Here is a 131630-nt window from a genome sequence, read left to right as displayed (position 1 = left end):
ATGATTGAGTAGGACCATACCTCCAAACATCGAGTGACAAAAAATAATGAGTTGAAAGCCTAATGACTAGTGATAATAATATATCCTTCATGTTTTTTTTGTTTTGTTTTTTTGTTTTTTTGTTTTTTTGTTTTTTTGTTTTTTTGTTTTTTTGTTTTTTTGTTTTTTTTTTTTTTTTTTTTTTTTTTTTTTTTTTTTTTTTTTTTTTTTTTTTTTTTTTTTTTTTTTTTTTTTTTTTTTTTTTTTTTTTTTTTTTTTTTTTTTTTTTTGTTTTTTTGTTTTTTTGTTTTTTTGTTTTTTTGTTTTTTTGTTTTTTTGTTTTTTTGTTTTTTTGTTTTTTTGTTTTTTTGTTTTTTTGTTTTTTTGTTTTTTTGTTTTTTTGTTTTTTTGTTTTTTTGTTTTTGTTTTTTGTTTTTTGTTGTTTGTTTGTTTGTTAGTTTGATTCTTCGTTTGTTTATTTGTTTTTCTTTCGTCTTTTTATGTTTTTTTTTAATGTTTTTTTTATTTTTTTTATTTTTATTTTGTTTATTTTTTACTTGGTCTTATATATATATTGAGTAGGACCATACCTCCGAGCATCGTGTGCTGAAGCGCAGTATGGCAGCGCGAAGCATTTACGGCTAGGCCGGAGATTTCGACCCCGACACCGCTATCCAGTGACTAATCAGGAAGCTCGGCCAAAGCCTAAGGGAGAGGTTAGTCGGCCCCTAGACCATAGATGATTAACCCCTTGCTATGATTAGCACTGTGTGCTGAGTCCTTCTGGTAGCTACCTTCCTAATGCTTCCTTAGTCCGTGTGGGAGGTGTTTTGAAACCTTTGTTGAAAATATAGACATGCGCAAAAGCTCAACATCGAACTTAGAAATGTTATCATTAATACTCATTATAAAATAACTGTTATAAATCTCGCATTGTAAATGGTTGGGGGCTCGTGCTTTGTGAGAGCACACAGCACGCACGCACCCTTTACATATTATAAGAGAAATAAAAAACTTCCTTGCTGTGCTGTGTGGAGTTATAAAGCACTTGGGGATTGGCAAAACACTCGAGAAGTTTTCTTTTCTCGTGTTCTACCTATCCGTGCGTTCTTTATAACAGCACACAGCACGTGCGTGCGTTTTTTATGTCATCAGTCCACAATGCGAATATTTAGGTAATAATATTGACATGTCGTTTGGTTTCGACAAAAGCAGTGGGTCATACAAGTACCTTGGCTTCTAACAAAGAAGGGTAAAAGCAGGTCAACCATCAAAGAATGTGACAACTTTCACTGGAAGACGTATCTGAACGTTGTTGTAATTGATGTTTTTCTTGTAATGGATTGGTGATTCTATGACACACAAACCTTCCAGGTAAACTGGTAATGAATGAATGAATCGATTATATATGGTGAGTCATCTTTGAGATAAAAGGCTGGAACATCCAATGGACAGTTTGTCTTAAACACCCAGTGAAATCTAAAACATAACACTTATTATTTCTTAATCAATTTATAACTAAAATGATTGTATGTGCGTAACGTACCTTCTCTTTCTTTCTTTCCATCTTTCTCTCTCCTTTTCAATCCCTACGATCAAAAACCTTTCAAATGTAATAATAATTTTATTATTCCTAGCCCGCAAATAAGCATGTTTAAATTATCTAAATTAAATTTTCTAAATTATAATAAATAACTTACTGTCCATGCCAAATTCTAAATAAAATAAAAACTAGTCTTAATTAAAAGTTGAACGATATTCTATGTTTAAAACATAAAATTTATACAGTTAATTAATAATTTAGAGAAAAATTATAATACACGAAGATACTGGATACAAGAGCGTGCAATATGTCATCAATCAGTCAATTATTTTACGCGCGCTTTGAATGAAGTTGTTCAGTAAGAGAAAAAGCAAAAGTAAGTGATCAAAATATTTCGCACGCACAAATTTTTAAAGCAGATTATTTCAAGATTCGATTGCACATACCACTTTTTTAGGTACAAACTTTAACTTACCATAATGGATTTATTGTAATTTTTTTGATTCTGTAATGTTAAAATTAATCAATCAAACTTTAGCAGTAAAACATCCAACTACGTGTAAAACTTAAAAAGGAAAAACTGTGCGCACACAACGAACTCAAGGCCGAGAAGATAATCATCTCTCTTAAAAGTGGTTATGGCTCTTAAGCAAAATAAGCAAAAAGTCAATTAATTACCAAATGATTGGGAAAATTTCAGTCAGGGTCAAAAGTCAGGGGAAAAAACATTTCAAGTATTAACGCTAAAACTACTTGAAGAGAAACAAAGAAAAACAACTTAAGCTGATAACAAAATAAACTACAGAATAAAAGATATGTTCCCGAAAATTATATTAATATTGAGAATCCCGTGCGCTGTTTATTTATTAAATTATTTGTTTTTTGTTCTGTAAATGATAAAACTTTAAAGATGTTTATTGTACAAACATCGGTTATTACTTCATGTAAGACATCATGAAGTGGCACTATTCGATTATTAATCATTGATTATTGATTATAATGTAACAATAAGTATATGTAATAGGACTCCATGCTGTCCAATTAAGAAATAATTGGACGAGGAAAATTTCGAGGACTGACGAAATTGGATGAGGCCGTAGTCTGAGTCCAATTTGTCAGTCAGAGGAATTTTTCAAGTCTAATTATTTCTTGATTGGGGAGCATGAAATCCCATTACCTATTAATTATATAGCTGCCTGATTAATCCCATATCAGCAAGACCTGTCCAATTAAGAAAATAATTTTACTCCGTCGAAAGACTAGCGTCCGAAACGTCAGTAAGTTTTTTCATCTTTTCACAGTGTATAATTTACCTTTTCATCATTACTGTAATAAAACAATATAATGATAATAATAATAATAATAATAATAATAATAATAATATAATGATAATGATAATGATAATGATAATGATAAAGATAATGATATTTATTTAGACACGATTGATATTAAAGCATGACTGATGTGGTCGTGTATAATTTTAAGACTATAATAAAATAATAATTATTGGAGACGAGAAGAAAACATTAAAGTAATTGAATAAAGAAATCGATGAATAAGATAACATAAGATGAAACTAAAATCAAGTCCTTAACAGAGTTGATATTATAATAGATATAGTTGTTATTTACATATTTACATTATTCATTCACATAATTACACAAAAGTCATATGTTGCATTATTCTGTTGCATTGTTCTCGTAAGTCAGTACGAAGGGCATGTTTTAATGTAACCCTAACCCTAACACTAAAGCATAACCCTAACGCAAATAACTCTAGCTGCCAAGCTCTCAGCGCACTATAACTCCAAACCGAATTCCAACCCCTTACCAAACCCTAACCCTAACCTTTACCCTTACCCTTACCCTTACCCATACCCGAACGCTAACCCTAACCCTAATCACGGCGTAGCCTAACCTTAAAACTTAACCCTAACGTAAATTAACTCTAGCTCCCAAGCTTAACCATAACTCCAAACCTAAACCTCTTACCGAACCCGAATCTTAACCGTTACCCTTAGCCTTACCAAACCCCCTAACCCTAACCCTAACAATAACGTAGCGCTGACACTAATCCTACCCTAACCCTAACCCTAACTCTTGTTCAGGAAGAGTTTGGTAGTACTTTATTCATTATCGTCATCATTACAATTGCTATTATCGAATAAAAACTAGGTACGCTAATCACCTCCGCAAGTACAGCAGTGGTGCAACTCAACGGTTTCGAAGTGAAAGCACGTAAAGACGCCTTTGGCAGCCGTTTTCACCATCATCATGCATCATTTGTAATCTCCGCCATCTCCACAATTGTCATCATGACCATATTCATATCATCACCACCACCACCATCACCATCATCACAATCATCACCAACACCACCACCATCATCATCAGCACTACCAACACACCACCCCATCATCATAATCATTACCATCATCAACATCATCATGACAATCATCATCATCAACATCATCATGATCACCACTACATCATCATCATCACAATCAGCCAATCAATATCAAAGATATCACATGACTAGATTTCAAAGAAACTGAGCAATACTGACTTCCATGGACCTGAACATCAACAACGACCACCACCACAACTACAACGACAACAACAAGAATGATTTTATTTGCACTCTTCATAAAAAATATACATAAGTATAAATATTAGATAAGAGAAAATTACGCAAGAAAAAAGTTGGTATCGTTAGCAGAAATAAAAAAATGAAAATTCAAAAACGTTACAGAATGTTTATGGAATTCATTCAATTGGTGCTATCTTTTGAACTCGATGCATTCCCCATATCCTGAGGCATTCACACTGTACATGTTAGATATCACCACTTTACTGTGTTCACCCCTAACCCTATCTCCTTGGTAAGACAGAAAGTAAAGTAGGTATTGATAAAATTGAAGAACTAAGACCCCGCCCACACATATACATTTTCATTCGTAAATGCATGATTTCGTAAATGAATCCTGTCCGTACACAGGTAAATGGTCATGTTCATAAATCATTTTCTGCCGTCCACACTTATGAGATTTACTACGCGATTCGGGTCCAAGTGCGAGTTCAAGTTCGAGTTTGCGACTGAGTTCGAGTTAGATATCAGTTTAGTCAAACACGTTTGGAAATACTATTGATCAAAGAAATCGCAGAAAGTATCATAAGATTGATTTCATAAACTGGCTTATGGAGGTTGTGAGAAATTGTGATGCTTTAAAGAGCAAAGAGAAGTCATGTTCTGACATCTATTCTGAAAATAAGTTGTATCGAACAACAAAAAATCATAAAACATTGGATATTCGCTTTGCGCAGGAAAGCCAAAGAAAAAGCCAAATAGTTCTTGAAATTTTGCTTCTATCACAGGAAGCCCACAACGGATGGGGGGGGGGGTGGGGTGGGGGGGTGTGGTGGGGGGGGGGGGGGACTGCGAAAACTGTATCAATGGAACAGTACTACACAGAACGCTTATGAGAAAATTTTCGATTTCTTTATAAACATCACGGCTTTGACGAAACTGTCTTACTGCGAGCCACATTCCGTTTCCCACTGATAAGAAACTGCTTTACATTTTATACTGACAAAAGCAAACGTTCTCTCTGTCTCTTTTTCTCTCCTGCCTCCTCTCTAGGAAAATATTAAATATTTGAGATTAAATAAATATTTTCCATGACTACTATATATGCAGCTAAAGACCCTCCCCTATCACTTTGGGCGATGAATTTTTAATTTCTGTATAAATTATCAAAAAGTGTAATTTATTTATGATTTTTTTTTTTTTTTTTTTTTTTTTTCGCGCGCAAAAATATTTTTGTTTCGTAATTACTCACGGGTAATATAGATTAATCGTTTTTAACTCTCTTTTCCCAAAATGACTGATAATAAGAGAAGACTACATGATTTACTTTCAAAAAGAGTTTTATTGAACATGGAAAAAAAAAAAAAAAAAAAAAGAACGAAACAAAACAAGAACAAGAGAACAACAAGATGAGACTTGAGTTGATGCTATTGTTTTAAAGTTTGTTTAGCCCTTGGATGAACTCTTGCTTACCATCTTGAGGTTGCACCGACGGTCGAATAAGAGAAATTCAAAAAAGATCAGGACATGCTTTAGCGTTTTTCTCGCTGCCTTTTTTCTGATTTACTTTGGCATCTTTATCCAAAAACTCGATATCTTAGGCAATTTTCATTGTCAACGTCTTAAGACAGGCGACTGCTCCATAGGTGTCAGCACTGCCAGATAGAAAGTAAATGAGAGAGAGAGAAAGAGAGAGAGAGAGAGAAAGAGAAAGAGAGAGAGAGAGAGAGAGAAAGAGAGAGTTAAAAAAAAAAAACAAAAAAAAAAACCAAAACCAAAAACAAAAACAAAATAACGTCAAACTCAGAATAATAAAAATAAAGAATTTTTTCAGAACGGTAAAATCGTTTTGTAAGTCTTTATAAGTCGTTAAGTCATGAGATGCTACTCATGAACGATATGAAGAAAACAACGCACTGTAAATAATGTCATGCAAGAACCATACCTATAGACCAAGGTATTCCCAGGGACTCATCATAACCTTTACTGAGGGTTGACCTAAGTTTTGTACAGATTAAGCAATCATTTGTTCAATGTGAATAACTTGAAGGTAGCCTTTAATTAACTTATCAAACAGCTTAATAACCAAGCTTACAACAACAGTTCGACCCAAACACAAAACATATAATCTTCATCTAATCTGAACATTGACACAAGACCCACATGTCATCCGCCCACACATGCATTCAGCTGGATGATACATAGCGCGTAGGTGTAGGTGAATCTCAGTCTGCACAGATCACGATGGAGTGCAGTACTTGTAAGCGTAAAACTGAAATGACCGCGGTCATTTTCAGTGCGAGGAATGTTTGGTCTATGTACTACAGCAAGGCATATGTAAGACATGCAGGTTCGTGGCATTAAGAAATATTCGTATCTTTTTTGATAGAATAAAACTTAATTCTCTCTCTCTCACACATTCATTCATTCATTCATTCATTCATTCATCCATCCATCCATTCATTCATTCATCCATCCATCCATTCATTCATTCATTCATTCATTCATTCATTCATTCATTCATTCAGTGTTGAGTTCTTTCTTTTTACGGTTTTGAAAAAATGAATAAGGATAGCAATAATTAACCATAAAATTGATGTAGTGGTTTCCACACGACTAGATCTTTTCTGATATCGCCTTTTGTTCTTGAACTTAGTTTCCATGACTTGATTTTCTATTTACATTCCTTGCTTGACCTGCTTGTCAAGCAGAAAAGATTTTTTTAATTTCTCTTATAAAATGCAAAGGGCGCGTGCGTGCTGTGTGCTCTCATAAAGTACACTCTCCCAACCAATCAGAATGAGAGATTTATAACAGTTATTTCATGAGTATTTATGATAAAATTTCCAAGTTCGATGTTGAGCTTTTGCGAATGTCTATTTTCAAACACCTCCTACAAGGACTAAGGAAGCATTAGGAAGATAGCGACCAGACAGACCTATCAACTACTGCAAGTCATAGCAAGAGGTTATTCATCTACGGTCTAGGGGCCGACTAATCTCTCCCTTAGGCTTCGGACGAGCTTCCTGATTAGTCACTGAATAGCGGTGTCGGGGCTGAAATCTCCGGCGTAGCCGTAAATACTTCGCGCTGCCATACTGCGCTTCAGCACACGATGTTCGGAGGTATGGTCCTACTCAATACATATATTATTATACAATCGATTTGATTTGCAGAAACGTTGTAGTATACAGTTATACATATATCTAATTCATTCAGTATCTTTAATGATATGCAAAACAGAAAAATCGCTATATTTATTGTTTGTTTCATTCAATGACTGTCAAAATATTTTTTCTTGTCTATTAGATCGTACAGATTATAAATTAGTTGGTTTTAAGCGTTGAAAATGTTTATTTTGTATTATGCATCTCATTAGATATTTGTATAAATGTATAAATGTATACTACAACGTTTCTGCAATCGAGTGTATAAATAAGAGGATAAATTATTTCGATCTTTTGAAAGAAAAAATATGCAAAAAAAATGGAGACAAAACAAAAACAAATAAACAAACAAAAAGCATAAAGGATACATCATGATCAGTAGTTATTAGGTTATCATTTCATTGTTTTTGTCACTCGATGTTTGGAGGTATGGTCCTACTCAATCAATAAAAAACTTAAAAGTTAAACGATATTCTATGTCCAAAACGTAAGATGTTTACAGTTAATTATTTAAATTAATTAAAGAATATAATACACGATAGATACCGTCATCAATCACATAATCAGTCAATTACCTTGCGCACACTTTCCATGAAGTTGTTTAGTGAGAGAAAAAGCAAAAGTAAGCGATAAAAGATTTCGCTAGCAAAAAAATTATCAAGCCTTTTGTGATTCGATAGTATATGCCACTTCTATTAGGTACTAGCTTTAACTTACTCAAATGGTTTGAATGTAATGTGAAGATTAGACAATCAAACTTTAGCAGTAAAAATACGTGAAAAAAAAATCAAATCAAATCAAAACTACGTGTAAAAATTGAAAAGAGAAAACAATAGCAATTATCCCGGTTGTGCCGAAAGTGTTTGAAAGAATAGTTTATGATCAGGTCTTCAGTGAACCATGACATTGTGTTTTCTAAATTATACCAATATAAAAATTAGGGGAATCCCTGATGATCGGTTCAATTCCTACCTGAGTGAGCGCATTCAAAGATGCTTAATGAATGGTTATTTGTAAGATAACAACTAACTATCCTGCGGCATTCCTCAGGGGACAATCCCCTGTTGAACATTATTCCCCTATCGAATACGGTCAAGAAAATTCGGTTTTCCAAAGGAAATGAAGTTGCCAAAGGAATTGGCAAAGTTCCTGTTCCGTTCACATACATTTGCTTATAAGAGCCTTTTGCTGAATAAGCAAGGACTGCCCCAAGAAAATCCTTAATTTCTCAGCCGGTACATTAGCTGCAGCCCCCAAATCAAAAAATGCAACGATTTTGGAGCTCTGGCTACAAGACAATGTAGTTTGGTGTGTGCTAACATGAATGATGGAAGAGTTTAAAGGCACAATGTAATGTGGAGTATAGACCATCCACAGCCATATTTTTGTACACAGAACCAGCGCTGGGGGGGAGGGGCCGGGGGAGGTGAAAACTACTAGATAGACGTATTTTAGCTGGAAATATGCTGTTGAACATTATTCCCCTATCGAATACGGTCAAGAAAATTCGGTTTTCCAAAGGAAATGAAGTTGCCAAAGGAATTGGCAAAGTTCCTGTTCCGTTCACATACATTTGCTTATAAGAGCCTTTTGCTGAATAAGCAAGGACTGCCCCAAGAAAATCCTTAATTTCTCAGCATTGGGCATTTGTGATTCCTCCTATAGATGGAGGATCTCCCAAACTGTCTTTCCTACTGTCAGCCTCGTCAGTATGCAGATGACACTCATCTAACTTTTTCATCTAATAATGTCGATAGCATTAGCCATCATCTAAATCAAGATTTGATCCAGTGGCAATGACTCGCTGATCGCAAACAAGCTTACTCTAAATATGTTCAAGAAAAAAATTAATATTAATAGGAGCGAGGCAAAGGGTGGTAACTTTTGTAGCCTGCGTAGCGACACAAAGAGAAAGGGATTGGGGACTGGGCCAAGAAGGGGAGGGGAAACTGAGGAGAGGAAGGGGAAGGGGACTGGGGAGAGGAAGGGAGGAAAGGTAGGGCCTGCAATGAACCCCCTCGATTTTTCCTACGAAAGTTCAGATACTGAACGTTAATTTTGATTGGTTGATAAGTTCGATACGCCAATCAGATGTCAGTGGAGTTGAATCAGATACTTTATTCTTTCATTTGTTTGGTTGAGAGTTTGCTCTCAACGTTTGGTTTACCAACTAACTTACAGTAGGGCGGATCTAGACCAAGAACGAGCTATGCTATGATACTTCTGAATTGTCCGGTGAAAACACTTGTTTTGCATGGGCCGATTAACCTCTCCCTTAGGCTTCGGCAGAGTTCCCTGATTAGTCACTGGATAGCGTTGTCGGTGCCGCAATCTCCGGCGAAGCGGTAAATGATTTGCACTACCATACGACGGTTCAGCACTCGATGTCTGAGTGTATGGTCCAAATTTTTCTATATTAAGACAAAGCAAACGCAAGGTGGAGGAAATTTCAGCAAGTCTCCTAGTTTTTGTTTAAATTTGATGTATGACAAATGGGCTAGATAATCCTATAAAAAACTTAATTAATCTCTCATACTTGGCCAAAGAATCCCGATATCGATTACTTGGTGTTACGGTGTTTAGTTGACTCGTTCCAGTTTCAGAAGAACGTATTTTATGAGAGACATTATTATAAAATTGAACTTGATAAGAACCTTTCCTTATTTTGTCCAGACTTTGCCTATACATATGTCTAGTGGAAAAGCCATAGGACTGTCGTTGCATGCTGCATGTCGCCCTGATGTGAGTCCTGCCCATTATGTTCCCTTCTACACCAAAAGCTGCTCTCTTTTTTTTAAAAAAGGCTGTTCTTTTACCTTCTTCAGATATCGTGGAGGCGAACCCCAAGGTGACATTAGTCTTGTGTAAACATCTTGAACAGCACTTCGGGTCTACTCCAGGTAAGGCCTTTAAATTAAACCTGGTTCAGATTCTACATCCCAGTTAAATTTAGTGGGACGAGAGACACTCTGTTGAACCTCTGGTAAATCCACTCTAACTATCTTCTGCATAGGGAACCATTCAAGGTGACCCACTTGCTAATGGGTTTAAATGCCCTTAGCCTTCGGCCGCTTATTACATATTTGCAGTTCACGAGCAAAACAAAATAATGCTGGTTTTCAGATGATGCGAGTGGCGCTGGATCCATAACAGAAATTAAATAATGGTGGGACACAATAGACTATGGTTGGACCAGACTTGGGATACTTCCCTAATGACAAATGCTGCATGGCTTGTAGTTAAGACGGAAAAAGAAGAAAATGCAAGAGATGTACTTAAGGAACAGATATTCATGTCACGACACAAGGGCAGAGACATCGATCTGGGGGCAGCGTTAGGAGTACGTTAGCGAAAAAGTAGAGATTTGGATAGAAGAAATAAAAAATAAGTTAGCTGAGTTTGCAGTATCACAACCTCAATCAAGTTACGGAGCTTTTACTTTTGACCTGAAACATGGATGGACACACTTTCTCCGAACACTACCAGATATTCAGGATGTTCTAGAACCACTAGAGAATGCATTTTTTGATGTGCTGATAAACAAAGCAATTATCCCAAAATTCTAGGGAAAACATTGGCCCTATTCGTAAAGAGAACACTAATTTAGCAGTGGTAGACAGAGACAAGGCGGATATTATTAACTCTTTTTTTGCTACTGCGGGTGAAAAATTAAACAATGACCTACCTCCACTACAGACAGAGCATATTTCAGTACAGCATGAAAGTGTTCAATCATTATCAAGAGTATTTATAAGTCATTGTTGAAATAAGAAATTGTTGCACAAAAGGTTAACAAGCTGTCATTGAAAAAGTCTACTGGTCCTGATAATGTCAACCCTGCATTTTTGAAACTTGGCGGAAGTGCAATACATCAAAATAGTCCAGCTGCTGCATGACAACATGTCTGCATCAGTCCTGATTGATGGCGAGGCTACCGAGAGGTTCGTAGTAAAGACCGGAGTTAAGCAGGGATGTGTAATTGCACTAACTCTCTTTTCAATATTCATCTCCGCTGTACTACACTTGGTGATGGAGAAGCTCCCACGAGGCATCGATATGCAATACCGGATGGATGGTAAGCTCTTTAACCTCCGACGTCTGAAGGCTAGAACGTTGACTACACACATGACAATACTCGAGCTCCAATATGCTGATGATAATGCCATAGCAACTCACACAGAGGAAGATCTTCAGACAGCAATGAATGCATTCAGCCACGCCTATAATGCGCTGGGCCTCAAACTCAATGCTCAAAAGACAAAGGTTATATTTCAGCCATCACCTGATAGCATACACGGACGACAACAACAACGGATTACAGTTGGTGGGCAGTACCTCAACACTGTTGATAATTTCACATATCTTGGCAGTTGCTTGTCAAGTAAGGCTGATCTGGATGCAGAAATTCAAGTTCGTCTTAGTTCAGCTAGTGGTGCATTTGGGCGCCTGAGAACTCGAGTATTTGATAACAAAGACCTCAATATCAACACAAAGATCAAGGTCTACAAAGCCATGATTCTACCAATCCTGCTTTATGGCTCAGAGGCTTGGACCACCTACAGTCGCCACCTCAAAAACCTGGAGAAATATCATCAGCGATGCCTTCGCCGTATACTGAGCATCAAATGGCAGGACAGACGTACCAACAATAGTGTGTTAGAAGAGGCCAATATCTCCAGCATCGAGACCATCATTATCAAGATAGTTATCGTAGAATGATAAGTTATACACCGTAGTGAAAATAGTAACTGACGTTTCGGATGTTAGTCCTTCGTCGGAGTCAATAGAAAGTAAGAGTAAGAGAGATGTTTATATAGTAGAGGAGAGAGAAAACAAACCAATAAGAAAAAAGCAAGCCATTTAACAAAGGAAAACAAAAGGATCGAAAACAACAATAGGTGGGAAATAACTTAATTATAAGCGAAGCGTTCGTTCATCCCGTGGGGATTAACGGTGCCAAGTGAATGAATTAAGCGCATTTCTTTTGTTTTACGATGATTGTTGCTGCAGTGGGCTAAACACAGACCAAAAACAACTGTTTTATTAGAAACACCGACGCAGTCCACGCTAGTGTTTACTAGCCATCATCTACAAATCATTATCAAGAACCAACTTAGATGGGCTGGGCACGTTGTGCGTATGCCCGTATCCAGACTCCCCAAGAAAATTCTATACGGTGAGCTGACCAATGGAAATCGAAACCAAGGTGGTCAACTGAAACGCTTCAAAGACAATTTGAAGCACAATCTCAAACAATGTGCTATCAACACAGATGATTGGGAGGAGCAGGCTGGCAACAGACCTGGCTGGAGACATGCTATTTACGCAGGAGCGAAGCAAAGTGAACAACGAAGAAAAGAGCACAGAGAAAGACTTCGGTCGCAAAGAAAATCAAGGCAACAAACTTCTCCAACAGTTGAACCAACAGCTACAGAGTTCGTATGTGCTACCTGTCAAAGACGATGTTTTTCTAGAATCGGACATCATAGCCACAAAAGAACACATAAACAATAACAATCATTTACTAAGTAGACATCTTACTCGTTAGAGGGATAGCTTCACACACAATCACGAAGTGGAATGGAAATTAGCTAGGATATCGCCTATAAACAAAGGCGACGATGAGAATTTACCGGCTAACTACAGAACAATATCTCTCCTAAGTGTCCCTAGTGAAATCTAGGAATCTATTGTGAATGACACTTTAGTTAAGCACATATTTGCTACTGACTAATAACTTGGCTACAGACAGACAAAGGGCACACCCGTAAAAAAACTCAACAGAGTTATTATTAACACATCGGACTGGAATATCGAAGACCTGGGTTCGATTCCCAACAAGGGCATTTGATATTTTTCTCTTATTCTCTCTACAGAGTTATTACACTTTCATTTGACAGAACTATGGAGAAAAGAAGTTGATAAATGCAGAGCTGTAGATGTTGCATTTATAGATTTCAAAAAAGCTTTTGATTGTGTTCATCATATTTATCTTTTAGCAAAACTACAAAAGAACTTTGGAGTGTCCAGCCCACTTTTCAACTGGATAAGAAGTTATTTAACTAACAGAAGTCAATTTACTACCGTGAATGGAGTCGCTTCTGACACAAATGCTGTATCAGAGGGAATTCTTCAGGGTTCGGTGGTCGGACCGACTTTATTTACTTTGTACACTAATGATCTGCCATCCTTTGTCTCTTCAGGTGAAGTCTATATGTATGCAGATGACACCACACTCTACTGTGTGGGTAACAATGCTGACCTGGCTGTCGACTCATTAAATAAAGCACTTGGTGTCTAATCAACAGGCTTACCCCTCATCCTACAAAGTGCGAGGCTATGCTAATATCAAAATCCAAAATAATTGGTCCTATTAATGCTATTACACTAGGAAATTCACAGGTCAAATTAGCTTGCATGGTGTTACTATAGATGACTTCAAACTGACGTGGGAACCACATCTAATTGAGCTAAAAAAGACCTTTGCTAATAAACTTAACCTACTCAAGAAGTCTAGGTTTCTTCCAAGACACGCTAAAGAACAAAGTGTGAACTAGTGCTAGCCGTCCTTTTGAAGCGTGTGAACTAGTGCTAACCGTCCTTTTGAAGCGTGTGAACTAGTGTTAACCGTCCTTTTGAAGCGTGTGAACTAGTGCTAACCGTCCTTTTGAAGCATGTGAACTAGTGCTAACCGTCCTTTTGAAGCGTAGGGAGGACAATCTTTCAGTCTTCCAGAATTAGCGTCAGGTTTTGGCTGCAAGAAATTCAAATTTAAATAATTCAAATACTTCATTGGGGAGGGGAAGGTGAGTTGTAAAGGCGGTACACTTGGCTTGGGGGATCATACATTTGTTGCTCATAAAAACATGCTTTTTTTTTTACGACAGAAGCAAAACAAATAACACCATTGATACCTATTTTACTTGGTCTCTCAGAATATGGTAGTTTTTGCCTCAAAATCCAAAATTGTGGAAAATCCCTTTTGGATTGGACTTTTCTTAGGTGGACTGTGGGAATCGACATTTTCTTTGCATTGTTGTTTCATATCAAAATCAATGCTGAAAGTCTAACGTACATCGAACAAGTGTTTTGCAGCAAGTATTTTTAGAAATTACTAAGAAAATAAGGCTTTTATGCAAAGGAAACGGTTAACGGTTCTCCTCAGGAGGGTGTGAATTTATTCCACTTATTTTGCAATTTCTTTTCATTTTTAACCAGCAGGAATAAAAAAAGACGTTCTTGCAAACTTGCTAACTAGTGGCCATGCCAGATCACATGCTAGAACAGAAGGAGAGCGATTGTACACGACCTGCACCATAGAAAGCACATTATCGTGGGTCTTGATTTCAAAGGAACTCATTCATCACCACATCAATGCGAATGAAGTGAAAACAGAAAACGTGAGAAGTGGTGATTTTTATATGTTCAAAAATATAAATCTGTGTGTTTATACACCATTTAATTGATGGTTTGCCTGTGGTGCGACGAAGGTACACATACCACAGGAAGCCCAAATTTTTTCTACAATTGTTTTGAATCAGCTTGGAAAGCAGGTTGTGACTTAAAACCTTCAAGTACGTTCTTGACTGGCCTGTTTTGGTTAACGAACAAAATTAAAGAATGGAGTTCAAAATTTGGTTACGAACATAAAGGGTCCTTTCACTGGATTTTTAAATAGTCATGATACCATATGAGGGAGCGACTTCTTCGCACTCCACTGAAAGGACCTTTTTTTATACTCGAACAGTTAGTGAGACATATTCATCCAAGCAATACAACAAAAACAACACAGCAACAACATATTAAAAGGGATAAATACGTTCTAAAAATTGATTAGGAACTTGAAGGGTCCCTTCACTGGATGTGAACAAATAAGACTATAAGGAGAGACTTTTTCACATTCAGTGAAAAGACCCTTTTACATGCATAATCTAAAACTTAAGTCCGAACCATTTGACAAATAAAATGTCCTTTGGAATCGCTTGGCACTACTTAATCATAATTATAGGATAGTTTGGAAGTTATTGCATTGATTGGGATAGATGTTTTTTTAAGTAAATGCATGCCACACTGCTGGCCATTTGAAATCCTAGACCGGGTGCCGGACAAGAGACAAATCTGATAAATAGAATGTCCATTTGGAATCTTATGCCTTAACGTGATTTAGTAGAATATCTTACCTGGTTTAGGAGAATCCCTTAAATTGATTTATGAGTATCCCCTAAGCTACCTGGTTTAGAAGTATTTCTTTACTTGAAGACATTAAAAAATTCATGATAATGTATACTTTAAAAAGATAGAAAATATTATCTGGATGCAATGCGGTTCAATCTAACATTTAAAAATGTAAGAAGAAAAAATCGACTCCACTTTACCATACCCCCGAGACATCCGCAGAGCTGATGCGGCATATGGACTTCGGACCTGACGGCGATTAAATCCTTCTGCCCTTGGGTGCACGAATTACGCAAGAAAATGTTCTAACCGAAGCATCAGGGGAAAGACCAGCCGGCCCTCAGACCATATCGGCTAATCCCTTGCATCTCTGCCACGCACGGAATCGGTTGAAAATAGAATGTTAAAAAGTCTAGTCAATTCGGTGCATTGTTTTCACGACTATTGTTATGCAGATTCAGCTGGAACCGTGGCCCGGTGGGAAAAACTTGGGCTTCAATAACACTGAGTCAAGTCCGGTTTAGCGAAATTAGTACCTGGATGGGTGACCTAAAACTTATTATTTTTCCTTAAGATTATTTTTCCTTGCAACTTTCAATCGCTTATAATATTAATTTGATTTTGTTTGGAACTGGGCAAAAACTAAAAACTGCCCGTACGCAGCTGTGTATCATGGTGGACTGTTTTCTAAAACACAACAGAAAAAGTCGTTCTTTTTTTAAATAAACGTATTTAAAAGTATTCTTTTTTCTTCTTCAATGACCGTATTTAAGACTAGTATGCTTGACCATATTTAAAAGTATCCTTTATTCAAATGACCGTATTAAAGAGTATCCTTTATTCAAATGACCGTATTTAAGAGTATTCTTTATTCAAAAACACAACAGAAAAAGTCGTTCTTTTTTTAACAGACCTTATTTAAGAGTATCCTTTTTTTTTTTTTTAAATTTTAAAATTACCATATTTTGGAGTATCTTGTTATCTAATTACCGTATTTAAGCGTATTCCTTTTTTTTAAATGACCGTATAATTTTTTAATGACCTTATAGCTATTTAAGGCTTTGCTGACCGTATTTTTTAAATCTTTTTTATCATATTTAGTATTACTACAGTTTCACGATTATATTGTTTGCACTCTACTTTATATTTTCTTTTTACCTAAAAGTTCAATTTGCGTGTTGCATAATTATAAGTAATACCATGGCTCTGAGGGATATTAGGGATTAAATGTCCCCGAAGCCGAGGGAGGTTTAGTGGAAGTCCCGAGGCCGTAATTTGTAATATCATGATCTCCGAGGAAATAAACGAAGTTTGTAGACAGGACTGTAAACCTTGAATACTATTTAGCAAAAAGGTGGAAGTCAATGGTGCATTAGTTCTAATCATCCCTCATCCCTTCTCTCTACCTCATTAATGAAACATGAGGGACAATTAGTTCTAATCATCTATCCCTACTGTTTCATTAATGAGGGACGATTAAAACTGCTCATCCCTCATGATTCACCTATTAACGAGGACCAGCCCCTCATTTACAATCACCGGGGACTGGGTCCTAAGGACCCAATGTAAACAATAGTTTTCGATTTCTTCAAGACTCACCTCCACACATCTACACATGTGGGACGCAAATGAATCATTTACAACGTATGCGCTATGCAGCGTCTCATTTATTTCATTAATACGATGATTTTCGAGGAAGTAAAAGAACGTAGAATGACTTGAAAACTGATTTAGAGTGGTTTTCATAAACCCTTGAAATAAAGTGTAACTAATAAAGCGTAATAGTCAAATGACAGCAAAAGAACACAATGGTATTAGAGTGTACTAAAGTGTATTAAACTAAAGTGTATTTCGCGGGTTTATGAAAATCATTCTAAGTTGAATTACTTGAATAAGAATAAGTTGTTTTCAAATGTGTCTAATCTATATCATCTCAAGGGTGAACTTGAATATTTTCTTTGTTTGATTTGTGTATAAATTTGCAAATGTTTAGCATATTGAGCCGCTCTGTTAGGAAGCTCATTGGAAGGGGTGGGAACCTACAGAAGGGAGAATTAAGGCGATGCTTTGAAGGTGTCCAATGCCCTAAATAACACAACGATGGTAAAGACCCCGGTAAAGGAAGCGGAGAAAAGTACGAGCCTAAGCCAAAATGAAGATGATGTACTGCTTGTCTCAGCATGTGAAGAGTATGAAGAGAAGACAGAGAAATTGAGCACGGGAATTAATTTGGGAGTAGTTTTTCAAGGAGCAACTTTAAACAATGTCAAAATCAAGGTTAATACACTAAATAAGACAAAAGTATATATTACAATCATTTCTTCTGTGTGAATTATTAGTAAATAATAAAAAAAGCAGACGCAAAAATTGATCTAGCACCTGTGTATGTTGAATCAAACGCATATACCAATTCCTCTATCCCACATTGAATAGTTACCTTACCAGGACGACATACTATCTCATTAGCAATGCATCTGATTTGTAACCGGGTCTTTTATAGACTCGGTGCCGATGCTTGCGAGCCGGTCGGTCTACCTCGACCGACCAAGAGTCCCGATGATTGTGATATGAGGGACAAGCTCATGAATAACATGAGGGAGTATTAGTTCTAATACTCCCTCATTAATTATGGATGGGGGAGTATTATAGTTCTAATACTCCCTCATCCATAATTAATGAGGGAGTATTAGAACTAATTTTCTCTCATGCTATTCATAAAGGAGGGATGTTAGTCATTAAACGTCCCTCCAAAAACAATAGATTCCGAGGTGATCATGGTATTATTATATACAACTTTTCTTTTCGCTGACGCGCTAAACCAATCTCTCTACTATGATGATTATAAACCAACCAAGCAGAACAAATCAATTTTGTCAATCTAATGTTTTAAGATTGGAATTTAAACAATAAGGTAATGTTAATGTTAAGACAAAATATCTTATTTTACAGTTGGAATAGTTTGTGCCAGTGCCGCTAAAACAAAAAACTCTATTCTCCTCTTTTTGGAGGTCAGGCGAAAGCATGTGCAGTTAACTTTGACAAGACGTTTAACAATTGCACTATTGAGAACGCCAATAAACAGGGCATAAACATAGTCCGCCGAACTTCAGTTCAGTTTTTAGCAATTATTTCGTAGACGGTCTGTCGCCGCTAGATGACGAGGTCAAGTTGCATTTTGCTTAGTTCGGCTAGAAAAAGTCGCGACTCCGTTATTCTCTCTCCAGTTGCGGTGGTTTCTTTCTCTAATTTTCATAGTTATAATTCTTCTTCTTCCATCAGTCTTCCGGTGTTCTTTTTCCCCCTCTCTCTCTACGTCTCTCCCCAAGTACTAGCGCTCCTTCCTTTCAACGAACTCCTGCTGAATTCCTTCCCTTCCAAGCCAAAACGTTTACTGGCTTCTCGCCCCATGTAAAGGAAACCGAAACTATGGTGGATTCCGGATTCCAAGCGCTGGATTCCGGATTCCGGCCGAGACTCTGGATTACTTATCTTGGTCATTCTCTTAATACTTGATAATGGATGGCTGTTGACTCGATAGTTTATACTTTTTCAACAGCCATACACACTAAACGTGATCTCGCTTTGTAAATATTTATCCTGTATTTTTCATAACTGTTCAACTCTATCTAATTATTCCTATATTTTTGTATTGTAATTTTGTGTGTGAAATAAACTTGACTTGACTTGACTACGGATTCCAAGGGTCTGGATTCCGGATTCCAAAACTTTTGGTGCGGATTCTGGATTCCAAATGGGTGGATTCCGGATTCCATTATAAACTGAATTCCGGAATCCAGAGTGCTGGATTCCGGATTCCAAAGCCTAAACTTTCGTGGATTCTGGATTCCGGATTCCCTTACATGGGGCGAGGCTTACATTCACTTCTAGTTATTACTACTACTTGAACATTCTATAAATCGATGCCGGCTATAAAGTCAAGTTAGTATGAGGTTTTGCGCTTCGATTAGTCATTTAAACTAAATAAAGACGCTGTATATGACTGTATATTCTAATTCTAACATTTAAAATTTTCGAAAAGATTATTTACGAGCAGCTTTGCATACTTGAATAAAAACGAGCTGTTAACTAACTGCCAATCGGGATTCCGGTCACTTCATAGCACAGTGGCAGCTTTACTTCGAGCTACAAATGATTGGTCAATTAATATTGACAAAGGTCATATAAACGGTGTGCGTATATCTATCGACCTTAAGAAGGCCTTCGACACAATTAATCATTAATAATTATACGTAAACTGCAAAACTATGGACTTGGCCGAAATGCCCTTGTGTGGTTCCAGTCGTACTTAAGTAATCGAAGTCAAAAGTGCCAAGTTAATGAAAAGTTATCTGGCTCACGTTTGATAACTTGTGCTGTGCCTAGTGTACATAAACGACTTAACAAACTGCCTTGAGTTGGCGGTTCCTGTATGTGTATATGTATGTGTGTCTGAATGTATGTGTGTATGTGTGTGTGTGTGTATGTATGGGTATGCATGTGTGTGTGTGTGTGTGTGTGTGTGTGTGTGTGTATGCATATGTGTGTGAATGTGTGTATGAATGTGTGCATGTATGTATCTGTGCGTATGTATGTATCTGTGTGTATGTATGTGTGTATGTATATGTGTATGTATGTGTGTGGGGTATGAATGTATAGTGTATAAGTGTGTTCCCATGTTTGCCGATGATACCAATATCATTCTTTCTGCCGATAACCTGAATGACCTCCAAGTCACAATGAGCTCTGAGCTTCATAATCTTAATTGTTGGTTAAAGACAAACAGACTTAGTCTTAACATAGCGAAGACAGAGTTCATGGTGATTGGTTCATGGCAAAAGCTTTCGGCATTAGGCAATCAGATCAAATTGAAATAGAGTTAATCATACAAAACGCTTAGGGCTCTCATTGACGACAGACTGTTTTGGATTCGTCATATCGACGAAATTTCTAAAAAGATCGCTTCAGGAATCAGTGCATTAAGAAGAGTGAGACCGTTTATCTCCACGAAAACTGCAGTTACGATTTACAAAGCCTTAATCCTTCCGCACATGGACTATTGCTGCCAGGTGTGGGAAAGACTAAGTAGCTATTTATCGGACAAACTACAAAAACTGCAAAATCGTGCCAGCAGAGTGATCACCAAAAGTAACTATGAAACTAGGACTGATACCCTCCTTGACTTTTTACAATGGGATAATCTTCAAGCCCGCCGCAAAAAGCTTAAAGCAATAACGATGTATAATTCAATAATTAAAAATTCATTAATAATGCATTAGCATTTGAACCAATTGGAGCGACCATACATGTCACGTCTTTATATAAAGAATACTAATGAGGATGAGATTTTATATAAAGACTCATCCTTATTAGTATTCTTTATATAAAGAGTACTAATGTGGACAACCTTATCAGAATAATAAAGGTGCATCCAAGTTTAGATGAAGACTTAGCCTCATCAAGTTCAGTCTCACGTACGATCATCGACGACCCATAAATCATCGTCGACTAGTGCTCCTGTCTTGAGTTCGGCATGTTGTCTCCAACTTCTGGGAGCATTTTTTGCACTTACTGCGCATGGCAGTGATGTACGAACCTTACTGCGCATGAAATTGCTGTACAAACGATTATCAAAGTATAAAAGTCAATGTCCGCGAGGTATATGGTTGCTTTAATTTAACTGAAATTTGTGAATTATACTTAAAGTTTTTGAAGCCGTTTAATAAACACTACATCATTTATTAAACACTACATAAGCTCACCCCGGAGTATTTGAATGAATAGGCCCTTTGCAGTTAACGGTCACGTGTCTGTACTGGAATGCAAAATTTTTGTTTTTATTTTAAATAGGTGATTCTTTTTAGCTATTTGTAAAGAACTGAATGAAAACATGTGTATCCAGTGTGTTACGCAATGCAGTTTTGTTACGATCTCTCGAAACAGGATGTAGAAAGTTTGTTTGCAGTCCAGTAAATTTCCCCCATGGGAATCAAAATGTTCATTCATTTGCTCTCAGTGAATTAATCAGCACGTGATTGCTTAGCTGCAAAGGGCCTATTGTTCTTCCCAAATATAACTAAATATGAGTTACGTAATCATGAAGTCAAACAAGTCCTACCCGTACCGCGCACCAATTACCTAAAACGATCTTTCAGCTATAGTGGTGCCGATTTATGGAATAGGTTGCCCAAACAAGTAAGAAACGCTGGTTCATTAGCTGAATTTAAGAGCAAACTGAGCCACGTTTCATTATAATTCATCGGATTCGCACACGGCAATCTTGTAAAACACTATATGTATGTATGTGTGTGTGTGTATGTATTTGTGTATGTGTATGTATGTATGTATGTATGTATGTATGTATGTATGTATGTATGTATGTATGTATGTATGTATGTATGTATGTATGTATGTATGTATGTATGTATGTATGTATGTGTGTGTGTGTGTGTGTGTGTGTGTGTGTGTGTGTGTGTGTGTGTATGTATGTATGTGTGTGTATGTATGTGTGTGTGTGTGTGTGTATGGTGTGTGTGTGTGTATGGGGGGTGTGTGTGTGTGTGTGTGTGTGTGTGTGTGTGTGTGTGTGTATGTATGTATGCCTGTATGTATGTATGCCTGTATGTATGTATGCCTGTATGTATGTATGCCTGTATGTATGTATGCTAACTAATTAGTGAAGTCCACTCTGACTCGATGACTGAACAATTATCTGCTTCGATAGCTGAATCGAAGAAATAGTTAACCAAAATAAATTATTGGCCATGTAAAATTGGAAATCTTCGCTTAGAATGAAGGGCTGGGGACGAGTATATAGAAGGTATTGATAATTATTCTTATTCTAAAAGTTTTATTTTCCATGACGAGAAATAGCACATCAAAATTAACAGGTTTCTCAGTATGACTTCGACAGGGACAATTAACGTCCTCAGTAACCATACATTTCTTCTTAATCTTCGAGATGTTTGGAAGGTTGCTACACGAATGGTGATATCCAAATCTTGAAACACCAAAAATTTACTAATTTCTTCGTATTCTTTCTTTTTATGGTGTTTAATTTTTAACTTGGTTAATTCTAAAAAATGGTTCCCAATCCTCACCTAGTTTCTAAAGTGGCCAATTGCAATTTGTCCATTTTGTCGGACAGGAATCTTAAAGAGAAAAACTATTTAATGACTGGGGATCCGAAGCACTTTATGACGTGAAATTTTGCAGAGCAGTAGCCTGATATCCCCGAGACCTTTGGCTGTCGAGGATTTTTTAGATAGGTTATTAACCTTTGCAGAGATATTGTAAGAAAAACAACAAATTGTAAATTTTAAAGGTAAAAGTTCCGCCTCAAATATCTCAAAATCGGGCTTTACGATTTTCTCTAAACTTCGTATAAATATAGGCAAACGCCTCAAGATTAGTGTCCAGTGCGGCATTTTTATAGTTTAGATCGAATATAAGGTGTAAAATTGCTGCTAATTCAAAACAGTGACGTCTCTGTTTCGTTGCTATAGTAACTCAGATGCAAATGAAATGTAGATTGTTTTGCTTTATTTGCATGGAAAACGTTGGTTATGTGAAATCGTTCTGTATATATCTTCAGCGCCATTTCCAATATTTTGTTACCGATCCTGTGGTATGGGTTATGTAGCGGCAGCCACAAGTGCCAAGCAAAGCTCACAGCCTACCACAGTTTGTGGTTTTTCTTTTTGTTTAAAGCGCCTAGAGCAGATTTGGATAGGCGCTATATAAATATTAATTATTATTATTATTATCCGTGAGACAATCGCCAGTTTGGATAGCTCATTGTTTTTATTTTCAGCAGTGAAAGGAAAATCAATAAACACAAATAATCAGTCGCTGTAGTACACTCTACACTCGTAATTATTTTATTGGACACACATTTAAACATAAATAAAAACAATGTGGATTACACTTAGTGTTCTAACAAGGAATCGATCTGGCTGAAGCGTACCACTACAATAAGCCAGTTCGTACTTTAAGAATCGTTTTCAGGGAGCATGCGATTTTATCCCGAATTGATAATGCGAATGCGCACTGATAACGATACTAAAACTACGAACTGGCTTATTCAAAGAGTAATCCAGTACCGCTAGAAAGCTGGATTTACATTGCTCCCTAATTACAGTACCGCTTTTGTAAGGTTAGGTTTAGTGCTATTGTTTGGAAGACCAATCTATTGCTTTTTAATCCAATCATGTAACTCGTTTCGAGCGGTACCGGCTTGCTCTATTCAAATCAAGTTCAATTCTATCATCTTGATTTTAAATAAATAAATATGCAAATTTACTCTATAGAGAACCAGATGAAAGTTGTAAATTCGACCGAGCCAGGGATATTCGCCTACTGTTAATCAGGTGTCACTAAACATTACAACTTTGAAATATGTGTTAAGCGAGTGAATATCAAGCTTAAATCTTACAGCCACCATGATTTTCAAAGGTTTGTTGCACTTCTATACAGAAGACATACAATAATAAAAAAAGACTCCTAACACTTCGGGGATTGATTACTGAACTCCGTCATCTTACTTTTTACCAATTTGTGATTTTCATTGATTTTCATTTTTTTTTTGTTTGTTTGTATGTTTAGTTGTCTAGTACTCCTATGTTCCCAAGTTGAAATAAAAGGCATTTCTTAAATGAACTAGCTTTACCCATCCAACATCTTGAAGCAAAACGACGATTCACTCGACTTTGTTTTAAAACTTAATGATGCACTTCTTTGTTAAAGAAATATTTGAACACTCGGCTGGTGCTGCTGCTGCTGATTCCAGGAGGTGGTCTAAGCGCCCATATCCAGCTGCTTTATATAGAATCTTCTAATTCAGATCGTACTCCTAATATCCTGGCAGCTTGCGTATGTTTCGACTCGCCATTTCCTCTTCCTCTAATTGTTTTCGGAACATTCCAACTTTTTCTTTTAAAGTAAATAAGTAAATAAGTAAAGTTAGGTATTTTCCAGTCTCCCAATAGACAATTTTACTAGCGATTCACAAAGACATCTAATAATGTATAAATCAGCCAACATCTGATCTTCGAAATTGCTATAAAATCTGCTCCTACCACCCCAATCCACATACCGTTTACAAAAGCACAAAGCACTCGCGCACTTACTTTCTGTGCTGCAACACGCGGTTTTCTATTTTTAAATACAGTAAATGGTTTAGGAGTAGCAATAACAAACTCATGGATTTGCCATAATGTGCAAATGACTTTGGGATGTTCAAAAATCGATCAGCGCTACGTTTTTTGATATTGCTGGGTGAAGAAAAGGCTATATATATATCGGCTACTACCTCTGAGCTCTGAGAACTTCTTGATCTTCTGTGCAAGAATGTCGTCCAAGCGTTTTACGTAATCTAAAAAAGTTATCAAGACATGTTTTAAATCTGTAATTATTTTTTCACTATAGAGCAGTCAACTTTGTATTTATGGACACTGACCTTCAACGTCGTAGTCCACATCGTTATCGATTCGCTCCACGAGCTTCTCTTCTTCAGCAAGGAGTGTTTTTGCTTCCTGTCAACGTGAACATATCATTTGATAAGTGAATAAACAGGAAACTTAACGGGGGAAACCTGCACTGCCATTTTGGATATGTGTTCTTTCGTTATTTTACTTCAATGAAAATTAGGGAGGGTTACGTTATTTCCGGAAAGTGGTAAGGATGAGATATCGCATATTAAGGGAGGTTGAGCAGTATTGCAGGGTGATAAAGAGGGGGGTGATACTTTTGTAAAGCTTTCCATGGAATTTGCTGACCCCCCCCCCCCTTCCAATAAATAATAAATGAAAGACCCCTAACGTCCGAAACGTCAGTACAGTTAGTACAGAAGTAAACTTATTTACGCCGTGTTTATTTTCCCTCCTTTTTCGCTTGTTGTATTTAACGCAGCAATGCAGCCCCAACTAGTAACCGCTAGTCATTACTAGTGTTTAGTTTAATTTTAGACTTGAATATAGTTTCTCGCGTTGTGATTGGTCGAGCGACTAGTGATTATGAGACAAACGAGAGGTGATTATGAGGTTTCCCAAAGTTTGCCAGAGCAGTGTTTTAATCCTGAATTTCGTCTTTGTTCAAGTCTAAAATTATCCTAAAATCATATTCTAGTATAAAATTATCCTCAAATAATTATTCACCTCATACTCGTGATTATGGTGAATATTCACCGATAATCACTTCGCCTTCGATAGCAACGCGACGTAGTTTTAAAGCTGCTTACGATTGCGATTACGATTACGACGCTAGTGTAAACAAGGCTTTACTTATTAACGTTTTACAGCAAACTTCAAACTGTATTATAAATAATGTGAAATAGTGAAACAAGAGGTTTGAGGGAAAAAGACAGAGGGTAAAAGAGAAGCAACTAAAATGCTAATGACCTAATCCTTGGCAGTGATTGGTGCATAATCAAATCTTCCTCACAACTTCCTGGATGCAAAGGCCGGAACCGACAGTGACGAGAATTTGACAGCCGGTGTGAAAAAGAGAAAAATCTATTGTGGATACCATTTTGTGGCCATTGTTTTTTTTAAACTCACTTTTCGGTGTTTGGAAATCGGATGAAATACTCTTTGTTTGATATATTACTTAGCAGTCAGTACACCACTATACTGCCTTCAGATACACTCACAATTCTGACCTAAAATAATTAATATGGCTATAATAAGATAAGGAAATGGAAAGCAAAATACCATAAACCAAAGATCACAATGAACATGGAAAAGTGACGTAAGAAAATACTATGGCAACATCAGAATCCTTGCTATGGCATCCAAAATATTCATTTAAAAAATCATAACTCAGGAATCAAATGGTTATTTTTTTTTAATCCGGAATATTAAAACTTTGTGTCGTAGTCGTCTATTTGGTGAAAAGAGAAAAAAATATGTAAGAGGACATTCGTAAAAATCAATAAGATTTGTTTTGAATAGTTCCTTTTCGAAAACATAAACCAAAGCCATAAGAAAATTTGAAGAAATATATTTCACCGCAATTTTTTTTTCTTTCAGTTTTAAAAATATAAAAATGTTTGTCAGTAATAAAGCACGCAGGAAGTGACGTAGGCACAAATGAAGTGTAAGGAGAAGCACGAGCCGTAGGAGAATTTTTCTCACACTTTTTGAGTGCTTATGGCGCTTCCTAAGTGCTTTATGAGCGGAGCAGGGAAAAGGCTGTTTTATTCGTTTTATTGTAAAGTTAACAATTTTATTTCGGTATTGAATTTATTTACGCAAAAAGAAAGAAGGTCGCAGGATCTAGCAGAACCTCGCGCGCGCGGATGACGTCAGCACTGTGCTGCGTTTACTAATAAAGCACAGTTTTCGACCAATAAGAGTGCACGTACTATTCTAACTATATAATAAAGTATAATACTGCAGTGGTTCTTGATTACAGACTTGTTTACTCAGATAGCCTCCTTTCAGTGTCAGAATATTCACAAATACTTAGCAGTAAAATAAAAAAATACATAACAACTACGCATGCGTACCTTAATTAGCTTGCATTTGTATTTCACGCGTGAACATTATTTGTGCTTGCGTTTACAATTTCGTTGTTTGTGTTAAAGCAGGCTTATATATCAACTGTAGTTCTTACCTCGATACTACTCTTGTGATCATCGACCAACTTGTCTTCAATATCATTCAGTTGATCCACGGCGTCGTGGAATGTGTACAGCTCTTGAGACTGGTCCCCGGATCCCTGCGATTTATTTATTATTTTTTTTAGAAACAAATAATAATTAATAGAAAAAAAGTTGCAGAAAGGGTGCTGCCAGGGAAGAACTGAATCCTCATATATGGCAGCCCCCACTAACTAATAACAATGAAATTTCTGGTAGAAAAGAAAAAAAAAAGATTACAATTTTAATAAAGATAAAGAAACTATAAAATATAAATATATTATAAAATCGTTAAAAGTTATTGGAACTAAAAACATGGAAATAATGTAATACTATTTAAAAAGAAAGAAAATGAATAGGATAAAAATTTACTAGTTCTCCTTGAATAAATAATCTCTAAGACCTTTCTTGAATTTAATATAAGAGAATTACTATGAACTAAGGCCTAGGGCAAACGTCGAACTTTCAATGCACCGAACTCATTAAAAACAATGGATATCAGGTGATAATGAGGCGGCATTCGTTGATGTAATTAAGTTCGATGCATGGATAGACTTGCTCCAAGTCTCGCTCGTTATTTTTTCCGTTGGCGAGTCGTCGAATTCAAATTTCGGCACTTCGGGTTCCGACAGATTTCCGAAGGGAATGGCCGAAAAAAAAAAGAAAAGCGAGAAGGACTGGCTCATGGTGATCTAAATGAAGCCGACAGGATTTGATTCCTAAATTTTCTAATTTTCTCAACTGATCTCGCATCAAGGAAATAAAAGGCTAGCTGGATGACGAGAATTTTACACTTTGTGGTCTTGGATAAGATAATCTCTTGTGATTTTGATTCAAAATCCACATCATTTTTACATTGGAATGCTTCGAAAGCAAACGGGAATAACTGATGTATACAGTGGACTTTCCTGAACCCGTTGGCTGCGAAATAAAACAATCTTTTCACTCAAGACGACTGCTAATAGCTTCCGTCTGATAATTTTTAAGATTTCCTAGCTTTAGAACATGTGAGAGAATGATAAGGACTGGGCTCCCTGTGGAGGGAGTTTGAGTGACATGTGAGAGAAGAGCCGTGAGAGCACGAGAGATGTGTTTGGAGAAAAGGATGTTGTGAGAGAGAATCGGAATTGTAAAGAGGATAAACTCGTTATTTGGATTAAATCTTAAAGCAGGAGTTGGAGACTATATTCATAAATTATCGTACAGAACATTCTTAACTGCATCGATGGCTTTTTTCCCCATAACTTTTGGACTAATAAATACAAGAACCAAATCAAATTTTACCAATGGCCGACGATAAATGATAAAGTCGTGTAATACGACTCCCCCCTGACATAGATTTGGTCTCTCATGTTCTTGCTCCTCATTGGTTAAGAATCATTCGATATATTACGTCAGCGAACAGAATCCTGTCCGCGAATATTAATGAGATGCCGAGTTTTACAAGTCTCGCTCGCTTTTCAATTTTTTCGGTCATTCCCTTCGGAAATCTGTCGGAACCCGAAGTGCCGAAATTTGAATTCGACGACTCGCCAACGGAAAAAATAACGAGCGAGACTTGTAGCAAGTCTAATGCATGGAGGGTTCGACGTTTGCCCTAGGCATCATTGTTCTGGCAGATCGATCCATATGTTAATATACCTAATCCAAAAGGAATATATATATAGATGTTAGTTAGTTGGTTAGATGTTAGTCCAAATTTTGTAGTCATGCATGAGCAGACCTAGTACGACATTTAGAAAATACTGAGTAATCTTGTAATTTGACTTTAGAAAAGCCATTAATAAACTAAAATAATTGAACTAAGCTAAGAAAGTCGCGACGACAGTGAAGACTTGGCCATCCAAGGTATTTCAAACGTTCATTGTGCTCAATGGAACTGCCTAAAATCCATCTTGAGACATTCCTTTGAATTCTTTCAAGTTTATCAGATCAATGATAGGACGTACCATAGATTTATAACCAGTTATTATTGCCGCCGAAGATTCAATAGACCAAGAAATCTATTATAGATCTTATCATCTCTCAGGCAACATCAGTTTTAGTGTACTTACGGTATGTGTACAGAGCATGGCCAGGTCTTGGTTGTTCACAATTTTGTCTCCCATAGGTGATAATGCAGAGATATCGTCATCAAGATGTCTTCCATCTGATGCTGATGGCTTTGGTCTTTTATTTTCAGGACCAAGCTCTTTAACTCTGTATGAAAACGAAAACGTTCAGACGAAAACAATTCATATGCAAGCCGAATTTAACGAAACTCCCTATCTCATATATCGAATCGAAATATGACGATCGTTTTGAATAACTGACTAGCCTCGTGTTCGTGTGAAAACGCAAAAGCGTTTTCACTTGTAAATGAGGCTAGTCAGTCCAGGGCCAAGCTGTACAAGGGTTGGAGAGCGCTATCCGAAGGATAAATCTTATTCAGTGAATAAATGTATTTGCCCGGGATAATAATGATTTTTTTGCCTTCGGTGCATTTACACATAATATATCAAAAAAGGAGAAAAGGTTTCGAGACAGCATTTTTTGAGAAAATCGTTAGAATGAACGCCTAGACAGTCGCCTGGGCAGCGACTTAAGTGGGGCTTATTTGAGGATCAATGCTGAATATTATATACAAATCGTCTCACCTGTCAGCATATCGTAGTGTGTTGAGGGTGTGTTCACAGCAACTCATGCCTGGAGATACCATTGCAATCTAAAAGAAAAGAAAACTGTTAAGGTAGTATCGGACAGAAAGAATTCATCGGTGGATTTTTTTCTAACTCTTACTACTCTTCCCAGCAAACCCAGACAGTCGTGATTTTTTATACACTTTCTAGTGTCTGTTATGTTAACCGCAAGTGCATTTCAAATCGACCACGTGATGCCAAGCTTCTACGACATGGACAGGTTTTTTTTACAACACGTGGTAAAAGCTTGACTGCACTTTTCACGTAGTGTAAAAAAACTCGTCCACGACTTTTCCACGATTACGACTGCCTCCTTCGGTCTACTGGGAATGGTAGTACAAGAGAAAGAACTTTGTAATTCACGTTCAAATATGAAATATTATGGGAGGGGGCACCGATTTTTTTTGTACTAAAAGGGTTGGTCTCATGAGGGTTTTGTCACTTTTTAAGGGGAAAAATCCGACAATAAATTTTGGTATAATTCTAGTGTTTTCTCAAATTTTTTTAAAAAAATGTATAAACCGAAAAACTCACTGCGTATATGAACAAGCGAAAGTCAAAAAAATATTTAAACGAAAAGAGATAATGTGACACCTTTTCCTGAATTTTATGAATACAAATGTGAAAAATGCCAAAAATCTATATTCGTTAAGATGTTATGACAAAATTATAACATACAAACATGGGTTTGTATAGGAAATCGCTCGATCTCGAGTACAATTTGGAAATTAATAGACACGAGTAATGTTTTGAAAGTTCTTGTAATTGCACGAGCCTTTAGGCGAGTGCAATTAAAGAACTTTCAAAACATTACGAGTGTCTATTAATTCCAAATTGTACGAGAAGATCGTGCGATTTTTTGTTTATAGTTCACTCAACAAAATTTCAGTAAAAAATGCAAAGCGACGCCGTTCATCTTTGTCTATTTGGCGGCCGATTTTCAGTCCATCGCGCAACTGAAATGCATAATAAAGATTAGCTCTTATTAGTTTTTACGGCTTTTTTGTTTTTTTGTTTTGTTTGTTTTGCCGCTGTTGACATTGTTTTGGCCGTGTTTCCATAGCGACCTAATTCGGTACTCCTACGGAGTACAATTAACGCTATAATTGTACTCCTCTCGACCAATCAGAGTCGAGTAATTTTGTTGAGTGTACTATAAACCATACTAATACACAAGCTATTAGCAAATAGATCGAGGATTTGTTTGTTATCTCCAGGGACCCGAAAACCTATTATTTCGAATTGATTTTAGAACTAAAGAAGTCAAATTCATTTTTTATTTATTCATTCTTAAATAGCGGTATTTGAGTTGCACTTTTTACATTGTTGTTTTAAGAAAAAACTGCGAATAAATCAAGTAATGAAAGTCTTTGCATTTTTCGAAAAATACGCCTCATTTTAGGGGGCTTACACGGTTAGGTATCAGTGCTACTTTCGTTTTACGTGTTCCAGTTTATATTTGAGATAAGTTGAATTTTTAATTTTCTCCCTTTTTACTAGACAGTATTCTCTGGCTTCCCTCGCCAAACAATCACCATGTGATTGATCAGGTGGAGAGTGTAAAACTAGTTTGTGACGTTGGTTACCTAAAGCATTAGTCTTCAGATAACTTTGAAATAGATGATAAGACTGGGAGAATAGAATGCTTTTCAATCAAGCCTCACTATGTCGTCTTTTCTATAAAAAAAGCAGACTGCGTGGGGCCGTTTTTTTCGGTTCCAGTCCAGTCCAGACATCAAATCCGAGTTTTACAGCATGCCACTGAGCTTATATAACGGTGGATATTAAAAACATTTTAAAAATATCAAACAACAGAGTGAATACTTATCTACTTGCAGATCTGAATATTATTACTGTCATTGTACTCTAATCGTGAACACTCGAGTTGTCCACCAATTAGATTACGAATCGAAAACGATCTATAAAAGCTATTCAAGGAGAAGAAATGATGAAAGAGAAAGAAAAAATAAAAGCATATTGACACAAATAAAAAATGAAATGAATTCGAGCGTTCACGGTTAGATTAGAACGACAGCAAGGCGCAGCTCAACCCAAGTTGCAAACCGTAGCTCAAAAAAGGGAAGGCACGTTCTTTTTAGGGGTTAGGTGAATGAGAGAGGAGGGTCATCAGTAAAACGTTCAAACCTTTTTGGTGGGTCAAACCATTTTATTTCGAGGAAAGCTTTTCCTCGTTGACGTAATAGGAGGACAAAGACTTATTGCTGAATGAAAGGGCTAGTGCGAGATTCCCCCTCCCCCGCGCATTTAAAAATAAACCTCTCCAAGCTATTTTCACTCTTAATTGCTTACCATACACGTTTTAGATTTTTCTCCAATAAAGGAATCTCTCAAGACCTGATGGAAACAAATAATCCCATTAATCAATATCTATCTATCTATTGCGATCGCTGTTGCGAAATTGAAATTGTATTGGGTAATAGTTTTTAAAAAGTTACATGTATACATACATACATAGACAAATAGCGCCCCGGTTTGAACTTCCTCCCGCACAACAACCCATTTCAGACCACTTGTCATTCCCCGGCCTACCTAAATAACGCCCCGGCTTGAACCACGACCTCCCACACAACAACCCATTTCAGACCACCTGACATTCCCTAGACATTCCCACATGAGAAGACACATGAATATGGATACAACTTAAACAAAGAATCTTTTCGCAAGGGAATGACACGTGGTCTGAAATGGGGAAACATTACTCCCAGGCCGAGGAATTCTATTATCCAAAGATGAATAGCGAGGTCTGGTGCAGTTACCATTTTACAAGACTATATTGAAACGCTAAACTTCATATTATACAGAACTAATATATTATAAAGATAACTTCATAAGAATAGGAAACATTCGGGTTTTCCGATTCACCGGCTTTTTTGTCATTGTTTTTGCCAAGCTATCGGCACTTAAATATAATTGATTGAAAAATAGCAACATTAATCACAGTAAGAACAATGGCAATATCAACAACGTTGGCACCAACAACAAAACATACCGCATATCTATTCCCTTCAAAGACTAACGCTCTGCTGACGCCGTACGTAACCAATAACGAAATTTGAGCTCATCAATTAAGAATAATTTACAACCAGTCTTCACAAGCAAGACGATCGTTATTGATCTCATGCCGTGAGAGAAAAAACCTGCACTTGTTAACCTATAAATGTTTGTTTTCTCCAAGTATACAAAAAAGTTCGAGAGTATACTTTTGTCTGACCAAGATACTGTATTAACAAACACAATATGAAAGAATTAGCCCTAAGTTTCAAGCATGGACACTATGTTTTGGCATTTTGTGAAGTCCAAATTATCAGGTATGTTTGAAAGTCAAATTTACTTATGTTTTGACTAATTTGCATACGGATTCAGAGCATGCGCAGACGTTTTTCACTCGTGTCGCGACAACCTTCAATTAACATTCAAAGTGACTCGCTAAAAGCGAAACGTTTTGTATAGAAGAACAATGCCTTTTGTATTCTATTCTATAAATCTATTGTACGCATAAATAACTATATACACTCAATTGAAGAATCGTTGTCGGGTTCAGAAACATAGAACATAGAAGCCGAGACCGAAATGGCACATGGGAAGTACGTTAATTAGATGCATGCTGTGACCGGCGACCCGTGGCATCATCCACTGTTTTTAATATGCGTTTGGCATTCTAAACCGACTGCATGGATGGCGCAAATGAATAAATTATAATATAATCATGTCATTTTCCATGTACCACTTCGGTCTTAGCTTCAATGTTCTATGTTTCTATGTAGAGAATAGCCAACTTTCGATATTCTGATTGAGTGATCAAGCACAAAAAGATTCCAGTCGAGGATCCGTTGAAAGAAAAACAATAGAGAGTTTTAGATTGACTTTTTTTTTCTGCCCGCAAACGGCAACGTGACCACGTTTTCATAGTTTTCCTGTATTTTACTTTACCTTTTACAAACCTTCTCACCAAGCGTAAATACTCTTTTGTTTTACTACTACTTGGACTTTTTTGCGATTCTTTTTCAGTAATTTAAAAGAATTTTTTACTGGTCAACTGACGTTTCACGTTTGCCGTGAACGTAAATCTAAAACTCTCTATTAATTACAATTACATTGTTTCCCAGGAGCCTCGACTCGAAATCTTTTGTCCTTGACCAGAATATCGAAAATTCGATTTGTTATTGCCGTTTCTTAGTTCTTTTAGTCCCTTTCCTTTTGGAGGACAAAACAATAGGTTTCCAATCTCAGGAGATTCCAATTTTTTGTCCCCCAAATGATGCTGCTTTGACGTCACATGCAAGGGGTTTATTGCCATCTGGACTATAAAGCGCATGCGCTCTGTGCCGCTGAGTAGAGGGATGGCTTAGAACAATTGAGTTTTGTACGAATTGTAGTAATAATTTTCGCATTCTTATTTTTATCTATTATTTATTTATTTTTTACACACAGGAAGCCCACCATCAATAAAACATTAGTATTGCTGCTCGCCGGGGTTCGAAGCAATAAATAAATATACTGTTATCTGTGACACGAACACTCACAAACTAGTTACCTTGTGCAAGGCAAGTCGATATCAAATACTCCGTTAATTACAGTGCTGAGCGCCAAACCCGAAACGTGAACACCCAACAATGTTTTGGCGCTTCACTTTAATGTTTCGATATCGTTACATCGATGTACGGACTCCGCCTATACAAACTTCAAGGTGAAGCGCTGATGTCTAGTTGGTTAACGGTAGAGAGCACAATGAAAACTCGTCAAAAAGTTGTCAAAAACTTGTACGAAACTTTGTTGGGTGTTCACGGTTCGACGCGCAGCACTGTAAGGAGATCGCAGTATTTTAGCCTTAGAAACTATTGAAATGATGAAAGCTGGAAAAAATAGAACCTACTACACAAATGGCATTACAGAAACAGACTATACGACTAAAATGCGATGCTTAAAATGTGCTGCACTTGAACAAAGAGACTTGGAACACAAGGCCAAGATTGTGATTTACTTACTTGAGTTAGTTTGCTTGCACGAAACGGTAAATGAGCTCCTTTTCGGCCAAGTGCACGTATACACTCCTGTTGATAAAAAAATGCACATCAAACAACAAGAAATATGGTCACAATAGTACAAAGCTCGTCAAAATACATTAGGGGCATTTGCCTTTTTAACTAAGATGCGTAATGAAAACTTTATTTTGATGCTTTTTGTTTTACAATTACAAATCTCGCTAATAACTAGGTAATTCGCAATCGGCTACTTGAATTAAAGATAAATTCAGTTTTACATGAAATGAAAGGCTTATAGCTCAAGATATGTACTTGGATACATACAAGAAGATGAGGGGGAAAAAAACAACAATAATAGTAAGAAATGATATGATATGAAGATACTAAAAATTCATTAAATCAGGATTTTCCCAGTCTTTGTTTCGTTTACAAAAAATGAAATATGTGGATCTAATGGCAATGTTGATTATTTTTCTTATTATATACATTTTATGCTTTTTCTCGTATCCTAGCTGGTCGAACATTTCTAAAAACGTTGAGCTTTCCACAGAGAAAACTCCAACAGAACTAATCGAGAGATTTACAAATTTAACAGATTTAAAATCACTACTTAATTTTCTTATAATATTTTCGTACTCTTTGTATTTTCGATCAACATTATTTTTCAAATTTGATTCAAAACCAACTGTTAGTTCCAGAATAAAAAGACAGTCTAGTGTTTTTATCAGAAGATCAGGACGGTGGGCATCTCCAGTTATAAGCGAGGGGCTGGTATAGCCTTCAATGTCAGCATATAATGAAGATTTGTCGAGTTTAGATAGCAGTGATGCAGCGAGGAAGTTTAAGATGGAATCGTGCCTCCAAGTGAAACATGGTAGATAGTATTGGCATCGAGCAACAACATGACAAAGAGATTCTGAAGAACCGCAATAGAAGCACTCAGAACTAGCTGGCAAACCCCATTTTGCTAGACTCGTGCGTGTAGGTAGTGAGTTGTTGATATATCGAACGGTAAAGTTAAAAATGTTCTTAGGTAGATTAGCTTGAGCGGTAGACCAGATTGAATGAAGTGATGACAGGGAGTACTTCATGATGTTTGTGAAAAATGATCCTTGTGATAGCACATGATGTGTTAGTTTTTCCTCTTGTGTAGATCTAAAGTTCTTGAGTACTTCTTTAGTTGATTGAAAAACATCATATTGAATCATTGAGCTGTTACTAGACGACTTCCAAAGATATTTTATGTCACTGCTTTTACATAATTTTAAGGCTTTTCTTGTAACGGTTTGGCATTGAATGAGCTTGACTGAAGGTGGGATGATATTTAGACCAAATTTATTTCGTGGTAGATAAGTGTTACTTGCGGTTCCAGATATGGGGATTTCTAGCCATCTGCGAAGATATTGATTTACTAAGGGGTCAAGATTTTCAGTTATCCATGTTTTTCCGAGGTCAGCAACAGTTAAATGCCAGGATATTTTAGATAAAACATAACGACCATAAAGCAGGAGTTTATTTTTAGGATGAAGTGGTTTCATATCAATGTCAGACATCATGGAGCGTACAGTGGAGGTCACTTCAGATCGATGTTGGTCATTAGACATGTCAAAATCAAAGAATCTTCCTAAATATCGAAATGATTCTCCAATGTTGACACAAGGAACGAGAACGCCATTTATGAGAAGTTTAGGAAGGTACTGGATTGACTTTGTGCAGCTTTTCCCGATACCAAACGTACAACACTTATCAACTCGTATTATCATGCTTGCCCATTGACACCACATCGCAAATCGGTTAAGAAGATGCTGATTTTCCGACTCTTGAGAACTGATAACAGCAGCATCGTCTGCGAACTGAAACCAGTGGAGTGGATTTAGTAACTTGTAAGAAAAACCGAATTGACGGTACTTTTCTGACTTTATATGCTGTATAAAGGTGTTAAAGCATAGATTGAAAAGTAGAGGACTTAAACAGTCACCTTGAAGGACTCCACGACCAATAGCTATAAAAGGAGTGCTAAATTCTTGAGTAATTATTGAGGTTTTAAAATCAGTGTACAAACTTTTAATCAACAGTTTGATATGATCTGGGATGTGATGATAGTCAAGGACTGATTGAATCAGATTGTGATGGACTTCGCCAAATGCATTTTTCAAGTCAAGAAGGGTTATTACAAGTGACCGTTGTTTAGTACGAGCTTTGTTGATAATGTCAGCCATTTGGGATGTGTGTTCTAGCGTTCCAGATAGACCAGGTGTAAATCCTTTTTGAATGTCATGTTCAATTAAATTATTGGTAACCAAAAAGTTAAAAATAGAATTACGTAGACATGAGGTAAAAACTTTCAATGGAATTGATTGTAAAGTAATAGGACGGAAGTTTGCAGGATCACCAGAATCTCCTTTTTTATGAATTAGAATCGTACAAGCTCTTTTCCACTCAGAGGGGACTGAGCCAGATGACCATACTGTGCGAATTATTTCAGCTAAATAAGTGCGAAGGTAGGGACATCTTTTAAAGCAGATAATGGGGAGTTGGTCTAAAGGACATGGACTGCCAGAAGTTTTCATCCTTCTTATGACATGTGTAATTTGTTCATATGTTGGGGGATCAAGATGAAAAGGAGTAACAGGATTATTTAAGGCTGGTATAATAATAATAATAATAATAATAATAATAATAATAATAATAATAATAAAAATAAAATATACTATAATAAAAATATATCTACTAATGTATAACCATAAAATCTATTTAGTAAAAATTAATCCTAATAGTATATGTTAAAAAAAAAAAAAAAAAAGCAATGGCAAACATTTATATATATATATATTTTAAGTATTTAGTTAATATTTAGTTAATTGCTTCATTTGCAGTCTCAACATCCAAGTCTATGTCCTTTATGTTCCTAAATACTCTTCTTGTGGTTCTTGAGCCCCTAAGGCATAGAAGAGCTGATCTCAAAAGGGAGAAAGAAACCTTTGCTCGTATCAAGGATACAGTGGTGGCATAATCTTCTCCTTTCTTGTTGGCAATTAGTTCGGCGAGCCTACTGTGGTATCTTCTACACTCATCTGCCATACCTCCAGTTGTAGTGAATACTAATGGCGTAAAAGTCGCTTGTTCAACTTCCAAGACTCTGCTAGCAGACTTGCGCTTCTTCCCATTCTCATGCAGGTGGTATATTTGCTGGGGGGTGAGGTCTTTGTAGGACTCTGCATTTGGGTGACACACCCTAACATCAAAGAATGCAGATCTCTGCCTTTCCCAAAAGCCACGTGCATGAACGTCAAGGCGAGCATCAGAAGCTTTATTAGAACCTCTGGTCAGGATTTCTCCTGTAACTTCTTGAAGTACTGGTTCTATTTCAACGTCATTGCAGACCATGCTCAACAGTTCTGCTTCAAGATCGCGCAGCTCGTTGTGGCGCTGAATAACAAATCCGCCACGTCTACAGATAATAGCATGGCCCACATTAAACAAATCCCCGCACACACATACCGATGGGCTGTCAGTGATTTCCCAGTCGTATCTAAGTTTGATAGCATCTCTGAATTCTCTTTTGTTCAAATCGAAGTCCATGTCCTTGATGGGGATTACCGTCAGCCAATTAGATGCGCCCTTTTCTGTAGCAAGCTCAACAGCTCTCTTTGTCCTTTGGGGTAAGGAATTCTTCAAATTCTATGTTATGAAATCTATCATTTGTCGCTCATTTAACAAAACCATACCAGTCCATACACTTAACTTAAAATATTAATGTTCGATGTCTATAAAATATTGATAATCATCCTTAACGCCTTGAAGTCCAATGGAAAGTTTAGATTAATTTTAATTCAGAGTATTTTTTAATAACTATGCTCGGATATATCCAATTGAATCCGGATGATGAAGCATGTCTGGAGGAGTTTTATTCTCTCGCAAAAAGAAATCCCAAATATTTTTTTAGATTAAAAAAGGCGAGATTCAAAAAAGCCTGAGATTTATTAATGATGGTAACAATGACTGGAAGGAGGATATCTATGCATTGCTTTAATAGCATTGTTGGTATAGGATCCAGAGTACACGATTTGGTAGGAGATTTCATTATGATTTTACGTATTTCATCTGCATCAAGTGAGGTGAATTCACATAGGTGGACAGAGCAAACTGGATCAGGGTAAGAATCTAAGGAGTCAGAGTCTATTGTAGTTGTCAGTGACTGGAGAGGTCTCCAACCTCAGGTTCCGGATCTTTTTCTTGAAGTGCTCAGCAAATTCAGAAGTAAGCTCTTTGTTCTGGAGTGAAGATGGTAATACTCTGGGTTTCTTGCCATTAACTAATTTGTCGACTTCTCTGAAAAATGCTTTAGAGTCAAGTTCCTTAAATTTCTCGGATAAGTATGACGATTTAAATTGATCAAGTAGTCAATTATAAATCATGCAGTGTTCTCGGTAACAAATTTTGTTTGTCGATCTCAAGTCATGTAGATCTCCATTTGCGCTCTAGTCTTCGCTTGGTGAGTTTTTCTTGACGGAGAATGTCATTAAAAAGAAATTTGTGACATAAACTGTTTATAGCCGGCATGATCTTTGCGTGTTAATAGTCTCTTTCACAGTTCCCTGCGCCATCTTGAAAGGTAGGCGTTCCTTTGCATCGAAGCGAGACGTGCCTCTTGCTTCGATGCAAAGGAACGCCTACCTTTCAAGATGGCGCAGGGAACTGTGAAAGAGACTATTGGGTTTATTAAGTTGTTGACAATTATTTTATATTATTTTAGTTATCCTATTACTGAACATTTTCCTTTGAGCTTTTACCAATTACTGTGAACCCTATAGTAATCATGTAAGCCAAGACAAAAAAACTAAACGCACCTTATGCTCATCCTTATGCTCCCCCCCCCCCCCCACCCATATAAATGGCCCTAATGCAAACGAGAAGCTATAAAATATATTCAAAAAAATTGCCTTTTGGGTAGCTTTTGTTTGTTTTTGCTTATTAGTGAAGATCGAAGCTGATTTGCTAGTTGGGCATAAACACGTATGCGCCTGATTGGGAAACCACCGGATTAGCTATAACCAGCCCGGCGATGAAAGCACTTCTTTAATAATGACGCGTTATCTGGCAAATGGCCGTATAGTTTCTTTTAACGTGTGCCTATCAAGACTGACCTTTAATGCAAGTAGGCTCTTATTGATTTCAGCACCCTCTAAACGTGTGTGGCGATCAGAGGTTGATGTATCTGCGCCACGTTCATTACCTAGAGGAGGAGAATACAGTAATAACAACGCGTACGAGAAAACTGGTATTACAACTTTACAGAAAAAATTATAATCGATTAAAAATAAATAAATACAGGAAATAAACAAATAAATACAAAATAACTATTCTTTTATAGAATTTTCTAATGTATTTTTCTAAAATGGAGAGAAAGAAGTAAAAATAGGGAATAAGAAAGGGAAAATACGTACAGGAAGTAAAGGCTAAGAGCAATTTTGCTAAAAATACTATAATTGAAGTAAGGATTCATAATTACTTGAAATATTTCACACTGAATTAAGATTTTTCAAAACAATTTACAAACGTTGATCCGTGAACGCGCATCTTTCTAAGTCATAGACAAACGTTTCAAGTATTGCTGAGACGAATGCTTAAAAAGGTACGTAAAAGTGAGGACGGAGATGAAAATCTTGTGAGGCCTGTGTACTGTGTTCAAAACACCCTATTTCTGCATACCTGCTAGGTCGATAAGCGAGAACTTCCCGTACAGATGACCTCCACCGCCATCTTTTCTGTAGCCCCTTAATTCAAGAGAATACAAACTTCATAAGAGTCATTATCGTCTATTTCTTTTATATTTTGGCTATCTAATCAACTTATTCAAGGACCAGAAACGCTAAAGTTCTACTTCTATTCTAGTTTAGTTTGGGAAGAACCCCCTCCCCTCCCCTGCCTAAAAACGATATTTTCGTACTATATGTTTGTGTGAATAACAATTCATACTTCAGACTCCCCTTAGTTACATGTTCCACAAGTTCATGTCCTGAATATTAAAAAATGAATATTTATAAATGAATATTGCCTTGTAATCTTTGTAGCACTCTTGGAAACAAACACTGTGTAGTTGTTTGTGGGACAAAATTTCAATTTCACTGAGAAAACTGATGCAGCGATGATTGGTTAGCTATTGTCTGAGCCGGATCACAAAAACGCCAGATAAAAATGTACCCTGATGATATTATTTAGCTAGCGAGCTGTACTGCTGATTTGTAATCCGTTTCCTTTCATACTTACCTTTTCCTTAAAACAATCTGAAAGACTGCGTGAGACCGCGATGAATTCTGATTAGCAGACGTTTGGCCTGATGTTCTGTTAAGATCAGAGATAAAGGGCAAGATTTAAAAGTAGGGAAATCTACAAACAGAACAATGATAAAAGAATAAGAACAGCATATTAACTTGAAAATTGCTGGGTATTTTACACACCTGAGTTTATTACCAAGGTCAATGAGTTTGAGAACGTCATGAACAGAGTGGACGACATTTTCTTCCAGCTCACAAACCTTATAAAAGTCCAATAGTAAATGTACAGTAAAGAAGAGTGATTTGACTTTTCGTGAGGTCGTGCAAATAATTCAAATGGAAAGCCGGGGTTTTTTGGAGCTTGATACAACTCAAACAAAGAATGTTATTCGCAAGAGGATGACACGTGGTCTGAAATGGGGAAAATTACTCCCAAGCCGAAAATTATAAATAGCGAGGTCTGGTGCAGTTACCATTTTACAAGACTATATTGAAACGCTAAACTTCATATTATACAGAACTAATATATTATAAAGATACAGTAGGAGAATTGATTTAACTTAATACACCGTATGGTTTGTGATGTTTAGAAACTGACGTTTCGGACGTTAGTCCTTCGTCGGAGTAAATGTAAAGTGATGGAGGTGGAGATGTGTATATATAGAGAACGTGGAAGGTGAATAACCAATGAGAGATAAGTAAGCGGAAAGACAAAAGAAAACAAGAGGATTAAAAGTAACAATAGACTAATTAAAGGCGAAGCGCTCGTTCATGCCAAGAGGGTTGTGCGTACCTAAGGTGTGAATAAGCCTCATTTCTTTAGTTTTGCGACAATGATTGCCGCCGGTAATTAAAGATAAGCCAAAAACAACAAAGTCAGAGATAGAATGATCGGGAGAATTAAAATGGCGGGAAACTGGTTTGGAAAGATCATTAGTCCGAATATTATAGAGATGATTCCTTATGCGGTCACCTGAACGGCGTCCAGTTTCACCGATGTATAACTGATTATAATTAGAATATTGAATGCAATAAATAACGTTAGATGTGGTACAATCAAAATGGTCAGTGATGGTAAAAGTAGATTTAGGACCTGTGACAGAAGTGCGAAGAGCGATGAAAGGACAAGTGTTGCAACGTTTACGAGAACAACGAAAGGTGCCAGGTTCTTTATCAGAGGGAAGAGTTCCTTTAACTAGGAAAGCACGAAGGTTACGATCTCTTTTGAAGGAGAAAAGGGGGCGTTCACTGAAAATATTAGACGTCGTGGAATCTGATTTGAGTAAATTAAAATTGCGGTTTATAATGGGTTTAATGGAATTATTGATAGGATGAAAAGTAGTAACAAACGGAATACGATTATTAATAGAGCGAGTTTTAGGTGTGAGAGCTGTGGTACGGTCAATAGAAGATGCCTTCTGCAAAGCACGATCAACGATATTTACATTTACATTTACCAAATTACAAGCACGCCCTCTCTTCGAGGCTTAAGTGCTCGGGTAGGTCAGGATCAAAGTTAGTGTTCTAATTTACAGACCCCACTTTTAAATGCATTAAAATTTGGGACTGTGACTAATTCAGCGGGATAGATTGTTCCATTGTTTTATTGTCCATGGTAGAAAGCTGTATTGTATATGTTTTTTTCTCGAGAGGAATTTTAAAGGATCTGTTGTGATTATTTCTTGAGTTTCTTGTCGAGGGTATCAGTTCATTACAGAGATCTACATCAACTAAGTTGTTTATAATTTTGTACAGCATGACTAATCTCTGATCAGCTCTGCGCTGCTTAAGACTGCGCCAACCAAGCTCTTCCAACATCGCGGTGACACTTGCTTCACGGCTGTAGTTGTTACAAGCAAATCTGGCTGCTCTTCTCTGTACCATTTCGATCTTATTTTGGTTCACTTGGGTGAATGGGTCCCACACAGTAGACGCATACTCAATTTGAGGACGAACAAGGGTTTTGTATGCGTTACCTTTGATGTGTTTTTGGTGAATTTGCAAGTTCCGCCTCAGAAAGCCTATGGATGAATTTGCTTTCTTGACTACAGAGCATATATGTTCATTCCAAGAGAGCTTATGATGTACAGTGACACCAAGGTACTTCACTGCGTCTTTTTCCTTAAGGGTCTGGTTGTGTAGAACGTAATCATAGATGAGAGGCTTTCTACGCGGTGTGACTCGAAGCACATTACACTTGTCAGGGTGGAAAGACATCTGCGACTTATTTTCCCATTCTTCAAGAAGTTTAAGATCTTTCTGTAAGGTGGCAGCATCGGTTTCGTTAGTCACAGTCATATACACAATAGTATCATCCGCAAATAGTCGAACTTTGGACTGTAGTTTAGCTGGAAGATCGTTGATATATATTAAAAATAGTATCGGTTCAACCACGGATCCTTGGGGCACACCGCTTGTTACTGGGGCCCAGGACGACATTTGCCCTTCACATACTATTCTTTTCTGTCGCTGATGTAAGAAACCCTCTATCCATTGGTTGATGTAACTGTTGATTCCATATTCTCTGAGCTTGCGTATTAGCTTCTTGTGGGGTACCTTGTCAAATGCTTTGGCAAAGTCCATAACTATAACATCGGTTCGCTTGTTTTCTCTGAGGTTTTTGTACAGGTCTTGAACAAATGTCAAAAGTTGGATTTCGGTTGAACGCTTCGTCCTAAATCCATGTTGTAGTTTGTAAAGTATGTTGTTTGAATCCAGATGTTTGATTAAGTGTTTTGTTACTATGTGTTCCATGATCTTTGATGCAATGCAGGTAAGTGAGATGGGACGGTAGTTTTCTGCATTGTAACGTTCACCTTTCTTAAAGATTGGAGCGACATTTGCCTTCCTCCAGTCCTCGGGTACTTCACCAGAATGTAGCGATTTGTTAAAGATGACTGTAAGTATCGGTGCAACAACTGTGGCAAGCTGTTTCAGCACCCTTGGGTGATCTAGATGTCGAGTACTTACGATCAATAAAAAAAGAACGCATTTCACGGCATCTGTTAGAGAAATCAGTGTCGTCACTACAAAGGCGACGTAAACGCAGAAACTGTGAAAAGGGAATAGAATTGAGCGTGTGCTTAGGATGCGATGAAGAGTACAATAAATAGGAATGAGAATCGGTAGGTTTGTAATGCACGCTAGTACTGAGCTGGTTAGCGGTGATACTGATAGAGATATCCAAAAAAGATATGGAGGTTTCACTAATTCCCGAAGTGAATTCAAGTGAAGGATGAAAAGAGTTAACATAAGAGATAAAAGCCTCAAGATCACATTTACTACAAGATGTAGCACCAATGCAATCGTCGATGTAACGACCAAAAAGTTCAGGCTTGGGAACAGTATGGCTATGGGCACTAAAATGGGTCCTAGTTACGCCAATTTATTTGTAGGTTTCATTGAAGAGCAAATTTTTCAGCAGTATACTCTTCATCGCATCCTAAGCATACGCTCAGGTCCCAAATCTACTTTTACCATCACTGACCATTTTGATTGTACCACATCTAACGTTATTTATTGCATTCAATATTCTAATTGTAATCAGTTATACATCGGTGAAACTGGACGCCGTTTAGATGACCGCATAAGGGATCATCTCTATAATATTCGGACTAATGATCTTTCCAAACCAGTTTCCCGCCATTTTAATTCTCCCGATCATTCTATCTCTGGCATGAACGAGCGCTTCGCCTTTGATTAGTCTATTGTTACTTTTAATCCTCTTGTTTTCTTTTGTTTTTCCGCTTACTTATCTCTCATTGGTTATTCACCTTCCACGTTCTCTATATATACACATCTCCACCTCCATCACTTTACATTTACTCCGACGAAGGACTAACGTCCGAAACGTCAGTTTCTAAACATCACAAACCATACGGGGTATTAAGTTAAATCAATTCTCCTACTGTTCGATTCCAAACACCGACGCGGTTAACTAGTTTATCTAGTCTCTACCATATTATAAAGATAACTTCATAAGAATAGGAAACATTCGGGTTTTCCGATTCATCGGCAAGTCATTATTATAACCAGGTAAAATCAATTGAAAAATATTACTTGACTACTTTATTAACATTCGTTTGCAGAGAATGTCATTGAGCTTAAATCGGCGTTATTAATGTAATATATCAACACGCGGCTGTTAGCTTCAAAACGACCATGTACCAAAATTGGAAACCGTACATTGCAAATGTTGTTGTATGATATTTCCGTGGCAGGGGGTAGGGGGGAATGGTGATAGCCTCAAGAATTTCTCCATAAATAAGTCAAGTTACCTGTACTTGTTGGTTACCATCTTCTAATACTCTTAGTTTCTTTCGTTTATTCAGTAAATCAAACACCTAGAAACCAATGAAAAGATAACAAACAATTAATAAAAAAAATCTGCAGGACTAACAGATCCACTTAAACGAAAATACTTATAAGAAATACAAACCAAAAAGAAACAAAAAAAAAAAAAAGATTCAAAACGTTTTCCCCTTGATTTTTGCGCAGATCAAATGCACTTATGCACTTGAAAGCCGCTCTATGATAGTGATGGGGCATTAAGACTGGTTTACACTTGCGACTAGATTGACATTGGTCAGATGCACCATTGACAAAGTGAAAACCATAAAACGAAGTGGGAATCTGTGTCAGAAAAGCGTTAGCATTGGAATACTAGAATGTTCTATTCAGTTTTTGACTATAACATCAAAAGACCTTTCTACTATTTTGATTTATTAAATTTCTTCGTCCTCCAAGCAAATAAGTAATTGATACAAGCTAAGAAAGTAGTAAACGGTTTTCGTGAAAAAAGAAATATCAAATCGAGTTTTCTGATTCCGCTCCCGCTGAAGAGGAGCGATTTTCACTTGCTATTTTTACCCATACTCTGCTTCCATCTACGTAGGAGTGAAAATCTGGCTTCAGACAATTTACAACATTAATACAATTCTGTTGAATTGCTACCTTGCTTCCATAAATCTCGAAATAACTACAAGAGATCACCAAGTCTTTGTTCTTGTGTTTGGGGTGTTTGAGTAGCTTGAAAACATCTTGTGCTAAATGGAGCAAATAGATTTTTTAGAGTTACAGGCCTTTATGCAATGACTAATACACCTGTTTCAAAAAACGTTGTTGGTCGGAGATCTGAAATCTGAGACCGAATGGAATTGTGGGTTGTAAGGTGTAAATTGTTTGTGGTTTTTAATTAGAGTACAAACACTATAAGTGTGTAACATAAAGGCTGTGTTTTCACTAGGACAATTTAAACTAGCTTAATTACGACACCGGAAATACGGCAAATTTAAACTACCTAGCAAGATGGTTTAAGTTGTCCTACCAAATAAATGGGCCAATCACAGTGTTATTCTTGAAAGGTGGTTGTCGGATTAAAACACCTCCAGGAATTTTACGCAAGTTAACATTTCTAGTGAAAACACAGCCAAACACTAAATACTGCTAAATTATGCTAATCCTATTGTTTTCTATTGCTTAATTAGCACTATTTACTACTAAATAGTGCAAAGTGTTGCACACTTTTAGTGTTTGTACTCTCTAGTAGCTTGCAAAAAGTTAATATCTTGATATACTAACATTGAGCGATGACCTGCGCTGGCAAACTATCTAGGTAAGTGTATGTTGAATTTTTGACGAGAAAACACTCAGTCCTCCACACTTCTAATCGGTCCAAGATTTCTGATTTCAGATATCCAACCGACGTTTTTTGAAATAGGTGTATGCAAAATGTGCGCAAACTAATGCCTCCTCGACTGTACGATACTCTTACTTGCACTCATGCTCACCTGCCATGGCATAAATACCATTTGATGAATCTTGCTGTTTACCAGTAAATGTACCACCCATCGTCTGAAAGTACGAAAATAGTTAAGATATAATAATAATATCTGATAATATCTGGATGACGATGATGATGATACTGAGGAAAGGAACCCAAAACATCAGAATACAGAAGAATCACATCCCTAATTAAATTTTACAAGACAATACCATCCATCATAGATAAGTTACTCTTCAGGCAGGAAGAGAAATGAGCAGCTGATGCAGTTAGATTAATAGGAAGTAAACGATATGTTAATAGATACTGAGATGAACCTAGAAGATGCCCACCAAGGAAAGGAAACCTCTCATTCTTATGGGTCAAAAAAAGCTTACTACTCCGTTTCATCAAATTCGCCATAAAGTAAACATTTTCTAAGGCTTTAAGAAAAGTATATTGCAATTTTTTGAGATAAACTCATTCAATTTTGAAAAAAATCACTCAACGCCAGATGGTTTTTTAAAACTCTGGTTAACGTATACGGATCAATTTTTTCGCATCTTATTTCACAGATATCTATCAAAGTGTTTTTATTTTTTTCCTCTTGTGAAATATTTGCCATTTTCTAAAGAATGCACTTAAAAACACGCAGCTCTAACTTTAAAATTAAATAAGATACAAAGAAGCGCCGAAAGAAAAAAAACAAAAACAAAAACAAAAACAAAAACAAAAAAAAACAAACCCAGACACACTTTGATAAAAGAGTTTTATCCCAAATATAAATGAAATCGGCATAATATTTGCTCTTTAAGGTGGCTACCTACTATAGAAAAATGAAGCTACTGCGCACGCTCCTACGCAACGACATCGACGACATTATTTGAGCCCACGATGTGCGCGCGCACTAAAACTGCGAATGCCTCCAGAATTTTATTGAGGAACCATAGACGTTTTAAACTTCAACAGGGCAAAACCCTTAAATTTTGCAAGGGACTCTACAAATTTTTTTCCACAAGGCTACATTAAAAAGAAACTCAGTCTGATAATTTTTAAAAAAATACATGGGTTTCACTCGTAGAAAAAGTGGTAACTGTACATTTCGAGTTAATGAAGCATCAATCTAGCTAATACAAGTATTGTTATGAAAATACTCTAGGTTTAAGTTTCTATTCAAGGAACGCTTCGTCTTCGATATTTATCAAACCTGTATATACAAGTCACTATCGGATGGGTTCTTATAATAATTTGTCCTAACTTCCGTATAAGATTTTTTTCAGTGCTTGCACCTAAACACGAATCCATTGGTAGTAAATGAACCTTTTTATTTCTTCTTGCGATATCCCTTCAAAACAGCAAATGCCGGGGCGAGAATAAATAACTTCTCGACCCCAGAGTATCAGACAGTTTTACATGCTAATGAATTTTTCTAATATTCTTATGAGCTGAGAGGAGCGGACCTAAAGAAATCCTTGTATGTTTGTTCGGGTGTAATTATTTATCTATCGACGTATACACACACAATGACTTCTTCAATTTTCTGTTGTCTTTACTTACATGAGTTTTTCCGCTGCCTGTCTGTCCATAGGCAAAACATGTTGCCATCCCTTGGTTGAATATCGTTTCCACAAGCGGTCTTGCAGTGTATCTAGAAGGAATAGGAAATTACGATTCAAAATTACTTCGAAGCAAACTGACTATTGCCCCATGGATGGATGATTAAGAATTGGAAATTATGGTCTAATGTTCCAGTAACAGAGCAGTTCCATAGATTTGTTCGTTTTGCTGTCCGGCCTCATTTATCCGTCTCAAAACCCTTCAAACTCATTCCCCATATCTTAATCATTTCCAAAACTTTTCTCCCAATATTTATTAACCTCTTTTTAACTTTCCAAGCTTTCATAGTTCTCATTCTCCAATTCTTACCAAAGTTCCGGGGTTTACCACATCCTTGTCAAACCTTAGCCTTTCCCCCCTATTGGAGGCCGAAAGCAATGCCTCATTTCAAGGGCAGTTCTCATTCTTCTAATCTTAACTCATACCTTCTTTCCCAATTCTTACCAAAGTTCCGGGGTTTACCACATCCTTGTCAAACCTTAGACCTTCCCCCCTAACGAAGGCCGAAAACAATGCCTCATTTCAAGGGCAGTGGCAGTACAGATGCAGTTCCCACTTCTTACTCCCCATTCCTTAATATTGACACATTCTGCAATGGTCAATGTATGGTATCAAGATTAGGCAGGTCCCAAGGTGTTGGGAAAACGTGTCTTGTCCATGTGCACGCGTTTAGTAGATTCGTCGAAAAGGAGAAAACATCACATCAAACAAATTTAAAAAACTCATTAATAATTCATGAATGATATACAATAGAAATCATGACCATGAAGGAGGTTTTATATCTGATATAGATTCGTCTTCATTTGCATAAACTTTAACTCGGATTTTCTCTATCAAACTTGGTTCATTTCGTAAAGAATTCGGTACAGTATGAGAACATACATCAGGAGTTTTTTAAGCCGTTTAATAAACTCGCAGATCGTGTTTTATCGGGTCTAAAACCACTCGTCTACGCCTCGTGTTTTATACCCGATAAAACACTCCTGCTCGTTTATTAAACAGTACTTAATTCACAAATAATCAGGTCTGAGCTGGTGCTCGAACCCGGACCACAGCGGTGAGAGACGATCGTTAAACTACTACGCCACCCATCATATACTAATTCGATATCAATTCAATTCGAAATCTACGAATAACTGAAATAAAAAAAACATATTTATAACCCAATCCGCCTGTCCTATAACGCCCTTGAACAAACAAGTTACTGAATTAGTTTTGCCACTTCAGTATTGGTGACCGACTGAAATAAATTTCCACTAAACGCCCAGTCCAGTCATTATCAAGCCCCAAGCTAATTAAGGATCAGTAGTCACCTCGATATCGATCAACGCTATTGATGGCATATTGGACGCAACTCAAAAACCGCTTCGCATGCGCCAAAACTCCCGCCTGTGTTGGAAAACAAGATGGCGGACACGCCAGTGTATCACGTGCTTCAGAATGTTCATACTTTCAATGACCCCCAGCGTTTCAGTTTGACTTTGATTGGAGATCGAAAGCAAGCAGATAAATCTGTAGACCCTGTTAAACATGTCCATGGTCTTTGAAAGAATATTTCTCATTGATCATTATGGTAAACGATGCTGTTTTGGGGCAATAATATTGATAGTCGTGGCAAAAATCTATGCAAATCACCTTTGTATTTTGAGCAGACTTAAGGTCAGGACAACAGACTTAAGCTTAAGACTGTGATATTTTGTTCATTATTTGTCATTCCACAAGATATAAATGAGATCCTGATTCCAAGGATGAGTTCCGAAACAATTTTTGTCTGACTTGCATTTTTTTTCCCTTTCTTGTACACGAAGTCTTCAAACGAGATACCTGGGGCATTCGAGGGAAAATTCTTCGAGACTTTCTTTTCTTAAAAAGGTAAAGGAATAAAGGCTCTGGGTAAGAGATTGATTCTAAAGGCCATATACTTGGTGTTTCCCACCCTCCATATGGTAGGTATATAAAGGAAAGCATTACCCTGACCAGATCGTCAGTGTGACAGGTGTACGGTGAGTTGTGATAGGGTTGCCATGTTTACCGCGACTTTATGTGCAAGGCCCCTCATCCCACCGAACAAGCACCTAACGCTTAGCTGATCTACTAGTGGATGAGCTTAAATGAGACAAAACAAGAAGATGAAATTATAAGCATTCACTAGATAGGAAAGATAGAAGTGACAATGGTGATACGAGACTCTCGACTTTGCCATTCTTTTGAAAAGAATGCCAAAGTTCATATCTTCACAAGTGAAAGAAAAAATATCGCATCTTCGCCGGAGAGGAAATTTTAGATGCATGACAATTTGTGGTCTTTTAACCATATCTATATATCTACGTATACTTACCTATAAACCATTTCATTTGTTGCATGCTCATCAAATGCATAATCGAACCTAAATGAAAATGAAGCAAGACAAGAAAACTTAAAATTATGTAACAGTAACAAGAACTTATGTCATTTCTAACTAAATAATGATATTTTGGGAATCATCACTATTCTCCCTGTACACTTCCATAACTTACCAAAACTTGTGGTTCTCTAAGTACTTGGTTAGATCAACCTTAAGTTTACATTCATGTACCTGAAAACATCATAAGCAATCTGCAATGTGAATTTTGTGAATTGCAAGTGCTTGGGAAGGAATGGTAAATGCTGACAAGTGGCCAGTTACGGCTGGAAAGCAGTGTCAAATGCCAGTAACGGTTGGAAAGTGGTGTCAAGTGGCCAATGATAGTAGTTGGTTGGTAATAGAGGAAATAGAGGGACTGCAATCAGTCTAGCCGGCGCAGAAGGCTGTAATAATTAGATCTAGAAGTGTCCATCTTCCCCTATTTAAAACGACCTATGTCTTTCGGTATAGGAAATAAGGAAATAAGCTATTCTAGCTAATGAGAAACATGGACACCTAAAACCATCCACATGGCGGTGCCTCTCTTAGGTAAGATTTACTTAAGGTATACTCCAAAATTGCTCAAAAGTATCGATTTGTACATTTTCACATTTTGCGATAAAATATGTAATATTCTTCGATTTTCCCCCCAAAAAATTTCGATAGTTATTTTTAATAGCGAGTAATAAAAAAAATACGGTTTGTGTCAACAAAGGCGCTTCCGCTCAATCAGAAACATTTTTGCGTTTTTCTCGGAAGTGATTTTGCGTTCAGTTACCCGTACCTTTTGAGTCCGATGTCAAAGGGAATTTCACCGATTTCACTGAAATTTTGAGGAAGTCTTCTTGGATAGTTGTTCTTCAAAAGTGTGTCGCCGATTTTTTATTTTTTGTTTATTTCCAAAGTTATCGTGGATTTTGGCTTGCATACCGGTGATATAGCAGCGTCATAACTTTAAGAGCGTATAAAAAAGCAACGGGGCAACTAATCAAAAATCGGAGACACAATTTTGACAAGTAATGTCTTGTGATCTCGGAAAGGTAATAAGCATTGGTTTCCGATCATTACCGGCTGTCATCGAACCGCCGCGAAGATGCCACGGTGAAAATTTAAATAATTCGCTCTATTTTAAAAGGATAAATATATTTTACAAAAAGGAAAAAAGCCGAATAGTTTTTACATTTATTCAGCTTTCAGAAAATGAATACTTTGTTGAGGTTTCGATTATAAGATTTTGTGCTATTAAGAGTACCTTAAGCAAGAAAAGAAAGAGGCAGAGAAACAAATTAAGTGAAATTGACAGATGCTTGTCTAACGAGAATGCATCGTGCATGTTTCAGTGAACGAGACTTCTGCAATCCTAATTTATTTTCTATACAAAGCACAGACAACTGACATCAAAACCGCACCTTAAGTTGGCTGTGTGACACACACTGTCTAAAAATAGCTCACTCCCAAAAGACATGTGTCACGGTCCAAATACAGGATTGACACAACTAGTTATGGACTCTTGTCATCCGTTATTTTTATCCTTGAGTGTTGCAATTAGATAAAAGTTTCCAGTTTTCCTCCCTCCGCAAAAGTCAATTTCAGTGGATGAAGAGCCACTTTGTGGAAATGCAACTGCTAAATCATTCTTTAGTTATATTTTTTATTATATTATATATTCTTTAGTAAGGGTAAGTAATTTGCAAGTGGTTGGCAAGTAGCCACTAACGTTTGTTAAGTGGGTGCGTGTGGAAGGTAATTGCTGACTAGTAAGTGGATGGTAAAATGGTTAGTAAGTGATTGCCATGTCGCTGCTTAATGCTGAACTATTCGACAAAAGTATTCTACTATTATTAAATGTTATCTTACCACACAGATGTCTGTATCAGGAATCGTACACATATCTATTTCCTTTTTGTTTATTTCTGTAAACAGAAAAAACTTGCTTTCAAAATAATCAACTGATTTATTAGCTAAAATTAAAATTCTTTTGTTTTGTAGTTTTACCTTTCTTGGACAGAGGTCGCTTGCGCACGCATACACATATCTGATGTTCTCCGATCTATAGGGAAATGAAATTAAAGGCAAAGAATGAAAGAATGATGAAATTACTACCAAAATTAATTCATCCGAACCAAGCCGCCTTTGTAAAAGGGCGAAATATTGAAGAGCCTTTGAGGTATATTGCTGATTTGTTTGAATTTGCTGTAGAAAATGATGCCTCTTATGTACTTTTCGCTGCAGATTTTCAGAAAGCTTTCGACTCAGTAGAGCATAATTTCATTTTTGCAACTCTAAAACATTTCGGTTTTGGTGAAAATTTCATACAGTGGATTAGAGTTTTGTTGGCGGATATCAAAAGCTGTATTCAAAATAATGGAAATGTTACAGATTTCTTTGTATTAGAGAGAGGTACGAAGCAAGGTGACCCTATTTCACCTTACTTGTTTATTTTGGTGATAGAAGTAATGGCAGAGCTAGTTCGAAGTAATTGTGATATACATGGAGTTAAGTTACAGAGGAATTCACTGGAAGAGATAAAATTGGCTTTGTTTGCAGACGATGCATCCTTTACATTAAAGGATATTCCATCGCTAAAAAATACCCTGGAAATATTAAAACATTTTGGAAAATTTTCTTCTTTGGAATTAAATCTAGAAAAATCAGAAGTAGGATGGATTGGTCAAGTGAAAGATATTGATTTGCTGCCCTCTACAATAGAAAAGAAGGTAAACTTACATAATGAAGGTATAAAAATCTTGGGCGTATATTTTTCTCACAACCAGGAATGGATGGAAGTAAATAACTTTGATAGAGTTTTTGAAAAATTTAAAGCTACACTAAATATGTGGAGACAAAGAAATTTAACTGTATATGGTAAGGCGGTAATTGTTAGGAGCTTAGCCATCAGTAAACTGTGTTATGTCCTTTCTGTGTTAAGTGCACCTCTACACTATGTAAAACATGTGAAAGATGAAATCGCAAATTTTATCTGGAACGGTAAAAAACCCAAAATTAAATATACAACATTGATAAATGATTTTGATCAAGGGGGAATACGCCTTCCCGATTTAGACTCGATGATAGGAGCAAACCGCATAAGGTGGGCTTTAAAGATTAGAAATAGTGAAAAAGATGTCTACTGGAGGTCAGTATGTGAGAAAATCTTTGAGCAGATAGGAGGATTACAATATCTTGAGGAAAATTTAGATCAGGCTGCCTTATTAGCCCAAATAAAATACATTCCAAAATTTTATAAAGAAATAATTCATGCATGGTCAGAAGTTAGTAAAATTAATTTAACAAATCAAGACGACATTCTAAGACAACCAATCTGGTTCAATAGACTGATAAAGGTAAATGCTGAAAATATATCTATAAAAAGACTAGCAATGAAAGGTGTGAAGTCAGTGCATCAGGTATGGATAGGAAAGGAACCGACATGGAAAGAAGCTAAAGAACAAGGGTGGAGTGACGTGGATTATCTATTATGGAGAGCCATTTTAAATGCGATTCCAAAAGAATGGAAAATAAAACTAAGACAGCAAATTAGTTTGGGTAGAGACAGATTAAAAACAATGCAGAAAGTTACCTACATCGGTAAGGGATATGAGAGGTATCCGGTGGAAAAGATAAACACAAAAATGATTTATTGGATGTTGATCAAATGGAAGGATTTTAAACCAACTGCCCAAAAATGTATAGGAAAAAAGTTGAAAATTGAAGGTATTGATTGGTCATCGGTCTATTCAAGGATTTACGAAAGTACTATAGATACAAAATTAAGGGCTTTTCAGTATAAAATTTTAAATAATTGTTTATATCTGAATCAGAAATTGTATGTTTTCAAACTAGTCCATTCTCCAAAATGTAGTTTTTGTTTAGAAGAAAATGAAACAATGTCTCACTTTTATGTAGAGTGTGTTGAAACTAGAAATTTTTATTTCAAGTGTTGTGAATGGCTAAAAGGGGCTTCAATAGTACTTCCTGTCTTAAATTTTGAAAATATTCTATTAGGAAATAGTGAAGATGTTTTGGTCAATTATTTGTTTGTTTTGTGGAAATATGTTGTGTATCAGTGTAGAAGCAAGCAAAAAATTCCAGTGTTAAATGATTTTCAAACAAGTTTAAGATATTATGAAAAGTTAGAATGTGAAGTAGCTAAAAAAAGGTCGAAATTGTTAGTGCATTTAAAAAAATATGAAAAGATTAGGGTGATTTTGTAAGTTGATTGGAATATCGAACGGATGAAATAGTGATATCTAAAATATAGTTCAAATAAATAAATTAAAAAATTAGTAGCATTGTAAATTAGACGACCCTCTGTAAAGAAAAAATTTTTTTTTGTATTGTTGTCAAGTAAGAATTATAAATGTTGTAAAAAATATTGTAAAAAATAAATAAATAAAAAATTAGATGTAAAAAAAAAAAAAAAAAGAAATTAAAGGCAAAAATAACTAGTAAGTGAAAGCGGATAGATGATAATAAGGATAAATCTCAGTGGATAGTGTTTTCAGTTAACTTTTATAATCATCTTGTTCTAGGGAGGGGGAGTAATTGAAAATCTAATTTAATGGAACTAGGCATACACTTACTTCTTGATTCCTTGAGGTGCAATTAATTTGAATGTAATGTTACAATTTTCCATTTTGATATATATCGCAGGTTTCTATAGTAGTTTGGTTTTTAAGGGAGGATGCGGGTCACCATTCTAGTTTCTGAGATATTATCTTGTAAAGTCTGAAAACATGGTTGCAATTTTAATAACGCATAGGGTCATAGGGACTTTGCACGACTATGAACCATGTTCGGATAAAATCTTTTTTCTCTCAGCTGCAGTATGCCAACGTTTTAAGGGTAAAATGCACTAACACTATATTTAAGCAAAAAGTCAGAGATAAAGACTACATTCCGATTGGCTGATAGCTATGACCAATAAGAGGATAGACAAATAGATGACGTAACATTTTTCAAACTGGGAGCCTTGCTGTTTACTAAAAGATTTTCTATATATTTATATTATATCCTATATAAGAATTAATGATGAATAAGCAGAAAATCGACTTTGTGAGATTTTGAAGGAAAAAAAAGCTGTTGAACTTTATGAGATTTTTTAAGAGCACCCAAAGTTTGACAAATCAATGTATCTCTGTCTTTTTGTCGAAAATATCCACTTATCATTGTAGAATGATCGACTACCCGTCATTCGTGCAATCATAGAGTCTGCAAATAACTATTATCTTATGAATCCTAATAGACCGTTTTCTCAAGGTTGCGTGTGCATCCAAATTGACGGGCCACAAAACTGAACAACGGAAATTCAGTAAAATTGAGAAGCCAGTTTTATATTTAAAGAGGATAAAAATCGATTTTATGAATTCTTATCGAAAAACAAATGTCATAGCAATGCATGGTAATACTTGTCTTCTGGTATCGTGGCCCGTCAAGTTTCTTAAATTTGGACGGTGGCGCAACTTTTTCTCCAAAAGCTCGCGCGTAGGCTTCGATTTCATGTTCATTATCTCGAAAACAAGCTCGGGACACCCCATTTTTCTTTCCAGATTTGGAATCAACATTAAACTTAAATTCGGAAGATCGAATTTTTTTAAAAAAAATTTTTCCGAAAAGAAAGATATCCGTCGGCCCAGGTGGCCATTTACTTTTTGAAATTAACGGTTACAAAGGGTGTAGAAAAAAACGGTCACTTCTATAGTTCCCTGATGGTAATGCAGGGGCGGATCCAGGATTTTTTCAAAGGGGGGGTTGTAGCATTGATTGAGGTGGTGGAGAGATATAGCAGACCAAAGGGTTAGGGACCGAAGATTATTGCTGCAGGCGAGCATGGTTGTTTCAGGTCCCACGCACGGCGAATAGGAAAAAAAAAAAAAAAGCAAGCGAAATGTGTTCGGCACCCCTGTTTTAATAAAACTTGCGATGCTTTTGGTGTTGTCATGAAAAAAAAAAAAAAAAAAAAAAATCACGATGGCTCTCATAGGGGGGTTGCAACCCCCAAAACCCACCCCTAGATCCGCCACTGTAATGGGAACTTTATTTCAAAATTATGGGCTATTCAGAAATTGATATGTAAAAACCATGAATCCGACAGCATGAATAGTAAGCTCACAAAAACTACTTGTAGGAAGGGTATTTGAAAAAAAGGGGAATCTATGCAAATATGCACAACACGTCGAGGAAGCCCTGCAAGTGCTCATGTGGTGAAGGATTACGTATTACCATGTTGACACCTTGGCACTATGGTTTGATATAATCGATCCCACGTCTGTTGTCCAAATCATTCACAAAGTCATACCTGAGCTCTGCGCTGAGTACTTCCATAATCAAATCAGATGGCTCAATGATATGGAATGGGAGAATTTGATTATTGGAAATTCACCCGAATTTTAGAATGCAGTGGATGCGATTGATCCACTCCGCACGAGATCTATCAGGCCTTTAATCGAGGCACTGAGACAATTCTACAGTTGTCACCGGGATTACCACTGTTACAACACAAATAAAGCTTACGTACCCGAGGGTGGATTCCTTCTTACCCCAATAAGAGCATTGCAAATGCGTTCATTGTGCATTGTGCATTGTACTCGCTATTTGAATTCTAATTGGTCGAGAACCTAGGGATAATTCTAGCTATCAGCATGCACCAGCGATTTTTCAGCGGTCGAAAGTTATCTGTAGGCAATAGGACGTTTGCATGATGGCGTCATTGACCTCTACTACCAGACTCCCTCGCACACTTTCTTTTGTTCAGTTAATTAGCACCAAATGTCTTACTATTCTCATGAGGGAATACAAATCTAAATAAGAAAATTCGCGAAGCATTATGGTAGTGGGAGTCAAATGACGCCATCATGCAAACGTCCTATTATCCGCAAAAACGAGCCTGCAAAGGTGAGCGGATGACGGTTATCTGTAGTTTTTTTAATGCATTATTTTGAAACTTGTTTTAAAATAAAAATTATTATAAAATTTCTATCTTTGTATCATCAGTGAGTCTATTTGAACAATATATATTAAAACATTTATTGAATTCGGTTTTGATGATATCCGGAAGGTTATTGGCCTCAGCCTCGACATTTATGATTGCGGATATCATCTAATAATTGTTTATTATTGAATGTTAGAGACAGACAGCGAGCACGAAAATTAAACAGATGTTTGGCCAGAAGAGGGATTTAAATAGCTATGTAGTTTTTTTAAATTTAAAAAAATTTAAATCTAAGTTTTATATATTTTAGTTTAAAACTTGTAACAAAAATCGCAGCAAAAATCGCCAGTGTAAACGGGGCTTTAAAGACGCAACATTCAAATGAAGAAATATTTCACCATTCAACTATTCACTTTATGAAGAATCAATCCTGAAAGTATTGTAAAAAGGGTTAGGTGCACTTTAAAGATTGAATACGTGAAGTCGTTCTAGTGAGATTCAATATACTTACAGGTTCGTTCATTGTCATAGCTTTAATATTCAATCCATCTCGGTATTCACTGCAAGCAATATTAAGAAAATCCTTTGATAGTTGAAAGTGATAAAACCAGTCTTCCTGTTTCAATACCAGGAAACGAAACGAAAAGGAACAACTTCTCCTCGGTTTATTTCAGTCCAGACAGGCGAAATCAAATAGATTGATTGGAATCGCAAATCGTTTCCCCCCAGATTTTTAAAAGCAGAAAATTACACACACCTGATCATTTGTAAAAATTGCCAGTTTGGATTTCCAGGATCATACTCCTGTTGCAACCTTAACTGCATCTCTTTTTGCTCCTGCTGCTGTGCCCTACAAAAATTTTGACAAATATTATCAGTACATGCACATCATCTTTTTTTAAGGACGTTCATCGGCAAAAGATCCCATCGTGAGATTATTTTTGAGTTTTGCACTTAGTAAAATAAGTAAAATGAGCAAATAAAAAATGGGGGTCCCCAACTTCGTTTAGCCGTGAGAATACGTGGAAGTTCACCATTTTTACGGTAAAAACACGCGAACATAAACATGTTAATTGTTATTTACTAATACTTAATAAAGTCGTTTTGTTCAAGAAAACTGCGTTTGAATTAAAACAGGTAATGAAAAACTCACTTTATGAAATAGCGAAATTAAAGTGACTTAGAATGGCATTTTTTCCCTTGTAAAATCGCGAAATTAACGTATAGCCAAAATTTCATGCAATAGCGGAGCTCCTTCGGCCCGCGCGAGCGGAGCACCATACTTAAGGATGGTGGGTACAGTTCGCGACCCATTTTTATTCGAATGAAACTGTGTCAGTTATTTAGAGTACCCAAGGGGCTATCTAAAAACGTGAAAAAATTTGGGGGTCCCCACGCATCCAAGCGATATAATTGTCATTTAAAGACCCGATGACGTAAGCGCATTTCGAAGCACTTCAAAAAATCACATATCCCTTGTGTTTGGCTTAAGTACATCGAAATTTTGCCTAAAATAATCTTAAACATAAATATTTTTCATATTAATAAAAAGATTTGAAGTTGCAAAGATGAAAGTACATTTTTTATCTGCTTTTGGGCAAAAAGTAGGTGAAATTTCAATTTTGGACAAAAACACAAAATCAAAAAAGAAACCACTCAAAACTATTTTTAGCTTTGAAATAGCCCATCAAAATTATCTTAAGTGTTTACAAATCATACCAAGAAAATAAAAAACTGGGGTCGCCATGCGTTTTTTGTAGTCATAATATTTTTTTGAATATCAGATTTCAAGCTTTTTTCCAGCGATGGTTACAAATTTACTCCACCCCTCCCCTGAGAGACGTGGTTGAGCATTGCATTATGGGATGGTAAACATGGCGGACTACTGCAAGAACTACTGGATCAAAAATACGGTCACTAAATGTCCTAGAGAATGCAATAAGAAAACCTTGTAGGGATAACTGAGAATTGAACAAAGCTCCAAGATTTTCATAGAAGAAACTAAGTGGTTTATAGTAGGTGAAATTTCAGTTTAAAACTCCGAATTCGCATTGAATGTAAAACAAACTACCAAGAGTCCAAACTTTTTTTCGTCGATCAATTCATGAAGTTTAAGTGCCTCTTTACATTCACTACACCCACTTTTTAACTGCTCCATCAGGTAATCTAACTCAATAATTCGCTCTCCTTCAATAATATTTTGTGTTTGTTTCGAAGTTTTTCTCTCTTGATCTTTTTCGTCTAGTTTTTGTCGCTTCACCGGTACTCTATTTTTGACAAATCTACCATCTAGTCGTCGTTTTCTCCTTTTCACAACTTTGACTTTTATTTTTACAGTACTATTTAACTATCCCATATAGACACACATGAAGAAGTTGCTATTGAAAAAAAAATGATGACAACAATGATCACGCATTTATTTCGTTTTGTTGTTGTTGATATTTTTGAAAACATTGGAGTTCCTGTGGATTACGTAATGTGCGCAGTAAAAGTGCGCGCTGACAACTGTACCCACCATCCTTAAGGAAAAATGGTAAACCATCGAGTTGATTTTTCATGGCTTGGCTGACGTCACTTCCGTCCGTAGGTAGGTAGGTCCGTGTACACAACACAGGGATTCCGCTTGATATCAAAGCAAAACTACTCGCAAATGCGGCTCTCAAATGCACAGAAAAAATCGCTTTAGGACAATTTATAGACCAACAACAAATAAAAAAAAGTTTCCATGTAGTCAAAGATGGATCAAGAAGTGTTCTTCAATAATTCAGGTGTGTGTTTTTAAGCAAACAATCGTATATTATTTATTTTGACAAGCATTTTTTTCGACGAATCAAAACTTTTAATATTTCTAATATTATTTTAATGCTGGAGGAAATATAACACGAACAGCATATTACAACAAATATTCCTTTTTTATTTAAGTTTGTAAATTTTTAACAATTCGGTTGTTTTAACCAACTATCGTATGTTTTTCGTTCAAGAAAAATGCAGCTTTGTTCGCCTCCTATCGCGGGGTCCCATCGGCAAACCAAGGAAGACTCTTTCTACAGATAATTTATTTAAATATTGAATGAAATATAAAATTACTTACACTAGATATTCAACTGTTTATTAAGCTGTTCGAGCTAGTATGATTATACAAATGAGCTAATAAATTTGTGTTGTTGTTGAGATATGTTATTATATAAAAACAGATGGGGAAAAAAATTGGAAATTCAAATCGAATCTCAAAATCTATAGGCTTTTAAGCTATTTTTCGATAATCGAAAAATAGTTAGGGCTTATATGAAAGGAATAAGAATATTTTAATGAAGAATTAGGATCGGAAAGCTATTTTTTAACTGATGACACATTTGGTGACAGTTATGATCTCCAGCCAATTTCCTCTCTGATGCTACCAAATCATTAATTTTCTTTTAACTTCATTACGGTAGAAAATAGGTTCTTATGAAAACCTAAACTCTTCATATGGATAACCTAACATTGTCATGTAAAAGAAGTAAAAGTACTGAGCTTATGTTTTGCTCACCTTTTCTTAAGCAGTTTTCTAGTCTGTCTTCATATGCCTGGTTCATTTGTCAATAAAAAAGTTAGGAAATCTCCGAAATTTCGATTTTAATGAAAGACATCCAAGGTAAACTTCACTAAACCTGATATTGTGTTAGTTAGCTTGCGTTATTAAAATTAACCAGAAATCCAAAGCTTAAAAATGTCGGCCATGGAAAACTTTGTCGAAGAATCTTCCAAGAACAAAACCAAGCATGACGTGTGGACGTGCCATTAGTAGCTCCGCTGTTTTCGTCCTCTAACAGTATTTTCAACCTTTTACCGTCAGCAGCAGTAAGGGGGACTCGCGGTCACCATTCGGAATCGCCCGGGAATTACCCGTGTTTACGCACTAGCGTCCCCCGCGGGAATTACCCGTGTCCCGTTATATGTTGCTGCTATGTTGGGAATATTTGTCTTATATATGCATGAATGTAAAAAGTTCACCAATGACTTCTGTATAATTTGCCTAAGATCCAAAGTTAACATACCTAAGCCCAAGGGTTTCTGGTGTTGTGGTAAGAAAATGCAAATAGAAGACGACACGTCAGCGCAGTGTTACGAGTGTGGTAAGAATATTCGTAATGCCGTACCAAATGCTACCAGAGAGCAGTATTATGCCAATGGAGGTCGTAAGAAAACGCCATATAAGAGAATAAAATACTTCAGGGACTGGATGAGTCATATCCAAGGTTTACATCCGATATATTTAAGCGACGAAGTAAAGAAGAAAATCATAGACCATTTAGAAGAGCCAACCCCACAAAGTCTACGGAAAACGTCGAAAAAATTAAAGCTAGGGAAATATTACAAAGCTATTCCCTATCTTTTGTCTGAAATTACCGGTAAGTCTATTCCTGAGGTTTCTGATATGACAAAAGCCGAGTGGATGTTTTGTCGGCTGGATAAGAATATTCCTTATTATCCTGACGTAATTTACGAAATATTTTACAAAATTGACCCCAACCACCCCCTGTTAGGATGGATTCCGAGAAAATAAAAATGCAAAACTGGCGTTTATTTTGCCAGAAACCCTACTGGGGAATGCATCGCGCAGAACACCAAGCTATCCCCAGTGGGGTTTTTTGCATTTTGGGCTTACGGGGCTTATTTCATCCCGCGCCAGAGGCCCTCTAGTACATACACATATATCTTTCTTACGACCCACCAGAGGGTGAACTCCGGACAGCGTCCCGAGACACCCCCTGACTTTTCCAATCGCGAAACCCCCCATCGCGGGGTTGAATCGCACTTCCTACCCCTCCCCCCACGGTTGCTGTGAGTGGGGGAGGCTTTTTTTTTCACTCACAGCAACCGGTCCAAATGCATCTACAGCGAGGCTCGAACTCGGGACTTTAGGCCTCCCCAGCCCCAAAGTCCACGATCACAAGCGAACGCCAGACACATCTGGACGCTTATGTATGTGAAAATTATTATATTTAATTTGCATATGAACCAGACAGCCGGCGTTCGATATGTAAATAGAATCCCGTCACGCTCTTTTCGAAGCAGATGTTTACTGAGCAAGCTTTCTTTGAAGCTCTTCTTTTGCCTCCTGGTAGATCTTTTTGCGAGATTCCTCGGAAAGATCTTTTACGACTGTTTTTTTATTCCTTATGTCCGACTTTAATTTCTCGTATTTGTCTTCTTCGGCCAGAATAAGCGAGAATTCTACGTCGTCTATCTTTCTGTCACGCAAAGCCTTTGAGACAAGGTCGGTAATAGTATTTACTTTAGCCCTAGACAGAGCTATTGTCGTGTCATGCTTGGATATTTTCGTGGATAGCTTTTTCATAATACCCGTAGCAACAGCCGAAATAATACCACAAGCTGCCCCAACGCCGGCCAAAGGAACTCCAACGATTATTCCCGGCCCAGTAAGCGAAGTAGCAACGCCAGAGCCCGTTAACACAACAGATATGGATCCTGAAGTTATCGCAATCTTATGTAGCGTACTCCGGGCTCTAACGTACTTTTTTCTAACTTTTTCATAGTGTTTTGCCTGCCCTTCCAAGTAAGCCAGGATTAAGTTCGCTTTATTCAGGCGAAAGTTTTCGGCGTTTAGTTCGTTAGGTGTAGTATAGGGAACATCTGGGTACAACTGAGGTGCTGATGGTATAACATCCATTATATATACTAATGTACGACGCTTTTGGGAATAACGTAGAGGAGCAGCCACATCACGACAACCGGGATTACTGGAACTGGAGGGCCTTTAGGAAGATGTTTCCGCATGCAGACCCTAGTAAGTTCGAAAGGAGACCCGATGGGATTTACTATAACGGCTCTAGGATGTACAGCAACGAGGATTTGAAACCTACGCTGGTCGATCAGATAGACAATCAACTGAAGAATTCTGGTTATATCGAACATAAGCCCGTGCAAGGTTGGTCAAAGGAATTATTGCTTGGTACCGGTACTTATCCGATACCCGCGGTTTCATTTGATGAACATCCAAGTTTGGATTTGACATTGAACATGCGGATCTCTAACAACCATTCCTTTCCGTTAAAGGTGCGAGATATCTTCAAAAACGTGCCCATTAATCATACCACCGCTAAGGAATCTCATGAATGGTTAAGTGGTCCTAACATGCGTTATTGGCCGCAGCAACTAAACTTTGCGGTTTGGTGTGCCACTAGCGGCTGCGGTGTAAGTGCAAACTTGATGAAGAATTCAATATTCATGTTTCACTTCCACTTCACGGTTAGAAGAATACTACATGAAATGGGTGTTATTGCGCTGCCGGGAGATGCTGCGTTTTATCCTAGAGATAACAAATACGACGTTCCAGCCTATGACAGGCTTTGTAAGGAGTTTGGAGTTGTGGGAAAAGACTTTAGATGCACTACCGGTGCTAACAATGGCTTGGGGCATATTTGGGCTTATTGGGGGATTGGTGGACATGTGCTAAGCGATAAAGAAGTTCATGCGTTGAATCTACGATGGAACACTGGGTATCACAAAGAAACTCACGACAGTAGCACCTTCTTTGAACCAAATGCTAAGACCACTAAGGAAGTTAGAGACGGACCTCTGTTCAAAGACGAGGGTGGTAAGTATGCAGGGGCCAATCCACTGATTATTAAGATTACCAACGACGAGCAAACGAAGCAATATCTTAATTTCATACCCCCAGAAGGTAAAGGACTAACCAAAGCCGGCCTTGCCCGTTTGAACCGCAGCATAGAAGCTTACGTGTATTCTATCCTTGGAGCCCAAGTAAATACCCGATCAAATATAATTGGAAATACCGGCGCCGCAGAAGAGACGCGAGCCGAAGCCTTGGTCTTATTCGAAAGTTCGATCTTGGAGGGCGACATTAGCAAGGGCGTACAGCGTTACCAACTAGCTATACAAAATTCTAAGGCGAGGTTGGACTATGCTGTAGCCCCGGGTTGTTGGTTAATGCCTAGTAATTTATCTATAAATACTGGCTCTGTAGTAGGATACAACAATAAACTGCAGCGAGCTACTACGGACATGAAGTTTGGGGTGAACGACGTGAACTCTGACACTATTAGAAGGCACTTTGTTGAACAGCCTAAAAAAGTGCACCATACGCAACCACCTAAGAAAGTGCAGCTAACAAAAGAAGTATACCGAGCGCCTAAAAAAGAAGAGGAATATGACCATAACTTACTAAAAGCCGGCTTAACAGTCGCAAGCATTGGTCTGAGCTATTATATATGGCGATGAACAACCCCTACGTAGCTGGAGTAGATTGTGTTTATACGACTTACACAGGCGAGAAAAAATACACCCAGGCATCTTGGGTTGATGTCACGGGCATGTCCGTGAATTTGAATTACTCAGGAAAGAAATTGATCCTTTGTAGTATTTGCATTGGTACGGGCAGCCATGCCAACGTCGGCTTTAGGTTCCTGGATGAGAATGGCGTACTGCAGCCTATGCGCGCGAAGACAAACAACAGGGAGCCTGCGCATTTCTCCGTAGAGCCGCCAACGAATAGCGCTGAGAATCTTACAACTTGGACTCTTCATATGGTTGCCAACTGCCATGGGAAGGTAAAGCTGCAAATGCGCGTAGACGATACGGGGAGCGTTTGTGTGAATAGCATAGAAAATCAAAGGGACACGGCTTATAACTATTTAACCATCAGCACTCTTACGGTGCTTAGCCTTTAAATATATGAATCCACATTGGAAGGAAACCCATTACGTTTATCACTTAAGGGATGAAACTTACACCGGTCGCGGTTGGCGCGATATTGGGATGTGGGTTGAAGTTGGAGGCCTTGCATTGATCATTTGTAGCATTGACATTACCCAGGCGTATGGTAGTATCATGGGATTTAGGCTAGTTGATGAAAATGACGAGCCTTTAACACCCTTTAGAACGTCAACCAATAATCGAGAGCCTACTCATTTCTCGACGCAGCCATATCCATTTAGTTCCGAGGCGTTTTACGTGGCTACGTTTCAAATGGTGGTTAATTGTAATTACGTTAAGTTACAAATTCACCCAGATGGTTCGCGCGGTAGTTACGTAGCTTACGTAAATAGTGCGATTAACAAACCTAATAGAGCTTGGCATCATAAGACCATTTCTACCATGACCGCCATACCACTAGTTCCGCATTATCAAGGCGGCGCGAATACTATCTTTACTTATCCCCAGTCGAGGACGCCTCGGACACCCGACGACGATAAGCCCGACATAACATACAAGGATAAGATTAACCCTTCATCTTCTTCAGGAGTACCACTCCAATAGCGACGACCAAGATCCAAATGTTATTCCCCACGAACTTCAACAGTTCTCCGCCGGTCCTAAGTACCAGGCTAAGGACGCTACCCAGCAGCCCAGGAAGACCGGCTGCCATCTTTTTTCCCAAGTCCGTCAGCCCCTTACCTAACTTGCTTACGCCCGCGCCTGTAGCCTTAAGCGTGGATAGGATGACTCCTACTACGGTACTAATAGCAACCGCAAACGCCAGCGGAATACCATACTTCACCAGAGCTCTTTTTACCTTTTCCTTGGTGGTAAGCCCCAGCTCTTTTTCCAGCTTTTCCTTTTGAGCCCGCAATTCCGCAAGGCGTATTTCGAGCGTATCTACTTCCTTTTGAGCTGCTTCCCTTTCTTCCTCGGTATGAGTTTGGTCCTCGATTACTTCTTGCTGCCGCTCTATTTGCCCCTCCAGGTCTTCGATGGCCTGATCTCTTTGCCGGATTTGTTCCTCCTTAGCATTGATTTCAGCCATCAACCGTCGCCGTTCCACTAAAGAGCCGGCTATGGTGGTTTGCAGGTTATCGGTATCGTCTTTAATTAAGTCTAACTCTTGCAGGGCGAGGTTAAGAGCCCTTTGAGTTTGATTTCTTTCACGTCGAATTTGGGTTCTTTGGTCTACCAGCTCCCTTATTTCTTGATTTTTAAATTCGACCTCCCTCCTATGCGCGTCGGCAAGCCGCTGGTTTTGCTTCATGTATTCCTCCTCCCTTTCTTCCAGCGTTTCCCGCAGTGCTTCCACTGAGGCGCCAGAGCTTTGGGCTTCTCCTAAGTCCTCCCGTGCTTTGTCTAATTCGCGCAGGGCCTGATCCACCTGATTTCCTATTTCTTTTATTCTTTCATCTTGATGGGCGGACTTCTTTTCAGCATCGGCAAGTAGCTGACCTTGCTTTGCATATTCTACATCTTTTTCTCTTAACTCCCTTTGCAGATCCGCGGCACGTTTTTCCGCGTTGGTCCTTTCGGTTAAGTTGTGCAGCCTTTCTAACAGGCTTCTAGTAGCACGCTGAAAGCCTCTTAATCTCAAGACGTCACCCCTAACGTTGCCCTCCTCATCAAAGAGGTTTTGCGGTTTTGTCCAGCGGTCTTTGTCGGGAAATCTTAAGTCTTGGACGCTTATGAGGACTTTGTTTCCCTTTTCCGTGAGCTTTACGTCGTCAGCATCAAAGTTGTCGTAGCGCAGCTCTAGCTCTTGCGTCGCCCACTCTATGGTTTCCCGTGCGGCTGCTTCCGGCTCGCCCATGTTTTGAAGCTCTATGTGCTCACGCAGAAACGTGTACTCGCGTGCTTTGGGATGTCTTAAGGCCTTTGCAATCCTATCCCTTAGGGAATCGTCGACTTGTTGGGTGGGAAGCAGCGGTTCTTCGTCACCGTCGTTAATGTCAGCCTGACCTTCCTCAGTGGTGGGGTCAAAGTCTGGATCCGTTCCTTCTACTTCCATTATATATGATAAGCTCAAAGTTAAGTCCCAACGTATTACCTAAGCAGGTTGGCGGACTGAAAGCAGAACGCACCTTTCACCGGGTCACCTTTACCCCCAGCAGCGCAAAGCCAGGGGAAACCCTGTACGTAGGCGTGCCCCGCCTAACGGATAACCTAGTATTGGTTCCTGGTACCTTGGCTTTAAGGTTTGACCTAGCAATACAACCAACCACCAAGGACAAGCGCTATACCGTCAATAACGTGGGTAGGAACCTCGTTTCTAAGATGAGAATCAAGTTCGCAGGGGAATCCCTCTTGGATTTGAATAGGTACGACCTGTACACCACGTATGAGGATCTGTGGCTAACAGCCTTTGACCGTGCACAAAAGATAGAGCAGGGAATTGGAAGCGTTATTCTTCGTAAGCTTCGCAGCGATACTAACCCCGCGCCTACGGACTCCAGTGGAGCAACCGCAGTAGCAGACGCAACAAGGGTAAAGACCGCCTATGGTAGCAAGTACGTTATCCCTTTGGATTTCGAAGTAATTACGAGTCATGGTGTGTACTACCCCAGGCAGTTATCCGAGTTACAGTTTGAAGTAACCTTGGCGGACACTACGAACGTCATAGGAGGAATGGACAGCGCAATTAGCGGAGCCGTGGATCCCTATTCTATCACCAACTTAGAGCTACAGTACGAAACGGTGTACAGCGAAGAGCTGGCCCGTAGCGCTGGCATGGAATACAGCTCCGGGAAGGCATTCTTATACGACCACGTAGTAATGTATAAGACGTTTAGCTTCTTGGATAAGACGGATGAGGTTATCAACCAAAGCATTAACCTCCCTCGAAGAAGTCTCACGGGGCTAATGCTGGTGTTTGCCAAACCCTACGAAGCCGGCAAGCGCAACTCCGAAACCTTTCACAACCCCAACATTACCAACGTTGGCGTGAATATCAACGGCGTTCCAAACAAGGTCTACTCCCAGGGAATAAAGCCCGCAGACGTGTACAGGGAGGCAATGCGCAAGTTTGGTGATCAGATATCCCCCGCAGAATTCTTTAATGATAAGTATGCGCTGTGGATCGATATGCGCACCATTAACGACGAAGACCTACATGGCCAGGGTTTGCGGTTGGTAAATACGCAGGACGGCATAACATTGGAGATCAAGCGCACCAAGAACGCCGGTGCGAGTGACGGCGACAAAATAAACTGCTACGTCTTCGTCGTGTCTGACGCGCAACTGAGCGTAGAAATGAATCAGCTAAAGAGCGTTGCCTATTGATCCACTCGCTCATCCTTTTGATAAAAAAATATCGTTGGTATATAATGCTTCGCGTATTCGAAAACAACGAAACCAAACTGCAATGCATAGTGCAAGGCGAAACTTTGTACTTCAAAGCAAAGGAGGTGGCTTTGGCGTTGGGCTATGAGCGCCCTAGAGATGCAATTAGAGCACACGTATCTGAGAAATACCAGAAAAAATGGGTTGATCTAGAAGGGGCTGCGAATCACCGCTCCTTTACTACGCAACCAAATGCCGTGTTTATATCCGAACCTGGTTTGTACGAACTGATATTTAGCTCCAAACTACCCAAAGCTGTGGAGTTTCGTGATTGGGTCTTTGAGGAAGTCCTACCCGCGCTAAGGAAAACGGGTAAATATGCAATAGAAAGGCGGTTTGGCGGCCCAAACAAGTTAGTATTCAAGATCGAAAATGAAGCCGACCTACACGCGAAGGTCGTCGACTACACACGTAGGTTTTACCCCGATTTCATCATAGCGCCGGGTCTTGGCGAACTTCAAGATTCAGACAGCAAGCGAATAACCTGCTGGCGAAAAGGCTACCAAGCCGGTCAACCCGACCTTTTGATCCTAAATGCGCATAAGAAATACCGCGGGTTGTGTATTGAGTTGAAAACCCCAGAAGGAAACGGCGTCTTATCCGCGAAGCAATCTAAGAAAATCTCACAGCTTGACGTAAATGGTTACCTAACGATGGTTAGCAACGATTACGACATTATCTGCCGTGCCCTGATGGATTACGCGGATGGCATTCGTATTCCCTGTAAGGGCTGTGTAAAGCGGTTTAAGTCCTACGCCACTTTGAAAACGCACCTAAAGATATTCCATAGGTATAATGAAGCTCAGCTTGACTCACTGGCGTGATCTTGTCCACGGTAAAGCATACGAAATAAAAAATTACGTCGTCTTCGAAGACATCGACCGTTTACGGTTAGTCCTCAAAGACTTAGAAGGCAAGGAATATTCCCTTTGGGCGCCGGATTGCGTGCGGTACGTAATTCAGGGCGAGGAATTCACCCACTTACGCAGCTATGGTAAGGTAAATGGCCGATGGAAGTTTGACATTGAAAGAAGAGTCACTCCATCTCCTCTTTGTAGTTAAGCGCCCGCTGCGCTTTAGGATCCGCGGAGCACCAATGCCCCACAAAGGATCCTTCGGAGAATATCCTGTCGCAATGAAGGCAGGTGTATTTTTTACGCGGCTTACGAGGGGTAATGCAGTCGGCAGGTAGTTCGCAAGTAATACAGTCCATATATTGAAAGGGTGATTAGGAATCCTCCTAAGAAGGCGGCTGCGTAGGCTAGCATATACCTTTAAAAGGGGTCCTTATTTTTATTAATGTATCTTCTTTTCTTATTGAGTTCTGCATACCTTCTCCAAAAGGGGTCCTTATATTTATTAATGTTTCTTCTTTTATTCTTAATAAACAATCAAAGAATATTAATAAATATAAGAGCGTGTTTTGAGACTCTTTGCGCAAACCCTACTTTACTTACGGGCTTTCCTTACTTCCACGCTTTGGGCATGCCAATCATCAAAACGATCCAAGTACTCCTTAAAACCGCGGGGATGATGTTGCGGGCACAAGCACTGCCAGATATGATCATCTCCTTTCCTTAAGCCGCCACACGCGTCACAGGGCGCACTCCAATACTCTGCGTTCTCCCAGCGCGTACCTTCGGCGCGGTCAAACTCCGTAAAGCGTTGGTCTATTTCTTTCTTACGAAGAGTTAACTTCCTTATGGTTTCCGCTGGGCAACATCTTGCAGCGATATCACCATGCTCCTCGCATACGACGTCCAAATCATAATTACCACGACATCTATGTTGATGCCATGTGTCGGTTAAGAGCTCCCCACAGCGCGCACACACATCCTTTAAACACACCCTATTTTCTTGGTGGTATTGCAACATTTGGGGCGTGCTAAAGAGCCGATTGCAATCAGCACAGCGTCTTTCCTTAGACTTCAAACACACCCTTCCTTCCACGTGATATCGCAGCGCCTGTTTACTGCTAAACTGCCGGCTGCAAGTGCCACAGGTGGTGACGTTATCCACCTCCCTAAAACATACCTTCTTTTTTTGGTGATACTGCAAAGCCTGTTTGCTACTGAACTCCCTGTCGCAATCCTTACACTTCATTATATAATAAGAATTTATTAACCCTTATAAGGGATACTTAATAAAGTCCTGCACGCTTTCTTTTGCCCAACCGGCCATCGTCAAAAGCGCACCAAACCTTTCCGCGCGCTTCAGACCGCACATTTCATCGTACAATTCCTGCACGCGCTCCTTTAACCGATCGATCTCCTCCCTTTGCATTTCTATGGTGTCTCTTTTATCTTTTACGTCGGTGGCAATCCTTCTTACTGCGTCCACTGGGTCCATCGTATATATAATGGATCCGAACCATATTCCTTGTAACGCTTTGATAGTAGGACCCACCGGCTGCGGAAAGACCCAATTCGTGGTAGAGCAGCTATTAGGACCCTTTAGATATCGCTTTGACTACATAGTGCTGCTTTGCCCCACCTACGTGAATAACCGCACCTGGACGGGTATAGGAGTGAAAGACGACGACTTCTTCGTAGATATCTTAGACCCTAACGAGTTATCCAGCCATTTGAAGTTCTGGCATAAGCAATTCCCTAAAGATACGCAGACGCTCCTCATATTGGATGACATTGCCTGTGGGGACGACGTAAAAAGACGCACTTCCGAGCTCGTTAAACTCGCCTTCAGCGGTAGGCATGACAATATCAGCGTTTGGTTGCTTTCCCAGCAGCTTACCAGCGTCTCTAAGCCCTTCAGGGAAAACATAGGCTCTCTCGTAGTATTTTATACTCCAAGTAAGTCTGACCTGGAAACCATCTTAAGCGACTACGGCGGTGAGATATCCAAGGAACAGTTACACGAATACATGCGGCATTTAAAAACGCACCAACATTCCAAAATGATCTTCTCTTTGAGGTTTCCCTACACGGTTGGAATCTATGATTCCTAATGTATATGGACATTGAGCAGCTCTTAGATGAAGTCCCCGCGCAGTTAGACGAAAGTAACCTTAAGGAACAACTTAACATCCTTGTGTCTTCGGGGAAGTGTAAAGAAATGATAGGCAAGGAACTTACCCATGAGCAAGTTAATAAGTTGTCAGAAGAGGAAGTTAAGAAGTTCCATAAGAGGTACGAGGCCGCCCTTGCAAGTAAGACCACGGACGCCGTAGCAGACTCAGCCATTAAGCTGGCCACCAAGCTTCTCGGACTTGCGCTGCCCATAGACGACGTGGAGCAACTACAGAAGGACATAAGAGATGACTATGTCATATCCCAAGAACTTAAGATAACCTGCGGGTGGTTGTCTTTGAAGTGCGGTAAGTTAATGGCAGTCGCCTCTGCGGCTCTTCACGTAGCTCAGCACGTCGACTTGAAGGAACTTGCGGGCACCTTTGGTGCCTCTTGGAAGGACTTCAAGAAGGACAGAGAAGTCGAAAAGGTCTTCCAGGCAGCACTTGCTGAGGTACCTGATCAAGTCGCCTCAAGTACTTAGTCAAGTCGTTGTCAAGTCACCTCAAGTACTTAGTCAAGTCGTCGTCAAGTCATTGCCAAGTCATTGTCAAGTCGTCATCAAGTTACTTGTCAAGTCCTTCAAGTCCCTTAATATAAGATGAGTGGCACCGAAGAACAACCACCCGTAGAAGATACCAAGATTACCAAGGCTAAATCTCCAGGCAGAGTTGCCGCGGGGAAAAAGCTCGCAGAGATGAACAGGAAGAACAAAGCCAAAAAAGAAGAAAAGGTGGAGGAAAGAGAAGAGGAATTCTTTATTAATCCGGGATACGTCATTGGCGCGTTAGGAGTCGCTATAGCAGCAGGCAGCCTCTACTTACAATGGCGGGCTACGAAGCCAAAAGTAAAATTGGAACCAGCACATTACGCACCTGCGGAGCCGCCCGTGAGAAAAAGCAAAATCCCTGAAATGGAGTAATAACCTTCTCGCTCTGTAATATAATGTCGACCGCGTTGTTGAAAACTGTTGAAGAAGCAGCTATTATTACTTCCATCGTTGCGGGTATTGGTTGGGTAGGTAAGAAAGTGCTCAAAGAAGACTTTACTGAAGACCCAAGCAAGAGCTTCGCTAATTTTGCTAAAATGACCGCTGCCGTAGGCGGGGCTATCATGGTAAAGGATTACCTACGGAAGGAAAAGTACCTACCTACGGTGTGATTTTCTAATATATAATGGCTAGCGTGGTCGCAGGTGGAGTTATTGCAGCTTTAGCATTCACTGGAGCTAATTATGGTGGTCAGTATTTGGATAGATTAGTTAGAGGCGATAAAAGCGGACATTTAGCCGCCGAAAGGAAAAGGCATGATTTAGCGCTGGAGAAATATCAGCGAGACGTGGCGGCTTGGAATGAAAAAAGACAAGCTTACAGGGATTGGTTGGATAAGAACTACCAAGACAAAATGCAGGCGGATAAGAACTTCGAAAATACAGACTACGCCTTTAAGCTCTATGCGCAAGCACACCCCGCGGCATTAACGGGGTTAAAAAGGCCTCAGTTTAAGAATTACTACCAGCCTTCTAAGAAACAAAAAGATAGTGAGCTGGTCTTTGTAGGAGTTGCAGGGCTGGCAGGAGGCGTAGCTTTGGCGTATCTGCTCTAACGAAGGAAACTGTGTTTCCTGAAATATATGATCGTCTTTTTGGAAAGCGATAAAAATAACTTTACCACTTATCTGAATCCCCCCATCAAAGCCCATAAGGTTCGGCTGGTTAGTTGCTCTTTGTACAATTCTTGGTATAATCTAGTCAATGGTATGGTCACCGTGCATAAAGGTGGCGGCAATTATCAAGGCGTATTGCTGCCCGATGGACATTACACACCAATCACCCTTGCTAAGGAATTAGCAAAACACGGTTATACTCTCACCACGGGATTGCCGCACGAAATGACCTTCAAACATAATCTTCCTAACAATTTCTCGGTAACCCTAGAAAAAACTGATGCATTAGGATCTTTACTAGGTGTCTCAGGCAAGGAAATTACCAACACAGCCATACCTGTGAAATGGAAAGTCGCATCCTCTTACGAAGTCTATTGCGACTTGGTCCATAGTTACAACAATGGAGAAAAGTCTTCTCTTATGTCCAAGTTTCTGCCCAAAGGTAATCCATTTGACTCAGAAGAATACACTCCCATTTCTTTAAGCTATGACTTGTCTAATTTGGTAGAAAGCATAAACATCGCCATTAAGGTGGACGGAAAGACGGTGGATTTTAACGGACGCAAGATCAATCTTGTCCTATCCTTCGCTTGAATCAAGCGAAGCGCGATTCTATTCATATAATGGGCCGCGTAGAGGACAAACTCAAAAGGATTTACTATGGGCCTGAGGGCTATTGGAAAGGAGCGTCGGCCATCAAGAAACTCGCGACCGCGGCCAGGGTATCAGAAGAAACGGCTAAGAACTGGCTAAGAAAACAAACCCTCTGGCAGATTTATCTTCCCGTGCCGAAGTACATTCCCAGGCCCAGCTTTACCGTAAATACCCCTAATGAAGTTCATCAGGCAGATTTGCTTTTCTTACCGCACGACAAGGTGAGAAAGAAGACCTATAGGTACGCTTTGACCGTAGTCGATATCGGAAGCAGATATAAGGACGCCGAACCCATAACCAGCAAGGATTCTGGGGAAGTCGCAGAAGCCCTAGGTAGGATTTATAAGCGCGTCTTGAAATGGCCTAAGCTGCTGCAAGTGGATGCGGGGACAGAGTTCATGGGCGTGGTTACTAAGACCCTGAAAGACCACAGCACTAAAATTAGGAGAGCCGAAGCAGAGTACCACAGGGGTCAGAGCATTGTCGAAAGATTCAATAAGACCCTGGCTGAGCGTCTCTTTGGGTACCAGTATTGGAAAGAGCTGGAAGATCCCTCCAAACGCAACAGGGAATGGACCCAGAGGCTCCCCCAGGTCGTCGCGGCTTTGAACAACGAGGCGGCCAGGGCTACGGGAATGAAACCCAGGGATGCTATGAAGAAGAAACACGTGGAATACAAGTCCTACGTCAGAAGTTCGAGGGCGGTCGGACTGAAGGAAAAAAAGCTCCCCCGCGACATAGTGGTCAGATACCTCTATCAGCCGGGGGAACTCGAAGGTGGCAGTAAGAGAGCCACGGATCCTAACTGGTCTTTGGAAACGTATGAGATTTCGAAGTCCGTCACCAAGGAAGGGCAACCCGTGTTGTATTACCTAAATGGCCCAAGTCGTGGATTTGTCATGGAAGAGCTGCTCATAGTTCCCAAAGACTCAGAGTAATGCTAGCTGCCCTTCAAAGTAGCGCAGCACCACGCGCCCGATTGCACTCTAGGCATGTCAGTCTTACGTTGCCTCTGCAATGCCCGCGTTTATTATTTATGCGATCCACGGAGAACTGCTGATCGTCATTTGGGTCAAACCTCCATAGTAGAGGTATGTTACATTTGGCACACCTTGCCCCTTTCTTATAGACGTCGTCCGCGCATAGGTCGAACGTCATATTTTTTTCTTCGTCGTGTCTTTTGTAGCGAAGGAGTTTCTTAGCAATGTTCTCTTTGGCTACGTCCTCTGGGGTGCGGTCGTAGCGCAATTGCGGACCCCAGGCTCTTTTTAGTTGCTTGGCATACTCCACACGACTTACGGCGGTGTAGATAAGGTTGCTCCAACACAGCCGCTGGTCTATGATCCATAAGGTTTCTTTTATGGTAAGCCCTTGCGCGCTGTGGACTGTCATGCAATAGCCCAAGCGCCAGTCTGGATGGGAGGTTATTTTTTCCACCTTTTCTATAGGTACCCAGGCTTTATCGTGCGTTACTGCGTTCTGCAGTTGGATGTCAGTACCAGGTACCCAGACGTCTCTTTTTTGCATGCGGGTGTCGTGGGGTTTGTAGCAAACAGGTACGGGATGCGTAGGGAAGCGCTCTCGGTGTATATTGAGTAAGTCTTTCTGTAAGCGAGACTGTGCCGCGCGCTTACTACTTAGCACCAGATCCTTAGGGTGCCAGGCGTATAGAAAGTCCTCGTATTTCTTCGCTCGTACGCGTTTGCGCAGTGTTTTGCATTGCTCGGCGTCACTGAGGCCCCTCAATTCCGCTTTCAGGTTTCTTATTTGATCCTTACTGCGGTAGTCGGTGTTAATTTCCTCCGCATGGTCTACGAAATCTTTCAGCCATTCGTGGGGCATCTCTCCGGCTATTGGAGGAGGCTGGCAGGGATCTCCGGCGAATATTACTTGACACTTTCCACGGAGGAATTCTACGAATTCTTTGAGGATTTCTAAAGGAACGGTGCAAATCTCATCCCAAAGTATCACCGGAGGTATGTCATGGATGGCCTCTGGTACCCATTTTTGGCCATTCCAACGAAAGAAGCTGTGGTACGTTTGAGCGTCGTGGCCCATTTCGCAGAGTTCTCTTTCCAAACGATGTGTTGGCGTTAGCACCTTTATCTTAGGAAAGAGTTCTAACACGCTCGTAGTTTTACCGCTGCCGCCGGTACCATAGAGGTAAGAGAAGCGTTGGTAAGAGATTGGGTCCGCAACTGAAGGTAGGGGGTCCGCAGTGGGGGTTACGGAACCACGGGTGTGTTCTCCGTGATATTCTACACGTGCCCTCCAAGACCTTATCTCCTCATCTTTGACGCGCCATTGGCCACTTTCTGCAAGTTCATCGGCAGTGTAGAATTCTTTCATCTTTTCTAAGACGTGCGGTTTCACGTACAAAGAATCCGTGGCTACGCGCGGAATGTCTTCTTTGTCGAACCGCAGCAGCATCGCGAGAAGGTTAATGTGCGCGTAGGCTAACATGCTGGCACGCAGATGGTAATACTGTGGTCGATGGTTCTGGTAGTAACACAAAGCATTCCATTTGCGTTCTTTTTGCTCGGCTTCTATGAAATAGTCCCACTTCTCCACGGACACCATGGTTCCTTGGTCATGGGCACGTTTTATGAGGAAACTCAACTCACCTTCGTCTGTTATTAAGCGCCGTTGCATGTGTTTTTCTCCCTCCTTAGCGCCCTGGGTGAATTTACCTATGACAATTCGGGCCGTAGGGTTATGCTCTGGTAACCATTTGGTAAAGGCGCTGTGACAAAGTATGGCTTCATGCGCTGTGTATTTTAAAAGCTTGCGCTCTTCAAAGAACTTCAATAGGGGTATGGGTATCCATTCTTTCTCTTGTAGATGCTTCCCGTACCACGCGTAAATTATGGGATGTAAGTCTTTAGCCAACTTCCAAGACGTTAATCGTACGAATCCAGTTGCTGGGGCGTCGTAGTGACCGTCTAACGAAACGCGGAAGAATTGGGAGTCTGGATGTCCGTAACGGTCGTAATATTCCTTACAATCCCCTAGACCTTTAAAACTTGCAGGGTAACAGTGTTTCATATCCAGAGACACGTACTCGTCTTCGTCGTACTCCATGTTCCAAAGACCACCGTGACCATGCTCTACACAGGCTTTGGCTATGTCTCCGAACTCTTTTGGGGTAGGTTTCCACCCATTCCTCTTCTTGGCCGCCAAGAAGTCCAAACTACGAGAGCTGAGGACCTCGTCTGAGAAGTCCTCATCAAGGGATTCACATGCACTTTGTATGCGCAGGTGTTCCACTTCAGGACGATACAAAGTACCATCTTGGGTCATAAATTGACTTCCCTCCGCATCCATTAACCAAATAGAATTCTCGTGCATTAGTTCTGCAAGCGGCGACTCCTTGTAAACGCGCGTCTCCTTCTTCTTTGGGAACCTTAACTCCCTCCATGCATGTGCGTTATGCTGGTAAATTACGATAGGCGCACCCCGGCCCCCATACTTGTGCGTCCCGGAGTAAATGAAGCCGTCGGTGATGTTTTTCACGTGTATGCGCCTTTCTAAAGCAACCTCTAACTTCTTGATGTTTTCAATGGTGGCTCCTGCCCTACGAGTAGCATGCTCCCATTTCCTGATGGCTTCTCTTCTCTTCAACGTAAGCTTACCTCCCCTAGAGGAATCCTCGAAGAACTCTCTAACTAACTTACCCACGCAGTTACCCGGATGCCGCATTGGTTTGAGCTTCTTAACGTCCGGGTTCTTAATTTCATACGCACCGTAAATAACCACGGTGACCGGGTAAGCAACTTCGTAGAACAACATGTCGATGCCCACCAGCGCCCCAGGACGCGTGTCCTTGTTTAAAACGAACAGGTCCTTCCTGCCAGACGCCCGTATTGGATTCCTGCCCTTTTCTATTATCCACTCGCCGTCTAAATACTTTATAAACGTCAACTCCAGGCGGTAATTACCTTCGGGCATTAAGTCAATTATCCTTTCTGCTCTTTCCTCGCTCATCGTCTCATCTGTATCTCCCTCCATAAACGTTGTGAAGGCAAAGTCGGCGTCTAAGCGGTCCCGCACCTGAGTTCGCAGTCGGCGCACAGTCCTGTTACTAATGCTTTTGATGGTGTCCATCTATATCTAAGGAATATTTTATCCTCCGTTTGCGACACAAACATAGCAGCAGTAAGGAAATCTTCGCGCAACATATGACAGAACACGGGTAATTCCCGCGGGGGACGCTAGTGCGTAAACACGGGTAATTCCCGGGCGATTCCGAATGGTGATCGCGAGTCCCCCTTACTGCTGCTCCGTCACCCAGTCTTCAATAGAATTCTGATAATTCTGAATTATTATTATTATGGCAAGTTTTATTTGTCTGTATATATCATGTTCACATTGACCAGCGGACTAAGTCTAGGCTGGTTAAGTTCATCATTTTTTAAAATTCCTTTCTTCAGCTTATGCATATTCATAGAACTTCTTGACTATATTAACGTTCTGGCTTAAAATCCATTTCTGGCATCGTTCTATAAGAAAGTTCACTTCCCTGTCTGTATTTGTAATTATTCTTAGGTCTTTTCTTAGCTGTTCGTGATGTCCTGCGAGAAAGTCAAACACTATGTTAATCTGATTTACACTTGAGCTTTTGCACTCTTTTTTGATGCCTGCACGTAGTTCCGTGTATTTTTCTTGTTTTTCAACAGTTCTCTCAGCAATCTTACCAACTTGACAAACTGTGCCTTCAAATAGTGTCCAAGCATTAGTTTCTTTATCTTCTACAACTATGTCGGGTTTATTGGCACTGTTTTCTGGAGCTTTCTCAAGTTGAAAGGGTACATTCCAGTATATTTTTGCCTTTTCATTTTGAAGTACTGCTGATGGTAGACTTTGTTGGTACCATGGCTTTCCATTGTCGCTTTCCTGAAAGTTGTACTTTTCCAGCAAACAGTGGTATATCGGTCACAGCATTCTGTCGTGTCTGGCTGTGTAAAGACTTTGGGCGATCTTTGAGCAGCCACTCAGTACATGTGTTGTTGATTCTGTAGCCATATGGCACATTCTGCATTTGGTGTCTGTGATGGTCATCTGTGCTTTGCTTTGTTGGTATGTCTTTGTTGGTAGTAGTTGTTGGCGTGTGCTCTTGTTTACGCGGTAGACAATATCGGGAATGTTTTTCCACTTCTTCAGGATCTGGTTGGCTGTTGGTGAAATCTGTTTGTCTTGGAGTTGTTGGTTGGTGTAGGCTCCAAGCCATGTCTGCTGTTTTGTTTCTTTTATATACTTCTCCGTGATCTTTGATCGCAGCAGCTCTTTTATTGATTTTGGTGAAGGTGAGGTTATCGTTTTGGTCTCGTTGGCAGGTGTAGGGGTCTTTACTTGTTATTATTATTATTATCATCATCATCATCATCATCATTATTATAAGAAGATTTGGAAACCCTTTATCGGAGCAAAAGCCAAGTATTTCTTTTATTACGAATGATTTTCAAGGTTTTCCAAGTTCCACATTGATTGACTACAGAGATTCATTTATTCACGGTCCACTTGGTTCCTATGCTAATGAGAGCTCATCTACTCTATATAAATGGGTCTATTCAACAGCTAATCCCAGAGGATTGCCTTTATTCAAGTGTTAAAAGAAGTCGACGTCCTTGTCTTTACTATCCAAATAGGACGTTTGCACGATGGCGTCATTGACCTCTACTACCAGACTCCCTTGCACACTTTCTTTTGTTCAGTTAATTAGCACCAATTGTCTTACTATTCTCATGAGGGAATACAAATTTAAATAAGAAAGAAATTTCGCGAAGCATCTTGGTAGTGGGATTCAAATGATGACATCGTGCAAACGTCCTATTCCGATGCAAGTAGGAATATAATTCTGGAATGCAGTGGCGATATTGAACTAAACCCAGGTCCAGACGCTGCTCCTAAATGTCCAACATGGTCTCTGAATCCTGGCTCTGATAATAACAAGATTACTACTATTGTCTCTCACTCTCGTCGGCCATTGTCATACGCTAATTTTAACAATGGTTATTGCTTTCCAAAGATAGCCAGTCTGCATAATCTGCGTTCTGTTAACTACATCAGTCAAATCCCTAATTTTACGTTCAATAGACACTTTGTTTCTGGTCTTATCAACGCCAGGTCTGTCTGCAACAAGACTCTGATCATTAAAGACTTTGTAGTTGACTATGAAGTGGATTTGCTAGGAATTACTGAAACATGGCTTCATTCCGAGGGAGATGATGTCATTATTGGCGATCTTTGTCCGACTGGTTACCGTTTTATTCATACCCCCCGATTGGTAGGGACGGGCGGTGGCGTTGGCCTACTCTACAAACAAGGCATTAGCGTAATCCGAGGTAAATTTCACTAAACCTGATATTGTATTGGATTATCTGTAGTTATCTTTGGTTTTTTTAAGTAAAAGAGATTCAAAGCCTAAAACTGTCGCCCTTGGAAAACTTTGTCGAAGAATCTTCCAAGAACAAAACTAGTCCCTGGGGGTGGTGATGAGTTGTGTACGAAATTCCTAAGTGGGAGAGTATACTCGCGCAAAGAAAAAAACAAAAAAAACAAAAAACAAAAAACAAAAAACAAAAAAAACCTTTCAGTTTCGTTCAAATTGTTCTCCCTGTGACTTCCGTATCGGGAGCTCCGCTTTTAGGCAGTGCCTAGATATATATATTAGCTTTCAATGTTCAATAGAATTAACTTTTAGCTTGGGATTTCCTCCAACTGCCTCTAAATCTAAATCGACAACAAAGTTAAAATCTCGATTTTCGTCATTATATTTTTTAACAGAGTAACCTGTTCTTTTTCTATGTTTGGAAGATATGAACTGATTAATACGAATTCTAGACCTCGTATTTCTATCCTTAGTATAAGAAAACGCCCCTCATTATTTGTCTCCTTTTCTATAACCTTATAGTTAAGTTTTGGCCCTAGAAGGATTGCAACTCCTCTACTATGTGATGAACCATGTGAATAGATTATTTCTCCTTTAAACTGGTTCCTCCACTGACTTTCAATTTCCAGAGAACTATAAGTTTCTTGAAGGAAACAAATTCCATTGTCGCCCCCATGAGATTTAAGCCAATTAAAAATCTTTCTACGTTTCTTAAAGTTCCTTATGCCCCGGACATTTAGTGATATCATTTGACAGTTACAGCCGGTTTTAGCCATAATGGTATTTGCATCCGAAAGACTGCGATTAAGAGAAGAACGTAAACCTCGTTAGGCGGAGTAGATGTAGCCGTATTAAATATGATCTGATGAGCTTTTAAAGACAAAAAAACACTTATAAAGAAGGTATTGAATCTGCTTAATTCCACACATATTCAAAACTAAACTGTAGTTTAACAAAGACATTTTCACACTACATACACTTACAAAACATATAATAGTCGCATTGTTGGTGTACAAAACAAGTAATGCAACCATTTGGGACTTAGTAAAGAAATTCCAGGTTTGAATCTGCATATTTGAAAGTTTAAATTATTTTGATATATTTACGATAGAAGATGTTCCCTTTTTGTTAAAGAAAAAAAAAACTTATAAAAGGAAAATTCAAACAGAAAAGTATAATAAAGTTATTCAGAATCGTGGCTGCTGCTTAATGCTAACTTATACTCTCTTAAACATTCATTAACTTATATTCACTTAACTTTACATGTCCATTTTATTGGGTTTTAGTAGTGTCCTTCCAGGTCTGCTTGTTTCTTAATCATGTATGATCTTCCTCCTTTTTCTTTCTTGACAAATATTTTGCCATCATTTGTTGAAACATTGTACCAGTGATACTGCTTAGCTCTCTTCCGTACCTCGGCGAAAAGCCTCTTTCTCTCCGCAGTAAATGCTCGTTGATGTAGATTTTTTCCGCACCATTAATTTTATCGCTGCTTCCTTCGTAACTTTTCAGCTTTCTTCTTGCTTCATACATGCTTCTTTTATTATCATAGTGCTTAAATTTAACTAGTATTGGCTTAGGATTCTGTTTTGATCTCTGTCTGTGCACAATGTCGATGTCGTTTGATTCTATTTCTACGTTGATTTCCTTCGCTATATCTTCTACAATGTCTTCCAGATCTTCTCCGTCTCGTTCTGGTATCCCTTGAATCTCAATGTTATATTTTCTTTGATATTGATTTAATTCGTCTAACGGTTCATCTTGCTGACTTATCCTGCAGTTGAGTGTTGCTATATTGCTTAGTAAGGTATCCGAAATAGTGATTTGTTCCTTCAATTCATTGTGCAATTGAACATTTTCCTTTTGTAACTCTTTGATAGTTTCGGATTGAAATTCAGAGGCTTTCCTAAGTTCCTCAAATTCCTTTTTTAAGCCAGCATTCTCCTTCATAATTTCCTCTGTGTTATTCTGGACTTCCATTAGTTTCTTATATATCATTGATAAAGTTGGAACACCTTCTTCTTCGTCGTCGGCCATTTTTATATTCTTAGGTTTCGGTGAAGTTTCTTGTGAAGACGTTGAAGAGCACGGTTCTCTCTCTCTCCTTTTACTCATGTAAGCTTATTTCATCTTCTATGCTTATAATATCTACTACTCTTAAAACATTACTAGCAGTTCAGAACCTTGGAATTTACGGAGCTCTGCTAGGCACGTCCGTCCAGAATCATAGCTAGTCCCAATCCATCTTATCTATAGAAATATAAAATGGTTTGAGAGAAAGTCTTTGATTTGTCGATTCGTCGAGAAAAATGCTTGCCAAAAAAAAAAAAATATATATATATACGATTGTTTGCTTAAAAAAACACACACCTGAATTCTTGAAGAACACTTCTTGTTCCATCTTTGACTACATGAAAAAAATTTTTAAATTGTTTTTGGTCTATAACTTGTCCTAAAGCGATTTTTCCTGTGCATTTGAGAGCCGCATTTGTGAGTAGTTTTGCTTTGACATCAAGCGGTTTTCCTGTGTTGTGTAAACGGATGGACGGACGGACGGAAGTGACGTCAACCAAGCCATGAAAAATCAACTCGATGGTTTACCATTTTTTCTTAATTATGGTGCTCCGCTAGCGCAAAACGCTGCCGTTAGCTATTCGTAAATCAGGTTCTGTAGACAGCTTCAAAAGGACCCTCAAGACTTATCTTTTGACAGAATTTATAAATAGTGGCTCTTTGTTTTTTAATAATAGGTAATTTATTACACTAACGCGGGGTGGAGGCTGAATGGGGGGGGACTCTGACGGGTTTATTTTGACGATTATCTTTTATCATTATTATTATTATTATTATTACCAGTTTTCTTATCAAGTATCATTTATATACATATACATCCAGCTGGATAGGTATATATGATTTGTAAATAATTATCTTTATCTTTAAGATTGTAAAGCGCCATGAGCACAGGATATGTGCGCTATATAAATAAAGTTATTATTATTATATTATTAGTGGTGAGTTGTGTACAAAATTTCTTGCAACGTTGTGCATTTCGATTCGATTTCAATGCATGGTTTTTATTATGGGAGATACTATCTTCATCTCGAATATAAAATAATTAACGATTTTTTCCAAATCTTATTTTTACCTTTCTGATTCATTCAAATTGGGCTACCTGTGACTTTCTGCTCCGCTTTTAGGCAGTGCCTAAATATATACAGTCAATTCAAAAAACGTTGTCGTCGACTGGCTCAAGCCTACGCGACTGGACCGAAAGAAATATGGGTAAAAATCACTGAAGCGGTTTAAATATTCGTTCTGAATAAATTGTTCCCGCTAGTAATAAGATAATAATGGCAAGAAACAATCCATCAAATGCATGTCTTTGGGTTTAGGGAAAGAAAAACAAGGTAGTTATGATTCAGTTCACAATTTCGAAAATATGAAGGCATTTAAAAAACGTCTCCTTCAACACTTCCCGCTCGCCTACGAACGTTCGTGCTGTAAACCAGGCATAACTAGTCAGATAAAATTATGCAGTCAACTCGGCTTCAATGATTACTACCCATAGTTCCTTTCGGTCTAGTCGCGTAGGCTTGAGTTGCTCGACGACAACATTTTTTGAATTGACTATATATTAAGGTAGTATGTAGGCGTTGAATCTTAAGGTGGCTGCATACTTTTGAACGTTCGATTTGAGCCCACGATGTGCGCGCGCTCAAAAACCGCTGAAAAATCTACAAGATTTTATTCGAGGAACCAAACACGTTTTGAGCTTCAACAGGGCAAAACCCTCAAATCTTATACACGGGACTCTATTTTTCAATAGCTTATTTGAAAAAACTCCTAAAGCTCTAGGTTATATCAACTTTTTAGGAAAAGTTAATTTTTCTAATACATGAAAAAATAGATTTTTGTAGGGATTTTTGTTCGACTTCTCATAAACGGCTCAAACAATTGTTTTTCAAATTTAGCTGCGTCTTCTCAAGGATATATAATCTGTACCTGCAAAAGCTCATGTCACTTGATTCATTCTAATATTTTTGAAATGGCCCTTGAAGTTGGGAAGTCACAAGGCAAGGACTCTACAGTCTCTTTTCGCGGTTGATAAGTTTATACTAACACATTCCTGACAACTATCAGTAGATTCCTTCGTGATTGTTCTTGCTCGATTTTTGTATTTTATATGGTGCAAACCATTAGTTATATTTATTGTCTGTTTGTTTGTTGTTGTTGTTGTTGTTTTTTTTGATGAGAGTAACTTGATTTTATATAACTAATGGTGGAAACGCAAAACTTCGAAGATTTGCTAAATCTTTACTTAAAAACGCTCTTCGAAAAAAAATTCGTTCTCAAGACCAGCTAGGAAATAATTGACCAAACTTACACAGTATAAAAACAAGAGTCACATCAACATTTTAGGATATTTTTGAATAACTTTATTCAATAGTAACTTTTTAAAACGAGTGCGCAAAAGTGATAAACAAAACTGAGAGTATGACATTTCGTGCGATTTCTCCAAATCTAACATAAGAATTTCTTTAAATCTTTGATTTGATTTGATTTTGTTTGTAATGAATTGGGGATTCTTAAGGCCTATTTACACACAGGTAGCCCAAGCTTGGTTTCTGTGGTGTCCTGTTATAAGGAAATGTATGGGGAATCATCAAACATTTCAATAAAATCATCAAAACGTGAAATAAAGCCTCGAAATTTTACCCTATCATTGAGAAATAGCACTTCTTTCGCTCTGCGTGGTTATTTTTTGAATTTAGCCCGTTTTAAGGATTTTTTCCCCCACCAGTAAGAAATAAGAGAAGGTTGGAAACTTGGGATCCAAAAGCGAGCCATCACGAGTCTTTGAAACCTCGTACGTCTTCGAATTTTCTTACCAGCGCCAAATTTTAGTCATGACTCTTCTCTCACATCGCTATAGAACCGAGAAAGTCGCATTAGAGATTAGTCTTCGCGTCTTTAAGCCATGAAATTTGCCTGTATTCACATACTACCTCGCTTGTTCTGACCCGTACTTGGAGCTCACTGTACACCAATTCAACGGATTTCTTTCAGCAACCGACCCGAGGTCACGCCGGAAGTCTTCGTATCGTAAATGCGGATTCGATTTGGATATCGTCTTTTTTCGAAATTATAAGTTAAATACTTTTGTATCTTAGGCTGTTAAAAAATACACTCACCATAATTTTAGAAATTATAAGTTAAATACTTTTGTATCTTAGGCCGTTAAAAAATACACTCTCCATAATTTCGAAGAAAGACGATATCCAAATCGAATCCGCATTTACGATACGAAGACTTCTTTCTTCGAAATTATGGTGAGTGTATTTTTCAACGGCCTAAGATACAAAAGTATTTAACTTATAATTTCGAAGAAAGACGATATCCAAATCGAATCCGCATTTACGATACGAAGACTTCCGACGTGACCTCGGGTCGGTTGCCGAAAGAAATCCATTGAACTGGTGTACAGTGAGCTCCAAGTACGGGTCAGAACAAGCGAGGTAGTATGTGAGTACAGGCAAATTTCATGGCTTAAAGACGCGAAGACTAATCTCTAATGCGACTTTCTCGGTTCTGTAGGGATGTGAGAGAAGGGTCATGGCTAAAATTTGGCGCTGGTAAGAAAATTCGAAGACGTACGAGGTTTCAAAGACTCGTGATGGCTCGCTTTTGGATCCCGAGTTTCCAACCTTCTCTTATTTCTTACTGGTGGGGGAAAAAATCCTTAAAACGGGCTAAATTCAAAAAATAACCACGCAGAGCGAAAGAAGTGCTATTTCTCAATGATAGGGTAAAATTTCGAGGCTTTATTTCACGTTTTGATGATTTTATTGAAATGTTTGATGATTCCCCATACATTTCCTTATAACAGGACACCACAGAAACCAAGCTTGGGCTACCTGTGATTTACACGGCACGATTTGCCGCGCGCGACTTGACGTATACGGCAAAATCAGCTCAAAATCGGGTCGTGTAAATGGTCCTACGACAGACGTACGCGGCCTCAAGACTTGTCGTAGCATTTTAAACTTTGGCTTAAAACCCTACGACATGCCGTAGGAAAATGACGTAAAAATGACGTTTTTGAGCGAGATTGGGACTGGAACTAGTTGATTCCAAAACAAAATGGCGGATTTCCATGAAAACGTCTTTACCGGTTATTAAACACGAAGTGCAAAAATTCTGAATGTTCTCATCAAATACCAAGGTAGACATGATCATTTACTGCACTTCTCAACTGTGTATGGTGGCATTTTACAAAAAGAAACATTTGCTGTAATGACGAGTAAATTGCTGGCGTTTTTTTCGTGCCGCGTGCGACAAGTTGTGCTCGTGTAAATGGTACCAAAATTTGCCGTATACGTCAAGTCGCGCGCGGCAAATCGTGCCGTGTAAATAGGCCTTTAGGAGTTAACAGTTTTTCTACAGCACATCTGAATCGCGCGCACTTCTATTTTTTCCAATTTTTGATTTTTCTCGATTTTCTTGCGTTGAAGACTTTAATTTTAATAAAATATACATTAGTACAAACTTCAAACCAAGAGCAACCACTGGTATAAATTCTAAAATGATCCAGCAAACAGAACATTGTCAACGCAACGATTGAAAAAGTTCTGTTTGGTGATCACGAAACTGTATCGAAACACCTTAAGGTGGATCGACGGGCTTTGATTGGCTCGCTATCTTCCAATTTCAAATAGCGCAGCGCACTTATTCTAAAAATAGCTTAAAGATTCGGACAAACACTCCATTCTGTTTAACCGCTACGAGGATTATACAAACCGATTTTATTATTTTTACTTAAAGTTACAATAATAACCCATGTAAACTAAGATCAACTGCAATCGGCTGTGAAAATTGTCTGCTGAAAGTAAACTTGTAAGTTTGTTTGTCCGAATTTCGCCTTTTTCTTCGTTTTTATGACGTCACGCGGACGTTTGCTTTATTGCCTATATTCTCAATCAATAAATCGATCAATCAATCAAACAATCAATCAACTTTATTAAAGAAAGGTTACACGTAACAGTTTTCCCAGACAAATCCATTTTTTAAACTAAGTTTCTAAATCGCGCTAGAGATTTTGGAGGATGAGTACTTTTCTCGAGGTTCAGAGAATTTGAAGAAAATCTGTGAGAGCATTTTCCAGAAATTTCACGTTGAAGTTTTGAAGAATAGAAACTTGCAAAAACAAAACATATTAGTAACGTTTTGCTTCTTAGATAGAGAATCCTGTTGGTTTGGTTTGTTGAGAAGGATGATATCAAGTAGATGGAAAAGAAAAAAAGATTTGGAAATAATTGCTGGAACCATAGTTAATAAAGGAAGAACGCAAAGCTTGCTCCCTTTCCAGAGATTCCTTCGGCTACAGTTTCCAACACTCGTCTTGGCATAAAATAAACTTTCAAAAAAAATATATATATATATTGGAAATCGGTAATGTTATAACGAGGGAGTGATGTCGCTGTCTAATTTGCATATAGTGCATTTTTGAAGAATATCGATCGAAACTTTGAAAACGAAATAGCACACCCTGAAGCTGTAATCTCGGTCTATAACAAGGTGTAACTTAAAGAAATTGAGTCATTTTCACGTTTTCCAATCATAACGGAAATTTCGAATACGAAAATTAATTGTTTTTGTAATTACTTAAACGTGAACGCAACCTGAAAAGATACGGCAAAATCTTGCCTTCCAGATACTGTCAAGATATAGATAGCTCTTTAGTCTGTGTGAAATTCAAGAAATTCGGTTTTTGCAATTTTGATTGAAAAGTTAAAGGTCGTTTTCACGTCAAATATAGTAATTCTTACGTTTTATTATTATTATTATCTTCTTGTGCGGATTATATTCACGAGTTGTGTAGTATGATACGAAACGAGTGAATAAAAACTGTACTTAATTAAAGCACTTTCCATGGTGTTTTTTTATCACATTCATATCAAGAATTTTAATTTGACAATCAATATCAATAGTAAGATCGTGAGGAAAGTAGCAGATAGACAAATGCAAAGCATTCTTACCTTCTTTCTTCTCTGTTCTTTTTCAATCTTTCAACTTCTTTTACACAATTTGATCTTCGTCTGTTTGCTAAAACATAACATTACTTAACACTGTAACAAAAAATGTTAACAAGTAGAAAACTATCTACGAATTTTAAAGCTATCTTTATATCAGTAGAATTCCCCTAATCAGCCAATGAATTTTACTAGAGTACAAACACTAAAAGTGTGCAACACTTTGTACTATTTAATAGAATAGTGCTAGTTATAGAAAACAATGGGATTAGCATAATTAAGTAGTATTTAGTGGTATTTATGTTGCACACTTATAGTGTTTGTACTCTATAGAAACGCTTATTCAAACTAAATAGAGAAAAATGTATCCTTAGCTCTTTTTCAAGATGTTGAAATTTGTTTGGATTATTATTAGTATCATTTTTTTGGATGAAATGTTGGAAACCAAGGCTTCACACAAAATTATTTTAAATATCAATTCATCATCATTATTAAAATAACTTTAAAAACCTTTCTGAAAATTAACTCAAAATATTTGAAGGAATTTTTTGAGAACATAACCATAATCGACACTAGAGAAAAAACGTTTGCGCATGCGTGCACTTCAGCACGTTTTCTAAGAATTTTGAAGAGTTTGAGTGAGAAAATAAATGTTTGTTTTCTCCAAGTATACAAAAAAATTCGAGAGTATACTTTTGTTAGACCAAGATACTGTATTAACAAACACAATATGAAAGAATTGGCCTTAAGTTTCAAGCATGGACGCTAAGCTTTGGCATTTTGTGAAGTCCAATTTATCAGGCATGTTTGAAAGTCAAATTTACTTATGTTTTGACTAATTTGCATACGGATTCAGAGCATGCGCAGACGTTTTTCACTCGTGCCACCAAAATCCAGTGTTTTTATCTTTATCTCTTGTACAAGGCTGTACATTAATCACCAAAATCCAGTGTTTTTATCTACATCTCTTGTACAAGGCTGTACATTGGATGGAATTTTTTTTGGGTCTACACGGCGCTACACTGGTTTATTTAGTTTTATTTTAGATTTGTATAATAACTTGTCTACATCATCCATCATTACTTTTACGCTGCTGCAGTTTAAATGGAGACTAGATCAAAAACAAGAATGAAAGACATGGAAGTTTGAGAGTATCAGCACGAAATTACGCCACTTCCTAATGTCTACAATATTGCCAAAACAAAGTCTGAGCGAGTGGAATCGCTATGGAAAGTTCATGGAAAGCACGGGTGGAGTAGCGGTGAGAGCGCTCGCTCTCGTCAATGCAAAAATAAACTCTTAAATTCCAATTGGATCATGGAACGGGGGCCAGAGGTTTGTTAAGCCACTGGCTTTTAAGTGCTTCCCTCGTAAAAACATATAAAAACTATATGCTGATATATATAGTCTACCATTGATTGTTGAAAGTCAGAAATTACACATCAAAATCAAGAGTACATCTTAATCATAATGAGAAAAATGGAAATGGATCCCACAACATGACGCATTCCAGTGGGATGCTCTACCACTTAGCTACTGGATACAGATAAATTCATGGTTCGCTTTAAAGAGCAAACATTCAGAAAAATAATTTTATTCTTATTCAATTGCAAAACCGTACTTGTAAGTGAAATGTTTTTAGTTATCGATGTTGCATTTTTGTATTTGGATTCTCTGCTGACGTTTTTCGGCGATTGAAATGATCGTCTTTCTCGTCTTCCCAGTCTCGACTTGCTAGACGACATTTCGTTTTGAAAGGGGAGAAACTCTATCCCCATGGCAACAGTGATATGCCCAAAAAAATGTAGGCCAGTCAAAAAATCACTTTCGGGTGAAGTCTGCACTCTTATTCAAAAATTAAAGAAATAAAAATGGTTTTTGATTTTTTTCCCCGTTTACTTTTCCACTTGCTTTGTTGTTTAACAATAATTTATCCCATGCGTGCGCATGAATGGCGAAGCCTTATTCCTCTCGCTCTTGCAGCCAATCACAGTCAGCGCCGCATGCTTTTTAGGATACCGGACCTTAGCCTATGCAAAGCTGAATAATCTACTGGGTATCAGATAATATGCAAAGATTCTCTTACAAGGGTTCGAATTGGTGCTATCCTTTCTTTGAGGAGTATCAGAAACTGGGCCATTTTCTGCTTCGTTTAGATTCAGATTTGTTGGTCTTTCACTCCTCCCTGTAAAGTTTTAAACATATGTGATATTAAAATGAACAATAATTATAATAACTTGCTAGTAACATTAGAAAAACAACAGTTCTCCAGTTTCGAATAGGCCCTTTGCAGCTAAGCATTCACGTGCTGATTGATTCACTGAGAGCAAATGAATAAACATTTTGATTTCCATAGGTGAAATTTACTGGAGAGCAAACAAACTTTCTACAACATGTTTTGAGAGATCGTAATAAAACTGCATTTCGTAACACACTGGATACACATCTTTTCATTCAGTTCTTTACAAGTACCTAAAAAAAATCACCAATTTAATATAAAAACATAAATTTTGCCGTCCATTACAGACACGTGACCGTTAACTGCAAAGGACCTAATCTCTGTTGTACTGGCTTAGCCTCGATTTCGTATGAAATTACTTTGGATATTGATGCATTCCAGTGAAGGTCCGTGGAATTTCAAGGTGTTTGAATTGTTGAAGTTGTGCATTCTTTACATTACCGTTGGTATTTGTGAATGTTTCGACAATGAAATAAGGCTAACCCTGCATAAAATAAGTCTGTGATACATAGCTTTCTGAAATTGTTTTTAAAAAAAATAGCGGCATTTGACTAATTCGAAAACGGTATTTTGTTGGTAGGTTGCCAATAGGGCATCAGTAGAATCTTGGTACACTAAGAATGTTGGTAGGGTATTGGTAAGAAAGTAACAGCAGGCTGAAAATAGATTGTTGGGGACTATTACAATTTATTTTAGTTATCACTGAAACAAAACTTCATGGTCACTGACTTATTGGCCGACATGCAGCCTTGCATTCTTGATTTCTATATTACCACCGAAAATAATATATACAATAAAGATATGATACATATGATATCTAAATTACCTCTAGTAACTCTTGGAGACGTAGCTGCAGAGGACTCCACTTTTGCATTCTGAAATATTTAGAGCAACAGTATTAATTACACACTAAACCGTTTCTTTTAGCTTTATAAGGTGAGTGCCTACTTTTGGGGGGCAGGGTTAAGCTTTAAAAAGCGTTTTTTAAAAGTGAAATTGAAATCACTCAACTGTTAGCAACGCCAGTGCACCGCCAAAATAACAATCGATCGAGTTTTTAATTCCGTATGAATGGTCATGTGACGGCTCAAAATGGTCACGTGACACTAGTTTCCCGCTCTTTTCTGATGATTTGAACGTTCTCGAAAGTTAACTCAAACGCGATCAATGGCTCGCTTTCCAGATGCGGGAGTCCAGCGGAGATTAAGAAAGTAAGAGTTTAACTTGGTTTGTTTGCAAGAGAAACTTTGCTAGCGCTTTACAAACACTTTTCAGCAGTCATACAAACCATCATTTAAGAAATATACACTTAACTGAAAAATCGTTGTCGGGTTCAGAAACATAGAACATAGAAGCTGAGACCGAAATGGCACATGGGAAGTACGTTAACTAGATGCATGCTGTGACCGGCGACCCGTGGCATCATCCACTGCTTTTAATACGCGTTAGGCATTCTAAACCGACTGCATGGATGGCGCAAATGAATGAATTATAATATGATTATGTCATTTCCCTTGTGCCATTCGGTCTCAGCTTTCATGTTCTGTTTCTGAACCCAACTACGATTCTTCAAATGAGTGTATGTAATACGATACCAGAACACGAATATTATCATGCATTGCAATGACATGTTTTTCGATAATAATTCATAAAATTGATTATTCTCCTTTTTAAATATAAAAATGTCTTCTCAATTGTACTGAATTTGCGCTTTTCAGTTTCATTTATCGAAGTAATAATATTTATTTGTTTATATTTATATTTGCCTGAAAATTATCTGCAACTTATTTGATTTATTGTACTGATAGCTCGCGGGTTTATGTGACTGCGCGAAATGAATGTTTGTTAACGTGTGTAGCACGCGCATATATGCTTGTAATCGTGATAGTTTTACCGTTGATTCCATTTTATAAAATAACTGTTATGAATCTCGCGTTCTGATTGGTTGGATGCGCGTGCTTTATGAGAGCACACAGCACGCACGCGCACTTTCAATTTCGTCATTCCTGTAATTTGTATTTTATAAAAGAAATAAAAAACTTGCTTGCTGTGCTGTGTGGAGTTATAAAGCACTTGGGGATTGGCAGAACACTCGAGAAGTGTCGAGAAGCACTCCGCTACGCGTCGTGCTTCTCCTTACACTTCTCTCGTGTTCTGCAAACCCCCGCGTGCTTTATAACTGCACACAGCACGCGCGTGCGTTTTCTATTTATTCAGTACCATGAGGATGGGCGAATAAGCCCGAAAGCTCAGTTTATATTAAGACTAATAATAATAATAATAATAATAATAATATTAATAATAATAACATTAATAATAATAATGATAATAATTATAATCATAAAATAATCATAAACGCAAGGCTGATTAAGGTATTACAAGTGTTCGATGTTTTGATCGATTAAGTGATCGATTGGGTCAGTTAGCAAGTCGGTTGGAATGCTGATTTTGTTTGTATGTTTGCAGTACCATGTGAAACTGGTAGGTGAACAAGAACATTCAGCGTGGTCTTGTCGACACTTTGGTTGGTTTACGCATCATTCATTCGGGATACTCAGGCTTTAGAGCTGAAGGAGACAACATTATTTTAATGTTTACACGGATAAGAAGATTGAAGCCAGATAAGAGCAAGAAGGAGGCGAAATTGATTGACATCTCAGTGCCTTTGGACCATAGAATTGATCAAAAGGAAATGGAAAAGATTGACAAGTACAGAGACCTCAGAATAGAAGTAGAAAATTTGTGGAGGATAAAGACCATGGTAGTTCCGATAGTCATTGGATCGCTCGGAACAATATCGAAACAATTTAAGGTTCATGTTCAGAGACTAGAACTTGATAGCATAAGCTTACATGCAGTGGTAGCATAATCTTCTCCTTTTTTGATGGCAATTAGTTCGGCTGGTTCTCGCGCTGGTTCTCTGTATGTGTTTATTGCGTAGGTTGCTATGGTGGGACAGAGTACTCTGATATTGTGCAGAGCAGCAGCTCTATTCAAGGCATTGGACGCGTTTGAAGCGTCAATGAGCAATATAGCATATGTATCATCAGCTTCGAATATATTATGCATTGCGTGAATCGCTGCTTCACTTTCGCATTTATGACCTGCGCAGACCTGGAGTGAACCACTAGCATCGATGACATCCTGTTTTAACACCTTCATCACGCATTTCCCGATTATTCTTCTGATCACTTCTCCGACACCATTCGGTCGAACTGCACCCCCACCTTTGTCTAATGGGACCAGCCGACTTGCTAGTAATGGCTCAGTAGTATAAGGATCACCACACTCTGTACATAATCTCCTTGTCAAGGTAGCTAGGGCATTACACAGGTTTGCGCTTGATTTTTTGAATGACTTACTTAAAGCTATTGATTGTTAAGAAATTAAATCTAATTTTTTAAAAAATTAAAATAATAATAATAATAATAATAATAATTTTAAAAAATTTTTTTAAACAATTAGTAGCTTTAGTAATGCATTATTGTAGGATCCTAGCGAAAGAATGTAATCAAAATCTATATATACAATATCTAAATATATTTGCAAAAAATTAATAAATAAAATTTAAAAAAAGAGAAAAAGAAAAACTATAATAATAATAATAATAATAATAATAATAATAATAAACATAAAATTATTATTATTAATAGAGAGTTATTTTAGTTTTCAAGAACTCAAAGTTGATCTTAGCTTCATGTACTATATACTCAATCGATAACTAGTATATATTATCTTTAATTAATAATTCTGTATTGAAAGTCAATGAATTTCACATTTTTTTCTTGAATTATTGTATGACACCCTCATCACAAAATCCATGAATAGGTTGAACAGAAATGGGCTTTCTGGACCTCTTTATCTGACGCCAAAGCTGATAGTAAATTGATCGTCGGGGGTCTCTCTTAGGGTTGTAGTGTCGTCATTATAGATGGCCTCTAGGATATTGATACAGGTTGTATTTGCGTTGCTTGTAAAACGGATGTAAATGGTTTTGAAAAGCCATTTCCTGACGATGTGATCGAATGCAGCGCTGAGGTCAATAAAGAGGACAAGGATAGGTTTTTGCATAATGTCGGAAATTTGTTGTACCCGTCTGGTGTTGTGGAGAAAAAACCCCATATTGAGAAGAAAAACCACATCAAATACCTAGGAGTAACGATCGATGATAGCTTATCTTGGAAATTCCACATCTCTTTTATATGCTCACGCCTATCAAGAAATGCTAGAGTTTTTTTAAAAAATTGAGACACTGTATCTCTTTTATGCATCTTAAACAACTTTACTAAAGCCTTGTTTACCCTTATCTAACCCCCCCTATATTTGCTATACGGGTATGTGCCGCCCTATAAGGTATGGTTTTTCGGCTTTTGGGTCTGGGGTACGGTATCATTTTTTGACATTTTGTCTGGGATAGGGTATCATTTTTGTCTGGGATAGGGTTAACGATTTGGTCGTTTTTGTCTGGCAAATAGACTACGCTTTCTGACAGCACAAAAACAATAAACATATTAGTAAATATTGATTGCAATCTATTGACTAACCAGGTATAGTCTAGGATAAGGGGTACAACTCTTACTTTTATTCTGGGGTAGGATATGTAAAATCAAAATTTTAGGTCTGGGATAGGGTCAGGGTTTTGAGGTCCTGGCGGCACACCCCTACCCAAGTTGGGGTGGTAGTACCGCCAAGTCGATAGTGATAGATTGCCTAGGAATATACTAGAAATTTTAAATTAATATACAAGTATAATATATAAATAATGTAATGTAATATAAATATATTATATTGATATATAGAATTAATAAATAATAAAAAAGAGTGATTAAATTTAATTATGATTGTGACCGAATCAGATGCATTTTTAGCATATCTTTTAAGAGAAAAATAGAGCTTGAATTTTTAATGTGAATTGGTATGTTTTCCCAGGTTTAAGCTATAGAAAACTGGAAAGTGAATTTGCCATAATTTGTTTTGACGGATGGTCAAACAATATTCCCTTTAGATGCAAAGCTGGTATTATAGGAATGTTGTTCGCTGGCCAATTGCCCTATTTCACTATGACGTCACATCAAAACAATCTTCAACAATCTATTGTTTAAACGCAAAGGATCATGGCCGTCGGACGGGGTCAAATCAACAGAAATTCAACGAAAATTGTTCTAAAACCCGTATCAATTCACGAAAAGAAGTAGAATAGCCAGCAAACGCACAGAATATTTCATAGTACATATTAACACATATTATATCTGAAAACACCTGGCCATTTTAGATTAAACTGTTTCGCTAGGAGTAAATTGCGTTGAATTTTCTATTGGATTTGGCGATTCTATCCCCAACATAAACAAGCAATGACTTCATAGTGAAATAGGGCAATCTGAGTATGTCAGAAAATAGACATAAATATTTATGAAGTTTTGAGAGAAGAATTTGATGGTTCACTGTATCAAATGCTTTAGTGAAGTCAATAAACAATCCACAAGTGAGATTCTCAGAGTCAATAGACTTCCTAAGGGTGTCAGTAATCTCTAAAATTGCTTGCTCAGTGGAATGGTTTTTCCTGAATCCAAACTGAAATTTATATTAGGGCCCGTTCGCACTAGGCTAAATTTATGTTTGTTTTGCAAAAAAATCTGTCAACATCAGCCGTTTCCTAGTGCGAACGCAATTTTTTTATCTTACCAAAATTTGTCTCGCTCTACCAAACTTCAAAGACGCCGTCGGCTATCCAGAGATAATAGTCTTTTGTTCACATCAGATATTGAAATAGGAGATAAGAAAAAGGAAGAAGAGGGTGAATAGGCCCTTTGCAGCTAGTGGTCACGTGCTTGGATACCGCTTAGCAACACAAAACTGGAGAGCAAGCCTTCCAGTAAACAAAAGTTGTAATAGGTCAAGCACGCGTGGTTTTATACGATAGTTTCATCGTTCAAAACGCTTAATCCTTTTGCCCTATCTACAAACACAGTAAGATAATCTTAAATTCTCTCCTTTGGACTCGATTTTTGGTTCGAAGTAACGATATTCTTCGCGTTATCGCGAAAAAATTGTCACCGCCGGCCCGCTCGACGGCTGAAAAACATGGCGACTTCGCAAGGTATGTACTTCAAAACTCTCCTTTTTTTTGGTTTCTTTTCAATTATTGGACTTCTAAAATCTCTAAAATAACAGTTTAGATTGTGAATGGTGATCGATTGTAATTGGACGGCATTTTAATGGACGATTTGTTTATTTTTTGTGAGAGTGATTCCACGTCTAAAGTCAAGACTAACCCATGTTTACATATATTCGCTGTAGATGTTAGAACTCCCGACGAGCCATCACATACCAAGAAAAATTCTTCGTACTGATATTTTTATATTTATTTTTGTTTTAGATGAAGTAGAAACTCAAGACATCTCTATCTTTCCTTCCCTCACCTTCGATGATGTAGGGAGCTACGCTATAGAGAAGTCTGGCTGCACAAGCACTTCGAAAGCGTACAAATTTATGGCGGAACCAGGCTATTTACATGACGTTAAAGGTACTTGATAGCCAAAATGTTTTTTCTATTTCATTATGATATGAATGGCAGACAATTCACACTAATTTTTCCAATTTTTTAGTGATATATACCGACCAGTGCGTGAGAGTTAAATGCAAGTGTTACCGCTCAATGAGGAAGTCTGAACCACCGCACATTTTAGAGGTGTCAGTCCAGAACAACAATTTGACATTGCTGTCTGGGCTGTGCTCATGTGTAGCCGGGGCAGGTGGATACTGCCATCATGTGATCGGGCTTCTTTACTATTTAGCCCTTCTTAAGCAACTGGGACATCGGACATTGCCTGATGAGCTAACATGTACCAGCATGAAGCAGCGTTGGAGCATACCTAGAGGATCCAAAATCGCACAAAAAGAAATACAAGACGTGCTAGTGAAAAAACCCCAACTTGGCGCTTCGTACAGTAGATATATCAAGAGTAATTTGTATTCCCCATCTACCCAGTATCCTACCCTCACAAAAGAGCACTTTAATGGCTTCCAACCACCTTATCCTCTCTTTACAACCATTCTGCCCAATCAAGATCAACTTGGCAATATCCCATTTGTACAGAGCAAGTTTGGAAATGTCCCAAAAGGCTGTGTCCTGTCATATCAACAAAAGATGTCAACTGACTACATCATAAATGATTTTACTTGCACTTCTTTCCCAGAGCTTCCCCTCTCAAGTGCAGAGGACAGATTTAATAACAATGTGTCAATCTGTCTTGACAGTCGTCAACAATCTATATTTGGAACATTGTCTGTGACAACAGAGTCATCACTGAGAGTGCAGCAGCAAACAGTCACTCAAAGTCAGAGTGATGTATGGCACCTGCTCAGAAAAAAAAGGGTAACAGCAAGCAAATTTGGCATTGTCGCTCGCCGGGTGTCACATTTTGACACCCTTGTCAATCAGCTAAACCCCACCAGATTTGTACAAACTGCAGCAATGAGAAGAGGCATTGAACTTGAACCACATGCTGCCATGGTCTATGCTAGCAATGCAAAGGGTGGAAGAGTAAACCTCTTCCCATCTGGGCTGATTGTCCACCCAAAGTGCCCATGGCTAGGTTGTAGCCCAGACAGGAAAGTTTATGACCTTGATGCCGTAAATAATGGTCAGAATCCCTTTGGCTTGTTAGAAATAAAGGTCGTTAAAGAGGGGGAAACATCATTTGACAATGTGAGGTATCTCACCAAGGACCAGAACACTAACCAGTACAAACTGAAAACAACAGACATTTATTATTACCAGATCCAGTGCCAGCTTGGACTCACAGGATTAGAATGGTGTGATTTTTTCAGTTACATTGACGAAAATTTGTTTGTTTGCTCTAGAATTAATTTTGATTCAGTGTTTTTCCAGCAAGCAAAGGACAAAGTTGATAGTTTTTTCTTCAATTACTATTTACATTAATACACTAAGATTTTTGTTGTTGTTCTCAAACCATGGCCAGATTTCTTATGATAACATAAATATAATAAAAAATAAATTAAGATTATGAATTGATTTGTCATTAATAAAAATAATATAATATTTATCATATTAGTATTATATTTATTTGTGCTATTTAGATTTTGTGTTTGTTCATTAGTTTTTTTTTTTGAGTTTTCATTTACAAACAAATTGAAATAGTTACAAAAAGCAATCCAAGACACATGATAAACCAACCTGCATTAAAGATTATCTAATGGGTTATGTAAGCCACATTAATCATACATTCACCAACTTCTTACAGACACTATGCCTCATTATTACCATTGGATAAAATAAGTGGGCCTTGAAAATTTGTAAGGAGGCAGGCTACAGTATATAACTGATTGACTGAACCTAAAGTGGACAATGGCACATCTGAATCAAAAAAGTGGTACTCTTTGACTCTTCTTATTGCCCTCTCGACATGAATTCTAAGACTTGCTAGTGTCTTTGTTTTTTGAACATCTGCGGCAGAGAATTGTTCCTGACTTTCAAGAAACGGAGGAATATTTAACTCTATCCGCTTCTCCCTAAGTAAATCTTCAATGTCAAACCCTTTGTCTGCCATGACTGAATCACCAGGTTCTAACAAATCTAGAATGCCGCTGCACCTTGTGATTTCCTTATCACTAATCCCCCCTGTGTAAAGGCTAGAAACGAAGCTAATAGCTCCATTAGGGGTAATGCCTATCAAACCCTTGAGTGTAGTATTACTCTTATAACTAGAATAAAGCTGCGACTGAAGTAGTAGGGAGGTAGGTGTTTGAACAAAAATCTCTGTACAATCTAAAATGACACGTGTGCTTGCATAAAGCTTTTTAAAACCTTCTGGCATAAACCTATCAACATCTTGCCTTGAAGGCCAGATCACTTGACTACCAAGAAGAAAATACAAAAAATTAGTCCATGTGATCAATTTCCTGCAAACTGACGATTTATGTATTCGGAACCTATGAGCTAAATCCTGTCCGAATAGACCTAGTTTGAGGCGTACACAAAACATAAACAATTCATCCACAAGAAGCATATTTCTTGAGTCTGGTCTACTTTCTCTTTCTCCAGAGGCATAACAATATGTCATTTGTGCAGCACATGGCTGCAAAAACTTAAAAAAGAACTGAATATGTAAATAGGATGGGAAACCTGTATAAAATCTTATGATCTCATTGTCTGTGCCAAATCTCTCAAGCCCAAATTTATTAAGTGCTAATTGTTCTGCAGCTTGCCTCTTAATGTCCTCAATTTCTTTTGCAGCTTCAACTTTAACCCTTTTTATTTCAGTGAGGGCAGCTGCAGTTTCATTTCTACTTTGTTCAAGTTGCTTTTGTGCATCTTGGAACTGTGCTCTGAGTGACTGGACTTGTGCTTGTAGGTCATCCATGCTGAAGGTTGTAGAAGTGCTGGGACTATTATCTTCATTGTCATCACTTTCATCTGTCTGAGTGTCTCTGTAAAAAGGTTTTGAAATTATGATGACACTCAGTTCACACTCAGTTCACACTAAATAAAAAATTATAAAAGACTAAATTATTAAAATTATAAAATTATTTTGGTTTAAACCAAAATAAACATCAAGTACAATTCCATCAGTCAAGTCTAAATGAAATGTATTGAAGTAGAAATATGTGATATTCATTACCTATCTACTTGTCGAATTATCTTTCTTCTTGCTTTGGATTTGGTTGACCAGTCAAAGATTGATGGTACAGCTTCTCTTTTTAGCAACTGACGTCCAGAATCAGTGGGAGGATTGTAATCTTCCTCAGTGAAGTGTTTTGAGCACACTCTGGTACTTTTGTTAACCTATTATAAATCAAATGTCCTTTTAATAACAATGTAACTGTATTCAACTATTTTTATCTTCATTACAGTTTTTTAAAGATCCACAGGCAATTCGTATTGTGCATTGATATTGTTAGATTCCTATATACCTTGAAGTGTGGGCCCACATCTCTTCGTATCTTCACCAGCCATTCCTTTTTCAATTGCTCATCCCTTGCACGGCCTGGTAAGCGGTGAAACTTTAAATCAGGATGATATCGAGAATCTCCGTTACACAAGGGAACACAACAATGGTACGAAGAATTTTTCTTGGTATGTGATGGCTCGTCGGGAGTTCTAACATCTACAGCGAATATATGTAAACATGGGTTAGTCTTGACTTTAGACGTGGAATCACTCTCACAAAAAATAAACAAATCGTCCATTAAAATGCCGTCCAATTACAATCGATCACCATTCACAATCTAAACTGTTATTTTAGAGATTTTAGAAGTCCAATAATTGAAAAGAAACCAAAAAAAAGGAGAGTTTTGAAGTACATACCTTGCGAAGTCGCCATGTTTTTCAGCCGTCGAGCGGGCCGGCGGTGACAATTTTTTCGCGATAACGCGAAGAATATCGTTACTTCGAACCAAAAATCGAGTCCAAAGGAGAGAATTTAAGATTATCTTACTGTGTTTGTAGATAGGGCAAAAGGATTAAGCGTTTTGAACGATGAAACTATCGTATAAAACCACGCGTGCTTGACCTATTACAACTTTTGTTTACTGGAAGGCTTGCTCTCCAGTTTTGTGTTGCTAAGCGGTATCCAAGCACGTGACCACTAGCTGCAAAGGGCCTATTATGACTAAATCTAGTAACATCATACCCTATATCATTAAAAAGCGATTTATAACGAAAAAAACAATGTTACTCAACTGCTCAAACTGGCAAAGTTACCAACGATAAAGAACCAACATATATAGGACATTGCTATCTTATGTATAAGATAAAAAATGGACTTCGCCCATCTAATGTGCAAGAATTATTTGAAAAGAATAATTATAGTAGTCATAATAAGAAATAGCGATTTTGTGATACCTAGGTTTAATACTGTTTCTTGCGGCAAACATAGCTTAAGTACCTTTGTCCTATGCCTCTGGTCCAAATTAGATATTAAATCAGAAATTCCAAATTGTTAAATAGTTTTAAGAACAATATAAGAAAGGATCTTGAAGCATTGCTGAAAGACAAATGTCACAACTGCCCTCTATGTAGTAATTAATGACCATATTAGCTCTTAGAGTAAAATGACTATTTAGACTTTTTTTGGAGGGGTTTTATACCATGTTCAGGCTTTATTTTAGATGGAATACTTTGTAGTTTAAGGATATTTTTTGTGAAGAAACTTTTTAGATTGTAAATAGCATGTGTTTCTGAATTTATTGATTAGTTAAATATTAAGATAAGTATCGGTGCATATTTTTCGCGTGAGTTCCTGGCTCGCTTGAGCGGTTGGGGGCCGGATGGTTATGGTAGTCATTCGGTTTCTGCTCGCTTGAGCAGTCCGGAGTTCTGCATGAAAACCACACGTATATGATGTATGATATATTTTATATTGTGTATATTTGTTTTTTCTTTAGATAGGTGTCCCCAATTAGCCTACTTTATTGTAAGCTAGATACTCTAAAAATTATTTCGAGAACGATGCAGGCAAACGATGTAAACAATAACATAGGGGTGCAGCACTGGCAATTTTTTTCTTCGACTAAAATCCTACATTACTAGTTCAAGGCTTAGCATATTTTTGGTGGCTGTTAATTGTCACACGATTATTCATGTCTTTGAACATGAATGGGGGTTGATGGCCGAACAGCTTCATCCAAGTCAACGGTCCAATAGCGTGCTCATGCAAAATATTATTTCAAATTATTTCGAATAAAAAGCTTGGAATTAAGCATGTTATATTTTTCATTAATGCTTTTTTTAAATACTGAATTTGACGATACCAATCTTGCAGGATTAATTGTAACAGCGAAATAATTTTTTTCTTATGACCAATGAATCACAACGGCTAACAAGAAATAAAATGCGCAGCAGTAATTTTCGAGGCGTGTTAAGGAGCCCCGTCTCCAATCAATCAGTTTGGAGTAACTTTGGTAATTTCGTTACCTTGATTGACAGCTGTCGCATGTGTAATAGGTCAGACTACACACGGTAACTATGTAGCATACGCGCGCATAGGACTCTTAAGTAATGCCGTGAAGACCATTGGGTACTAATGCGCAATTTTGCCATTTTCTGACACAGGAGAAAATTACAGATTTACCACAGGCAACCCTGTAATCAATTTTGACTACATCGGAACAAATTCATTTCTAACTGTCGCATGTGATTGGTCAGAACATGATGTTTAACATTCCAGATTTAAGGTGGCTCCATATAGTTTTTGTACGCGTGCGCGCCAGGTTGTGCACGAGCATGCGCAGTTGCAGTACTTGAAGAATTTAATTTTAATGACGTCATGAAAAGTCTGTGGCACAAAAAATAAAAACTCGAAAAATACGTGGCCAAATATCTTTAAATTTCTAACGTTTTTTTCTTCGTAGAATGATAAGGCAACTGACGCAATATAAAAATATTTGGAATACAGAAAACTTTTTATCTTGAAAACTCAACATTTCTTTAATATTCTGTATTCTGTAGTCACGATTTTAATAAAACGCTGTCATATAATAGGTAACCAAACAAACTTTGGTATTCCGCAATCTAAAAAAGATTGACCACGGGAAACTCGAGATTTTAATTTTTTAATGGCAAAAAGGGCTGACGTCTCGTTGCTATTGTAACTATTCACGTGATCATTTTCACGAAAAATGATTTCTAAACTCATAGTTTTAATATGGTTAGCGTATCAGATATCACGATATATATCTGTATTTGCTATGAAATAATTTCTAGTTCTATTACTCTAAATACCGAAACTATATGAAGCCACCTTAAACTGGCTTATATCAAAAACATAATTACCCTAAAATGTTTGTTTTTTGCATTGATATTCTGAAATATATTTTAATAATAAGGGAGCGTTCATAATTTATCTGGTGGTTTTTGAGGAGGGTCATAGGATTTATATTTTATCCCGTAACATTTGGGGGGGTGGGGGGGGGGGGGCAGGCTTAAAAGCGGGCAGGGCCTAGCAAAAGGCTTGCTTTGTCATCAACTACATATTTTTTATACAAATTAAGGTGGCTCCACTGGGTTTTATCCGCGCAATACCAAGCAAATTCAACTTACGCGAATTTACGCGAATGCGATAAGAGGACAATAACGATGAAAAATCAAATAAACAAGGGATAAATAGAATCGCCGTCCTGTACAGTTCTCAATGCAGATTAAAGTTTGAAAGCTTTAAAATGATTCAATGAAAATGAAATTTTGACATCTTGTTGCCTAGATATTGCAGTTAATGTTGACTAAATTTAAAAACAATTCACAGAGTAGATTTGAATTTACGATCATGTTCATTGACATAACACAATAGTCCAAAAATACGGCTCATAGCCAATTTAAGTCGACCAAATATTTTGAATTATCAAATGGTACGATTTCTATACAATTTTTACCTATTATTTCAAAGTGATTCACCAACTTCTTTAGATAAAATTAGGGACTCAAAACTGAGAAAATACTACTTTTCCACAAAGTTACTAGTCTCCATCGCATCCGTTTTTAGTGTCGGTCGTGGGGAGGGAGCGTTGCGTGACGACCGACACTAAAAACGGATGCGAGGGAGACTACAAAGTTACTAACATGTTTTGATTTTGCAAATTTTTTATACTTTAAAACTTCAATATGCAATTTCTCGAAAATGCTCATACAGATTTTCTTCAAATTTTCTGTACCTTGAGCAAATTACTTATCCTCCAATATATCAAAAGCAATTTAAAAACCTAGGTCAAAAAATGCAGAACAGCAATCTTATATTAATTCCGATTTCAGTAAAAACATGCTCATTCGAAAATTTCATCTTTCCTTTGAAACCTCTAAAAACAATTTTAGTATTGGATTGTTTGCGTCCGAGTATTTGCGATTTGAAGTTGCATGGTATCGCGCGGATAAAACCCAGTGAAGCCACCTTAAAGAGATGGTTCTGTGTAAATGGTATGCACAGGTCAAATTTTTGAATTTTTTCCCTGCTGTTTAATGTTATGCATTAATGAAAATAGAACAAATATCTCTTATTTTTTCTTGTTCTTTAGATGTTGAAGACTCATAGTTTGTAAGACAATATATTGGAATAGGCTATGGGAGGGGGGCATCGGTTTCGTGTCAGTTGGTGTTCCATAGTTTTTTTTTGGCAGGGGGGAGGGGGGGTTCAGGGTCACTGAAAATATGTTATGTAGGTTTGCGTGGGGGAACCCCCCCAAATAATTTTTGTTTCAAAACCTAAAACCCCAATATCCCCCCACTAGATAAATTATATGAATGCTCCCTAATGGTACAAACCTTGATGTTATTAGGAGTATTGGCAATTCTCTTATTAGATGTAGGTACAGACTTTGTTGGTGGCTTGAGCTGAGCATTAAGTGTTGGATTAAGTCCCAAGACTTGTTCTAACTCAATCTGAAACCAAAATTTATTATCCCATTCATTACATGTCCTGTACCATATTGTAAGGTGTTGGTAAGTAGTCAGCCTACCAACCTCTTATCCACATCTTACCGTAATAGTGTGGGTTAATCTTAAGATTTACACTTTAGGTGACTCGACCCAATAATTTTGAATGAGTATGTAGACCAACTTTGATCCCCCCATGCCTAAAGAGATTGATTCCAATTTCATATCCACTAGGACACATGTTTCGTATAGTCTACATTTTTTTAGGAGATCGGATCTCATATCATGTGGTAATGACGTCACCCCTGTTTTTAATCTGAGTCGAATTTTAGCCCCCAATGGCATTTTCTAGGGAAATGCTTCATGCTGCCTATACCTTGAGCATTCGTCTTCCTCTGGGCGCAGTTTTATTAAAATCTATAAGACGAATTTGGAGATATTTGGAGATATCTAAATTTAAAAGTATTATTTATGATTTATAAACCATGCATTTCCCATAGCCAAAAATTGCTACTTTCTGAGGTATCTATTTACAAAAAACACCGCTCATTCTATTATCGTATGTCCCTAATACTTCACTGAAAAATTAGAAGGTAATCTAGCAACGCAATCTCGCCAACACTGAAAATATATGATTCGAGATTCGACGCAATGATTTTCTTGCGGTCTTATGGACACTTTATAGCTAAGCAGTAAATCTACAAATTACACCTTATACAAAACTTTGCCGGCCGTAAATTAACAAACACTAGTAAGTTTGCAGTAATAAATTTGGTGCAAGCTGATTAGCTGGAAATTTCAAAATGTTGCAGCCATGTTCACATGATGAAATTTGTTGCGAACAAAGTTGCGTGCAACAAGCTTGGGGTAGACACGCTGCAACATTCCTGTTGCGTGCAATAATGCATGCAATGTTGCACCGTGTGTCAGCACTTTTATACTCGCTGGAAAAGCTAAATAAATGGTTGATATTTGGTTTAATGCGTGATTCCTTTATAACAGTGTTATTTAACTTTATAACAAACTAAGCTTATCTGTATGGAAATATTGAAAACATTCTTTTATTATTCACCGATCCCAGGCGATCGAAGCTACTTTTTCTATAAAGTAAAAACATAAAAACAACCTGAATTCTTGAAGATTACTTTGTGATCCACCTAAGCGTCGGTTACATTCTATAAATAAAGACCTATTAGTAGTTCCTGGGTCCTGTACAGCCACATACGGAGATAAAGCTTTTACAATCGCTGCTCCTAAAATATGGAACAAACTTCCGCAGCATATTAAGGATGCAGAATCTGTTAATAAATTTAAATCTCAAAGAAGCATTTAATTGCTGATCAATAGAGTTTTTCCGCACAAGTACCTTACACATGCTAATATACATTTCTTGACCTTAGGTATGGTAATTCGTTGACACCCAATTGTTTTAGAGTTAGTCGAGTTTTTTGCTAGCAAGGTGGATTATATAAGAATGAGAGCTACAAGCTTCAAGAATAATATTTTAATTCAATCAAAAAACACCAGTTTCTTATTTTATTCCTAAAGTTCCTCAAGCATTTTGTCTGGCTTGGCCAATACTTTATTCATGATACCCATGCTCTTCGTGGCCTGTTCACACGTGGACTTGTGAGTTTCTTGGGCTTCGTAGGCTAATACTTTATTCATGATACCCATGCTCTTCGTGGCCTGTTCACACAGACTTGTGATCTACTTGGGCTTCATAGAATGCTTCTTTCAGGCTTTTCTTCCGTTTAGCCTGTTGTTCGTCACCCAATTCACCTGTCGACGCGTCCTCGACAAACTCAACCATCTTTTCTCGTCTTCGCTGCTCCGGTGTTCGTTTTTGAGCGTATTCCATTTGATTATCAAGTATTCTTGAACTTGTTTCCAATTCCGTTACGTTTTTTCGCTGTCTGGTTCTCTTTTGGCTTGCACTCTCTTTATTTGCTCTCGTTACCGCATCGTGTTTCGACTCCTCTCCCACTATTCTCTTCAGGCGGCGAATGGCAGTGGCTGAATCTTTTTCGAGATAGTATAGTCCAGTAGACGAGAAGACGAAGGCACATAGTGGACATAGACATTTCCTCCTCATGAACACGCAAATGATATGCGACATTTCTTGCCACATTCGATTTTTCCAGACTGGATTCTTAAGTAGCACACATGATTCCCAAAGCTTTCGTTTGATGACTCCAATCGGGCTGGGATGGCGCTTGATTTCCCGCCAAACTTATTTCTTTTGGCGGACAAAGGCTATGCAGATATCCCACCTCTTTTGATTCCTTTTAAAGATAATCAGACCAGTTGTATTTGTAACCACAGACAAAGAAGAAAAGCTAGACGCTTTAACCTAGAACTTTCGCGAACATAGAACATAGAAAGTATAACATGTTTTTAAATATCTAAAATATTATAACTGTATTTCTGAAATATGAGGGCATCCAAGGTGGTTATTACGTACTGTTACAGAGTTGTGCACCTTCTTAACCGAAAAACGTATTTCTTTGTTTGAGCAGCTAGCAAGAACAAAAAATTAATAAGAGAAATGTTCCGGGAAAACTTTGTTATAAGGACTAGTGTCAAATCATTGTCCGTGGAGGAGGTTGTGTATCTGATACAAAATCGTCCTGATTTGCATAAACTTTAACTCCAATTTTCTTAGCCAAATTTAATTTTATCCTTAAAATTATAGTAGAACATAATATAATAATAATAATAACTTTATTACAGTCTCTATTTCTTCTAGCCGGGCACAAGAGCCCTACTAATCGGGGAGACAACATGAATGAATACACCTAGACGTTTCATAAGTAATATACAATACTCGTGCCCGTGTTGTATCAGATATACAATCAATCGCCTTCGGCTCGTGGTTGTATATCTGATACAACACGGCCACCCATATTGTATGTAATATATGTACACTCGACTGCAGAAACGTTGTAGTATACATTTATACAAATGCCTAATGAGATGCATATTGCAATTTTACTTTTTAAACCCTCAAAACCAATTGATTTATAATCTGTAGGATATAAAACACAAGAATAAAATATTCTGTTCATTGAATGAAACAAATAATAAATAAAGCGATTTTTCTGTTTTGCATATCATTAAATATATTGAATAAATCAGGTATTTGTATAAATGTATACTACAACCTTTCTGCAATCAAGTGTTTATATATTATATATAGATACGGCCATTTGTAAAAATTATGGGCGCTTCCAATATATATACAAGTATATCAAAAGCATACCAAAAATTATGGGATAGCCTCCATTATATATTTTTTCGAGTTGACTATCACTAGGGCTTTCTGAAAAAAATATCAAGAAAGATATCCCGCCATGTCTGATATACTTTTGATATACTTGTATTTATATTTGAAAGGGCCATAATTTTTGCAAATGGCTGTACATACGAGTATATCAAAAGCATATCAAAAATTATGGGATATCCTCCCTTATATTTCTTTCCAGTTGTCTATCATTAGGGCTTTCTGAAAAGAATATCAAGAAATATATCCCGCCCTGTCTGATATACTTTCGATATACTTGTATTTATATTTGAAATATAATTTTTGCAAATGGCTGTATGTATATCTAATGAGATGCATAATACAAAATAACCATTTTCAACGCTTAAAATTAACTGATTTATAATCTGTACGATCTAATGGACAAGACAAAAATATTTTGACAGTCATTGAATGAAACAAACAAGAAATAAAGCGATTTTTCTGTTTTGCATATCATTAAATATACTGAATAAATTAGATATATGTATAAATGTATACCACAACGTTTCTGCAATCGATTGTATATGTAATATATACAGTATGAGTGGCCGTGTTGTATCAGATATACAACCATGAGGCGTAGCCGAGTGATTGTATATCTGATACAAGACGGACACAAATACTGTATATGACTTATCAAATGTCTAGGTTAGTTCCTTTGTGTTTCACTAAAATTTTCAAAATTAAAGTGAATTTGGCCAAGAAAATCCAACTTAAAGTTAATGCAAATGAACACAGTTTAGTATCAGATTTACAACACTCTTCATGGTCGTGCTTTCTGTTGTGTTTTCCTCATGAATTATTAATACATACATAGTTTATTCAAATCGCAAATAAATTATTGACAAATAGTAAAATACAAGTAAGAGCAGAGGCTAGCAAAAAGCGATACAAATAAGACAACAAAGCACAATAATAGGCGACTTGAAAGGAAGTTATGAGGTTATCCCTATGTGAAAACTCCCAAGAAAAACAACAAAACATGACAAAAATGCATTATAAAGAAAGACCCTAAGCAGCGTAATTAGCGAAAAATGCTCTATAAATGAAGTATAAGTATATGAATATGTACTAAATAAAGGAGAGACAAGCTCTCCGCCACCCTGAGCCCCACCCCCGCACGCGCACCCACCAGACAGATTATGAAGTCTGTCCGCCTGATGAGCGCACGCGCGAGAAACCCAGAGCAACAGAGAACCCGTCTCCTCCTTAATCTAGACTCTACTAAAAAATATAATTAATGAGTTTGATAAATAAATAAATAAATAAATTTTTAATAATATATTTTAGTGAAACACAAAGGAACTAACCTAGACGTTTGATAAGTCATATACAGTATTCGTGTCCCTGTTGTATCAGATATACAATCACTCGGCTACGCCTCGTGGTTGTATATCTGATACAACACGGCCACTCATACTGTATATATTACGTATATATATCTTGTAGCTTTATATAATCGTACATAGAAATATACTATATGCATCAATTTTCCCATTATATTATATTCATATTTATATTTTATTTATGTTATGTTTTGTACATATATTTCTTTTATCTTGGAAACGCATTGAGGCTTGTGAAATGCGTAAGAACTGTTAATTAAATTAAATCTTTGACTCCATAAAAAAATATAGTTACTGCTGCTGTTCTCGGCTTTAAATTTTTCTCAAGCCAACGAAATCTGCACCTTTGGGTGTTTTGCTTTTACCCACGGGAGTCCATCGATGTAGAAGCACAGCAAGTGTGTGTTTAGGGAAGCACGGGTGGCGTAACGGTGTTGGTTCTCTCCTGTGCTTCGAGGGTTTTCCGGGTTCTCCGGTTTTCCTCCCTCCGCAAAACGACGTTTTGGTGGCTGACTACTTTGGTAAATAATAAACAGAAAATTGAAAATTCAAACTTTTTTAACTTTAAATTTAATGTTGATTTAAAAAATGCAAAGAAAAATGGGGTGTCCCGGGATTGTTTTTGAGATAATAGTATGCATAAAATATTTACTCAATTCTGATTGGCTGACAGCAGTGCAGTTAAAATGAAATACCAGTGAAAACATCTGTTTTACCAGTGAAAAACTCTGTAATGCCAGTGCAGATTACAAATTTTCAGGATTCTGATTGGCTAAAAAAACAATTGAAATTGAGTTAGCCAATCAGATTATAGCAGTTGCCATAGCAACAGAACAGCCATTCTTCTCTGGAAGTTCTCAGAAAATTCAAGATGGCACGTTTTCATCTTAAAAATGGATTTAAAATGCTACAAAACTGATGATTTATGTAAGTTTTGCAGAATTTCTTCGCAATATGCTTACTTGTTTTTTCAAAAAATGATTTCTAAACATGTTTTAACTTTTTAAAGATCAAAAGTAAGCTTTGTTATTCCCATTCTCTCATGGCATAATTTTTTTGTAAAAAAAATATATTGATAATGATGACAGAATGTGATTGAAACATTGAAATCTATCTGCGTTAGTCTTTCTGATTAATTTAATGACAAAAGTCAATCTTATGAATAAAATATTGTTTTGTAAACTGATTTTTGACAAAAATAATCACAAAACAAATGAGTTCTTTGCTTCGTGCATTTTTCCAACACTTCTTTTTGCTTTCTAATTTGGTTGAAAATTTTTCATGTATACTAAATAGATAGTAATATAGTTTCTCGTTCAATTTGGAAATAATTTGATTTAAGAAGCAAAATAAATAATTTGCTACGCTTAATCCAGGGTTTGCTCTTTGCCATTCAAAACGTTATATGATCTCCTTTAATTTTCCTTAAAAAAATGGAGATTCATTAAAAAATATCAATAAATTATAAAATTATAAGATGTAAAGCAATCATGAGAGAGGTCTTGAGCAAATATTAGCCTGTATTTACCTTTTAAAAGCTATCAAAACTACGAACAATCAATATGGGTGCTCATCAAGAAAATGGTGGAAAACAGTGGATAAGATTACAGGGAGAATATCTAAGGAGGCACGTTTGTCTAGTATCTTTAATTTGAATGAAATTAACAAATATTTTCAACACATCAACACTGAATGTGACTATGAACTGCCCTCTATATCAAGACTATTGGTGATAATACTAATATTCCTACTATTGATGAACTCGCTACTCTAAAATTCCTATCAAGTGTAAAGAAAACAGCAGCTGGACCTGAGGGAATTAGACATTGGTTATGGAAGGATTTTGCTCTTGAGCTTGCTCCTGCAATAACCTACCTGTCCAACCTGTCTATCAAGTCTCAAGCTGTCCCACTTCAATGAAAATCTGCAAACATAACACTCATCCCTAAAGAATCTCCTATCTCTAAAATGGAACAATTTTAAAAGACCTATTTCAGTCACAGAACCAAGTACATGTATAATGATTGTGCTTCTAGAGATGTATTCCATTAAGAACTGGGCCACCGATAACAAGATGTCTATAAACTTATCCTAAAACTAAAGAGCTAGTGGTTTAGGGTAGATCAGATGCAGCTATTCCACTTCCTCTAAAAATCTACAAAAAAACTACAAAGCTTTCGCTGTTGTATCACAGCGTGGGACGATCACAAAAGAGCTAGGCTCCAAAATAGGTGAAAGCCCAAAGATCAAATTAGAATTTAGAAGTTGATTTTTAAGGACGGAGGAAATTAACCAGAGAACCTGGAGAAAAGCCCTCAAAGCACAGGAGAGAACCAACAAACAACTCTACTCACATACTACACCGAACCTGGCAGAACTCGAACTCGGGTCGCATTGGTGAGAGGTGGAGCAATTAGCAGCGCACGCCACCGGTGCATCCCTATACTATACACCTCCTCTACTGGGTATTAAACAGGTGAAACTACAGGTGTATTTTCAATCGCAGTCCAAATAACTGGGACTCTCAATTTAACAATATTATTATATTAAGTAAAGCAGGGATAAAGGGTGTATATATTAACAATCTGCAAAAGGTATGGATAATAGTCAGGAGAATCCTCATTATCTTTTTAATTCCCTCATAATGTCACTTTTTAAATATGCTCTTCCTGTATGGGGGTGTCCAAGTCACTCAAAATATTTAGTTAATATTGACAAATTACAAGAGGGCTGTTAAATTTGGTTACAGTATCTTAAATATGTAACACCAATTAATGAGATCATAGCAAGTTTAGATAGTGTAATATGGAATAATATTATTAACAATCTGGGGCATCCTCTTGCACATGACTACTTCCACCTAAAAGAACTAGAATTTTACGGTCAAGAAGCCACAATTATATATTACCTAAGGAAACTGAGCGTTTCAAAAACACATTTTTAAATAGATGTCTTTTTTTATTAAATTATATTTCTCAATTTATATTTATATATTGACATTATTCATATATACAATACTTATATATTATTAATTGATGTACATAAGCATAATATAATTCTTTTAATATATTAATTTGTAATTAGGAGCGTTTGTTTCTTAAAGAATAAAGAGCTATTATTATTATTATCATTATACAACAACCTAATTATGTATGCCAAAATCCGGAAAGGAACTGGAATTCCAGATTGAGTTATTTGATGACTTTGATAAGTATGGCATAAACGCTCTGCTACAAACTGCTTTCAACACTGTTGTTCAAAATTTTACTTCTCCTTTTGATTCTTAGAGACTCTGATACTAGTAAATTGTCCCTGCCGCCAACCATTTTTATTTCATAAATTATTTCATCAAAAACATCAATAAATCACTTGACCCTAAAAGCGTAAATGTCCTACATTACTACTCTACATAGATGCGCAACCTTTCCAGCAATCACATCACATATTGATGTCATGAAGTTATCAGTACCTTTGGAAGTGATCAACCAACTAAATACTCCATGCATGTTGAAATCAGGTTCTCCACTCCCCCCTTCCTGATATCTCTTTCTGACTTCATTGTTTTTGGTCTTTCTTTGATTAACAATGATTGTCGCAAGACCAAAATGGGGCTTATTCACCTATTGGGCACTCGTAGTCCCAACGGGATTAATGAACGCTTTGCTTTCAACTAACCCTTTCTTTTGTCTTTTGATTGTTTGTTTTTGTTTCCTTGCCTACCTTGTTCCTATTGGTTTCTTTTGTCTTATTCTATCATATAAACATTCCTTTCTACCACCTCTTTCTCTTTTACTCCGACAAAGGACTAGCGTCCGAAATGTCAGTAAGTTTTTTCATCTTTTCACGGTGTATAATTTACCTTTTTGATCATTACCCTTCCAGATATCCCAGTGTACCCTGCTCATGGGGTCTAGTTTAACTCGTTTTCAAGTCTGTCTTATGGTGTCGATCTGTCTTTAAAAAGATCCGAAATCTCCACAATTTGGATTTTAATGAAAGACATCCAAAGGTAAATTTCACTAAACTTGATATTCAATTGGATTGTCTGTAGCTATCTTTTACTTTTCAAGGAAAATTAACCAGGAATTCAAAGTGTAAAAATGTCGGCCATGGAAAACTTTGTCGAGGAATATTTCATGGTGGTGGGCGGTGTACATGTGACAAAATTCCTAAGTGGGATAGTATGAAACGATGTAGTGCAATTCAATTTGATTTTTTCACTTAATGGTTTTTATTTTGGGGGACATTACAATTAAAAATAATGTAAGCTTTTTTCCCGATTATATTTTCACATTACAGTTCTATCTAATTTGAGCTCACTGTGTCCATGGCATTGTGAGCTCCACTTTTAGGCAGTGCCTAAATTTATATACTAGTTAGTAGTGGACTCTAAACCCATAGTTTTCTTTTGTTTTTTTATCAACTGGTACTTACTAAATAGTCATACCTATTTCTTTCACAGCTTATCATATCTACTCAACAGTAGACTCAATACACAGTTTGTAAATGTTATTAAAATATTAAAGATCTTTGTGCCCGTCATAAAGCTTACATTCTCTTATCGGAGAAAAACATGGGATTTGAACAATAATTTTGGTACTTAAGGATAGACGGCCTTCATCACAGCAACACACGTTGTAAGACCAATAACATTATAAGCATAACATCAGGAATAAATATATGTTGAAACCATATTTGATTTTGTAAATTTGAGACTGTTGGATAATACTCTATTTCATCAGCTACCCATGATCAGAGAACAATATTGCTTCATCATCGTATACAATAAATAACACATCTTCCAACAGCACGTTATCGCAAAAATAACTACTATTAATATTTGGTCATTAGAGCGACAATTTCAATAAGAATTTTGGAAATGCATATTTACAATTTTCTTTGTTAGTACAGTGTATGTTGTAATCTTTTTTATCAGTATTTTTAACACAAATTTGGCTTTGCTTTTTCTTCCATGAGGGAGACAGGGCTGCTCTACCTAGCTACTACAGCTGTATAGGACCAGCATTTTCCTGGGGGAAAGGAGGGGGGTACGGTCAATCAAATAATATTTCATTAAGGGAAATTGTACTTAATTCATGATTGGATGAACAATTCTCAACTTTTTCGTGCAAGATTGTAGCCTCATTTGATGCTACCCCTCATAAAGGTAGAAATGGCAATAACTTTTTATCTTAGGTACTGTGCATATAGGGGAGGCCTGCAACCTACAGTAGACAACCTTTTCTCATTGATTCTACTACTGTACCTAGTCCTTTGTTTCTTACCTCTTTACCCTTTGTTTCGCCATTCTCAAACCATTCAACTGTAACACTCTTGGTTTCTATGTTCACCCCACTAACCAATGCAGAGTGAACGCGACCTACAAAATTTGAAAATCATTAATCATGTAACTAGTTGAAAATAGACATGGAATAGACATACTAAATTCATGCAAGTACTCCCATCTTGTTCATATTTTATTCTTAGACTGTGGAAGGTAATCATGACCAAGAAAATTAAACACCTGAACGAAAATTATTAATAGTTGTTAATGTGCCTATCAACCCTACAGGATCTCTCCCTGTGATTTCAAATCCCTTATCTAATAATTAAAATAAGAATATGGCCTTTACTTTTCTTTTATATATCTTTTCATTGCCAAGCGAGATATTCAAAATAGAAATCACGAAATGATGACATAGACCCACAGAATATTTGTGAGAATGACCTTTGCTTTTCTTTCATTTTATCTTTTCATTGCCGAGACATTCAACATAGAAATCACGAAATGATGACATCGACCCACAGAATATTTGTGAGAATGACCTTTGCTTTTCTTTCATATATCTTTTCATTGCCCAGATATTCAACATAGAAATCACGAAAAGATGACATCGACCCACAAAATATTTGTGAGAATGACCAGTTTTGAAATACTTTTCATCAATTAATGATACTGTTTTTTTGGTATTTAAATTCTCTGCTGACTTTTTCGGCAAACAAATAATCGTTTTCTTGTCTTCTTAAAAAATTTAATATTCAAGTATGAGAAACACGACGATTTACAATTTTTGTAAGGTCAAATAAATACTAAGGTTACAAGCCTGTGCATTAAACGAGTACTTGTTTCAAATCAATTGTTCTTCCTCTCCCCGATGTAGATGTGGAATTGAAAAAGAATCAATTATGCATTTTTTCTTTAAATGTCCCTTACTGTATATGCTGCTCAGAGAAATTCTCTTTTTACCTCAGCTGCATTGATTTGTGGTAGTTTGTGGCAAAATGTTTCTTCAAAAATGCAAAAACTTAGTTGGTTTTTATATGGCTGTAGAGACTTAGACTTTAAAAAAAACCTTAACTTTTCACTGAAGTACAAAAGTATATATTAGCTACAAACTGTTTTTTGTTCACCAAAGATTAATTATTTTTTCATTTTATTTTACTGTTTTCATTTCTTTCTTTGTACTGTAAATATTATGGATATGAGCCCCCTGTTAAGCTTTACAGCTTTTGGGGCAAATGTTTAGTCAAATATGTTTAAATAAAATAAATAAAAAATAAATAAATACTTTGTTTTTTCTCAAAATTGGCCTCAAAGAATTTTTTCAAAGTCTCGTATATTATGCCCACATATTTATGTAGGTAACGTCCAGATTTTGAGATATTATCCGATCTTGATAAAACTTATATCAAAATAAATTTTCATTTATTAACTATATCTCTGGAAAAAATAATAATTGCAGTCCTTCTACAACGCGAGATACAGTGGATTTTGTTCAGGTGGTCGGGAGTTTTGGAAGCTGGAATGAGCATCCTTAAGAAACTATTAACATTCCAAACAACTGACTCATGATCATAATTGGTATCCGGTCTTTTTGTTACCTTGCACTTTTGCTTCTTACCTAAAAGGTCGATTCGCTACTTAATAGAAGTCGATTCGCTACCTTATCTCAAAATGTTAAATATCACAATATCAGGAATATATATTACTTAATATATATTAATTTTGAGTCTATATCAATAAATTTAAACTGTGTTTTACGCCATCGAAACTTATAAATTTTCTGCTCATGCAGATGTCGATCAAGAAATCTAAACCTAGCGAAGAGAGGATATTTACATCTCATTTACGTGCGAGTTAACGATGACTAATAGAATTTTGCGTTCAATGAAGAACTTTTCTGACAAATAAAAAGATTTAGTTACAAAGAAGAAATCTAGTCGAATTTTTCAGAGTTAATTCCCGGCCCGGGAGTTATTTCGTAGCAAAGTAGCGATTGGATTCTCGGCGTTGTGTGACAACAAACTATTCCAAAGCTATGAGAAACGAGAAAGGAAGGCTTGTTTTTATCCCTGCTTTTGCTTGATGACTAAAAGTATGACTTTAAGATAAAAGGGTTTATGTCAAGGAAGAGTTTTCTAGTGGAGCTTTTTAAAGTTTTTTAGCTTCGTAGTAAAGTAGCGAATGGACTCCCGGCGTGAGGCGCTGTTACAACAAAAAGTGACGTGCATGGGGGAAAAATCTTAAAACGGGCTAAATTCAAAAGATAACCACGCAGAGCGAAAGAAGTGCTATTTCTCAATGATCGGGTAAAATTTCGAGGCTTTATTTCACGATTCAATGATTTTATTGAAAGTTTTGATGAATCCCCATACATTTCCTTATAACAGGACACCACAGAAACCAAGCTTGGGCTACCTGTGGATAGGATAGCTTTGTAAGCAACAAAATCAAGGCAATTACAAATTCTGGGATGCATAACATGACAATCAGTTCGCCAATAATAGCAAATCTTCAACTAAATGAAGAGGCAAAGAAAGCAGAAAAACATAGTAAATAACCAGAAACATCATAGCTCTTCTCCTTTTTTCACATTCTAAGAAAGCAAATAAAAACGCTCCTAAGCCTTGTTGTACGTCCAGACAACACGGAATTGTTATTCTCGATTATTGAGTTATAAGTTGCTACTAATGTGGTGAGTCTATTTGTTTCTCACTGTCAACTCCTAGTTTGTGTCAAGCTATGGTTATATACAAAAGAGTAATTTCCAGTGTTGTGAATCTGTAGCCACACGACCCTCGTACGATCATCGATAGAAATTGTTCAAGGACATAAATCGAAAAAAATCGATATGTATATAATCAATCAATCAATAAAAATCTATACAAAAATTTAGTGTGAGTTCGATTTTTAACGGTTGATAGATACAATCGATATCAATCAAATCAACGGTATCAATTGTTATCAATTTATTGATTGGCAAAATGGATATAGATTTTTATCGATTGACTACTCCGGGCAAATACGCTTTGAAATTTCTTTCTTTAAAAAAACATTCAAATAATAACAAATTACTTAAAATTACTGATAAAATACGATCCAAAATGTCATAGAGGAGGTTTACAGGCATCTTGAGATAAAGTAGCGATTGTGCTTCTTCGAGGTAGCGAATCGACTTCTATTAAGTAGCGAATCGACTTCTATTAGTAGGGAATGTGCAGTAGCAAAAGTGCAAGGTAGCGAAAAGATCGTAATTCTCATAATTTATATTATTGCTCCCCTAGGTGCAAGGGGTAGTCCTTTTGAGGGTACTGTAACGAAAACCGACTTTGTAACATTGGGTTAGTGATCTTTTGTATTTGCCAAATAAAATCTGAAACTTTAGCAACATGAATTTGAACCTCTTCCAAAAATTGTGGATCAGTGAACCCTGCTTTGCTCTATTGTTTTCCCAAATAAAATGCAACTGAACAATAGGCATATCAGTGATACGTATATGTACCTCATTTAATAAATTATTATTAATGTATTGGGAAAATAAATTACAGAAAATATCCATACCCCTACCTTAGGCGGCATTTTTGGAATTTGAAGGAATGGGAGGGTTTTTAGATCAAGAATTTTGAAGGAGAGTAGAAGTATGTTGGTCTGGAATGTCAAAAATGTTTCAAAATTGTTTTTGAAACATTAAAATATGTGAAAAGGGTGGATCAGGAACAGCTGATCTTAGTAGTTTTGATCTCATCATAGTCTTTCCATCGCATCATACGCTGTACTGTTTTTTTTTTGTTCGCATGATCATAGTGTCTAAGTTTGATCACATTGTACGCCTGTGGTCAGGTATATGGATATTTTCTGGAACTATTCATTATTATACAAGAAGCCCAAAATAAAAATATTAGAAAACAGAAAGAAAAAAAAAGTAAATTATAACTGTCTATCTCGCAAAACACAATTAATATTATATTTTTTGAAATGATTCACATATTCAATATTTATTTTTATCTGGCATGGTTTTTAACATCGTGCAAGCTACTGATCAATAATTTTGTCTGCAATTCACACAACTCATTTGTCATGTCTATTTACCGACCACAAACCCAAATAAAAATACCATCGAGGACTAGTCACACCTTACCCCCCCCCCCCCCTCTTTCCACCTCCCTGGATCAAACCCTGAGTGATCTACCAGTGAAGTCAATTATTCTTTTTTTCTGAGGTTACAAACAAAGGTTACATTACAAAGTACCAGATTGTGTGTGCTGTGGCATGGTTATTACCACAACACCACACACAAACACCTTGCAATATAGGTGGGTGTAGGATGATTAAATTTTTTTCAAATCATTGGCACATCAATATCTCAATGGCAATGTTTACAAACATTATGTCCACCTATTGGAATCAAAACTGATACTGAATATGTAGAATGATATGGAGTTTGAATCAAAGCCAACTGTGCTTTTATAAAGTGTGAAAAATATTTCAAAGCTTCTATACCTTATATATATCTTAGAATGAGTAATTAGTAAAACAAGATTATCATCTTCATATGAAGCTAATATAACCTGCGTCTTGTTTGATAAATGAAAAAAATAATTTGTTGTAATCTTTTACACTTCATTTTCCAGGAATTTATAACAAAATAACAAGGCGACAGTGAAAAAACTAAGAAGGATTGGCTAAACACAAAGTTCAGTGTGTCAAAAGTTCTTAGTGTGATATACATTAAATCAAGTTTGCATATACTGTAGTTTATATACATATTTCATTCTCATATATATCACATTTATGTTGGCCAGTCCGATTTCTGCCTATATGGATCCAGACCAAATCCACGGAAATATCAAATTCAAGAATATGAATTTTCCTAATATTTACAAGTGAATATGAATAGCCTAATTTACTAGAATACTAACACACACCTAGTGATCTTTAGAGAAAATAAATTAATCATATAAAATCTAGCTAAATAGCGAGGTTCAAATGACAGACAAACTTCATTTCATGTACGTTTACATGTAAAAGTGATAGAGTTTTTAGAGTACATTTGTAGTTTTCGTTGATGATCCCCTTATGTTCCAGTAATATTGCCTTTGATATGTGTTTATGTGTGTAACCAAGACGCAGTGCGATTAAAAACATTAGAAACGAAGATTCTCTCCAGCAGATAAATAAATATTACCTTTATTCATATTTACTATATGACCTGTCCTCGTATGAGTTGAACATGAGAAGAATTAATATTGTATATGATTAAACAACTAATAAAAGGGGCTCGTATATGTGAAAGATTAAGAGAGCTACAGTAACTGTATAACCGTGAGAAAGCAAAAACGGTCTCAAAACAAAACTACTCAAATTTGGTTTGAAGGCACTCACCATCAGTCCTTTGAATATCGACCTTCGTGCCAACCACCACTTTGCTGTATTTCTCCATTCTAGCTACGAAGCGAGAGTGAAATTTATAAATCTAGCTTCGGTCAGCTTTTTGGTAAAAAAGAAATGGATTCACATCAAGTATTTCAATAAGTTTGAAATTTTGCTTGAACCAAACGGCAATGGCGATAAATCTGAGCCCCCTGACGTCTGTCGACTTACACAGCGGATTCTAGCAACACCACCAAAGCATTATGGGAGAAATTTAGGAGAATCAAACAAAAACTAAATTTGCCGGCAACAGCCAAAAATCGATTTCGATCATATACGATTATAGAGAAAGCTCTTTCTCCCGTCCTGATTCTAGTATTCGGATCAGGAAGCCAAAAAAAATTTTGGTAATACCATACTTTGTTGTTTTTTTAGTATCCCTTTATTACTGAGGTGGGTATCCTTTGGCACATGACCACATGACCGAGAATCTCAAGTCAGCTGAAAAAATATTTTTCTATTTTATTTTGCCAAATCAACCTATTTAGTGGACTAATTTCGGGGAATTTTTTCAAAACATTTCCAAGCAATTCCGGTAAACAAGCCATTTTTCACGCGGCGAAATGGCAAAATAAAAAAAGATTATAGCGGTAACTCAACCGCTCAAGTGCTGAAGGCTTTTTATTTTATACATACTGAGATTTTCTTATCAAATTTCCCTGTGTTAAAACTCATCGTAGTGATATTATAAGTTTGGCATGAGTGCCAGGTACGAGGAAGGAGTGGTCGCGCCGGCTAATCAGCCCCTTCGCAGAGATAACCATGGCAACCGGGCCACAGTCCACCGCCCACCTTGCACCCGTCACACCTTAAGAGGTGGAGATACTTGCCATCACACCCTAGTCCTCTGAAATGAGAGGTGGGGAGGGGGGGGGGGGGAGAAATATTATTTGCCGCTTGCTTAAACAACAACACAATGACAAAAATGCCACACTGCAAACCCTGCCAATACCCCTGAACCACCAGGGGGTCCCCCCGCTGTTTGTTGAAAAAAAAGTTCGCGACTTTTTTTAGCCAATCAGAGAAGTGAAACGATTTGTCACGCGTGAAAAAAACGTTTCGTCCAATCGCAAACCACTCTCAAGGCGAATCGTGTTTTCGCGGTCATCGCGGGTATTTTTGTCGAGCAGCTTTCAAATATTTTCAGTGTATTGTAGTCTATCGTTCGTAGTTCATCTAATCAAGAGCTAAGAGATATTTGTTAGGATGGCTGTACGATCAAGAAAATTTTTGTGTCTCTAGACAAACCTATAGAAAAGTTTATCGAAGACCAAAAAAAAAAAAAAAAAGAAAACACTCTTTCAAAGCACGAAGAGATGTAAGTTTGCTGACTGAGTTTCTCAAACTTTAACTGTTTATTCGTCTCGTTCTGTAAAAGACGTAATTAGTGAGCATATTTTCCACTCACCTTAACCAGTTTTCAAGTCTGTTTTTTAGTCTTGATTTGTCCTAAATCTCCAGATTTTCAATGAAAGACATCCGAGGTAAATTTCACTAAGCTTGATATTGTATTGGATTATCTGTAGTTATCTTTCGGTTTTTTTTTTAATAGAAGAGATTCAAAGCCTAGTGTCGGCCTTGGAAAACTTTGTCGAAGAATCTTCCAAGAACAAAACTAGCCCCTGGGGGTGGTGGTGAGTTGTGTACAAAATTCCAAAGTGGGAGAGTATCACTAGCACAAAAAAGAAACAAACAAACAAACAATGTAGTGCATTTCGATTTGATTTCGCTGCATGGTTTTTATTATTGGAGAAATTATCTTCATCTCGAATAAAAAATAAGTTTCATTCAAATTGTTCTCCCTGTGACTTCCGTATCGGGAGCTCCGCTTTTAGGCAGCGCCTTAATATATATTTATATCTTATTTGGGTTTTTTCCCGTAATACGGGCTGATATTTTACGAGTTGCGAATGTATTTTTCCGAGTCCCGTAGGGACGAGGAAAAATACGAGCAATGAGTAAAATATCAGCCCGTATTACGGGAAAAAACCCAAATAAGTTATAATTATTATACGACATTGGAAATTGATATGTATTTGTCCCTTTTTGAGCGAGTTTATCAGTATTTTTTGAGTTTTCAAGGTCCGCACGCTATCTCAGAAAAAACGTAAACACAAGGAAACCCATCAAGTGCCTTTAATCTTATTGGTCAATAGGCAAATTACATGACAACTGACATGAAACTCGTCAAACTAGATATGATCTTCGTAAAATAACACTTCGCATCGATTCAAAATGAGTTTACTAACAATCAAAAGTTTTGAAAAGTTAGAATCATGAAGACGAATTCCAGCAAAAAACAAAAAGCTTAGTGAGTTCACTAGTTCTTATAGCTCATCGTCGCTGTTTAATGGATCAATTCTCTTGAATTTCTTCTTAAAACTGGGGGATGGTTCAACCGCCAAAGCATGATGATCTCTACCAAAGTTGATAGAACAGTTATTGAAAACAGCTCCATAAAACATGCTTTGATTGGATTCTGGCTGTTCTGCAGGCTCAAATGGATTGGATGTCAGAGTACTGGAAAGTTGAAGCGGTACTTTAGGACTCAAGGCCGAATCTATCGTTAGTTTTCTTCCTTCGATGTGCTCACTTAATTTGGAAGACATAACGTGCTGTTGCTCTGTTGACGCTTCTGAATAACTATCCAAAGACTTTAGGTTTCTCTGGCCAGCCAGGGCTATTATATTCAGAGGCTCTACGTTTTCTTTTCGTAGCGTTGAAATCATGGTTCTTCGTGCCGAGTGGTTGGTAAAACGGCCTTCAATACCGGCGGCTTTGCACATCTCTTTCATGAACTGTGCCAGCGAGTGCTTTCCAAGTGGTTGTCTCTTGTACCATATCTCTGATGATGGTTTTTGAATGGCTGCCAAGTAGAAAGGAGATTCTGATTTTTTCATTTCTGGTGGTACATGAGAAATGTACTCCTTGAATAATTTCACTGGACAACGAGGTCCACCAGTTGCAAACATCTTAGGATTGAACGGACGATCCGGGACGAACTCATTTTCGCCTGTTCTAGTTTTGCTTCCGCGTTCCTTAATCCATTCCACGTACTCTCTTTCTCCATCTGTTTTGACTTCAAAGTCGCCGTATCTTACACGATGGTGCTCATCTTGTGCTCTCCAACCCAAGTAAACAGTGTTGTGAAACCAAACTGTACGCAGAAGGACTTGAGGATAATTGTTGCCAAGCTGTTGTTTTTGCCATAATATCTGAATATGGTCTGTACTCAGCCCCTGTGCCTTGTTTGGCTTCTGGCCTTTCCCACGCCTACGGAGCTCCTTTCTTTTGCAAGCCAAGGCTTCCCGAGAACGGTTGAATTCTCTATCCAGCAAAATGGAGTATTGTTTGCCTTGTTCTCTAAGGAAGCGGTCGATACTACGTAAATAGGAGGTAAGAGTATCTGGTTCAAATTCATCGCCATTTTGCTTGCGTACTTTTACCACAAAACAGGCTAGTAGTTTGTCCAGCTCATTAGGCGGTATCTCTTCAATTTTTCTTGTTTCTTTAATCGTTTTTGCCCACCTGTAGAAGACTTGTAAATCGTTATGTGTCTTTTTTGCAGTGTTTTTGTTCCTGTTTTCTCTTATGAATGTTGATACTTCATCTTCATCGGCGAAATTAGTGGTCTCGAGCTCGTTGTCCTTCTGTACTTCGACTGTCGTATCCTGCGGGTTTTCAAAAACTTTTAAAAGAACATCGTCATCTATTTCAAAATTGATGTCTAGGAAATCTAGGTCAGTGTTCGTGTCATAGTGAAGATTTAGGTCAAAATTTGGGTCACTTTCACCTCGAAACATGATGAAAAAAGTTGCGAGCGTATTGTGCTAGTCCTGTCCCGGTTAAACCGGTTAAACCGGGACAGGACTAGCATAATACGGTGCCATATTTTGCGAGTTCTCTTGACCTTATAAGGTAAAATTACGTAATAGTCGTATAATAATAATACTTATTGACCACTGATTTTGGTAGCTTATTTCGTTATTTTCAAAAGAACAGTTTCATATTTAGTTTAGAATTTAAACGTTCTGCTATTTACTTTGTACCAGATATATATTTTTTTAAAGGTGAATAAAAAAAAGAAATCAGTATGTATAAAATCAATAAATTACATTATGGAAAGCGCTTTGTACGGGATTTTCCCACTCGTTGGCTTTGTACCTGAAATCTCACTCGTTCGATTTCAGATACTTCACCAACTCGTGCGAAAATCCCGTACGCGCACGCTTTACATGAAGTAATCTCTATATATACATTGAATCCGAACAATATTTCACCAAGAATACGATACACTATTTCAATTGAATATATGATAGGTTTTATGACTAATACTTATTTTTTCATCTTTTACGGAATTTTTAAAGCAGCCTGTGCGAGATCATGACGTAACCGACTATGAACTTAATTTGCATATTCGCACTTGTAAATCAAGAGATCGAGAGAGAAAGAAAGAGCGGGAAGAATAGTAAGTCGAGACGGATAGTTTGTGTTAACATGTAAAGAAAAGAATCAAGAATACAACACAGCTTAGTCGAATGCTGCTTAGTTTATTCAAGGAAACAAAGATAAAGAAAAGAATCGAAAATACAACATGGTCCTTCGAGCCGGATGCATATAGTTGTGCATCGTGTGAGCGAAATCTTCTGAATTCTCGAAAGAATATCATTACGAAGGAAATTCATCGGATATAATTCATCGATATGGATCTCAGCAAAGCAAAAAAGCTACGAGAAAGTCAAAAAAAATACGCAGAGAAAATCATTTTCAAGATAAACAAGGAATGCGAGGAATTCAATGGCTCTAAGGAGCAAAAAGAAAATCTACTTGGATTAAAGAAATCACTGGAAGAAAAAGCTTCGACTATCAACAAGTTGGATGAATCAATTCTGGAATCAGTAAAGGAAAAAGAATTCGATAAAGAAATAGAAAGTTCAGGTGAATTTAGCGAAGCGGTATTCAAGAGTATCGCCAGAATCGAGACATGTCTACAAAACACAATTGGCTCCGACTCAACAACATCAACTCAAGGTCAAAATACGATTCAAAACACGAGAAAATCCACGCCAAAATTACCAAAATTAGCCTTGAAAACCTTTGATGGTGATCCAGCAGATTGGCAACCCTTCTGGGACTACAAACCTGTTATCTACTCATGTACTCAGAATAGATGTAAGTTCCTTAATCAAAAGTGACGCAGTATTGGAAACACCCCCTTGTCCACAGTTTTGGGACGTGGAAATGGTTGGTACGTGTATGTTAAAAGGAAGCAAACCAAATATCAAGGAACCTATCCAAGATATTGAATTCAAAGATGGAATCTATCAAGTGAAGTTACCGTTCATAGAGGGACACTCTATGATCCCTGACAATCACAGCACATCAGTTAAACGTCTACATTCATTGATTACACGACTTCGTAAGGAACCAGAAACTTTGAAACAATATGATGAAGTAATCAAGGATCAAATTGAGAAAGGAGTTGTGGAAAGAGTGACAGACACGAATGACGGAGAAAAAGTAGGGCACGTTCACTACCTACCTCATCGTGAAGTAATGCGATCAGATCGATCCACTACAAAACTTCGTGTTGTCTACGATGCTTCTAGCAAAGGACCCAAAAATGTTGGTCCAAGTCTCAATGACTGTCTTTGTACTGGTCAAAGTCTTACATCACTATTATATGACATCCTTCTCAGATTTAGAACACATAGACTAGCAATCGCTGCAGACATTGAAAAGGCCTTCCTGAACATCAGTATTTCTCCAGAACACAGAAACTTTCTCAGATTCTTGTGGGTGAATAACATAGAAGATGAAGATCCAGCAATTGAAGTTTTTCGTTTTACTCGTTTGGTGTTTGGACTTACATCAAGCCCTTACATCTTGAATGCTACTATACGTCATCATTTGGATCAGTATGCTCAACAGGATCCAGGATTTGTAAAGGAAGTTGTCAACTCTTTGTACGTTGATGATTATGCATCAGGAGCTGATGATCTCAAATCTGCATCTGAACTAGCCCTCAAGGTAAAACAGAGAATGCTGGAAGGAGGATTCAACATGAGGAATCTCACAAGTAATTCTACAGAACTGATTCAAGAGCTTAAGGACATTGAACTGTTTAGCAATAGTTTAAATCCTACAGACACTAACACTGAATGCCAAATGTTAGGACTGATTTGGAACACTGACAAGGATAAAATCGTTATGAAAGTCGATAAAGTGACTGAAGACTTATTGGATTCAACTCAGGTCACAAAAAGGATCATCTTGAGTACAGTTGCAAAATTCTATGATCCTTTAGGAATTGTATCACCTGTTGTTCTTTTACTGAAGATTCTATTCCAAGAGGTCTGTAAGAGACAATTCAATTGGGATGAACCACTTCCCGAGGATATGGTTAAGAACTTTAACTTGATTATTTCTGACTTGAACAAGACACAAGCAGTTAAGCTCAGCAGATGTTGTATAGATCCTACCATGTCAAAGAAGGAAATAATATCTGCACAGTTGCATGCATTTGGAGATGCATCAGAAAGAGCTTATGGATCTACTGTCTATCTACGAATCGAGTATCCTTATGGAGTTCATTGTAGTCTTATTGCCTCTAAAACAAGAGTTGCTCCTATGAATGAACAAACCATTCCACGATTAGAACTCCAAGCTAGTCTTGTAACAGCTCGATTAGCAGATCAGATTAAGAAATCATTGGAAAGTGTATTGCCTATTGATGTACTTGAGTTATGGTCAGACTCCGCGGTTGTATTACACTGGATAAAGAACGGAGCAAAGAAACAGAAACAGTATGTACAAAACAGAATCAAGGAGATTAGACAATTGACACGAGCTGAATGGTGGAGATATTGTCCAACACAAGATAATCCAGCAGACCTTGCCTCCAGAGGAACTTTAGTTTCACAGCTGATCAATAACGATAAGTGGTTTAAAGGACCACAATTCCTATCAGGAAAAATAGACCTGTGGCCGTCGCAAGATGTAATTGCCACTTCTAAGGAACAGGTAGAAGAAGAGAATGTTATGACCGAAACAGATGAATTTATTACCGTCAATCTCAGCATGGCGAAAGATCCAGAAGCGCAACCTAAGTTGTTTATACCCGTTGAGAAGTATAGTGACTTACAAAGAGCCCTAAGAATTACAGCTTATGTTACACGTTTTATCAATAACCTGCGAAGGAAGAAACTCAATCAACCAATAGTCAACGAAACTCTTAGTATCCAAGAAATGAACAATGCAGAAAAGTTATGGATAAGAATCATGCAGTACTTCATTAGACTCTCCTCTGAGAAATTTAGACAACTCCAAACCTCGTTAGACTTGTTCATGGACGACGAAAACATCGTTCGATGCAGAGGGAGACTAAAAAACGCGTCCATTCCATATGATACAAGATATCCAATCTTATTGCCAAGCGATCATTACTTGACGAAATTGATAATTCGGGATTGTCATCAGAACGTGAAACACAACGGAGTTAAGGAAACTTTGACAGAATTACGAAAGAAATTTTGGATCATAAAGGGCAGACAAGTTGTCAAGAAATATCTGTCTAAGTGTGTTACTTGTAAGAGAATACAAGGAACCCCATACCGAGCACCATTATCACCTCCGCTTCCAAGCTTCAGATTGTCTGACGATTTTGCATTTACGAGGATCGGAATCGGTTTTGCTGGGCCGGTATACGTTAAGGACATCTATGCAAGTGGACAATTGAATAAAGCGTACATAGCGTTATACACTTGTGCATCAAGTAGAGCTATTCATTTGGATTTGGTACCTGATTTAAGCGCAGAATCATTGATAAGAAGTCTCCAGAGATTCATCGGAAGACGTGGAACACCAGTATTCATTTTATCAGACAATGGCAAGACATTTAAGGACAGAAAACTCAAAAAGTTTGTGCGTGAAAAGAATATCGAATGGAAGTACAATGTCGAGAGAGCCCCATGGTGGGGAGGTTTCTTCGAGCGATTAGTACAATCAGTCAAGAGACCCTTGAGGAAACAATTTCATCGTGCAAAACTTAATTACGAAGAGTTTCTCACAACGTTGATAGAAATCGAAGGAGTTCTGAATTCAAGACCCCTTACTTATGTTTATGACGAGATCGACGAAGTCTTAACACCATCAAACCTGGTCATAGGAAGACGTCTTATGTCACAACCAGACAAGTCACACGTATTCAGTGACGATGGACCAAAGGATCTCAACAAAAGAAGTTTATATTTAAAGAAATTATTGGATCAATTCTGGTGCAGGTGGCAGAAGGAATACCTCACTGAGCTAAGAGAACATTACCGTTACAAAGAGAGAAGAAATCAGTCAAGTGGTGCAAGGGAAGGAGATATAGTATCCATTTATCAAGAGAAGACGCCACGACAAACATGGAAGATTGGAAGAATCGTGAAGTTAATCGAAGGAAGAGATGGAAAGAACCGAGCTGCTATCGTAAAGACAACTACAAAAGAAGGAAAACAATGGGAACTGAGAAGACCACTAACGAAGTTGTACCCTATCGAAGTTCGAGCTAAGGATCTTGAAGAAAAGGAAGTCCGAAAAGAAGAACAAGCAACAGATATCACCTTCGTGGATGATAGAGAAATAGACACTGTTATTACTCGTTAAAGTTTAAGAATAAATCTATTGACTTTCGTCAGGTGGGGAGTGTGTGCGAGATCATGACGTAACAGACTATGAACTTAATTTGCATATTCGCACTTGTAAATCAAGAGATCGAGAGAGAAAGAAAGAGCGGGAAGAATAGTAAGTCGAGACGGATAGTTTGTGTTAACATGTAAAGAAAAGAATCAAGAATACAACACAGCTTAGTCGAATGCTGCTTAGTTTATTCAAGGAAACAAAGATAAAGAAAAGAATCGAAAATACAACACAGCCCTACCTTGAAACTTTAAAAAGTGGCTCAAAAAATGACTAAGTTTGGGGGATCTAAACTACACCTGGTACCTAAGATTTTGGAACAAATATTACACCAAAAGAAAGCTTGTCTATTGATTGTTAAATCAGAAAAGTTTCAGCTCTGGAGTCGAAATATTTCTTCAGATCTGCAATTTGATACCTCTTGGGGTGTCAAATAAATAGAAATTTAAAAGGACGCTACCAGAGAACAAACCAGTACCTCTTAGGGTGTTTTTGAGGCAATAAGATATCGGAGATTATATGATGACAGTCAAAACGGCAGTTGTGATTATTCAGGTTTATTATTTTCGATTTATTATTTGACCTCTGTTACTTAGATCATAGAAAATTGGTACCTTTTAGGAATAAAAATCATTAGTTTCCACGCCCAACTGGACAGGAGTCAAGTACCTGTCACAGGGGCGTACCCAAGGGAGGGTTCCAGAAGTTCCGGACACCACATGACAAATAGCCATGGCCAGCGTCCGTCTTCCTGTTCAGGCTCGTTTTCGAATCCCCCTTCTGAAACTCCTGGGTACGCTTCAAAATTTCCAAAATTTGTAAAATGATCGAACGTGAAATTTTCAGATGGTGTCGCAAAATACTAGAACTGGTGGGTATTTTTTTCCTAATCAAAGTAAGGTTTTAGAAATCTTTATAAGAACAAATTACGTTTCTTCGATCTACCAAGCCGGAGTTTTTATATCAGGTACCGTAAGTCCTTTAAATTTTTTCTTGATTTATTATTATTATTATTTTTATTATTTTACTTTCAAACTCAAACATAGAGTAAAGGCATTTAACCCGTGAAATAGAAATTATAAGTCAACGTGTAAGAGTGAAGTTGGTCGTGGTTTAACAATGGCTTCCTTAAATATTAATAGCTTAGTTGCGCACATTGATGAATTACGGGTGTTTCTCGCCGCATCTCCTGAAATTGATATCCTGGCAATCAATGAAACAAAATTAGACTCTACCATTATGGATTCTGAGTTACATATAGAGGGTTTCGATATTGTCAGAAAAGATCGATCTCAGAATGGTAGAAACGGAGGAGGCGTATGTATTTACATGAGAAACAACCTGAGTTATCAAAGACGCGACGACTTTGATGATGGGATCTTAGAACTCATCACTATAGAAATCTTTAAGCCACGATCAGAATCATTCTTAGTTAGTACTTGGTATCGCCCTCCCAACTCACCCCTCGAGTTATTCACGACATTTGAAAAGCTCATAGATAGCATTGATAAGACAAATCTCGATTATTATTTGTTAGGTGATATAAATTGCGATCTCTTAGAACTAACGAGAACGAACCTAGCTTCATCTAATTTAATTGATATTTTGGATATCTATGGGCTTTATCAGCTATTAAATGAGCCAACACGTGTAACGCATAACACTAAATCATTAATTGACTTATGTGTGACAAACACTCCCGACAAAATTAGTAAGTCAGGTGTGTATCATCTTGGCATCAGTGATCACTCTTTAGTATTCATGACGAGAAAAATTCATTACGAGTCGTCAAAGGCTCGCAAAATTGAGGTACGTAACTTCAGAAATTTCGATCAAGACAAATTTTTGAGTGATCTCAAACAACTGCCATGGTCAGACATCAAGTCTTACGATGATCCGAATGATATGTGGATTCGCTGGAAAACCTTGCTAACCGAGTGTATTGATTCCCACCTGCCTGTTCGCCACAAGCGTGTGGGAAGGAAAAACTCACCATGGATCACAACGGAGCTAATACAGAAAATGCGGTCACGTGACCAATTGAAAAGGAAAGCAATTTCCACTGACAGTGACTTATTTTGGAAAAAATACAAAGAATCGAGAAACAGGATTAATAACGAAATTAGATTAGCGAAGAAAAAATACTTTACGGAAAATTTAGCACTAAATAAATCTGATCCTCGGAAAACATGGCACCTCCTTAATGATCTAAGTGCTCGAAAGGCTAGCAAATTTTCCGGCGTTTCCGAAATTAAAGTTGCCAATAAATCAGTAACCTCACCAAGTGAGATGGCCGAGATTTTCAATGAACATTTCACAAGTATAGGCCAGACTCTAGCCAATAAATTACCTCCATCTGACATTAAATTTGAATCATTTCTGAAACCTACAACTGGTAAA

General features: G+C 37.6%; 8 protein-coding genes across 10 annotated transcripts; 3 read left to right on the top strand and 5 right to left on the bottom strand.

Annotated features, from left to right (window-relative positions):
* The first annotated feature begins 11595 nt into the window (after positions 1 to 11595).
* LOC148913656 (uncharacterized) lies at positions 11596 to 12789 on the top strand. The gene is made up of 2 exons (XM_089037277.1): positions 11596 to 11985; positions 12286 to 12789. The coding sequence occupies exons 1-2, from the start codon at positions 11788 to 11790 to the stop codon at positions 12787 to 12789; spliced, it is 702 nt and encodes a 233-aa protein (XP_088893403.1). The 5' UTR covers positions 11596 to 11787.
* Positions 12790 to 23304: 10515 nt separating this feature from the next.
* LOC116298233 (kinesin-like protein KIF2A) lies at positions 23305 to 120702 on the bottom strand. The gene is made up of 28 exons (XM_031706616.2): positions 120501 to 120702; positions 115123 to 115217; positions 105077 to 105193; positions 91631 to 91679; positions 90652 to 90750; positions 88572 to 88638; positions 58494 to 58586; positions 58248 to 58296; positions 52801 to 52855; positions 52663 to 52718; positions 50939 to 50997; positions 50761 to 50808; positions 48363 to 48453; positions 46834 to 46897; positions 45998 to 46089; positions 45322 to 45387; positions 41228 to 41304; positions 41037 to 41111; positions 40479 to 40543; positions 39914 to 40002; positions 34770 to 34835; positions 32074 to 32118; positions 29722 to 29789; positions 29140 to 29284; positions 27061 to 27165; positions 24905 to 24980; positions 24758 to 24820; positions 23305 to 24378 (listed from the first exon to the last, which is right to left on the bottom strand). Exons 1-28 carry the CDS (start codon positions 120556 to 120558, stop codon positions 24299 to 24301), a joined length of 2112 nt encoding a protein of 703 aa, XP_031562476.2. The 5' UTR covers positions 120559 to 120702; the 3' UTR covers positions 23305 to 24298.
* Positions 37620 to 38444, bottom strand: LOC148913655 (uncharacterized). Its single transcript, XM_089025935.1, has one exon. The coding sequence runs from the start codon at positions 38346 to 38348 to the stop codon at positions 37620 to 37622; it is 729 nt and encodes a 242-aa protein (XP_088882061.1). The 5' UTR covers positions 38349 to 38444.
* On the bottom strand, positions 41747 to 44855 carry LOC148913654 (uncharacterized). The gene is made up of 3 exons (XM_089025778.1): positions 44818 to 44855; positions 43999 to 44415; positions 41747 to 42484 (listed from the first exon to the last, which is right to left on the bottom strand). The coding sequence occupies exons 1-3, from the start codon at positions 44853 to 44855 to the stop codon at positions 41791 to 41793; spliced, it is 1149 nt and encodes a 382-aa protein (XP_088881904.1). The 3' UTR covers positions 41747 to 41790.
* LOC116298234 (uncharacterized) lies at positions 81763 to 82660 on the bottom strand. Its single transcript, XM_031706617.2, has one exon. It carries the CDS (start codon positions 82648 to 82650, stop codon positions 81853 to 81855), a length of 798 nt encoding a protein of 265 aa, XP_031562477.2. The 5' UTR covers positions 82651 to 82660; the 3' UTR covers positions 81763 to 81852.
* Positions 96619 to 98746, top strand: LOC148913653 (uncharacterized). 2 transcript variants are annotated; one of them, XM_089034619.1, is made up of 3 exons: positions 96619 to 96901; positions 97181 to 97327; positions 97410 to 98746. In XM_089034619.1, exons 1-3 carry the CDS (start codon positions 96886 to 96888, stop codon positions 98744 to 98746), a joined length of 1500 nt encoding a protein of 499 aa, XP_088890745.1. In that variant the 5' UTR covers positions 96619 to 96885. The 2 variants fall into 2 exon arrangements, with proteins under 2 accessions (XP_088890745.1, XP_088890742.1); XM_089034616.1 differs by lacking the exon at positions 96619 to 96901 and having other exon boundaries at positions 97102 to 97327.
* On the bottom strand, positions 98556 to 101446 carry LOC148913652 (uncharacterized). Of its 2 annotated transcripts, XM_089034612.1 has the most exons (4): positions 101132 to 101446; positions 100738 to 100931; positions 100446 to 100609; positions 98556 to 100254 (listed from the first exon to the last, which is right to left on the bottom strand). In XM_089034612.1, the coding sequence occupies exons 1-4, from the start codon at positions 101145 to 101147 to the stop codon at positions 99072 to 99074; spliced, it is 1557 nt and encodes a 518-aa protein (XP_088890738.1). In that variant the 5' UTR covers positions 101148 to 101446; the 3' UTR covers positions 98556 to 99071. The 2 variants fall into 2 exon arrangements, with proteins under 2 accessions (XP_088890738.1, XP_088890735.1); XM_089034609.1 differs by having other exon boundaries at positions 100738 to 101446.
* Positions 120703 to 125789: 5087 nt separating the features above from the next.
* Positions 125790 to 129197, top strand: LOC116299425 (uncharacterized). The gene has a single exon (XM_089037238.1). The coding sequence runs from the start codon at positions 125790 to 125792 to the stop codon at positions 129195 to 129197; it is 3408 nt and encodes a 1135-aa protein (XP_088893364.1).
* Positions 129198 to 131630: the final 2433 nt, after the last annotated feature.

This window comes from Actinia tenebrosa, unplaced genomic scaffold (genome assembly GCF_029948245.1).
Source record: "Actinia tenebrosa isolate PJP-AT-01 unplaced genomic scaffold, QUT_ActTen_1.0 PGA_scaffold0__85_contigs__length_37466705, whole genome shotgun sequence".
Taxonomy (NCBI): domain Eukaryota; kingdom Metazoa; phylum Cnidaria; class Anthozoa; order Actiniaria; family Actiniidae; genus Actinia; species Actinia tenebrosa.
This window is presented reverse-complemented; position numbering and strand designations above follow the sequence as displayed.

What these genes read in the sequence shown, in the direction of transcription:
- LOC148913656 (XM_089037277.1), top strand. Translation starts at nt 11,788, where the DNA reads ATGATTCTACCAATCCTGCTTTATGGCTCAGAGGCTTGGACCACCTAC. An exon ending in TCATTATCAAGATAGTTATC is followed by an intron (nt 11,986 to 12,285) that starts GTAGAATGATAA and finishes TTGTTGCTGCAG; the next exon opens with TGGGCTAAACACAGACCAAA.
- LOC148913655 (XM_089025935.1), bottom strand. Translation starts at nt 38,348, where the DNA reads ATGGACTTCGATTTGAACAAAAGAGAATTCAGAGATGCTATCAAACTT.
- LOC148913654 (XM_089025778.1), bottom strand. Translation starts at nt 44,855, where the DNA reads ATGGAGGTGGAGATGTGTATATATAGAGAACGTGGAAG. An exon ending in ATATATAGAGAACGTGGAAG is followed by an intron (nt 44,416 to 44,817) that starts GTGAATAACCAA and finishes TGGCGTAACTAG; the next exon opens with GACCCATTTTAGTGCCCATA. An exon ending in GATCGTAAGTACTCGACATC is followed by an intron (nt 42,485 to 43,998) that starts TAGATCACCCAA and finishes TGTAAATGTAAA; the next exon opens with TATCGTTGATCGTGCTTTGC.
- LOC116298234 (XM_031706617.2), bottom strand. Translation starts at nt 82,650, where the DNA reads ATGAGTAAAAGGAGAGAGAGAGAACCGTGCTCTTCAACGTCTTCACAA.
- LOC148913653 (XM_089034616.1), top strand. Translation starts at nt 97,102, where the DNA reads ATGTTAGAACTCCCGACGAGCCATCACATACCAAGAAAAATTCTTCGT. An exon ending in CTATTTACATGACGTTAAAG is followed by an intron (nt 97,328 to 97,409) that starts GTACTTGATAGC and finishes CCAATTTTTTAG; the next exon opens with TGATATATACCGACCAGTGC.
- LOC148913652 (XM_089034609.1), bottom strand. Translation starts at nt 101,013, where the DNA reads ATGGACGATTTGTTTATTTTTTGTGAGAGTGATTCCACGTCTAAAGTC. An exon ending in ATGTGGGCCCACACTTCAAG is followed by an intron (nt 100,610 to 100,737) that starts GTATATAGGAAT and finishes GATTTATAATAG; the next exon opens with GTTAACAAAAGTACCAGAGT. An exon ending in ATAATTCGACAAGTAGATAG is followed by an intron (nt 100,255 to 100,445) that starts GTAATGAATATC and finishes ACCTTTTTACAG; the next exon opens with AGACACTCAGACAGATGAAA.
- LOC116298233 (XM_031706616.2), bottom strand. Translation starts at nt 120,558, where the DNA reads ATGGAGAAATACAGCAAAGTGGTGGTTGGCACGAAGGTCGATATTCAA. An exon ending in TCGAGATTTATGGAAGCAAG is followed by an intron (nt 45,388 to 45,997) that starts GTAGCAATTCAA and finishes ATTGGTTTCTAG; the next exon opens with GTGTTTGATTTACTGAATAA. An exon ending in ATGGTAACCAACAAGTACAG is followed by an intron (nt 41,305 to 45,321) that starts GTAACTTGACTT and finishes GACTTTTATAAG; the next exon opens with GTTTGTGAGCTGGAAGAAAA.
- LOC116299425 (XM_089037238.1), top strand. Translation starts at nt 125,790, where the DNA reads ATGGTTGGTACGTGTATGTTAAAAGGAAGCAAACCAAATATCAAGGAA.